This window comes from Helianthus annuus, chromosome 3 (assembly GCF_002127325.2).
Source record: "Helianthus annuus cultivar XRQ/B chromosome 3, HanXRQr2.0-SUNRISE, whole genome shotgun sequence".
Lineage (NCBI taxonomy): Eukaryota > Viridiplantae > Streptophyta > Magnoliopsida > Asterales > Asteraceae > Helianthus > Helianthus annuus.
In genome coordinates this window covers 100723585-100867763 of record NC_035435.2, presented here as the reverse complement: position 1 = coordinate 100867763, position 144179 = coordinate 100723585, and the positions used below count along the sequence as shown (strand labels likewise).

Sequence of the window (144179 nt, the reverse complement as noted above, 5' to 3'; positions counted from 1 at the left end):
GGCGTGCATATGCATACACACTTGCTGAACGGCGTAAGAAATGTCAGGTCGCGTGAAGGTGACGTATTGTAAGGCGCCCACCAGCCGGCGATGAGCAAATTGTCGTCAACATGAAGTAAGATGAAGGCCACGTGAGTTCCCTCTTTAAATATGAATAAAGAGTGATCGCATTGACTGTGACTAAAGCCGATAGTAGTGTGACAACCCTCATAATTACAGGTATCCGTACAAATAATTAATATTGAATTGTGCTTAATGACTATGCTTAATTACAACTGGTGACTTAAACTGGTTTCTGATTTCTTATCATACATACATGTGCATCACATTTCATATTGTCACATCACTTATTGCATACAAACTTTAGTGACATAGACGATGCACAAAGCATAGCTAGCACAGTTAGCGGATAACTCAGAAAAATGAAACATGCTGACAATGTCAGTACATAGACAGACAATGTTTTGAGACCCCGTAAGGGCCAGAGTCAAGGTACTACACTAGTATGTTGTGTAGGGAAGTAAGGACCATAAAACTGCGTCACTAGGTGATAGTTTAAGTGCCAGAAAGTGCCTAAAACCCACTCAAAGTGCAGAATTCTGCATTAATCAGCATTTTAACATGCTAGTAACATGCAAAAATATGGCAAAATAGTCCTGTATACTTTCCTAAGAGTTGGATTTAAAAGTGTCACAAAAGGGTACTTAAAAATCACTATACGGAATAACTTGACACTTTAACGAACCGGTATCTAACCGAACAACCGGACATTACCGGGAGCACCAAAATATTGCTAGAAGCATTGTTTTACTTTTTCTGAGCTAGTTATGGTTCCCGAACACCCTAACATACTACATAATGCAAGATACACATAAAACACTAGACTTTACACTTAACACCCTAGCTAATTACCCACTTATCTTTACAAGTTACAATTAACCCCCCCCCCCACCTTCCTTGTTTACGGCCCAAGGGATGGCCCCACCTCCCAAAATCCTACAAGATTACTTAAATCTTCAATGATTTCCTTTGGATTTGATTAAATTATGTAATGTACTATGGAGACATTAGAACCTTTGGATAAAACTCAAAATATGATTATAAGTAACCAACACCTTCATCTTCACTAATCACCAACTCTCTTCTCCTCTCTCCCTCCTATTCTCGGCCGACCCCATCCCCACACACCACCACCATTTTCATTTTTAGTTCACCCATTCCAAGCTCCTCACAAGGTGTAAGAAGCAAGGTTAGAAGGCTTGGAACTCTTGGAACTTGAAGGACCACTCACACAAGCTTTTATCCACTCCATTTTCATCATTGTTCTTCCCTAGCTTAAAGCTAATAGTAAGACTCTCTTGATCCTTGTTTTCTTCTATTTTGATTGGTTAAAAGATGTATTATGATGCAAATAACAAGATCACTAAAAGACATACACTTGAATCTTGAACATAAAGCTTACATATGATGATATATGGATGAAATGATGTTGTTTAGTGTATGAATGATGTTTGCTTGTTGATTTCTTGAGATGATGATGTTAATCATCACATAAAGCTTGCTAGACGGTGATTAAACACATAATCTAGCAAGTGGGAGGATGATTATGTAACAACATAGGATGATCATCTTCTTGCATGAACATGAACTTGATGAATAGAATGATTCTTGAAAAACAATAATCAAAGTAACCTAGTAATCTTATAAATCTAAGATGTATGAATGGTTTTTCTAAAAGAACCAAGCTTAAAATATGATTTTTGGAAGATCATAGTTTTTACTAAACTTGCACTATTTTTAGTGATAAAACAAGTGTACAAATGCTAGAGAAACAAGAAGAGGTTATAAATAAACATTTTTTGTAAAACATGTTTACAAGTTGTAAACATCTAAAACTTCCAAGAATGAGGTTTAACAAGGAGTAAATGTATTTTGGAGGATAACCAAACCCACTAAACACTTTACCATGTTACTACAAGTTTATAATAAAAGATCAAGTTCATGTTGTTGTGTTAAGTGTATAGTTTTTGCATTTGGTAAGTATAATATTGTTTAGAGTTGATTGTTGATTATTGTGTGTTGATTTTGAAAAGAAAATGATATGCTAAATAGCATGGACACCTCCATTTTCATGGCGAAATTTTCTAAAAATGCAAACACTTAGAAAATATTTTCTAGACAAGTATGTTTTAAACTATGTTTTTCAACATAAACTTGCCATAAATTTTGTTACAAAAATACAAGTATTGGAGGTTGGTTTTTGTAAATAAAAATGGATAAATATATATTTAGAATATATATTTTATATTAAGACACTTGTATGAATATTTGTACACTTTGTGGAGTAGTTATATTATCTTAAGGTAAAATAATATAACTTACAAATACAAAGAGTTTACAACTCCAAAATAATACCAAAAATCACAAGGAATGAAATATAAGTTACACACTTGATATTGTGAAAACGAACGCAAAAACGTAACTTATGAAATATTCTGGAAAATACCGTTACAAATATATTTTTGGTAAATATTATTTTGGATACAAGAAGTGAAAATATGATTTTTGTAAATATTACTAAGTTATATCATATTTTCGACAAAGAGAAAATATATTATTTTTTGGGAAGTTAAAATATATTTTCCTAGTATATTTAGAAGATATATGATTTTTGGGAAGAATATATATTTTCTTGGAATACAACACTTTTGACAAATAAGTTATATATATATTTTCTAAAGTGAGACTTAGAAATATATTATCTTGGAGAATACAAATGCAAGAATACAAAAGTACATGTATAAAATACCCCCATCCATGGGAAGGAAATACGGAATTAAATACTTGAGAAGTATTAATATAAAAATATTGATTAAACAATTATTCCAAAACTAAATATAATTTAAAGTTAAAAAAAGTATTATTTTAACAAGTGATTATGACTTGGAATAATATTGGGAACATTCGAAACGTAACTCAAAAACAAAAATACAAAAGCAAGGCACAGCCCGTTCGTCTAATAGAACCTAGCACGTTGTAGGTAGTCGGGTTTGCTGAAGAGAATTTGGGTTACGATCGAGAAGACGCAATACTGTGAGTTCATGCCCCCCTTTTCTTTTAACTGCTTTCAGTTTTATACTTCGGGGGTGAAATACATGTTACGATTATTACAAACATTTTATACATGGTATGATTAGCTTAAGGAGGGTTTACTACTAGATCATGTGAAGGGTGGGTACAACACTTAAGGCCATTAATCCTCGTTGTAGAACCGAGAGACATGAGTGATAGATCTATTTGGGTGTAGCGAGCCCACACCCATGGGGACCAGGGTGGCCCATAGTGGTGACTATGTCTTCTAGCCGGAGGCCCGGTACAAATTTGCTAGGTTTGAATCTTCCTGCACCATTTCACACATACCAATGGCCTTGCAAACCATTGGTGATCTCTTTTTCATTATTGCTACATACCAGGGACTTTCATACATACAGACATACTTTAAAGGTTTATTCATACACATACACATGAACTCGATCAACTTTTATTGATGTTTTTTAAACTACATGTATTTCAGGAAACTAGTGGATCTGGCAGGGGTATGTATGTGTCTTCAAGCTGCGTCGAGAATAAAAAGATGTTACCCATGGTTGTTGAGTTTAGGGGATGTATCCTATTCCTGGATGGGATACATATTTCTAAACTCAAGATTTATTTAAAGTCTTTTGTGAAGTCTTTATGAACTCAGTTGAACATGTCATGGTTTGTAACTTAAATTGGTGTCGATGTTTTCAAGACAAATATGTTGTGCTATTTTCTAAACTTAATTAATGGGTAAATATCTCATGTTTTTATCATATAGCGTTGTTATGATTGAATGCAATGGTATTAAGAAGTCACACCAAATAACCACGCTTCCGCAAAAGTCAGGGTGTGACAACTTGGTATCAGAGCTTCGATCGTAGCGAACTAGGATTCCATCTCGAGTGTAGAATACAATCATTAGGGCTCTCACGAAAACATTTTACATTGCATACACAAAATGTCCAGCTCTAGGGAACAAACATTTTTACAAACAAAAGGGTACAAAACACATTTCAAAGGCTATATATTTATAATTCAGGCTTAGAGACTGGGGAGGCTCAGTCTTAGAGACTGGGGAGGCTCAGTCTTAGAGACTGGGGAAATTTAGTCTTGAGATCGGGGAAATTTAGTCTTAGAGACTGGGGAAAATCGAGCCTTAGAGACTGGGTAGTCAGTTTGAGAAACTGGGAAGGTTTTAGTCTGAGAGACTAGGGAGTTCAGTCTGAGAGGCTGGGTGGGATAGTCTGGGGAAGACTAGGATGATTACATGTTTACATTGTTACTACTTACATGCTTACTTGATGATTGTTAATATATGTGCATATGTGTGATTGTTTTGTCACAGACATTATGTTATCTTCTTCTGAGAGTGGAGTAGCTGACACCATAGACCCTATGGCCATAGTCTCAGATTATGAGATAGCCACAGACACTGAGGTTTTCACTTCAGACACTACGAGCAGCGACGATGATGACTTTCAGCCCTTCGCTTTACCAGATTTTGGAGATGACATACCTATAGCTGATGGTTTTCATGACGGGGATCTACTTCTTGTCCCGATCCCTGCTCCTTTTCCTCTTGCTGCATTTCCTTTGGAGGATCTGCCTCTAGATGATATGTTTGATGACGACATCGATCTCTTTATCGAGGGTCCCCCTGAGGATGCCTAGGATGGCGGGGCTCCAGTCGATGATAACGTTGTTGTTCCGCTTGTCGAGATTCCAGTCGCTGATATCATTGATGTTCCGTTGGTCGAGATTCCTGCTGTTGAGATCTCATCTGACCATTCTGGTCCTGACTCATTCGAGTCCGTATCATCTGCTACTTTACACACACGGGGCGTGCATCATTATCCCACTAACACTGATTCCGACGCAGCGATGTCTGCCGCACCTATCTTTCCACACGACTTTGCCCCTGAGAGTGCAGCTATTGAGCCAGATTGCACAGCTTTTTGAAGACCACACTTTGACTCTTGACTTTTGATTGTTATAGTTGTTAGACGATTTGGATGGGGGTGATGTGACCCTACAGTCCCATTTTGATGTATGATACTATTGTGAAACTTGTAAAACTGTACTTGTGGTCTTGATATATGATAGCTCAATCGCAACATTCGCATTACGTACATTGTTGGATTACTTGTTTGTGTTATAACATGGGATGTTATGTGTATACTTGTGTTGATAAATGTTATTACATGCACGTATTACATACTTACTATACTTATTATGACCTGACCGACGCAACCTTCTTATAGAAGATGCCTCCACGAAGAGCAACTCGTTTGCCTACTACTGAGGCGGAGTTACAGGAACGGATTTCACAGGCTATTGCACAGCATGAGGCCCAGCGCTCAGAACATAGCGGGGGTACCTCTGGAAACAACCCACCCCATGGCTGTACCTATAAACAATTTCTAGACTGTAAGCCATTGAATTTTGACGGCACCGGGGGTGCTGTAGCCTTTGTCAGATGGACAAAAAAGACGGATTCTGTGATAAGGATGAGCAAGTGCGCTCCTGAACAACAAGTCACCTACATCTCAGGACTCTTTCTAGATGGTGCCTTATCCTGGTGGAATCTTTAAGTCCAAACCCTGGGGGAAGAATGTAACAATCCTCAAGAAAACCGACATCCTCGATTATTTTTTTTCGCCACCCTAAAAATATTTATATTGTCCTAATATGTCTTAAATATACCCCATATGTGAAAACCAAGCCCGAAATATAATATGACATTAAAAATAATTAAAAACAAGTCTATTTAAGTTGAGGCGGGCCGCGTAGGACCCCACCTCAACATTCACGCGGGCGGTATAGAGGTTTTAATCAGATTTCATTAAGCCATAAGTTGAGGCGGGCCGCGTGAACCCCACCTCAAGCTTACGCGGGCCACGTGAGATCAGAATTGTGGCGCAGCCCTGGGCCGCCACGTGGCCCAACACCCGACAGACCTATACATCGACTCAGCCCAGCTACATGTTTGACCAGGGTTGACGCGGGTCGCGTAACCCTTGTCTTTGCTTTACGCGGGCCGCGAGAAAGACAGATTACAACCCTATATAAGAGGGCAACGGGCCTTCAGTTCCGATCGTTCAAAATTTCTTTTCTTTCTCTCAAAATTAAATAGTGGGCATTATACTCGAGTCTAATACCCCCTAAATAGCGAGGTTCTGCTACGATGTAAGTATTATAACCCCTGGAGACGTATTAGATACTCTGCCCGATTGATCTAGGGTTCCGTAACGGCTGTCGTGGTTCTGCCCGACGTAGTCGTTGGAATACCGTCTCGGGGAGGGTATTACTAATGTTAAAATGGGTTATTATACTAACACACATGCATTTGTGTAATTTATAGATTATTCCAAGGAAATCCTTACTGAAAACCCTAAAACAGCAATGTGAGTTGATCCTCTTTTTGTAAACCTATTTTGTGAACTGTTTTTACAAAACCTTCAATACCTTTCCATGCGAATAACAGTTATTGAGTATTTGTAAGAATACAATTATCGTGGGTATGTTGGGGTTTTGTATACAAAATTTGTTACCACCTGGTCAAGGAGTAACATTTCCACAAGTCAGGTCTGACAGTACCGATGGGTGATAATTGGTATAACTTGGAAACAAATGTAATTGCGAGATCGCCCTCAATACTGTACACTGTGAAATGGTTTTACTTAAATTTGATTAAACTGGGATTCACTCACCAGTGTTTCCTACTGACAAAATGTTTTTAAAACGCGTTTCAGGTAACAAAATGTGAAAGCCAAATAGAAGCCAGCTGGACAGCACTGAAGGCTTGGAAAAGTGGCAATAAAGTTACCTAAGAATAAAATAGATGTTTTGTTAAATAAAATAGGATTTATTCCTATAAAAGTGTGTATACTGGAAACTTGGGTTTTACCCATGTGTTTAATGTTATAAAATGTGGTGGTGTACTATGATAAAATATTTCCTAACTACGGTCCTGATGAAAATTTCCGCTGCCAAATTAGACAATAACGTGATACCACCGAAACTGGCTCGCGGCCGCCCGTTCCCGGGGACTAGGGATGGGGGGTTGCGACAGAAGGTGGTATCAGAGCCATGCCACTGATTCAGCCACAAAAGTGTTCCGCTGACTCCAAAATTCAAAGTGTTTGGAAATAAATTCCGGAAATACATGCATAATTGTATTTTCTTGTTATGTGTTATCTGACTATCTGTTAGTTTACAGTATGAGCGACCAAGGACCATCTGACGCGTATCGTCAATTGTCTTAGTTCGCCTAGAAGCGAAGGCACCTCCTCTTCTCAGCCTGCCCTCTCGGGGTACTCTGCTGATACGGAAGAAGGAATCTTTGTGTTTAAGGCTCAATCTGAAGAGCCATTTCCTCAGAAAAAGAGGGGATGGTTCAGTAGGGGTGCACACGAGCATAGGAAACGTATGAAAAAGTTACAGGAACAGCAAGTGTTAGCCGCAACCAAAAGAGAAACCGATGCCTATGCCCAGGATATGCTCAATAGGGGTATAGCTAATATCCATATCTTAGCAACCACTGCAACTGACCCAAACCTGGAGCAAATGCTAGCACCGAAAGTCCTAAGTTCTTGTACGTTTGGAATCTGAGGTGCGGGTTCCTGGTATGGGGCCTGGTATGGATAAGGATTTATAGATGCAAGGAATTATAGATGCAATGCCATTTATTATTCAAACAGTTCAAGAAGCGAATAATAAAAGTAAGCATAGCAGTAAGTGACCAATTGAACCAGAACACAGCGTGAACAATGGACCCGTACTTCAAGTGCCCATTCCCAAAAGAAGAAGAACCATGTCGTATGGTTGTTCTTACAAAGAATTCTGGTCCTGCAAACCAATAGAATTCCATGGCAATGAAGGACCTATTACAGCTTTACACTGGATAGAGAAAACTGAGGCTGTTCTGAAAATAAGCAAGTGTGCTGAAGAAGACAAGATAATGTTTGCTTCTAATCTATTTAAGAATTCAGCCCTAGAATGGTGGAACACTATCCTCCAGTCAAGGGGAAGCGACAGGGTTTATAACATGGAATGGGAGGAGTTTCAAAATATGATAGAAAGGAAATTCTGCCCTCCCAATGAAAAAGAGCAGATAGCAAATAAGTTTTTGAACCTTAGAATGACCGGGGTAGATAGTAAGGGTTATACTACCACATTCTTTGAATATGCTAGAATAGTACTAACTCTTGCATCACCTGAACCGGTATTAATCTCCCGTTACATTTGGGGATTAATTAGAGAAATTAGGCATGTAGTCAAGGCAGCTAGACCCCAAACCATAGAAGAAGCTGTAGAACTAGCCAACACCTTGACTGATGAACTGGTGCGTACTAGAGAAGAAGATCAGAGGAGAAACCTAACCCAAAGGCTTACTCAAGAATTCCGTTCTGGGAATTCCAACCGTAGGAATGTAGCTTCTACCTCTGCACCATATTGCAGGAACTGCAAGAAGAAGCAATCTGGGAAATGCTCTACTCACTGCAATTACTGTAAGGCACCAGGACACAAGGAAGAAGATTGCAGGAGGAAAACCAGTAATGGATTATGCTTCAACTGTGGAGAAAAAGGTCATAGCAAGCCAAACTGTCCGAACTTAGCTCCAACTGCAAACAACAAGAACACTAAAAATGCTAGAGCATTTGTTCTAACTGCAGATGAAGCCAAGATGATTCCGGACGTCATAGCTGGTACGTTCTTAGTTAATGATATTTTTGCTAAAGTATCATTTGACTCTGGTGCGAACCAAAGTTTTATTAATACTCCGTTTTGCAAACTTCTAAATCAATCATTAACTAAACTACCACAAGAATGTCTAGTAGAGACAGCCAATGGAGAAACCGTCAGGATTTCTGAAATCTTGCAGGGAGCAAGAATAGAAATTTTTAATCAAAAATTTATTGCAAACCTCTACCCAATGAATCTGGCAGGATTTGATATTGTGTTTGGAATGGATTGGTTAATAGCCAATAAAGTTAATATTTTATGTGATCAAAAGTCAATTCAAGTAAATTCACCAAGGGGTGAAAAGATCACAATTAAAGGAGATAAACCATCTAGATCCACTAAATTCATCTCTGTGATGAAAACTGTAAGTTATATAAGAAAAGGGTCTATAGTGTATTTGATTTCTATAATCACTAACACTAAAGGGAAAGAACTAAAAGACATTCCAGTAGTGTCCCAGTTTCCAGATGTCTTTCCAGAGGAATTGCCAGGACTGCCGCCAGACAGAGAAGTTGAATTCAGAATCCAGCTGCTACCAGGGACAACACCGATTGCCAAAACACCTTACCGTTTGGCACCAGTCGAAATGCAAGGACTGAAGAAACAATTAGACGAATTGTTAGATAAAGGATTCATACAACCAAGCTTAACACCATGGGGAGCACCGATTTTGTTTGTTAAAAAGAAGGACGGATCAATGCGTATGTGCATTGACTACCGTGAATTAAACAAGGTCACGATTAAGAATCGGTATCCATTACCAACAATCGATGATCTGTTCGATCAACTGCAAGGAGCTCGATTTTTCTCTAAAATCGATTTAAGATCAGGATATCATCAATTAAAGGTACAGGAAGAGGACATTCCTAAAACCGCATTCAGAACAAGGTATGGTCATTATGAATTTACTGTCATGCCATTTGGTTTAACCAATGCCCCAGCTGCATTTATGGACTTGATGAACCGAATATATAAGCCATATTTGGATAAATTCATAATTGTCTTCATCGATGATATTCTAATTTACTCTAAGAATAAAGAAGAACATGCAAAGCATTTGCATTTACTTTTAAGTCTATTAAGAAAGGAAAAGCTTTACGTAAAATTTTCAAAGTGCGAGTTTTGGTTAGAGCAGGTACAATTTCTTGGACATTTAGTTAACCATGAAGGAATCCATGTGGATCCAACCAAGATCGAGGCGATTACCAAATGGAAAACCCCTGAGTCACCAACCGAGGTTAGAAGTTTCCTAGGATTGGCCGGTTATTATAGAAGATTTATCCGAGATTTTTCTAGAATAGCCATTCCTTTAATCAAGTTAACCTGTAAATCCATTAAGTTTGAATGGGGACCAAAACAAGAAGAAGCCTTTAGAATCCTTAAGCAAAGATTGACCCATGCACCTATACTAGCGTTACCAGAAGGAACTGAAGACTTTGTAGTCTTTTGTGATGCTTCTAAATTAGGTTACGGATGCGTGTTGATGCAATGTTAAAAAGTTATAGCTTACGCCTCTAGACAGCTTAAGAATCATGAAGAGAATTATTCAACCCATGATTTGGAATTAGGAGCCATAATTTTTTCCCTTAAGATTTGGAGACATTATCTCTATGGTAGTAAGTTTACCGTATTTATAAATCATAAGAGCTTAAGATATGTTTTCCGGCAAAAAGAGCTGAATATGAGACAAAGACGCTGGATGGAATTGCTTAGTGATTATGATTGTGATATCCAGTATCATGCAGGAAAAGCCAACATAGTGGCTGATGCTTTAAGTCGAAAGTGTCACGAAAAGCCAAAAAATGGTACCTTCTCTTAAATTAAATCTACAAGTAGATTTAAACGATCAAATTAAAAGAGCACAAGAATCAGTAATCAAGGATGATACTGAAAAATTAAAAGGGATGATTAAGGAATTAGAACAAGGAACAGATGGAATTTGGAGATTCCATAAAAAGAGAATTTGGATACCTAAATTAGGAAATTTACATCACCGTATATTAGAAGAAGCCCATAAGTCTAAATATATGATGCATCCAGGAGGTGATAAGATGTACCAGGATTTAAGGAAAAATTTCTGGTGGATAGGAATGAAAAAGGATATAGCAGCTTCTGTTTCTAGATGTTTAACTTGTTCACAAGTCAAAGCTGAACACCAGAAACCCTCAGGATTGTTGCAACAATTGGAGATGCCAGTTTAGAAATGGGAATTGATAACAATGGATTTTGTTACCAAGTTACCCAAAACAAGAAAGGGTAATGATACAATCTGGGTGATTGTAGATAGGCTAACCAAGTCAGCTCATTTCTTACCAATGAAGGAAACTTTTAGTATGGAACAATTAGCCAAATTGTATGTAAATGAAATTGTTTCATTACATGGAATACCTTTATCAATTGTTTCTGACAGGGATAGCCGTTTTACCTCTCATTTTTGGTCAAGTTTCCAAAAAGCAATGGGAACCAAGTTGAATCTAAGCACAGCTTATCATCCTCAAACGGACGGACAAAACGAAAGGACAATTCAGACAATGGAGGACATGCTTAGAGCTTGTGTAATTGATTTCGGAGGTAATTGGGACGATCACTTACCTTTAAGAGAATTTTTTTACAATAATAGTTATCACACAAGTATCAATGCTGCACCATTCGAAGCACTCTACGGACGAAAGTGCAAGACCCTAGTCTGTTGGACAGAAAATGGGGAAAAACAACTATCTGGACCTGAGATAGTATAGGAAACAACCGATAAGATCATTCAAGTCAAGGAATGACTGAAAGCAGCATAGGATCGACAAAAGAGCTATGCTGATAACAGACGTAAGCCGTTAGAATTCCAAGTAGGTGATAAGGTATTGTTAAAAGTCTCTCCTTGGAAAGGAGTGGTAAGATTCATCAAAAGTGGAAAGTTAAGTCCCAGGTATATTGGACCTTTTGAGATTATTAGAAGAATAGGATCTGTAGCCTATCAGCTACAACTGCTAGATGAAATGGCAGGAATACATGATGTATTTCATGTATCTAATCTCAATAAGTGCCTAGCTGATGAATCACTTGTAGTACCTCTTAAGGATATAGAGGTAAATGAACAACTCAAGTTTGTAGAGAGGCCTCTACAAATTGAAGATAGGAAAATTAAGAATCTCAAGCATAAGAGATTAGTTCTGGTTAAAGTGAAGTGGGACTCCAAAAGAGGACCTAAATACACATGGGAGCTTGAATCAGAAATGCAAAAGAAATATCCGCACTTGTTCCAGTAGATCTCGAGGACGAGCTCTAAAACAAGGTGGGGAGGATGTAACAATCCTCAAGAAAACCGACACCCTCGATTATTTTTTTTTCGCCACCCTAAAAATATTTAAATTGTCCTAATATGTCTTAAATATACCCCATATGTGAAAACCAAGCCCGAAATATAATATGACATTAAAAATAATTAAAAACAAGTTTCTTTAAGTTGAGGCGGGCAGCGTAGGACCCCACCTCAACATTCACGCGGGCGGTATAGAGGTTTTAATCAGATTTCGTTAAGCCATAAGTTGAGGCGGGCCGCGTGAACCCCACCTCAACCTTACGCGGGCCGCGTGAGATCAGAATTGCGACGCAGCCCTGGGCCGCCACGTGGCCCAACATGTGACAGCCCTCACTAAACTAGGTATCCGTACGACTTAATTAATAATTAATTACTGCTTAATTACTGTGCTTACTTGAACTTATGGATAAACTGCTACTTGAATGTTGATACATGAACATACTTGCATCATACTCTATTTACTGTCACTACATTATTTATATGCTGAACCTTAGTGACAAACATGATGCACAAAAGCACAGTAGCACTATGAACGGATAACCTATTGAACATGCTGATAAAGCCAGCATCAGGCAGATACTGCCTCTAAGGCCTGTATGAGCCAGAAATATTTTACTACACTAGTGGTGAGTGTAGGGATACAAGGGTTGTAGAACTGCGTCTCTAGGAATAAGTTACAATGACTGGATGTGCCTAAAACGTACTCTAAGCACAAAACTCAGCACTTTAATTAACAAATCAGCTTTTAGCTAACTAATAAAGTGCCAAAACATGAGAAAAATATTACTAGACACTTTCCAAAGTGTCGGGAATGAGTAGTGTCACTAAAATTTATATTAACGACACTTTAAAGCTTTGTTAAACGCTTTAACGGATTACTATCCAACCGAACAACCGGACTATACCCGGAACATGAAAATATTGCCATTAACACTATTTGTCTTTTTCTGAGCCAGTTAGGGTTCCTGAATACCCTAACACCCGCCATAAAGCACAACGCACCACTAACCGGGTTAATACCTAACTTAACTAAACTAACCTAACTATTATCTAACTAATAGTTGAAAATTAACCAAACTACCCCCCCTTTTTACGAATTCGGTCCCCTTGGGGACCTACCATGTACCATTTTGATTAAACAATTCTCATGTGTCCCATATCTAATGAACATATAAACCATTGGATTATAGCCTTAAGCTTTGTCTATAAGAACTAGTGTTTGCACATATGAACATTCATTACTTAACACCACAAAAACACTTCCTCTCTCTCTCTAGAAAGCTCACAGCCAAGCACCCCTCCATTTTTCGGTTTTGATCTTCTCATTCCAAGTGAATACAAGTGTCAAGGATCACATACGAGGAAGCTTGGTGCATTCGGAAGGCGAAGGACCTCACCCTATTGCTTTTATCCTCTCATTTTGCGTCTAGATTCTTCCCTAGCCTCGAGCTAGTAGTAAGTTACTTGAATCACCTTCTCGAACTATTTTGAAGCGGTTAAAATGATATGTAATGATTAAAACTCGTAATCTTACAAGTTGGTGCATAAAAGTCTACTAAAAACACTAAAAGTGATGGTGAAAAGCTTGTTTGTTGTGTAAATCATGTAGTATTTGATTTGTGTAGTTATTCAGGCCCGATCTATGTTGTGGTAGCTCAGATCATCGTTTAACCCGGATTGGTCATGATCATGGATCATGACATAAGGTTGTTTTGGATGTAACAAGGGTAAATGATGAAACTCTACCACACACGAATCATGAACTTGTGTAAAAGCAAATTTTGCTTGTGAAATAGTGTTTAAAACTAGTAGATCTACGGATCTACAAGCGGTATTTTCAAAGAACCAAGTATCAAAGAAATCATGTTTTCTAAAGACGGATCTTACATTAACAAGAATGATTTTTAGAACACACAAGTGTGTAAACCCTTGTGTAGCACAAAGTTTCGACAAAATAACTATTTTTGTAAAAGATGACGAGAAGTTGTAAAGACGGAATTTCTCTAAAAACGAGGTTTTTACGAAATCGGATTGCTTTATATAAAGATCCGCTAAAAGTAATGGGATTTACTTCATAATTTTAGAAAACTACAAGTTCATGTGATTTTTGCGATTTACATGTTTATGGACTAGTTGATGCGTTGAATATTGTTTTGATTGAGTAAGAAAATGGTTGATTTGATTCATAAAAGAAAATGATACGCTTGAAAGCGTGGCCACCTCCAGTTACAGAGGAAACTCTGGCGAAATTTTTTCCAAAAACCTAACACTTAGAATTATTTTCACTATAAGTGCTAGAAATACTTTTCGACATGTTTTCAAAATATAAGTTTCGCCACGACTTTATTTACAAAATATTGGAGGTGGGATTTTCACAAAATTAAACGTGATAAATATAAATTTTGTAAATATATTTTTCACAACGTCACTTGTCAATTATTTCGTGAAGTGTATAAATATTATTTTTAGGGTAAGAATAATATTATCAAATGTTAACGAAACCAAAATAATACAAACGCTTTCACGATAAACATATAAGTTACACCGGTAATTATTATTACCACTTGATCGTTAAAACGTAACTTACGCATTTTACGGAAATAATTATGAACGCGTATTTTTGTTAAAGTATTATTTTGGGAAAATTATGTGAAATAAAAATATAATATTTTTGAAAAAAAATATTTATATTTTGAAGTTAGAAATAAGATATATTTTAAGTGAGACTTAATAATATATTTCGAACACACATGTATTAAATCCCCCATCCTTGGGAAGGAAAATAATTACCAAGTATGCACTGAATGTAAACACGAAATAGTTGTCTAACTATTTCCCAAAACTTAAACCATAAAGCTAAGGCACGGTCGTCCGTCTAATAGAGTAGTACATGTAGGTCGTTGCACAGCTGCTTGACTTGGAGACATACTTGGTAGAGACGCACCGCTGTGAGTTCATGTCCCCCTTTTCTCTTAACTGTTTTCAGTTTTCTAAGCTGCGGGGGTGAAATACATGTTACTATGATTACGAATATTTCTTACATGGTATGGTTAGCGTAAGGAGGGTTATTACTTAGATCATGTGAATGGGTAGGCGGAAACTTGAGGTCATTAATCCTCAGGATAGGACCGAGGGGCAGGAGCGGTAGATCTATCTGGGTGTAGCGAGCCCAGCCCCAGGCCCAGCATAACGGACCTCGGGGTGACTTTGTTCCCAACGCATAAATCTGCTAGGTTTGAGCCTTCCTACTTGCATTTCACACATATCAATGGCCTTGCAAACCATTGGTGATCTCTTTTTCCTTATTTGCTACATACCAGGGTTTTATACAAACAAAGGTTTATTTGCTCACTTACACATGAACTCGCTCAACATTATTGTTGATTTTTCAACTTACATGTATTTCAGGGAATTAAAGGATCTGGCACGGTATAGCATGTTTTCCCGCTGCACTAGTTACGAGGTCATCCAAGTTTAAGGGATGTGACTTTTTCCTGGACGAGTCACAGTTCTTAAACTGTGTTTATGTCATGATGATGTTTGTGTCTGTTGAACACTGTTTATGTTGTTAGGATGTGTTTCCGCTGAGAAAATGTTATGGTATTTTACTTTTCGAACCTAAATTAATGGATGATCTTGCATGGTTTTTAAATTCATATAGCTTGTTATGGTTAAGCTATGGTATTAAGAAGTCACACCAAATTAACCACGCTTCCGCAAAGCCAGGGTGTGACAGCTTGGTATCAGAGCTCTGATCATAGCGAACTAGGATTCCTTCTCGAGTCTAGACTATGATCACTAGGGCTCTCACGAAAACATTTTTACTGCATACCACTTAAGTCCAGATCCAAAACGTTTTTACAAACAAATGTTGAGCACATTTTATTTATTTTTTTAGGCTCAGTCTTGGAGGCTGAGGCTCGGTCTTGGAGACCGAGGCTCGATCTAAGAGATCGAGGTAGATGGCTAGTGAGACTAGGAAGAGTAGGCTCAGTCTTGGAGGCTGAGGCTCGGTCTTGGAGATCGAGGCTCGATCTAAGAGATCGAGGTAGATGGCTAGTGAGACTAGGAAGAGTAGGCTCAGTCTTGGAGGCTGAGGCTCGGTCTTGGAGACCGAGGCTCGATCTAAGAGATCGAGGTAGATGGCTAGTATGACTAGGAAGAGCAGGCTCAGTCTTGGAGGCTGCGGCTCGGTCTTGGAGGCCGAGGCTCGATCTAGGAGATCGAGGTAGATGATAGAGCAGTCTTAGAGGCTGGGAGAATTTGGCTAGTGGGACTAGGAATGTCAGTCTAGGAGACTGGGAGGCTAGTGGAACTAGGAGAATCATTTGATTGTTTATTGTTGACTAACATGTTTATATGATTGATTGTTATACGTATATGTGTTTGTGTTACAAACGTCATGCCTTCATCGTGTACTAGAAAGATGGACACTACGAATCACATGGCCATAAGTATCAGACGACATAGTTTCATCGGAGCACTAGGTGTACATTTCCGATACTACCGGCACAGACAATGACGACTATCAGCCCTTTTGCGCTGCCTGAAGTCGTAGCAGAGCCTACTGATGGCCATCTTGTTGGGAAGTTGCCACTCGCGGTGATCCCTGCTCATGTGCCCCTTGCCGCTTATCCTGTTGTTGATATGCCCCCCCCCCCCCCCCCGACGTGGCCTCTGACGACGGTAACGATTGACCCTGCTCATGCCGATGCACCTGCTGTTGCTCCTTGATTGATCATCTGCTTGGACGAGAGAAAATTTGGGGTGACTGTGCAAGACAATTTATTATTACGGGGGCCCACGTAATAACGACTTGTAGTGCACAGAAATCCTGGTGGACTCTGCGGGTCAAGCTAATGAAAACCAATGTAGCAGGAAATAACTAAAACACGAATGACCAAGGCGATGTAGCCTCGAGTTCATTCTATTTCAAGCAACAAGCCAAATTGGCAAGCCTATGTGAAGGCTTAGAATTTATTTCCCCACCCATACATTGAGTATATTTACGTGTAAAATTGGGTGATTACATGATGGCTTATGGTGCTATATATCTCATAGACAATTGGAATGTTGTCTAACCCGCTTCATGCCATTTCGGCAGAAGAGAATGCCACCCAGGCTTGACACCAACACCAGTACGTTGCCAAGGATAGAAGCCGAGCTGCGAAAACGCAACTCACATGCAATTACACGACATGAAGCTCTCCGCTTTAAGCACAGCGATGGCACTACTGGAAATAACCCCCCCCCCCAACTGACTGCACCTATAAGCAGTTCCTGAACTGCAAGCCTTTGAACTTCGACGAAACAGGAAGCGCCATTGCATTTGTTCGTTGGTCCGAAAAGATCGACTCCATTCTAAGAATGACTAACTGTTCGCCCCAACAGAGTGTTACCTTTACCCCGGGGTCATTTCTAGATGGCACACTCTCATGATAGGATCTTCAGATTCAGACCCTTGGTACAGATGCAGCTTATGCACTGAGCTAGGACGAGCTCAAGGAAATGATTGAGGAGAAATGTGGTTCTAAGACTGGAATAACAGAAGCTTGAGATGGAGTCCTGGAATTTGAAAATGGACGAACCAGAGATTCCTGAACATGTCCAGCGATCGCATGACTTGCCTAGGGTCGTCCCCTACTAAGTCATTGATGTTGTATGATACAGTTGTGTACCTGTAAGCCTTACATTCTGGTCTCGGTTTGTGGTCATATAATCACAGTGATCTATTGTTTATGTTCTATGACATGGGATACTAGGTGGCTGATTTATTTATAGCATGAGATGTTATGTACTGATATTGTTGAATACATACGTAGGTTTTACCTGCTATGACCTAACCTACGTGAAACATCTTTTAGAAGATGCCACCAAAACGCGAAATGCGCATGCCCACCTCAGGGGCGGATCTTCAAAAGATAATTGCTGCAGCTATAGCACAGCACGAGGCCCTACGCTCCGGACCTAGCAGAGGCACCTCAGAAAATAATGGTTGTTCCTACTGGTACTTCCTCAATTACAAGCCTCCGAAGTTCGACGGCACTGGGGGTGCCATAGCTTTCGTGAAATGGATTGAAAATATGGAATCCATCTTTCGAATAAGTGGTTGTTCGCCAGAACAACAAGTCCCGTACGTTTCTAAGTTATTTCAAGATGGAGCTCGATTATGGTGGAATCTTCAGGTTCGAATAATGGGCCTAACTACAGCATACGCGTTGACTTGGGATGAGTTGAAAGGAATAATGCGTAAGAAGTATTACGCCCAAACAGAATCCCAGAGGTTAGGAGGCGAATTCCAGAGCCTAATAATGGAAGGTCTGAAAATGTTGGAATTCATGCAAAGACTTCATGATTTGGCACGAGTCTTTCCGTACTTAGTGGAACCAGAATTGAGGAAATTAGGACATTTCATTTGGGAACTGGCACCTCAAGCCCTGAGCATAATGACAGCATCTACGCCACCAACATCTATGACTGCAAGTAAGATGGGCTTGGCACTCGTTACGGAAGTCATTAGACTAGAAAAACTTGCAAACCCTGGCAAGGAGACACATATCGAGTCATCCGGAGGTAACAAACGGAAGTTCTCGAACTTCAAGCAAGGCACTAGTGGGGTTGTTAAGAAAGGAGAGTCAAGCGCGCCAGCTCAGGTTACAGCTGGTAGTAGAAAGAAAGGAAAGGGATATATGGGCACTCAGCCCAAGTGCAACACCTGCCAGCATCACCATTCTGGCCGGTGTAGTTTGAAAGTGTGTGAAGCGTGTGGAAAACCTGGCCACTTGAAGGATTCTTGTTGGGCCACTGTTGGCCAGGGAGGCCAAGGAGGATTTGGAAACAGAAACAATAACCGGGGTGGTAATGGAAATCGCCCACAAGGAAACAATGGAGGTAATGGAAACCGATGCAACAATGCTAATCAAGCGGGCGCTATGAATCGTAATCAGAGGAATAATCAAGCTGGTGGAAACAGGCAGAGATCCGGATGCTTCAACTGTGGTGATCTTGGGCACTACAAGAGGAACTGCCCCGAGTTGAACCGAGCCCGTGGAAGAGTGTTTAATATTGAAGCAAGGGAAGTGCGCCAGGATCCCAATGTTGTTACTGGTACGTTCCCTGTAAACCAACGCTATGCATCCGTTTTATTTGATACTGGCGCCGATTATAGCTTCGTGTCGTTAGAATTTAAGAATATGCTTGGGTTAGCCGCTAGTAAGTTAGATATTCCGTACTCAATCGAATTGGCTAATGGAAAGTTGGTAGAAGCCAATGAAGTTGTCAGAGGCTGTGTGATCGAATTGGGAGAGCGTGAGTTTGCTCTGGATCTACTACCAGTCCAGTTGGGGAGCTTCGACGTGGTGGTAGAAATGGATTGGTTATCAGGCAGCAAGGCTGAAATAGTTTGTCATGAAAAGGTAGTTCGTATCCCAACCGAAGATGGTGATACAATTGTGGTTCACGAAGAGAAGCGTGATACGCCGTTAAGAACTATCAGCTGCCTCAAAGCGCGAAAGTGCTTACAGAAGGGATGTGCTGCCTTCCTGGCACACATTGTAGACAAGAAAGCTGCTGAGCCGAAAATCGAAGACATCCCTGTCGTGGGGGAATATCCAGAAATCTTCCCAGAGGACTTGCCTGGATTGCCACCCCAGAGGCAAGTGGAGTTTCGCATCGATTTAGTTCCAGGCGCTGCGCCTGTGGCTAAGGCACCTTATAGACTTGCCCCGTCTGAGATGCAAGAACTGTCGACACAACTTCAAGAGTTGTTAGACAAGGGATTTATCCGACCAAGCTTCTCGCCTTGGGGAGCTCCAGTTTTGTTTGTCAAGAAGAAGGACGGTAGTCTTTGAATGTGCATTGACTACCGGGAGTTGAACAAGCTGACGATCAGGAATAGATACCCTCTGCCAAGGATCGGTGATCTATTCGACCAACTGCAAGGTTCAAGCTTTTATTCAAAGATCGATCTTCGATCTGGATACCATCAGTTAAGAATACAAGAGGAGAGTATCCCGAAGACAGCCTTCAAAACTCGTTATGGACACTACGAGTTCCTAGTTATGCCGTTTGGGTTAACAAACGCACCTGCAGTCTTTATGGATTTGATGAATAGAGTTTGCAAGCCGTACTTGGATAAGTTCGTGATTGTGTTCATCGACGACATTTGATTTATTCAAAGACGAAAGCTGAGCACGAACAGCACCTAAGAGCTATTTTGGAGCTGCTGAAGAAAGAACAGTTGTACGCCAAGTTCTCTAAGTGCGAGTTTTGGCTACGAGAAGTACAATTCCTTGGGCACGTGGTGAATAGAGATGGAATCCACGTGGATCCCACCAAGATCGAAGTGATTAAGAATTGAGAAACGCCAAACACGCCAACCAAGATTCGACAATTCTTGGGTTTGGCTGGCTATTACCGGAGGTTCATTGAGGATTTTTCAAAAATCGCTCAACCATTGACGCTCCTCACGCAGAAAGGTAAGAAGTTTGATTGGGGAATCAAACATGATGAAGCGTTCCAGATATTGAAGGATAATCTCTGCAATGCGCCAATCTTAGCACTACCAGAAGGTACAGATGATTTCGTGGTATACTGTGACGCCTCACGTCAAGGATTGGGTTGCGTGTTGATGCAACGCCAGAAGGTTATTGCTTATGCGTCACGACAGCTGAAAGTGCATGAAAAGAACTATACCACACATGATTTGGAACTAGGCGCAGTGGTTTTTGCTTTAAAGATCTGGAGGCACTACCTTTATGGTACGAAGTGTACATTTTTTTACAGATCATAAGAGCCTGCAACACATATTCAACCAGAAGGAGCTGAATATGAGACAAAGACAATGGGTTGAATTGTTGAATGATTACGACTGCAAGATAAAGTATCATCCAGGGAAGGCGAATGTGGTCGCCGATGCCCTAAGTCGAAAGGAGAGGATCAAGCCCATAAGGGTTAGGGCTTTGGAAATGATTATCCAAACCGATCTTTCCTTGCGCATTCGTGTCGCGCAAAAAGAAGCTCTTAAGGAAAGAAACCTTGAAGAAGAATATCTCCGTGGGATGGAGAAGCAATAGGTGCCAAACGAGGAAGGAACGTTATGTTTTGAGAAAAGAATTTGGGTTCCTTTGTTTGGAGGTTTAAGGAAGGTTATTTTCGATGAAGCTCACAAATTGCGGTACTCTATCCACCCTGGAGCGGATAAGATGTACCAAGATCTTAAGGATTATTATTGGTGGCCTAGGATGAAAGGCGATGTTGCTGTTTATGTGAGCAAGTGTCTAACATGCGCTAAGGTTAAAGCGGAATACCAGAAGCCTTCGGGACATCTGCAACAACCGGAAATTCCCAAGTGGAAGTGGGAACAAATCTCCATGGATTTTGTTACAAAGCTGCCAAGGACGCCAAAAGGCCATGGCACTATTTGGGTAATAGTGGATCGATTAACAAAGTCAGCGCACTTCTTACCTATCAGAGAGAAGGATAATACGAGCAAGTTGGCCGAAATTTACATGAGAGAGATTGTTGCACGCCATGGAGTACCTCTCTCAATCATCTCTGATAGAGACGGAAGGTTCGTATCAAGGATTTGGCAATCCTTCCATGAAGCTTTTGGCTCGCAACTGAATATGAGCACCGCGTTTCACCCGCAGACCGACGGTCAAAGCGAACGGACGATACAGACTTTGGAAGACATGCTGAGAGCGTGTGTTATGGATTTGGGCGGTAGCTGGGTTAAGCATTTGCCTTTGGTCGAATTTTCATACAACAACAGCTACCACACCAGTATTGGTGTCGCGCCATTCGAAGCTCTATATGGGCGCAAGTGCAGGTCACCACTTTGTTGGTCTGGCACAAGTGACAGACAGTTGGTTGGTCCTGATGTGGTCCAGGAAACCACAGATAAGATTGCACAGATCCGAGATCGCATCAGTGCGGCTCGTGACCGTCAGAAAACCTACGCGGATCGAAAAAAGAAACCTCTAGAGTTTGAGGTAGGTGATATGGTTTTGTTGAAAGTATCACCCTGGAAGGGTGTGGCACGCTTCGGGAAGCGTGGGAAGTTGAATCCGCGGTATATTGGTCCGTTCAGGATTTTGGAAAGAATTGGGCTCGTAACATACAAGCTGGACTTACCTGCTGAACTAAATGGTGTTCACGATACATTTCATGTATCCAATTTGAGGAAGAGTCCAACGATACCGTTGTCATTCCTACCGATGAAATTCATGTTGACGACACGCTCCACTTCGTTGAAGAAACCGTTGAGGTTACGGATTGGAAAGTGAACAAGACCCGCCGGAGCAGTGTCAAGCTCGTCAAGGTTCGTTGGAATGCCAGACATGGTCCTGAATACACCTGGGAGCGTGAGGACCGGATGAAAGAGAAATACCCCTACGTATTCCCCAAGAACCCGGCATCTAGAAGCAGAACTTAAAATTTCGGGACGAAATTTTTCTAACGGGGGGAGAATGTGACAGCCCTCACTAAACCAGGTATCCGTACGACTTAATTAATAATTAATTACTGCTTAATTACTGTGCTTACTTGAACTTATGGATAAACTGCTACTTGAATGTTGATACACGAACATACTTGCATCATACTCTATTTACTGTCACTACATTATTTACATGCTGAACCTTAGTGACAAACATGATGCACAAAAGCACAGTAGCACTATGAACGGATAACCTATTGAACATGCTGATAAAGCCAGCATCAGGCAGATACTGCCTCTAAGGCCTGTATGAGCCAAAAATATTTTACTACACTAGTGGTGAGTGTAGGGATAGAACGGTTGTAGAACTGCGTCTCTAGGAATAAGTTACAATGACTGGATGTGCCTAAAACGTACTCTAAGCACAAAACTCAGCACTTTAATTAACAAATCAGCTTTTAGCTAACTAATAAAGTGCCAAAACATGAGAAAAATATTACTAGACACTTTCCAAAGTGTCGGGAATGAGTAGTGTCACTAAAATTTATATTAACGACACTTTAAAGCTTTGTTAAACGCTTTAACGGATTACTATCCAACCGAACAACCGGACTATACCCGGAACATGAAAATATTGCCATTAACACTATTTGTCTTTTTCTGAGCCAGTTAGGGTTCCTGAATACCCTAACACCCGCCATAAAGCACAACGCACCACTAACCGGGTTAATACCTAACTTAACTAAACTAACCTAACTATTATCTAACTAATAGTTGAAAATTAACCAAACTACCCCCCCTTTTTACGAATTCGGTCCCCTTGGGGACATATGTGTCCCATATCTAATGAACATATAAACCATTGGATTATAGCCTTAAGCTTTGTCTATAAGAACTAGTGTTTGCACATATGAACATTCATTACTTAACACCACAAAAACACTTCCTCTCTCTCTCTAGAAAGCTCACAGCCAAGCACCCCTCCATTTTTCGGTTTTGAGCTTCTCATTCCAAGTGAATACAAGTGTCAAGGATCACATACGAGGAAGCTTGGTGCATTCGGAAGGCGAAGGACCTCACCCTATTGCTTTTATCCTCTCATTTTGCGTCTAGATTCTTCCCTAGCCTCGAGCTAGTAGTAAGTTACTTGAATCACCTTCTCGAACTATTTTGAAGCGGTTAAAATGATATGTAATGATTAAAACTCGTAATCTTACAAGTTGGTGCATAAAAGTCTACTAAAAACACTAAAAGTGATGGTGAAAAGCTTGTTTGTTGTGTAAATCATGTAGTATTTGATTTGTGTAGTTATTCAGGCCCGATCTATGTTGTGGTAGCTCAGATCATCGTTTAACCCGGATTGGTCATGATCATGGATCATGACATAAGGTTGTTTTGGATGTAACAAGGGTAAATGATGAAACTCTACCACACACGAATCATGAACTTGTGTAAAAGCAAATTTTGCTTGTGAAATAGTGTTTAAAACTAGTAGATCTACGGATCTACAAGCGGTATTTTCAAAGAACCAAGTATCAAAGAAATCATGTTTTCTAAAGACGGATCTTACATTAACAAGAATGATTTTTAGAACACACAAGTGTGTAAACCCTTGTGTAGCACAAAGTTTCGACAAAATAACTATTTTTGTAAAAGATGACGAGAAGTTGTAAAGACGGAATTTCTATAAAAACGAGGTTTTTACGAAATCGGATTGCTTTATATAAAGATCCGCTAAAAGTAATGGGATTTACTTCATAATTTTAGAAAACTACAAGTTCATGTGATTTTTGCGATTTACATGTTTATGGACTAGTTGATGCGTTGAATATTGTTTTGATTGAGTAAGAAAATGGTTGATTTGATTCATAAAAGAAAATGGTACGCTTGAAAGTGTGGCCACCTCCAGTTACAGGGGAAACTATGGCGAAATTTTTTCCAAAAACCTAACACTTAGAATTATTTTCACTATAAGTGTTAGAAATACTTTTCGACACGTTTTCAAAATATAAGTTTCGCCACGACTTTATTTACAAAATATCGGAGGTGGGATTTTCACAAAATTAAACGTGATAAATATAAATTTTGTAAATATATTTTTCACAACGTCACTTGTCAATTATTTCGTGAAGTGTATAAATATTATTTTTAGGGTAAGAATAATATTATCAAATGTTAACGAAACCAAAATAATACAAACGCTTTCACGATAAACATATAAGTTACACCGGTAATTATTATTACCACTTGATCGTTAAAACGTAACTTACGCATTTTACGGAAATAATTATGAACGCGTATTTTTGTTAAAGTATTATTTTGGGAAAATTATGTGAAATAAAAATATAATATTTTTGAAAAAAAATATTTATATTTTGAAGTTAGAAATAAGATATATTTTAAGTGAGACTTAATAATATATTTCGAACACACATGTATTAAATCCCCCGTCCTTGGGAAGGAAAATAATTACCAAGTATGCACTGAATGTAAATACGAAATAGTTGTCTAACTATTACCCAAAACTTAAAGCATAAAGCTAAGGCACGGTCGTCCGTCTAATAGAGTAGTACATGTAGGTCGTTGCACAGCTGCTTGACTTGGAGACATACTTGGTAGAGACGCACTGCTATGAGTTCATGTCCCCCTTTTCTCTTAACTGTTTTCAGTTTTCTAAACTGCGGGGGTGAAATACATGTTACTATGATTACGAATATTTCTTACATGGTATGGTTAGCGTAAGGAGGGTTATTACTTAGATCATGTGAATGGGTAGGCGGAAACTTGAGGTCATTAATCCTCAGGATAGGACCGAGGGGCAGGAGCGGTAGATCTATCTGGGTGTAGCGAGCCCAGCCCCAGGCCCAGCATAACGGACCTCGGGGTGACTTTGTTCCCAACGCATAAATCTGCTAGGTTTGAGCCTTCCTACTTGCATTTCACACATATCAATGGCCTTGCAAACCATTGGTGATCTCTTTTTCCTTATTTGCTACATACTAGGGTTTTATATAAACAAAGGTTTATTTGCTCACTTACACATGAACTCGCTCAACATTATTGTTGATTTTTCAACTTACATGTATTTCAGGGAATTAAAGGATCTGGCACGGTATGGCATGTTTTCCCGCTGCACTAGTTACGAGGTCATCCAAGTTTAAGGGATGTGACTTTTTCCTGGACGAGTCATAGTTCTTAAACTGTGTTTATGTCATGATGATGTTTGTGTTTGTTGAACACTGTTTATGTTGTTAGGATGTGTTTCCGCTGAGACAATGTTATGGTATTTTACTTTTTGAACCTAAATTAATGGATGATCTTGCATGGTTTTTAAATTCATATAGCTTGTTATGGTTAAGCTATGGTATTAAGAAGTCACACCAAATTAACCACGCTTCCGCAAAGCCAGGGTGTGACACAACACCCGGCAGACCTATACATCGACTCCACCCAGCTACATGTTTGACCAGGGTTGACGCGGGCCGCGTAACCCTTGTCTTTGCTTTACGCGGGCCGCGAGAAAGACATATTACAGCCCTATATAAGAGGGCAACAGGCCTTCAGTTCCGATCTTTCAAAATTTCTTTTCTTTCTCTCAAAATTAAATAGCGGGCATTATACTCGAGTCTAATACCCCCTAAATAGCGAGGTTCTGCTACGATGTAAGTATTATAACCCCTGGAGACGTATTAGATACTCTGCCCGATTGATCTAAGGTTCCGTAACGGCTGTCGTGGTTCTGCCCGACGTAGTCGTTGGAATACCGTCTCGGGGAGGGTATTACTAATGTTAAAATGGGTTATTATACTAACACACGTGCATTTGTGTAATTTATAGATTATTCCCAGGAAATCCTTACTGAAAACCCTAAAACAGCAATGTGAGTTGATCCTCTTTTTGTAAACCTATTTTGTGAACTGTTTTTACAACACCTTAAATACCTTTCCATGCGAATAACAGTTATTGAGTATTTGTAAGAATACAATTATCGTGGGTATGTTGGGGTTTTGTATACAAAATTTGTTACCACCTAGTCAAGGAGTAACATTTCCACAAGTCAGGTCTGACTGTACCGACGGGTGATAATTGGTATAACTTGGAAACAAATGTAATTGCGAGATCGCGCTCAATACTATACACTGTGAAATGGTTTTACTTAAATTTGATTAAACTGGGATTCACTCACCAGTATTTCCTACTGACAAAATGTTTTTGAAACGCGTTTCAGGTAACAAAATGTGAAAGCCAAATAGAAGCCAGCTGGACAGCACTGAAGGCTTGGAAAAGTGGCAATAAAGTTACCTAAGAATAAAATAGATGTTTTGTTAAATAGAATAGGATTTATTCCTATAAAAGTATGTATACTGGAAACTTGGGTTTTACCCATGTGTCTAATGTTATAAAATGTGGTGGTTTACTCTGATAAAATATTTCATAATAACTACAATCCTGATGAAAATTTCCGCTGCCAAATTAGACAATAACGTGATACCATCGAAACTGGCTCGCGGCCGCCCGTTCCCGGGGACGAGGGATCGGGGGTTGCGACAAAGAAGCTGCTTACGCCATGTCATGGGCTGAATTGAAGGAGCTCATGAGGAAGAAATAATGCTCCTGGGCTGAAATCCAAAAGCTGGAAACTGAATTTTGGCATCTCAAAATGGACGGACCAAAAAATTGCTGAATATGTGCAGAGATTTCACGATCTATCTCACGTGGTGCCATACATGGTTAGTCCGGAATTCAAACGCGTTGAGCGTTTCATTTGGGCGTTGGCACCTCAGACTATGAGTATGGTAACATCGTCAAAGCTTGCAACAATTACTGAGGTTATTTATTTGAGTGTATCACTGACTGAGGAAGCTATCAGGTTAAACAAGTTTTCTATCTCTGACTAGAAAAAGAAGGAGACTAATGTTGAGTCCTCGGGAGAGAACAAAAGGAAGTTCTCAAACTTTAAGAAGGGTACCAGCAACGCCAACAAGAAGAAGGATGCGAACCCACCGGTCGAGGTCAAGACTGGTGCTGAAGTCAAAGGGAAGGGATATATAGGCGCTCTTCCCAAATGTGATGTATGCCAGTACCATCATTCCGGCCAGTGCAGGTTAAGGAAATGTGAGTCTTATGGGAAGACTGGCCATTCGAAGGAAAATGCTAGGCTGGTACTGGTGTTGGTCGTGGTAATCAAAGAGGTTATGGAAATGGCAATGGAAACTGCCCGCAAGGAGGAAATGGCGGGAATGGAAATCGTGGAAATGTTGGGAATCAAGCTGGTAACCGGGGAGCAAACAACAATCAAGGTGGTAATGGGAACGGTAATGGTCGAGGACCAGGTTGGAGACACGGGGCACTTTAAGCGAGAATGCCCAAAGCTCAATCAGGCACAAGGAAGAGTTTTCAACATAGGAGCGAGAGAAGCTTGCCAAGATCCAAATGTGGTTACTGGTACGTTCTCTATTGCTAGATTTTAAGAATATACTTGGGTTGGTAGCCAGTAAGCTAGATATCCCATATTCGATAGAACTAGCAAATGGAAAGCTAGTTGAGGCAAATGAAGTCATCAGAGGATGCGTGATAGAACTGGGAGAACACGAGTTTACACTGGATCTACTACCACTCGAGTTGGGAAGCTTCGACGTGGTAGTAGGGATGGATTGGTTGTCAAGCAACAGAGCCGAGATTGTATGTCATGAGAAGATCATACGCATTCCAAAGGTGGATGAAGAAATGATTGTGGTACATGGAGAGAAGCGCGATACGCCTCTAAGGATCTTTAGTTGCTTGAAGGCTAGAAAATGTTTGAAGAAGGGATGTGTTGCCTTCTTGGCACACATTGTGGATAAGGAAGCCGCTGAACCGAAAGTAGAAGATATTCCAGTCGTAAAGGAGTATCCTGAAGTCTTTCCAGAAGACTTGCCAGGATTGCCGCCGCAAAGGCAAGTCGAGTTTCACATTGACTTAGCCTATAGCTAAGGCACCTTATCGACTTTCGCCTTCGGAAATGCAGGAGTTGTCGACGCAACTTCAGGAATTGTTAGACAAGGGATTTATCAGACCAAGCTTCTCGCCTTGGGGAGCTCCAGTCTTGTTCGTTAAAAAGAAGGATGGTAGTTTCCGCATGTGTATCGACTACCGCGAGCTGAATACGTTGACTATTAAGAATCGGTATCCTTTGCCAAGGATAGATGACCTGTTCGATCAACTACAAGGTTCGAGTTTTTACTCCAAGATCGATCTTCAATCAGGCTATCACCAGTTGAGAATTCAAGAGGAAAGTGTTCGAAAGACGGCCTTTAGAACTCGATATGGACATTACGAGTTCCTGGTTATGCCATTTGGTTTGACAAACTCGCCAGCCGTGTTTATGGATTTGATGAACAGAGTCTGCAAGCCCTATCTCGATAAGTTCCTGGTTACACCACGCATGATTTGGAATTAGGCGCGGTGGTGTTTGCATTAAAGATCTGGCGACATTACTTATATGGCACGCGATGCACAATCTTTACTGATCACAAGAGTCTGCAGCACATATTTGACCAGAAAGAGCTTAACAAGAGACAGAGACGATGGGTCGAGCTGTTAAATGATTATGATTGTGAGATTAAGTATCACCCAGGGAAGGCGAATGTAGTCGCCGATGCCTTGAGTCGGAAGGAAAGAATCAAGCCCATAAGGGTTTGAGCTTTGGAGATGATCATTCAAACAGAACTCTCATTGCGCATTCGTGCCGCGTAGAGAGAAGCTCTCAAGGAAAGGAATCTTGAAAATGAATATCTCCGTGGGATGGAGATGCAGTTGGTACCAAATGAGGAAGGAACGTTGTGCTTCATGAAACAAATTTGGGTTCCTCTCTTCGGTGGTCTGAGAGAAGTAATTTTTGATGAGGCTCACAAGTCACGGTACTCGATCCATCCAGGATCGGACAAAATGTACCAAGATTTAAAGTACTTTAATTGGTGGCCGAGAATGAAAGGTGATGTCGCGACATATGTTGGCAAATGTTTGACTTGCGCCAAAGTAAAGGCCGAATACCAGAAGTTTGCACACTTTTTGGCAATCAAGGAGAAGGATAACACGTAAGCTTGCTGAGCTATACCTGAGAGAGATTGTTGCACGGCATGGAGTGCCTCCCTCAATTATTTCTGATAGAGATGGAAGATTCGTGTCAAGGATTTGGCAATCCTTCCAAGAAGCATTCGGTTCTCAGTTGAATCTGAGTACTGCCTTCCATCCGCAGATAGACGGACAGAGTGAACGAACGATTCAAACATTGGAAGACATGTTACGAGCTTGCGTAATGGATTTAGGTGGAAGTTGGGACACTCACCTACCATTGGTTGAATTTTCATACAACAACGGTTATCATGCAAGCATACAAGCCGCACCGTTCGAAGCTCTCTATGGACGCAAGTGTCGATCACCGCTATGCTGGCCTGACGCGGGTGATAGACAGCTTGTTGGCCTCGAATTGGTCCAAGAGACGACTGATAGGATCATCCTGATCCGAGAGCGCATCAAGGCGACTCGTGATCGTCAAAAGAGTTATGCGGACCAAAGAAGGAAACCTCTGGAGTTTGAGGTGGGAGATATGGTTTTGTTAAAGGTTTCACCCTGGAAGGGTGTAGCACGCTTTGGGAAGCGTGGGAAGTTGAACCCCAGATACATCGGACCATTCAAAATCCTGGAGAGGGTTGGTCTTGTAGCTTACAAGTTGGATCTACCCGCAGAGCTGAATGGCGTTCATGATACATTCCATGTATCAAATTTGAAAAAGAGTCCAACTCAAGAAACAGTGGTCATTCCTGCCGACGAAGTTCATATTGACGACACACTCCACTTCACTGAAGAACCTGTTGAGGTTACTGATTGGAAGGTTAACAAGACACGCCGGAGTAGTGTCAAACTCGTGAAAGTTCGTTGGAACGCGCGACATGGCCCAGAATTTACTTGGGAGCGTGAACACAGTAGTCAATTTTGATAATATTATCATTCCATCTTTACCTTCTGTATATTTACATTCACGTGTTTAGAATTGGTAATATGTTGACCGAGTAAGTTGGAGGTAAAGTGGAAGTGGAGGAGCATGCAACTTTTACGTGGGTTGTTTTGGTTTATTTAACATGTGCTTATATTAGTCATGTTTATGTTTATTATAAATAGGTTAGAGTTACTTTGTTTTTGATGTACCCCATTAGTTAATATAGAAAGCTTTTCATCCTTTCTTTCTTTGCTGCACATTTACGTAATCATATATTTATTATTTGGAAGTGTGTAGTTAGTGATCTTGAGGGCCTGAACCAACACTGTGGTCTCGTATGAAAGGGGTTGCTATAGGTGGAAAATCGAAAGCCCTACTCAACCACTTAACCATGAACCCACCAGAACCAACGAATGAGAAATATGAACAGTGGGAGCAAGACGATCTGATTGTATTCTCGTGGTTGATTCAGAACATTGAGCCTGCTATTTCTAGTAACCTTACTGAGTTTCACCATCAAATCCTGGCCATTGATTTACACTTGAGTACTGATAATCAAGGGCTAGGATTAGTTCACTAATGTTCAAAATCAAGGGGGTTGTTCACTTATGAACTTAACCCTATAAAATAATTGCCTTAAAACATACTCAAAACAGTTATTTAACTTATTATAAGAACACTGAAGAAAAGTTTCACACTGGCACAACCAAACTTAAAAAGTTAAAATGCATTAATGTTCATGTTTATATATTCTTTTAAGGTTTACAACATAAATTTTAGGCTGTGATATATTCTCAGATTTCGTTAAGAATATCAATTGTACATCATCTATATTCAAATAAGATAAAACAGATGCCGTAAAACATACCCAAAACAGTTATTTATTCAATCTAGGCACCAAAATTACACAAGAACATACAAAGAGATCCACCAAACTTACCCAAACTCGACTTACACAAAGACCTGGAACCTTCTCCATTCATCCCACGTAACCAAAGATTCTCTTGATTGAGCTTTCACCCAAAGATAGCTTAACGATTTTACTTCTACCAAGACTTTTGATATCACCGGCTGTGCATTCTCGAACAAAACCTAGTTGCTCATTCTCCATATACACCAAATCACAATCAAAACTAGAGCATGAATTGCCTTCTTCTTTTTTCTAGAACGTGGGCTGAAACCATGAAGGTCCAGCAGATCCTTGAAGCGAATAAATGGTCACTCGACTCCGCGTACTCGCCACAAAACAAGCAAAACATGATATATTACAGTTTATATATAAAAAGTACCATTTCTATCTCACATCAACTAAGGAACAATCTTTCCTCTTCTTTATAAAACACATTTGCAAACCTCTAGTCACCGGGCTTGGTAACGCTTGCCTATAACTCAAGTGAGGATATTAAAGATCGTTGGACAGTGACTCAACCCAGTCAGATTGGTCCCACTGATGCATAATCTGGCTTGCCCGTTCCAAGTTGTGAGCTAGACCATGTGGCTTGAGCGAAAGCTTGGGCCACATGGTTCCTAAAGCAGGGGGCACTGCGTAAGGCTGGTTTCACAGAGCTACGAAAACCCCTCGCTCATGACAGTGGAAGGATAACAGGCCGGGGCTCCATGGGTCCATAATATCTACCGGGTTGTCTCAAATGAACAACCATCTTTTTTGGCTATTTAGTCATTGCATCTTCACGCTAGTTTTTAGATAATGAAAAGCTTTTGTGAGATATAACAATAATAGTAAATGTTTAATATAACAGTTGCTACTGAATAGCCCAAATTATATGAACATATCATTTATTTTATAAAGGAATAACACTTCTAGATTTACATTTTATAAATACATGTTTCTCTGAATAATCTAATTTGTTTCAAAAAAGACTAACTTAATAAACCAGGCTGCATTTAAAAACAAATTACTGCAAATATAAAGTACTTAACGAATTTAGAACAACATAAATAAATAAAAAAATTGGAACTAAAAATTGTAGGACTTTCCCCTTGAGAGGGAGTCCTTCCAGAAATTCTCGACGGCCAAGGGAGACCCAAAGCCGAGGAGGGGGTTTGGAAATAGTTTTCAACCAGCAATTGACGCGCCTCGGTTATTACCTCATTAGCTGCGTCATTGCCCCAAGCGCAAAGATAATTTTCCAAACACTCCAACCCCCCTTTTTATACACCTCAGATTTCACTTCTTTTCATACACTCAGCCGATGTGGGATTAGTAACAAACTCACACTTCTTTCAATCTTCTTTCACAACTAATCAGCCTGCTTTTGATTACTTGTCTGCAATGCGGCTTTAATCACCGCAATATATATGGCATTCCTACTTGTGTAGTGTTTGCTGGAACTTATCAATGGTAAGCATTGACCGTTCAACTCGTGCCATGCTTTACCTCTAATGGGTCAAATTAGGTGCAAGTAGTTTTTTAAATGCAAAAAACCTCCTAAATCAACTAATTGATAAATATAAACATACACCATTTCAATTAAAGTTGTCAACTTTGCCCCCATTTTATAAAAAAATTATACAGTATCACTTTGAACCCCTTGACTTTCTAATACGTGTCAGTGTAAATTTGACTTCGTCCACGTCTTACGTCACGTAAATCACTTGGTGTTATTGGTCGTTGTTCGGATGCTAATTTGCATAGATTTACACCTGACCTAACCAAGTTTCTTTAAACTTTTAATATAGGGCGGTAATTACTACATGTGAATGGTAATAAGAAGCAATTAAATTTCAAATGTTATTCTAATTAAGAACATTTAAATAACAATAAATCAACAGTATATGTAATAATAATACATGTGTATTTATCAGCTGTTCAAAGTAATAATAATAAAAATACATGTCAATCGTCCCTCATCCATATAGCATAGCACACATATACACATCTTATTTGGATGAATTATAGTGTACAATATATAAGCATATGTTGCAGATAAAATAAAAGTTGGGATTCGACGGCATAATAAGAGGAAACGTGTATTCAAAATAAAAACTTTAAGATCCCATTAATACTTGTCACGGAAAAGGACAGGGTCTCCAATATTATGCATGTATGAAGAATATGGAAACATAAGCACCAGTGGTCTAGTGGTATAATAGTACCCTGCCACGGTACAGACCCGGGTTCGATTCCCGGCTGCTGCACATAGGAGCTGTGACGTTCTGTGCCCTTACTGTTGGTTGGGTCCAACATACTGTCTGATTTCTATGTGACTACAAAATAGGCCTCTCTGAGCTCATTATTCCTTCACACATGATTTTTTTGTAGCAATCTTGAAGAATCTTATTGTTTATATTGTTATCGGGTTTCCCTCGCTGAGCTCTTTTTTCCTTCACACATGATTTTTTTGTAGCAATCTTGAAGAGTCTTATTGTTTATATTGTTATCGGGTTTGTGGCCACTATACGCTGGCCTTATGGTGATTTATAGCACATATATGGTTTATACTTTCTACACACTACGTATTCACTAGTAACTCGCTAATTGTTTGCGTATATTTTCATGTAGACAAAAATGTGAATTCAAATTTCATGGATTAGAGAGTCGAAAGCCCAAGCTTGTTCAAGACATTGAGCCTAAATTTTATGCGTAGCATATATATGATTAAAGTATTGTAACGCAAAACATAACAGTTAGAAGTTATGCACAATATTTACAAGTAGGGTAAATTCCCTGTGTCTGTTATTCAATATCTCAATTATATTTATAGATTACAATGGGTTGACTATTCTATATTTGTTACAAATATTTACACTTAATAACAACTATTGTGCATATCTTCTAATACTCCTCCGTAGTCGAAACGGGAGGATCGCGAATGTTGAGACTGGAACGAAAATCATCAAAGAGAATCTTGGGTAACCCTTCGGTGAAGATGTTAGCTATGTAGTAGCGTGATGGGACATGAAGTACTCGAACCAAACCCATTGCCACTTTTTCACGGACAAAATGGATATCCATTTCGATATGTTTAGTACGTTGGTGTTGCACAGGATTGCCCGTCAGGTAAATCGTACTAACATTATCACAATAAACGAGAGTGGCATGAGTAGGCGGATGATGTAATTCAAGAAGCAAATTCCATAGCCTACATACTTTTGAAACGGCATTGGCGACACCACGATATTCTGCTTCAGCACTAGAACGTGATAAGGTTGGTTGTCTCTTTGACGACCACGAGAGGAAGTTGTCGCCCATGTATACACAATATCCGGATGTCGAGCGACATGTATCGGGACAACCCCCAGTCCGCATCCATGTAGGAGATTAGCGAGCTAAGTGATGAAGCATGTAAATGAAGCCCAAATGATAAAGTGCCTTTCACATACCGAACTATACGTTTTAGAGCATGCATGTATGTTGTGGTTGGGGTGTGCATATGCATACACACTTGCTTGCTGAACGGCGTAAGAAATGTCAGGTCGCGTGAAGGTGATGTATTGTAAGGCGCCCACCAGCCGGCGATACTCGGTGATGTCAGCCACAGGAGTACCAGAATTCCTGCTAAGTTTTTGTTGAGTGTCCACCGGGGTTGCAGCCAGGTTACAATCGGCTAGACCTGCTCGTTCTATTATTTCCATGGCGTATTTTGCTTGAGATAAAAATAGCGACTTGGGGTAATTGGTGACCGATACACCAAGAAAGTAACTAATCGGACCCAAATCTTTCATTGCGAACTCATTAGAGAGTAATCCCATAAACTGATCAGGTAATGCATTTGAGGAGGTGATGAGCAAAATGTCGTCAACATAAAGTAAGATGAAGGCCATGTGAGTTCCCTCTTTAAATATGAATAAAGAGTGATCGCATTGACTGTGACTAAAGCTGATAGTAGTGTGACAACCCTCATAATTACAGGTATCCGTACAAATAATTAATATTGAATTGTGCTTAATGACTATGCTTAATTACAACTGGTGACTTAAACTGGTTTCTGATTTCTTATCATACATACATGTGCATCACATTTCATATTGTCACATCACTTATTGCATACAAACTTTAGTGACATAGACGATGCCCAAAGCATAGCTGGCACAGTTAGCGGATAACTCAGAAACATGCTGACAATGTCTATACATAGACAGACAGTGTTTTGAGACCCCGTAAGGGCCAGAGTCAAGGTATTACACTAGTATGTTGTGTAGGGAAGTAAGGACCATAAAACTGCGTCACTAGGTGATAGTTTAAGTGCCAGAAAGTGCCTAAAACCCACTCAAAGTGCAGAATTCTGCATTAATCAGCAAAAATCAGCATTTTAACATGCTAGTAACATGCAAAAATATGGCATAATGGTCCTATATACTTTCCTAAGAGTTGGGAATTAAAAGTGTCACAAAAGGGTACTTAAAAATCACTATACAGAATAACTTGACACTTTAACGAACCGGTATCTAACCGAACAACCGGACATTACCCGGAACACCAAAATATTGCTAGAAGCATTGTTTTACTTTTTCTGAGCTAGTTATGGTTCCCCAACACCCTAACATACTACATAATGCAAGATACACATAAAACACTAGACTTTACACTTAACACCCTAGCTAATTACCCACTTATCTTTACACTTACAATTAACCCCCCCCCCCTTCCTTGTTTACGGCACAAGGGATGGCCCCACCTCCCAGAATCCTACAAGATTACTTAAATCTTCAATGATTTCCTGTGGATTTGATTAGATTATGTAATGTACTATGGAGACATTAGAACCTTTGGATAAAACTCAAAATATGATTATAAGTAACCAACACCTTCATCTTCACTAATCACCAACTCTCTTCTCCCCTCTCTGTCCTATTCTCGGCCGACCCCATCCCCACACTCCACCACCATTTTCATTTTTAGTTCACCCATTCCAAGCTCCTCACAAGGTGTAACAAGCAAGGTTAGAAGGCTTGGAACTCTTGGAACTTGAAGGACCACTCACACAAGCTTTTATCCACTCCATTTTCATCGTTGTTCTTCCCTAGCTTAAAGCTAGTAGTAAGACTCTCTTGATCCTTGTTTTCTTCTATTTTGATTGGTTAAAAGATGTATTATGATGCAAATAACAAGATCACTAAAAGACATACACTTGAATCTTGAACATAAAGCTTACATATGATGATATATGGATGAAATGATGTTGTTTAGGGTATGAATGATGTTTGCTTGTTGATTTCTTGAGATGATGATGTTAATCATCGCATGAAGCTTGCTAGATGGTGATTAAACACATAATCTAGCAAGTGGGAGGATGATTATGTAACAACATAGGATGTTCATCTTCTTGCATGAACATGAACTTGATGAATAGAATGATTTCTTGAAAAACAATAATCAAAGTAACCTAGTAATCTTATAAATCTAAGATGTATGAATGGTTTTTCTAAAAGAACCAAGTTTAAAATATGATTTTTGGAAGATCATGGTTTTTACTAAACTTGCACTATTTTTAGTGATAAAACAAGTGTACAAATGCTAGAGAAACAAGAAGAGGTTATAAATAAACATTTTTGTAAAACATGTTTACAAGTTGTAAACATCTAAAACTTCCAAGAATGAGGTTTAACAAGGAGTAAATGTATTTCGGAGGATAACCAAACCCACTAAACACTTTACCATGTTACTACAAGTTTTTAATAAAAGATCAAGTTCATGTTGTTATGTTAAGTGTATAGTTTTTGCACTTGGTAAGTATAATATTGTTTAGAGTTGATTGTTGATTATTGTGTGTTGATTTTGAAAAGAAAATGATATGCTAAATAGCATGGACACCTCCATTTTCAAAGGAAACTATGGCGAAATTTTCTAAAAATGCAAACACTTAGAAAATATTTTCGAGACAAGTATGTTTTAAACTATGTTTTTCAACATAAACTTGCCATAAATTTTGTTACAAAAATACAAGTATTGGAGGTTGGTTTTTGTAAATAAAAATGGATAAATATATATTTAGAATATATATTTTATATTAAGACACTTGTATGAATATTTGTACACTTTGTGGAGTAGTTATATTATCTTAGGGTAAAATAATATAACTTACAAATACCAAGAGTTTACAACTCCAAAATAATACCAAAAATCACAAGGAATGAAATAAAAGTTACACACTTGATATTGTGAAAACGAACGCAAAAACGTAACTTATGAAATATTCTGGAAAATACCATTACAAATATATTTTTGGTAAATATTATTTTGGATACAAGAAGTGAAAATATGATTTTTGTAAATATTACTAAGTTATATCATATTTTCGACAAAGAGAAAATATATTATTTTTTGGGAAGTTAAAATATATTTTCCTAGTATATTTAGAACATATATGATTTTTGGGAAGAATATATATTTTCTTGGAATACAACACTTTTGACAAATAAGTTATATATATATTTTCTAAAGTGAGACTTAGAAATATATTATCTTGGAGAATACAAATGCAAGAATACAAAAGTACATGTATAAAATACCCCCATCCTAGGGAAGGAAATACGGAATTAAATACTTGAGAAGTATTAATACAAAAATATTGATTAAACAATTATTCCAACCCTAAATATAATTTAAAGTTAAAAAAAGTATTATTTTAACAAGTGATTATGACTTGGAATAATATTGGGAACATTCGAAACGTAACTCAAAAAAAAAAATACAAAAGCAAGGCACAGCCCGTTCGTCTAATAGACCCTAGCACGTTGTAGGTAGTCGGGTTTGCTGAAGAGAATTTGGGTTACGATCGAGAAGACGCAATACTGTGAGTTCATGCCCCCCTTTTCTTTTAACTGTTTTCAGTTTTATACTTCGGGGGTGAAATACATGTTTCGATTATTACAAACATTTTATACATGGTATGATTAGCTTAAGGAGGGTTTACTACTAGATCATGTGAAGGGTGGGTACAACACTTAAGGCCATTAATCCTCGTTGTAGAACCGAGGCACATGAGTGATAGATCTATTTGGGTGTAGCGAGCCCACACCCATGGGGACCAGGGTGGTCCATAGTGGTGACTATGTCTTCTAGCCGGAGGCCCGGTACAAATTTGCTAGGTTTGAATCTTCATGCACCATTTCACACATACCAATGGCCTTGCAAACCATTGGTGATCTCTTTTTCGTTATTGCTACATATACAAGGACTTTCATACATACAGACATACTTTAAAGGTTTATTCATACACATACACATGAACTCGCTCAACTTTTATTGATGTTTTTCAAACTACATGTATTTCAGGAAACTAGTGGATCTGGCAGGGGTATGTATGTGTCTTCAAGCTGCGTCGAGAATAAAAAGATGTTACCCATGGTTGTTGAGTTTAGGGGATGTATCCTATTCCTGGACGGGATACATATTTCTAAACTCAGGATTTATTTAAAGTCTTTTGTGGAGTCTTTATGAACTCAGTTGAACATGTCATGGTTTGTAACTTAAATTGGTGTCGATGTTTTCAAGACAAATATGTTGTGGTATTTTCTAAACTTAATTAATGGGTAAACATCTCATGTTTTTATCATATAGCGTTGTTATGATTGAATGTTATGGTATTAAGAAGTCACACCAAATAACCACGCTTCCGCAAATGTCAGGGTGTGATAGCTTAGTATCAGAGCTTCGATCATAGCGAACTAGGATTCTATCTCGAGTGTAGACTACAATCATTAGGGCTCTCACGAAAACATTTTTACATTGCATACATAAAATGTCCAGATCTAGGGAACAAACATTTTTACAAACAAAAGGGTACAAAACACATTTCAAAGGCTATATATTTATAATTCAGTCTTAGAGACTGGGGAGGCTCAGTCTTAGAGACTGGGGAGGTTCAGTCTTATAGACTGGGGAAATTTATAGAGACTGGGGAAATTTAGTCCTAGAGACTGGGGAAAAATCGAGTCTTAGAGAATGGGTAGTCAGTTTGAGAAACTGGGAAGGTTTTAGTCTGAGAGACTAGGGAGTTCAGTCTGAGAGGCTGGGTGGGATAGTCTGGGGAAGACTAGGATGATTACATGTTTACGTTGTTACTACTTACATGCTTACTTGATGATTGTTAATATATGTGCATATGTGTGATTGTTTTGTCACAGACATTATGTCATCTCCATCTGAGAGTGGAGTAGCCGACACGATAGACCCTATGGCCATAGTCTCAGATGATGAGATAGCCACAGACCCTGAGGTTTTCACTTCAGACACTACGAGAAGCGACAATGATGACTTTCAGCCCTTCGCTTTACCGGATTTTGGAGATGACATACCTATAGCTGATGGTTTTCATGACGGGGATCTACTTCTTGTCCCGATCCCTGCTCCTTTTCCTCTTGCTGCATTTCCTTTGGAGGATCTGCCTCTAGATGATATGTTTGACGACGACATCGATCTCTTTATCGAGGGTCCCCCTGAGGATGCCTAGGATGGCGAGGCTCCGGTTGATGATGATGTCGCTATTCCACTTGCAGAGATTCCAGTCGATGATGACGTTGTTGTTCGCTTGTCGTGATTCCAGTCGCTGATATCTTTGATGTTCCGTTGGTCGAGATTCCTGCTGTTGAGATCTCATCTGACCATTCCGGTCCTGACTCATTCGAGTCCGTATCATCTGCTACTTTACACGCACGGGGCGTGCATCATTATCCCACTAACACTGATTCCGACACAGCCATGTCTGCCGCACCTATCTTTCCACACGACTTTGACCCTGATCATGAGATTGAGTTTGTCCTGACGAGCTACCTTTTGAGGTACCTATCATTCCTGACGATCAGCTCTTTGATATACCCGCTGATCTTGAGTATGCTCCAGCTGACCCTGAGCCTGAGATTGTACCAAAGCCTATACCTGCTCATGACCCTCTACCTGTGCATGAGCCTACCCCTACTGATGTACCTATTTCTGCACCACCTTTGCCTGACCCGATCCCCGTACTTGTTGATCGTGCTCCATTTGCTACCCATGTAGACCCCAGATATGCTCACACCCGCAATGGGTGGATTGAGGACGACGGCGACTATCCTCCTTTTGTTCGACCCGTTACTCCCCCACCTGCATCTACCCAGGCACCCGTTGATATCGCCCCATTTCACCCACATGAGTCCGACATTCACCCCACAGATCTACCAGTTACATTCCTTCAAGATATCCTTCCTCCCTACCCAGGGGAAGGACCATCGAGTCAGCAGCCCAGTCAGATACCTTCTGTGTCAGCAACCGATCATTTCATGCCACAGTTTACACACATCGCTCCTTCTTCTGTACCCACGGGCGAGCCACTGATTTGGTTTCCGCCCAACGTGATGCCTATATCTGATCCATACCATCCCTTCCACATTGGATACTCGAGGGATGAGTTGCTTTTGTCGCTACAGCTCCAGCAGGAGATCCTGTGTAGGAGAGTCATGGAATTAGAGAGGATCCCGCGTCCTCCGCCTTGTCATTGTCAGTCACCATTCACGACTCCACCGGCTCCACTTCTACCATATCCTGATTTTGATGTCCGTTTCCTCACTATGGAGCACCAGATTGCTTACCTGATGCGTATTGTTCATGCACTTAAAGGAGGATTTGGCGCATTTGTGCAGGTTGATTTTCATTCCTCCATCTCCTCATCCTCCCCCATCAGCTTAGAGGTTTTTGGTTTTATGCAGATAGCATGTTTTGATGAGAGTGCAGCTATTGAGCCAGATTGCACAGCTTTTTGAAGACCACACTTTGACTCTTGACTTTTGATTGTTATAGTTGTTAGACGATTTGGACGGGGGTGATGTGACCCTACAGTCCCATTTTGATGTATGATACTATTGTGAAACTTGTAAAACTGTACTTATGGTCTTGATATATGATAGCTCAATCGCAACATTCGCATTACATACATTGTTGGATTACTTGTTTGTGTTATAACATGGGATGTTATGTGTATACTTGTGTTGATAAATGTTATTACATGCACGTATTACATACTTACTATACTTATTATGACCTGACCGACGCAACCTTCTTATAGAAGATGCCTCCACGAAGAGCAACTCGTTTGCCCACTACTGAGGCGGAGTTACAGGAACGGATTTCACAGGCTATTGCACAGCACGAGGCCCAGCGCTCAGAACATAGCGGGGGTACCTCTGGAAACAACCCACCCCATGGCTGTACCTATAAACAATTTCTAGATTGTAAGCCATTGAATTTTGACGGCACCGGGGGTGCCGTAGCCTTTGTCAGATGGACGAAAAAGACGGATTCTGTGATAAGGATGAGCAAGTGCGCTCCTGAACAACAAGTCACCTACATCTCAGGACTCTTTCTAGATGGTGCCTTATCCTGGTGGAATCTTTAAGTCTAAACCCTGGGGGAAAAATGTAACAATCCTCAAGAAAACCGACATCCTCGATTATTTTTTTCGCCACCCTAAAAATATTTAAATTGTCCTAATATGTCTTAAATATACCCCATATGTGAAAACCAAGCCCAAAATATAATATGACATTAAAAATAATGAAAAACAAGTTTATTTAAGTTGAGGCGGGCCGCGTAGGACCCCACCTCAACATTCACGCGGGCGGTATAGAGGTTTTAATCATATTTCATTAAGCCATTAAGCCATAACAGTTATTGAGTATTTGTAAGAATACAATTATCGTGGGTATGTTGGGGTTTTGTATACAAAATTTGTTACCACCTGGTCAAGGAGTAACATTTCCACAAGTCAGGTCTGACAGTACCGACGGGTGATAATTGGTATAACTTGGAAACAAATGTAATTGCGAGATTGCCCTCAATACTGTACACTGTGAAACGGTTTTACTTAAATTTGATTAAACTGGGATTCACTCACCAGTATTTCCTACTGACAAAAAGTTTTTAAAACGCTTTTCAGGTAACAAAATGTGAAAGCCAAATAGAAGCCAGCTGGACAGCACTGAAGGCTTGGAAAAGTGGCAATAAAGTTACCTAAGAATAAAATAGATGTTTTGTTAAATAAAATAGGATTTATTCCTATAAAAGTGTGTATACTGGAAACTTGGGTTTTACCCATGTGTTTAATGTTATGAAATGTCGTGGTTTACTCTGATAAAATATTTCCTAACTACGGTCCTGATGAAAATTTCCGCTGCCAAATTAGACAATAACATGATACCACCGAAACTGGCTCGCGGCCGCCCATTCCCGAGGACTAGGGATCGGGGGTTGCGACAGAAGGTGGTATCAAAGCCATGCCACTGATTCAGCCACAAAAGTGTTCTGCTGACACCAAAATTCAAAGTGTTAGGAAATAAATTACGGAAATACGTGCATAATTGTATTTTCTTGTTTTGTGTTATCTGACTATCTGTTAGTTTACAGTATGAGCGACCAAGGACCATCTGACGCGTATCGTCAATTGTCTTAGTTCGCCTAGAAGCGAAGGCACCTCCTCTTCTCAGCCTGCCCTCTCGGGGTACTCTGCTGATACGGAAGAAGGAATCTTTGTGTTTAAGGCTCAATCTGAAGAGCCATTTCCTTAGAAAAAAGAGGGGATGGTTCAGTAGGGGAGCACACGAGCGTAGGAAACGTATGAAAAAGTTACAGGAACAGCGAGTGTTAGCCGCAGCCAAAAGAGAAACCGATGCCTATGCCCAGGATATGCTCAATAGGGGTATAGCTAATATCCATATCTTAGCAACCACTACAACTGACCCAAACCTGGAGCAAATGCTAGCACCCCAACCACAACCACCAATTTCTGACCAACCCATGGAGATAGAAAACCATGACAACCAAATAGAAATGTCTGATTTCAACCTGGAGGAGATACCTAGGGTACCTGCACCAAATCCCCTAGACCCAAACAATTACGACCCCTGGTGGGACGACGTTAGGGACTATGTGCAACGCTACCCGATACAGGAAAATGTGCCAATACCTAATCTTGGAGCCTACCCAGGGTTAGATCCTCAAGATCCCTATTACGATAATGATGCATACATTAGGGAGATCTTAGAAAATCCTTATCCATACCAGGCCCCATACCAGGAACCCGCACCTCAGATTCCAAACCCAGTCCTAGAACCTGCACCCCCAATGAGTGCAGAAAACGTACAAGAACTTAGGACTTTCGGTGAGGAAATTTTAGAAAGCAGTGAGAGAATGAGACAGGTAGGAGAGCGTCTCGTATGGAAATACGACGAGCGCAATATGGATTTTTGGATGAATCCATATCCGTGAATGTGATGGTGGGAACGGTAGTAATAATAATAGTAATATAATAATAATATATGTGTGTATGTGTTAGAAAAAAAACTACGGATGCATATTACTAGTATTGTAACTTTACATTTCAGTCGGTATTGTAATTTTAATTTTAGTACTGGTGTCTAATAGTCGTATACTATAAGAAAGAGTAAAAGTCGCAATGCTCGACGTTTTTGATCAACCTGTGTGTTGTGTGATTGGTTGTATTAAATATTATTTGTGATATTAATAAGTGGCAATTGTTTAAAATTCAGATGGGCAACGAAGTGAATCAGGAAAACCAGAATGATAATATTCAGAACGACAACCATTCGAATAATGATAATCTGAATAATGAGAATCCGAACAATAACAATGGAAATCAAATGGATAATAGTGCCGTTCAACACATAGTGGCACAAGGAATTATAGATGCAATGCCATTTATTATTCAAACAGTTCAAGAAGCGAATAATAAAAGTAAGCATAACAGTAAGCGACCAATTGAACCATAACACATCGTGAACAATGGACCCGTACTTCAAGTGCCCATTCCCAAAAGAAGAAGAACCATGCCGTATGGTTGTTCTTACAAAGAATTCTGGTCCTGCAAACCAATAGAATTCTCGGGCAATGAAGGACCTATTGCAGCTTTACGCTGGATAGAGAAAACTGAGGCTGTTCTGAAAATAAGCAAGTGTGCTGAAGAAGACAAGATAATGTTTGCTTCTAATCTATTTAAGAATTCAACCCTAGAATGGTGGAACACTATCCTCCAGTTAAGGGGAAGCGACAGGGTTTATAACATGGAATGGGAGGAGTTTAAAAATATGATAGAAAGGAAATTGTGCCCTCCCAATGAAAAAGAGCACATAGCAAATAAGTTTTTGAACCTTAGAATGACCGGGGTAGATAGTAAGGGTTATACTACCACATTCTTTGAATATGCTAGAATAGTACCAACTCTTGCATCACCTGAACCGGTATTAATCTCCCGTTACACATCTGGGGATTAATTGGAGAAATTAGGCATGTAGTCAAGGCAGCTAGACCCCAAACCATAGAAGAAGCTGTAGAACTAGCCAACACCTTGACTGATGAACTGGGGCGTACTAGAGAAGAAGATCAGAGGAGAAACCTAACCCAAAGGCTTACTCAAGAATTCCGTTATGGGAATTCCAACCGTAGGAATGTAGCTTCTACCTCTGCACCATATTGCAGGAACTGCAAGAAGAAGCATTCTGGGAAATGCTCTACTCACTGCAATTACTGTAAGGCACCAGGACACAGGGAAGAAGATTGCAGGAGGAAAACCAGTAATGGATTATGCTTCAACTGTGGAGAAAAAGGTCATATCAAGCCAAACTGTCCGAACTTAGCTCTAACTGCAAACAACAAGAACACTAAAAATGCTAGAGCATTTGTTCTAACTGCAGATGAAGCCAAGATGATTCCGGACGTCATAGCTGGTACGTTCTTAGTTAATGATATTTTTGCTAAAGTATTATTTGACTCTGGTGCGAACCAAAGTTTTATTAATTCTCCGTTTTGCAAACATCTAAATCAATCATTAACTAAACTACCACAAGAATGTCTAGTAGAGACAGCCAATGGAGAAACCGTCAGGATTTCTAAAATCTTGCAGAGAGCAAGAATAGAAATTTTTAATCAAAAATTTATTGCAAACCTCTACCCAATGAATCTGGCAGGATTTGATGTTGTGTTAGGAATGGATTGGTTAATAGCCAATAAAGTTAATATTTTATGTGATCAAAAGTCAATTCAAGTAAATTCACCAAGGGGTGAAAAGATCACAATTAAAGGAGATAAACCATCTAGATCCACTAAATTCATCTCTGTGATGAAAACTGCAAGTTATATAAGAAAAAGGGTCTATAGTGTATTTGATTTCTATAATCACTAACACTAAAGGAAAAGAACTAAAAGATATTCCAGTAGTGTCCCAGTTTCCAGATGTCTTTCCAGAGGAATTGCCAGGACTGCCGCCAGACAGAGAAGTTGAATTCAGAATCCAGCTGCTACCAGGGACAGCACCGATTACCAAAGCACCTTACCGTTTGGCACCAGCCGAAATGCAAGAACTGAAGAAACAATTAGACGAATTGTTAGATAAAGGATTCATACAACCAAGCTCAACACCATGGGGAGCACCGATTTTGTTTGTTAAAAAGAAGGACGGATCAATGCGTATGTGCATTGACTACCGTGAATTAAACAAGGTCACGATTAAGAATCGGTATCCGTTACCATGAATCGATGATTTGTTCGATCAACTGCAAGGAGCTTAATTTTTCTCTAAAATCGATTTAAGATCAGGATATCATCAATTAAAGGTACAGGAAGAGGACATTCCTAAAACCGCATTCAGAACAAGGTATGGTCATTATGAATTTGCTGTCATGCCATTTGGTTTAACCAATGCCCCAGCTGCATTTATGGACATGATGAACCGAATATGTAAGCCATATTTGGATAAATTCATAATTGTCTTCATCGATGATATTCTAATTTACTCTAAGAATAAAGATGAACATGCAAAGCATTTGCATTTACTTTTAAGTCTATTAAGAAAGGAAAAGCTTTACGTAAAATTTTCAAAGTGCGAGTTTTGGTTAAAGCAGGTACAATTTCTTGGACATTTAGTTAACCATGAAGGAATCCATGTGGATCCAACCAAGATCGAGGCGATTACCAAATGGAAAACCCCTGAGTCACCAACCGAGGTTAGAAGTTTCCTAGGATTGGCCGGTTATTATAGAAGATTTATCCGAGATTTTTCTAGAATAGCCATTCCTTTAACCAAGTTAACCTGTAAATCCATTAAGTTTGAATGGGGACCAAAACAAGAAGAAGCCTTTAGAATCCTTAAGCAAAGATTGACCCATGCACCTATACTAGCGTTACTAGAAGGAACTGAAGACTTTGTAGTCTTTTGTGATGCTTCTAAATTAGGTTACGGATGCGTGTTCATGCAACGTCAAAAAGTTATAGCTTACGCCTCTAGACAGCTTAAGAATCATGAAGAGAATTATTCAACCCATGATTTGGAATTAGGAGCCATAATTTTTGCCCTTAAGATTTGGAGACATTATCTCTATGGTAGTAAGTTTACCGTACACAGATCATAAGAGCTTAAGATATGTTTTCGGGCAAAAAGAGCTGAATATGAGACAAAGACGCTGGATGGAATTGCTTAGTGATTATGATTGTGATATCCAGTATCATGCAGGAAAAGCCGACGTAGTGGCTGATGCTTTAATTCGAAAGTATCACGAAAAGCCAAAAAGGGTAGGTTCTCCTAAATTAAATCTACAAGTAGATTTAAACGATCAAATTAAAAGAGCACAAGAATCAGTAATCAAGGATGATACTGAAAAATTAAAAGGGATGATTAAGGAATTAGAACAAGGAACAGATGGAATTTGGAGATTCCATAAAAAGAGAATTTGGATACCTAAATTAGGAAATTTACATCACCGTATATTAGAAGAAGCCCATAAGTCTAAATATACGATGCATCCTGGAAGTGATAAGATGTACCAGGATTTAAGGAAAAATTTCTGGTGGATAGGAATGAAAAAGGATATAGCAGCTTATGTTTCTAGATGTTTAACTTATTCACAAGTCAAAGCTGAACAACAGAAACCCTCAGGATTGTTGCAACAATTGGAGATGCCAGTTTGGAAATGGGAATTGATAACAATGGATTTTGTTACCAAGTTACCCAAAACAAGAAAGGGTAATGATACAATCTGGGTGATTGTAGATAGGCTAACCAAGTCAGCTCATTTCTTACCAATGAAGGAAACTTTTAGTACGGAACAATTAGCCAAATTGTATGTAAATGAAATTGTTTCATTACATGGAATACCTTTATCAATTGTTTCTGATAGGGATTGCCGTTTTACCTCTCATTTTTGGTCAAGTTTCCAAAAAGCAATGGGAACCAAGTTGAATCTAAGCACAACTTATCTTCCTCAAACGGATGGACAAAGGGAAAGGACAATTCAGACAATGGAGGATATGCTTAGAGCTTGTGTAATTGATTTCGGAGGTAATTGGGACGATCACTTACCTTTAATAGAATTTTCTTACAATAATAGTTATCACACAAGTATCAATGCTGCCCCATTCGAAGCACTCTATGGATGAAAGTGCAGAACCCCAGTCTGTTGAACAGAAATTGGGGAAAGCAACTATCTGGACCTGAGATAGTACAGAAAACAACCGATAAGATCATTCAAGTCAAGGAATGACTGAAAGCCGCACAAGATCGACAGAAGAGCTATGCTGATAACAGACGTAAGCCGTTAGAATTCCAAGTAGGTGATAAGGTATTGTTAAAAGTCTCTCCTTGGAAAGGAGTGGTAAGATTCATCAAAAGAGGAAAGCTAAGTCCCAGGTATATTGGACCTTTTGAGATTATTAGAAGAATAGGATCTGTAGCCTATCAGCTACAACTGTAAGACGAAATGGTAGGAATACATGATGTATTTCATGTATCTAATCTCAAAAGTGCCTAGCTGATGAATCACTTGTAGTACCTCTTAAGGATATAGAGGTAAATGAACAACTCAAGTTTGTAGAGAGGCCTCTACAAATTGAAGATAGGAAAATTAAGAATCTCAAGCATAAGAGATTAGTTCTGGTTAAAGTGAAGTGGGACTCCAAAAGAGGACCTGAATACACATGGGAGCTTGAATCAGAAATGCAAAAGAAATATTCGTACTTGTTCCAGTAGATCTCGAGGACGAGCTCTAAAACAAGGTGGGTTGGATGTAACAATCCTCAAGAAAACCGACACCCTCGATTATTTTTTTTCGCCACCCTAAAAATATTTGAATTGTCCTAATATGTCTTAAATATACCCCATATGTGAAAACCAAGCCCGAAATATAATATGACATTAAAAATAATTAAAAACAAGTTTATTTAAGTTGAGACGGGCCGCGTAGGACCCCACCTCAACATTCACGCGGGTGGTATAGAGGTTTTAATCAGATTTTGTTAAGCCATAAGTTGAGGCGGGCCGCGTGAACCCCACCTCAACCTTACGCGGGCCGCGTGAGATCAGAATTGTGGCGCAGCCCTGGGCCGCCACGTGGCCCAACACCCGGCAGACCTATACATCGACTCAGCCCAGCTACATGTTTGACCAAGGTTGACCCGGGGCGCGTAAACCTTGTCTTTGCTTTACGCGTGCCGCGAGAAAGACAGATTACAGCCCTATATAAGAGGGCAACAGGCCTTCAGTTCCGATCGTTCAAAATTTCTTTTCTTTCTCTCAAAATTAAATAGGGGGCATTATACTCGAGTCTAATACCCCCTAAATAGCGAGGTTCTGCTACGATGTAAGTATTATAACCCCTGGAGACGTATTAGATACTTTGCCCGATTGATCTAGGGTTTCGTAACGGCTGTCGTGGTTCTGCCCGACGTAGTCGTTGGGATACCGTCTCGTGGAGGGTATTACTAATGTTAAAATGGGCTATTATACTAACACACGTGCATTTGTGTAATTTATAGATTATTCCCAGGAAATCCTTACTGAAAACCCTAAAACAGCAATGTGAGTTGATCCTCTTTTTGTAAACCTATTTTGTGAACTGTTTTTACAAAACCCTAAATACCTTTCCATGCGAATAACAGTTATAGGATTTATTCCTATAAAAGTGTGTATACTGGAAACTTGGGTTTTACCCATGTGTTTAATGTTATAAAATGTGGTGGTTTACTCTGATAAAATATTTCCTAACTACGGTCCTGATGAAAATTTCCGCTGCCAAATTAGACAATAACGTGATACCACCGAAACTGGCTCGCGGGCGCCCGTTCCCGGGGACTAGGGATCGGGGGTTGCGACAAAGAAGCTGCTTACGCCATGTCATGGGCTGAATTGAAGGAGCTCATGAGGAAGAAATACTACTCCAGGGCTGAAATCCAAAAGCTGGAAACTGAATTTTGGCATCTCAAAATGGACGGACCAAAAAATTGCTGAATATGTGCAGAGATTTCATGATCTATCTCACGTGGTGCCATACATGGTTAGTCCGGAATTCAAACGCATTGAGCGTTTCATTTGGGGGTTGGCACCTCAGACTATGAGTATGGTAACATCGTCAAAGCCTGCAACAATTACTGAGGCTATTGATTTGAGTGTATCACTGACTGTGGAAGCTATTAGGTTAAACAAGTTTTCAATCTCTGACTAGAAAAAGAAGGAGACCCATGTTGAGTCCTCGGGAGAGAACAAAAGGAAGTTCTCAAACTTTAAGAAGGGTACAAGCAGTGCCAACAAGAAGAAGGATGCGAACCCATCGGTCGAGGTCAAGACTGGTGCTGAAGTCAAATGGAAGGGATATATGGGCGCTCTGCCCAAATGTGATGTATGCCAGTACCATCATTCCGGCCAGTGCAGGTTAAGGAAATGTGAGTCTTATGGGAAGACTGGCCATTCAAAGGAAACATGCTGGGCTGGTACTGGTGTTGGTCGTGGTAATCAAAGAGGTTATGGAAATGGCAATGGAAACCGCCCGCAAGGAGGAAATGGCGGGAATGGAAATCGTGGAAATGTTGGGAATCAAGTTGGTAACCGGGGAGCAAACAACAATCGAGGTGGTAATGGGAACGGTAATGGTCAAGGACCAGGTTGGAGACATGGGGCACTTTAAGCGAGAATGCCCAAAGCTCAATCAGGCACAAGGAAGACTTTTCAACATAGGAGCGAGAGAAGCTCGCCAAGATCCAAATGTGGTTACTGGTACGTTCCCTATCAATCAATGCTTTGCATCTGTACTGTTTGATACTGGTGCCGATTATAGTTTTGTATCGCTAGAGTTTAAGAATATACTTGGGTTGGTAGGCAGTAAGCTAGATATCCCATATTCGATAGAACTAGCAAATGGAAAGCTAGTTGAGGCAAATGAAGTCATCAGAGGATGCGTGATAGAACTGAGAGAACACGAGTTTACACTGGATCTACTGCCAGTCGAGTTGGGAAGCTTCGACATGGTAGTAGGGATGGATTGGTTGTCAAGCAACAGAGCCGAGATTGTATGTCATGAGAAGATCATACGCATTCCAAAGGCGGATGAAGAAACGATTGTGGTACATGGAGAGAAGCGCGATACGCCTCTAAGGATCATTAGTTGCTTGACGGCTAGAAAATGTTTGAAGAAGGGATGTGTTGCCTTCTTGGCACACATTGTGGATAAGGAAGCCGCTGAACCGAAACTAGAAGATATTCCAGTCGTAAAGGAGTATCCTGAAGTCTTTCCAGAAGACTTGCCAGGATTGCCGCCGCAAAGGCAAGTCGAGTTTCACATTGACTTAGTTCCAGGCATCGTGCCTATAGCTAAGGCACCTTATCGACTTGCGCCTTCGGAAATGCAGGAGTTGTCGACGCAACTTCAGGAATTGTTAGACAAGGGATTTATCAGACCAAGCTTCTCGCCTTGGGGAGCTCCAGTCTTGTTCGTTAAAAAGAAGGATGGTAGTTTCCGCATGTGTATCGACTACCGCGAGCTGAATAAGTTGACTATTAAGAATCGGTATCCTTTGCCAAGGATAGATGACCTGTTCGATCAACTACAAGGTTCGAGTTTTTACTCCAAGATCGATCTTCAATCAGGCTATCACCAGTTGAGAATTCAAGAGGAAAGTGTTCGAAAGACGGCCTTTAGAACTCGATATGGACATTACGAGTTCCTGGTTATGCCATTTGGTTTGACAAACTCGCCAGCCGTGTTTATGGATTTGATGAACAGAGTCTGCAAGCCCTATCTCGATAAGTTTGTGATTGTGTTTATTGATGACATTTTGATCTACTCGAAGACGAAGGAAGAACATGAGCAACACTTAAGAGCTATTTTAGAGCTGCTTAAGAAAGAGAAATTATACGCCAAGTTCTCGAAGTGCGAGTTCTGGTTGCGAGAAATTCAGTTTCTTGGTCATGTGGTTAACGGAAATGGAATCCATGTGAATCCCACAAAGATCGAGGCGATCAAGAATTGGGAGACTCCGAAGACGCCAACCGAGATTCGACAGTTCCTAGGTTTAGCAGGATATTATCGCAGGTTCATTGAGGATTTTTCAAAAATCGCTCAACCGTTGACCTCCCTCACACAAAAAGACAAGAAGTATGAATGGGGAGACAAGCAAGAAGAAGCTTTTCAGTTGTTAATGAACAAGCTTTGCGACGCACCGATTTTGTCCCTACCCGAAGGCACTGACGACTTCGTGGTATATTGCGACGCTTCGCGTCAAGGTTTAGGCTGCGTGCTGATGCAGCAACAGAAGGTTATAGCATATGCTACTCGCCAGTTGAAGGTCCACGAGAAAAATTACACCACGCATGATTTGGAATTAGGCGCGGTGGTGTTTGCATTAAAGATCTGGCGACATTACTTATATGGCACGCGATGCACAATCTTTACTGATCACAAGAGTCTGCAGCACATATTTGACCAGAAAGAGCTTAACATGAGACAGAGACGATGGGTCGAGCTGTTAAATGATTATGATTGTGAGATTAAGTATCACCCAGGGAAGGCGAATGTAGTCGCCGATGCCTTGAGTCGGAAGGAAAGAATCAAGCCCATAAGGGTTTGAGCTTTGGAGATGATCATTCAAACAAACCTCTCATTGCGCATTCGTGCCGCGCAGAGAGAAGCTCTCAAGGAAAGGAATCTTGAAAATGAATATCTCCGTGGGATGGAGATGCAGTTGGTACCAAACGAGGAAGGAGCGTTGTGCTTCATGAAACGAATTTGGGTTCCTCTCTTTGGTGGTCTGAGAGAAGTAATTTTTGATGAGGCTCACAAGTCACGGTACTCGATCAATCCAGGATCGGACAAAATGTACCAAGATTTAAAGTACTTTTATTGGTGGCCAAGAATGAAAGGCGATGTCGCGACATATGTTGGCAAATGTTTTACTTGCGCCAAAGTAAAGGCCGAATACCAGAAGCCTTCAGGTCTTCTGCAACAACTGGAAATACCCAAGTGGAAATGGGAACATATTTCTATGGACTTTATAACGAAATTGCCAAAGACACCCAGAGGTCACGATACGATTTCGGTAATCGTAGACCGTCTGACGAAGTCTTCACACTTTTTGGCAATCAAGGAGAAGGATAACACGAGCAAGCTTGCTGAGCTATACCTGAGAGAGATTGTTGCACGGCATGGAGTGCCTCTCTCAATTATTTCTGATAGAGATGGAAGATTCGTGTCAAGGATTTGGCAATCCTTCCAAGAAGCATTCGGTTCTCAGTTGAATCTGAGAAATGCCTTCCATCCACAGACAGGCGGACAGAGTGAACGAACGATTCAAACGTTGGAAGACATGTTGCGAGCTTGCGTAATGGATTTAGGTGGAAGTTGGGACACTCACCTACCATTGGTTGAATTTTCATACAACAACAGTTATCATGCAAGCATACAAGCCGCACCGTTCGAAGCTCTCTATGGACGCAAGTGTCGATCACCGCTATGCTGGGCTGACGCGGGTGATAGACAGCTTGTTGGCCCCGAATTGGTCCAAAAGACGACTGATAGGATCATCCAGATCCGAGAGCGCATCAAGGCGGCTCGTGATCGTCAAAAGAGTTATGCGGACCAAAGAAGGAAACCTCTGGAGTTTGAGGTGGGAGATATGGTTTTGTTAAAGGTTTCACCCTGGAAGGGTGTAGCACGCTTTGGGAAGCGTGGGAAGTTGAACCCTAAATACATCGGGCCATTCAAAATCCTGGAGAGGATTGGTCTTGTAGCTTACAAGTTGGATCTACCCGCAGAGCTGAATGATGTTCATGATACATTCCATGTATCAAATTTGAAAAAGAGTCCAACTCAAGAAACAGTGGTCATTCCTGCCGACGAAATTCATATTGACGACACACTCCACTTCACTGAAGAACCTGTTGAGGTTACTGAATGGAAGGTTAACAAGACACGCCGGAGTAGTGTCAAACTCATCAAAGTTCGTTGGAACGCGCGACATGGCCCTTAATTTACTTGGGAGCGTGAACACAGTAGTCAATTTCGATAATATTATCATTCCATCTTTACCTTCTGTATATTTACATTCACGTGTTTAGAATTGGTAATATGTTGACCGAGTAAGTTGGAGGTAACGTGAAAGTGGAGGAGCATGCAACTTTTACGTGGGTTGTTTTGGTTTATTTAACATGTGCTTATATTAGTCATGTTTATGTTTATTATAAATAGGTTAGAGTTACTTTGTTTTTGATGTACCCCATTAGTTAATATAGAAAGCTTTTCATCCTTTCTTTCTTTGCTGCACATTTACGTAATCATATATTTATTATTTGGAAGTGTGTAGTTAGTGATCTTGAGGGCCTGAACCAACACTGTGGTCTCGTATGAAACGGGTTGCTATGGGTGGAAAATCGAAAGCCCTACTCAACCACTTAACCATGAACCCACCAGAACCAACAAATGAGAAATATGAACAGTGGGAGCAAGACGATCTGATTGTATTCTCGTGGTTGATTCAGAACATTGAGCCTGCTATTTCTAGTAACCTTACTGAGTTTCACCATATAATCCTGGCCATTGATTTACACTTGAGTACTGATAATTAAGGGCTAGGATTAGTTCACTAGTGTTCACAATCAAGGGGGTTGTTCACTTATGAACTTAACCCTATAAAATAGTTGCCTTAAAACATACTCAAAACAGTTATTTAACTTATTATAAGAACACTGAAGAAAAGTTTCACACTGGCACAACCAAACTTAAAAAGTTAAAATGCATTAATGTTCATGTTTATATATTCTTTTAAGGTTTACAACATAAATTTTAGGTTGTGACATATTCTCATATTTCGTAAAGAATATCAATTGTACATCATCTACATTCAAATAAGATAAAACAGATGCCGTAAAACAAACCCAAAACAGTTATTTATTCAATCTAGGCACCAAAATTACACAAGAACATACAAAGAGATCCACCAAACTTACCCAAACTCGACTTACACAAAGACCTGGAACCTTCTCCATTCATCCCACGTAACCGAAGATTCTCTTGATTGAGCTTTCACCCAAAGATAGCTTAACGATTTTACTTCTACCGAGACTATTGATATCTCCGGCTGTGTATTCTCGAACAAAACCTAGTTGCTCATTCTCCATATACACCAAATCACAATCAAAACTAGAGCATGAATTGCCTTCTTCTTTTTTCTAGAACCTGGGCTGAGACCATGAAGGTCCAACAGATCCTTGAAGCGAATAAATGGTCACTCGACTCCGCGTACTCGCCACAAAACAAGCACGAGAGGTCTGGAACATTAATATTCTAGGCTGTGATATTATTCTCAGAATTCGTTAAGTCCAAAATATGCAAAACAAGTACTGCTCATTATGATATATTACAGTTTATATATAAAAAGTACCATTTCTATCCCACATCAACTAAGGAACAATCTTTCCTCTTCTTTATAAAACACATTTGCAAACCTCTAGTCACCGGGCTTGGTAACGCTTGCCTGTAACTCGTAACTCAAGTGAGGGTATTAAAGATTGTTGGACAGTGACTCAACCGAGTCAGATTGGTCCCACTGTTGCATAATCTGGCTTGCCCGTTCCAAGTTGTGAGTTGGACCATGTGGCTTGAGCGAAAGCTTGGGCCACATGGTTCCTAAAGCAGGGGGCACTGCGTAAGGCTGGTTTCACAGAGCTGCGAAAACCCCTCGCTCATGACAGTGGAAGCATGTAAATGAAGCCCAAATGATAAAGTGCCTTTCACATATTATGCATGTATGAAGAATATGGAAACACAAGCACCAGTGGTCTAGTGGTAAAATAGTACCCTGCCACGGTACAGACCCGGGTTTGATTCCCGGCTGGTGCACCTAGGAGCTGTGACGTTCTGTGCCTTTACTGTTGGTTGGGTCCAACATACCGTCTGATTTCTATCTGATTACAAAATAGGCCTCTCTGAGCTCTTTTTTCCTTCACACATGATTTTTTTGTAGCAATCTTGAAGAATCTTATTGTTTATATTGTTATCGGGTTTGCCTCGCTTAGCTCTTTTTTCCTTCACACATGATTTTTTTGTAGCAATCTTGAAGAGTCTTATTGTTTATATTGTTATCGGGTTTGTGGCCACTATACGCTGGCCTTATGGTGATTTATAGCACATATATGGTTTATACTTTCTACACACTACGTATTCACTAGTAACTCGCTAATTGTTTGCGTATATTTTCATGTAGACAAAAATGTGAATTCAAATTTCATGGATTAGAGAGTCGAAAGCCCAAGCTTGTTCAAGACATTGAGCTAAAATTTTATGCGTAGCATATATATGATTAAAGTATTGTAACGCAAAACATTACAATTAGAAGTTATGCACAATATTTACAAGTAGGGTAAATTCCCTGTGTCTGTTATTCAATATCTCAATTATATTTATAGATTACAATGGGTTGACTATTCTATATTTGTTACATATATTTACACTTAATAACAACTATTGTGCATATCTTCTAATACTCCTCCGCAGTCGAAACGGGAGGATCACGAATGTTGAGACTGGAACGAAAATCATCGAAGAGAATCTTGGGTAACCCTTCGGTGAAGATGTTAGCTATGTAGTAGCGTGATGGGACATGAAGTACTCGAACCAAACCGATTGCCACTTTTTCACGGACAAAATGGATATCAATTTCGATATGTTTAGTACGTTGGTGTTGCACAGGATTGCCCGTCAGGTAAATCGTACTAACATTATCACAATAAACGAGAGTGGCATGAGTAGGCAGATGATGTAATTCAAGAAGCAAATTCCGTAGCCAACATACTTTTGAAACGACATTGGCGACACCACGATATTCTGCTTCAGCACTAGAACGTGATATGGTTGGTTGTCTCTTTGACGACCACGAGGGGAAGTTGTCGCCCATGTATACACAATATCCGGATGTCTAGCGACATGTATCGGGACAACCCCCAGTCCACATCCGTGTATGAGATTAGCGAGCTAAGTGATGAAGCATGTAAATGAAGCCAAAATGATAAAGTTCCTTTCACATACCAAACTATACGTTTTAGAGCATGCATGTGTGTTGTGGTTGGGGCGTGCATATGCATATACACTTGCTGAATGGCGTAAGAAATGTCAGGTCGCGTGAAGGTGATGTATTGTAAGGCGCCCACCAGCCGGAGATACTCGGTGATGTCAGCCACAGGAGTACCAGAATTCCTGCTAAGTTTTTGTTGAGTGTCCACCGGGGTTGCAGCCGGGTTACAATCGGCTAGACCTGCTCGTTCTATTATTTCCATGGCGTATTTTGCTTGAGATAAAAATAGCGACTTGGGGTAATTGGTGACCGATACACCAAGAAAGTAACTAATCGGACCCAAATCTTTCATTGCGAACTCATTAGAGAGTAATCCCCTAAACTGACCACGTAATGCATTTGAGGAGGTGATGAGCAAAATGTCGTCAACATAAAGTAAGATGAAGGCCATGTGAGTTCCCTCTTTAAATATGAATAAAGAGTGATCGCATTGACTGTGACTAAAGCCGATAGTAGTGTGACAACCCTCTTAATTACAGGTATCCGTACAAATAATTAATATTGAATTGTGCTTAATGACTATGCTTAATTACAACTGGTGACTTAAACTGGTTTCTGATTTCTTATCATAGATACATGTGCATCACATTTCATATTGTCACATCACTTATTGCATACAAAACTTTAGTGACATAGACGATGCACAAAGCATAGCTAGCACAGTTAGCGGATAACTCAGAAACATGCTGACAATGTCAGTACATAGACAGACAGTGTTTTGAGACCCCGTAAGGGACAGAGTCAAGGTACTACACTAGTATGTTGTGTAGGGAAGTAAGGACCATAAAACTGCATCACTAGGTGATAGTTTAAGTGCCGGAAAGTGCCTTAAACCCACTCAAAGTGCAGAATTCTGCATTAATCAGCAAAAATCAGCATTTTAACATGCTAGTAACATGCAAAAATATGGCAAAATGGTCCTGTATACTTTCCTAGAGTTGGGAATTAAAAGTGTCACAAAAGGGTACTTAAAAATCACTATACGGAATAACTTGACACTTTAACGAACCGGTATCTAACCAAACAACCGGACATTACCCGGAACACCAAAATATTGCTAGAAGCATTGTTTTACTTTTTCTGAGCTAGTTATGGTTCCCGAACACCCTAACATACTACATAATGCAAGATACACATAAAACACTAGAAAACCCTAGCTAATTACCCACTTATCTTTACAAGTTACAATTAACCCCCCCTTCTTATTTACGGCCCAAGGGATGACCCCACCTCCCAAAATCCTACAAGATTACTTAAATCTTCAATGATTTCCTTTGGATTTGATTAGATTATGTAACGTACTATGGAGACATTAGAACCTTTGGATAAAACTCAAAATATGATTATAAGTAACCAACACCTTCATCTTCACTAATCACCAACTCTCTTCTCCTCTCTCCCTCCTATTCTCGGCCGGCCCCATCCCCATCCCCACACACCACCACCATTTTCATTTTTAGTTCACCCATTCCAAGCTCCTCACAAGGTGTAAGAAGCAAGGTTAGAAGGCTTGGAACTCTTGGAACTTGAAGGACCACTCACACAAGCTTTTATCCACTCCATTTACATCATTGTTCTTCCCTAGCTTAAAGCTAGTAGTAAGACTCTCTTGATCCTTGTTTTCTTCTATTTTGATTGGTTAAAGGATGTATTATGATGCAAATAACAAGATCACTAAAAGACATACACTTGAATCTTGAACATAAAGCTTACATATGATGATATATGGATGAAATGATGTTGTTTAGTGTATGAATGATGTTTGCTTGTTGATTTCTTGAGATGATGCTGTTAATCATCACATGAAGCTTGCTAGATGGTGATTAAACACATAATCTAGCAAGTGGGAGGATGATTATGTAACAACTGTTGGGTTTTTCACATGTTTATCAAAGTAATTTTATCTGAATAAAATTAAAACGCAACGGAATAAGGATTTAAAACATGTTACTTTGCAAGATTTAAAACCATTTTTAAATGCAAAAACCCAAAATCGGATCCATATATGACATGCATGCTATCAAAATACAACCATAGGGTGTTTTAGAATACAACCTTTCTTAGAGCAAGGAGATGGAAGATGATGATGATTCTTGAATGGAAATCTTCAATGGAGAAGACCTCAAGCTTGCATACCCCAAGCCTCTGACTAACACCTTATGTTGCTAGGATTTCTACACTTGAAACTCAAATGAAATACCCTCTTGATCAACCCACCTTGGCCGAAAATTTTAGAGAGTTTTTGAGCTCTTGCACTTGAAAAACTTCTAATGATAGATCATCACAAGTCTTACAACAACCTTTCTTAAAAGGATGAGAGAGAAAGTTGCCACCCAAATTTGCCAATCAAGCTTCATCTAGACATGTAAAATGCATGCAATATGATTGGACCAAAAAACTTGTGTGAGTTCCCATGAGGGGGGCGGCCTAGCTTTTATTTTTATAAAAAAATTTCAAAAATTTTCTTATAATAACAATTTAAGTCTTATATAATTTTATAACTTTTATAAAATTATAACATCTCATGTTTTAAGACTTATACAACTTTTATTAAGTCATTTAACCCATTAAATAACAAAATAAAATATTCTCTCAAAATAAATTATCCATATAATTTATTAGTTTGTCAAGTGCAATTATTTAGAAAACCAATTTCTAAATATTCAAAGTGTTAATATTTATTTGTTTGATCATATCATAAATAAATATTGTATGTGTTTGTCTAGCTTGTTATTGGGTATGACCCGACTTGGATCATAACGTACTAGCCACATCAATTTAATATGTGTCTTGGGCATATAGAGTCCAACAACAACATAGGATGATCATCTTCTTGCATGAACATGAACTTGATGAATAGAATGATTTCTTGAAAAACAATAATCAAAGTAACCTAGTAATCTTATAAATCTAAGATGTATGAATGGTTTTTCTAAAAGAACCAAGTTTAAAGTATGATTTTTGGAAGATCATGGTTTTTACTAAACTTGCACTATTTTTAGTGATAAAACAAGTGTACAAATGCTAGAGAAACAAGAAGAGTTTATAAATAAACATTATTGTAAAACATGTTTACAAGTTGTAAACATCTAAAACTTCCAAGAATGAGGTTTAACAAGGAGTAAATGTATTTTGGAGGATAACCAAACCCACTAAACACTTTACCATGTTACTACAAGTTTTTAATAAAAGATCAAGTTCATGTTGTTATGTTAAGTGTATAGTTTTTGCACTTGGTAAGTATAATATTGTTTAGAGTTGATTGTTGATTATTGTGTGTTGATTTTGAAAAGAAAATGATATGCTAAATAGCATGGACACCTCCATTTTCAAAGGAAACTATGGCGAAATTTTCTAAAAATGCAAACACTTAGAAAATATTTTCTAGACAAGTATGTTTTAAACTATGTTTTTCAACATAAACTTGCCATATATTTTTTTTTACAAAAATACAAGTATTGGAGGTTGGTTTTTGTAAATAAAAATGGATACATATATATATTTAGAATATATATTTTATATTAAGACACTTGTATGAATATTTGTACACTTTGTGGAGTAGTTATATTATCTTAGGGTAAAATAATATAACTGACAAATACCAAGAGTTTACAACTCCAAAATAATACCAAAAATCACAAGGAATGAAATATAAGTTACACACTTGATATTGTGAAAACGAACGCAAAAACGTAACTTATGAAATATTCTGGAAAATACCGTTACAAATATATTTTTGGTAAATATTATTTTGGATACAAGAAGTGAAAATATGATTTTTGTAAATATTACTAAGTTATATCATATTTTCGACAAAGAGAAAATATATTATTTTTTGGGAAGTTAAAATATATTTTCCTAGTATATTTAGAAGATATATGATTTTTGGGAAGAATATATATTTTCTTGGAATACAACACTTTTGACAAATAAGTTATATATATATTTTCTAAAGTGAGACTTAGAAATATATTATCTTGGAGAATACAAATGCAAGAATACAAAAGTACATGTATAAAATACCCCCATCCTTGGGAAGGAAATACGGAATTAAATACTTGAGAAGTATTAATACAAAAATATTGATTAAACAATTATTCCAACCCTAAATATAACTTAAAGTTAAAAAAGTATTATTTTAACAAGTGATTATGACTTGGAATAATATTGGGAACATTCGAAACGTAACTCAAAAACAAAAATACAAAAGCAAGGCACAGCCCGTTCGTCTAATAGACCCTAGCACGTTGTAGGTAGTCGGGTTTGCTGAAGAGAATTTGGGTTACGATCGAGAAGACACAATACTGTGAGTTCATGCCCCCCTTTTCTTTTAACTGTTTTCAGTTTTATACTTCGGGGGTGAAATACATGTTACGATTATTACAAACATTTTATACATGGTATGATTAGCTTAAGGAGGGTTTACTACTAGATCATGTGAAGGGCAGGTACAACACTTAAGGCCATTAATCCTCGTTGTAGAACCGAGGGACATGAGTGATAGATCTATTTGGGTGTAGCGAGCCCACACCCATGGGGACCAGGGTGGCCCATAGTGGTGACTATGTCTTCTAGCCGGAGGCCCGGTACAAATTTGCTAGGTTTAAATCTTCCTGCACCATTTCACAGATACCAATGGCCTTGCAAACCATTGGTGATCTCTTTTTCCTTATTGCGACATACCAGGGACTTTCATACATACAGACATACTTTAAAGGTTTATTCATACACATACACATGAACTCGCTCAACTTTTATTGATGTTTTTCAAACTACATGTATTTCAGGAAACTAGTGGATCTGGCATGGGCATGTATGTGTCTTCAAGCTGCATCGAGAAAAAAAAGATGTTACCCATGGTTGTTGAGTTTAGGGGATGTATCCTATTCCTGGACGGGATACATATTTCTAAACTCAGGATTTATTTAAAGTCTTTTGTGGAGTCTTTATGAACTCAGTTGAACATGTCATGGTTTGTAACTTAAATTGGTGTTGATGTTTTCAAGACAAATATGTTGTGGTATTTTCTAAACTTAATTAATGGGTAAACATCTCATGTTTTTATCATATAGCGTTGTTATGATTGAATGCTATGGTATTAACAAGTCACACCAAATAACCACGCTTCCGCAAAAGTCAGGGTGTGACTGCTTGGTATCAGAGCTTCGATCGTAGCGAACTAGGATTCCATCTCGAGTGTAGACTACAATCATTAGGGCTCTCACGAAAACATTTTTACATTGCATACACAAAATGTCCAGATCTAGGGAACAAACATTTTTACAAACAAAAGGGTACAAAACACATTTCAAAGGCTATATATTTATAATTCAGTCTTAGAGACTGGGGAGGCTCAGTCTTAGAGACTAGGGAGGTTCAGTCTTAGAGACTGGGGAAATTTAGTCTTAGAGACTGGGGAAAAATCGAGTCTTAGAGACTGGGTAGTCAGTTTGAGAAAGTGGGAAGGTTTTAGTCTGAGAGACTAGGGAGTTCAGTCTGAGAGGCTGGGTGGGATAGTCTGGGGAAGGCTAGGATGATTACATGTTTACATTGTTACTACTTACATGCTTACTTGATGATTGTTAATATATGTGCATATGTGTGATTGTTTTGTCACAGGCATTATGTCATCTTCTTCTGAGAGTGGAGTAGCCGACACGATAGACCTTATGGCCATAGTCTCAGATGATGAGATAGCCACAGACCCTGAGGTTTTCACTTCAGACACTACGAGCAGCGACGATGATGACTTTCAGCCCTTCGCTTTACCAGATTTTGGAGATGACATACCTATAGCTGATGGTTTTCATGACGGGGATCTACTTCTTGTCCCGATCCCTGCTCCTTTTCCTCTTGCTGCATTTCCTTTGGAGGATCTGCCTCTAGATGATATGTTTGACGACGACATCGATCTCTTTATCGAGGGTCCCCCTGAGGATGCCTAGGATGGCGGGGCTCCGGTTGATGATGATGTCGCTATTCCACTTGCAGAGATTCCAGTCGATGATGACGTTGTTGTTCCGCTTGTCGAGATTCCAGTCGCTGATATCATTGATGTTCCGTTGGTCGAGATTCCTGCTGTTGAGATCTCATCTGACCATTCCGGTCCTGACTCATTCGAGTCCGTATCATCTGCTACTTTACACGCACGGGGCGTGCATCATTATCCCACTAACACTGATTCTGACACAACGATGTCTGCCGCACCTATCTTTCCACGCGACTTTGACCCTGATCATGAGATTGAGTTTGTCCTGACGAGCCACCTTTTGAGGCACCTATCATTCCTGACGATCAGCTCTTTGATATACCCGCTGATCTTGAGTATGTTCCAGCTGACCCTGAGCCTGAGATTGTACCAGAGCCTATACCTGCTCACGACCCTCTACCTGTGCATGACCCTATCCCTACTGATGTACCTATTTCTGCACCACCTTTGCCTGACCCGATCCCTGTACTTGTTGATCGTGCTCCATTTGCTACCCATGTAGACCCCAGATATGCTCACACCCGCAATGGGTGGATTGAGGACGACAGCGACTATCCTCCTTTTGTTCGACCCGTTACTCCCCCACCAGCATCTACCCAGGCACCCGTTGATATCGCCCCATTTCACCCACATGAGTCCGACATTCACCCCACAGATCTACCAGTTACATTCCTTCAGGATATCCTTCCTCCCCATCCAGGGGAAGGACAATCGCGTCAGCAGCCCAGTCAGATACCTTCTGTGTCAGCAACCGATCATTTCATGCCACAGTTTACACACACCGCTCCTTCTTCTGCACCCACGGGCGAGCCACAGATTTGGTTTCCGCCCAACGTGATGCCTATATCTGATCCATACCATCCCTTCCACATTGGATACTCGAGGGATGAGTTGCTTTTGTCGCTACAGCTCCAGCAGGAGATCCTGTGTAGGAGAGTTATGGAATTAGAGAGGATCCCGCGTCCTCCGCCTTGTCATTGTCAGTCACCATTCACGACTCCACCGGCTCCACTTCTACCATATCCTGATTTTGATGTCCGTTTCCTCACTATGGAGTAGCAGATTGCTTACCTGCTGCGTATTGTTCATGCACTTGAGGATGATTTGGCGCATTTGCGCAGGTTGATTTTCGTTCCTCCACCTCCTCATCCTCCCCCATCAGCTTAGAGGTTTTTGGTTTTATGCAGATAGCATGTTTTGATGAGAGTGCAGCTATTGAGCCAGATTGCACAGCTTTTTGAAGACCACACTTTGACTCTTGACTTTTGATTGTTATAGTTGTTAGACGATTTGGACGGGGGTGATGTGACCCTACAGTCCCATTTTGATGTATGATACTATTGTGAAACTTGTAAAACTGTACTTGTGGTCTTGATATATGATAGCTCAATCGCAACATTCGCATTACATACATTGTTGGATTACTTGTTTGTGTTATAACATGGGATGTTATGTGTATACTTGTGTTGATAAATGTTATTACATGCACGTATTACATACATACTATACTTATTATGACCTGACCGACGGAACCTTCTTATAGAAGATGCCTCCACGAAGAGCAACTCGTTTGCCCACTACTGAGGCGGAGTTACAGGAACGGATTTCACAGGCTATTGCACAGCACGAGGCCCAGCGCTCAGAACATAGCGGGGGTACCTCTGGAAACAACCCACCCCATGGCTGTACCTATAAACAATTTCTAGACTGTAAGCCATTGAATTTTGACGGCACCGGGGGTGCTGTAGCCTTTGTCAGATGGACAGAAAAGACGGATTCGGTGATAAGGATGAGCAAGTGCGCTCATGAACAACAAGTCACCTACATCTCAGGACTCTTTCTAGATGGTGCCTTATCCTGGTGGAATCTTTAAGTCCAAACCCTAGGGGAAGAATGTAACAATCCTCAAGAAAACCAACGTCCTTGATTATTTTTTTTCGCCACCCTAAAAATATTAGAATTGTCCTAATATGTCTTAAATATACCCCATATGTGAAAACCAAGCCCGAAATATAATATGACATTAAAAATAATTAAAAACAAGTTTATTTAAGTTGAGGCGTGCCGCGTAGGACCCAACCTCAACATTCACGCGGGCGGTATAGAGGTTTTAATCAGATTTCATTAAGCCATAAGTTGAGGCGGGCCGCGTGAACCCCACCTCAACCTAACGCGGGCCGCGTGAGATCAGAATTGTAGCGCAGCCCTGGCCGCCATGTGGCCCAACACCCGGCAGACCTATACATCGACTCAGCCCAGCTACATGTTTGACCAGGGTTGACGCGGGCCGCGTAACCCTTGTCTTTTCTTTACGCGGGCCGCGAGAAAGACAGATTACAGCCCTATATAAGAGGGCAACGGGCTTTCAGTTCCGATCGTTCAAAATTTCTTTTCTTTCTCTCAAAATTAAATAGCGGGCATTATACTCGAGTCTAATACCCCCTAAATAGCGAGGTTCTGCTATGATGTAAGTATTATAACCCCTAGAGACGTATTAGATACTCTGCCCGATTGATCTAGGGTTCCGTAACGGCTGTCGTGGTTCTGCCCGACGTAGTCGTTGGAATACCGTCTCGGGGAGGGTATTACTAATGTTAAAATGGGTTATTATACTAACACACGTGCATTTGTGTAATTTATAGATTATTCCTTGGAAATCCTTACTGAAAACCCTAAAATAGCAATGTGAGTTGATCCTCTTTTTGTAAACCTATTTTGTGAACTGTTTTACAAAACCTTAAATATCTTTCCATGCGAATAACAGTTATTGAGTATTTATAAGAATACAATTATCGTGGGTATGTTGGGGTTTTGTATACAAAATTTGTTACCACCTTGTCAAGGAGTAACATTTCCACAAGTCAGGTCTGACAGTACCGACGGGTGATAATTGGTATAACTTGGAAACAAATGTAATTGCGAGATCGCCCTCAATACTGTACACTGTGAAATGGTTTTACTTAAATTTGATTAAACTGGGATTCACTCACCAGTATTTCCTACTGACAAAATGTTTTTAAAACGCGTTTCAGGTAACAAAATGTGAAGTGAAAGCCAAATAGAAGTCAGCTGGACAACACTGAAGGCTTGGAAAAGTGGCAATAAAGTTACCTAAGAATAAAATAGATGTTTTGTTAAATAAAATAGGATTTATTCCTATAAAAGTGTGTATACTGGAAACTTGGGTTTTACCCATGTCTTTAATTTTATAAAATGTGGTGGTTTACTCTGATAAAATATTTCCTAACTACGGTCCTGATGAAATTTTCCGCTGCTAAATTAGACAATAACGTGATACCACCGAAACTGGCTCGGGGCCGCCCGTTCCCGGGGACTAGGGATCGGGGGTTACGACAGAAGGTGGTATCAGAGCCATGCCACTGATTCAGCCAAAAGTGTTCCGCTGACACCAAAATTCAAAGTGTTAGGAAATAAATTACGGAAATACGTGCATAATTGTATTTTCTTGTTCTGTGTTATTTGACTATCTGTTAGTTTACAATATGAGCGACCAAGGACCATCTGACGCGTATTGTCAATTGTCTTAGTTCGCCTAGAAGCGAAGGCACCTCCTCTTCTCAGCCTGCCCTCTCGGGGTACTCTGCTGATACGGAAGAAGGAATCTTTGTGTTTAAGGCTCAATCTGAAGAGCCATTTCCTCAGAAAAAAGAGGGGATGGTTCAGTAGGGGAGCACACGAGCGTAGGAAACGTTTGAAAAAGTTACAGGAACAACGAGTGTTAGCCGCAGCCAAAAGAGAAACCGATGCCTTTGGCCAGGATATGCTCAATAGGGGTATAGCTAATATCCATATCTTAGCAACCACTGCAACTGACCCAAACCTGGAGCAAATGCTAGCACCCCAACCACAACCACCAATTTCTGACCAACCATGGAGATAGAAAACCCTGACAACCAAATAGAAATGTCTGATTTCAACCCGGAGGAGATACCTAGGGTACCTGCACCAAATCCCCTAGACCCAAACAATTACGACCCCTGGTGGGACGACGTTAGGGACTATGTGCAACGCTACCCGATACAGGAAAATGTGCCAATACCTAATCTAGGAGCCTACTCAGGGTTAGATCCTCAAGATCCCTATTACGATAATGATGCATACATTAGGGAGATCTTAGAAAATCCTTATCCATACCAGGCCCCATACCAGGAACCCACACCTCAGATTCCAAATCCAGTCCTAGAACCTGCACCCCCAATGAGTGAAGAAAACGTACAAGAACTTAGGACATTCAGTGAGGAAATTTTAGAAAGCAGTGAGAGAATGAGACAGGTAGGAGAGCGTCTCATATGGAAATACGACGAGCGCAATATGGATTTTTGGATGAATCCATATCCGTGAATGTGATGGTGGGAACGGTAGTAATAATAATAGTAATATAATAATAATATATGTGTGTATGTGTTAGAAAAAAAACTACGGATGCATATTACTAGTATTGTAACTTTACATTTCAGTCGGTATTGTAATTTTAATTTCAGTACTGGTGTGTAATAGACGTATACTATAAGAAAGAGTAAAAGTCGCAATGCTCGACGTTTTTGATCAACCTGTGTGTTGTGTGATTGGTTGTATTAAATATTATTTGTGATATTAATAAGTGGCAGTTGTTTAAAATTCAGATGGGCAACGAAGTGAATCAGGAAAACCAGAATGATAATATTCAGAACGACAACCATTCGAATAATGATAATCTGAATAATGAGAATCCGAACAATAACAATGGAAATCAAATGGATAATAGTGCCGTTCAACACATAGTGGCACAAGGAATTATAGATGCAATGCCATTTATTATTCAAACAGTTCAAGAAGCGAATAATAAAAGTAAGCATAACAGTAAGCGACCAATTGAACCATAACACATCGTGAACAATGGACCCGTACTTCAAGTGCCCATTCCCAAAAGAAGAAGAACCATGCCGTATGGTTGTTCTTACAAAGAATTCTGGTCCTGCAAACCAATAGAATTCTCGGGCAATGAAGGACCTATTGCAGCTTTACGCTGGATAGAGAAAACTGAGGCTGTTATGAAAATAAGCAAGTGTGCTGAAGAAGACAAGATAATGTTTGCTTCTAATCTATTTAAGAATTCAACCCTAGAATGGTGGAACACTATCCTCCGGTCAAGGGGAAGCGACAGGGTTTATAACATGGAATGGGAGGAGTTTAAAAATATGATAGAAAGGAAATTCTGCCCTCCCAATGAAAAAGAGCAGATAGCAAATAAGTTTTTGAACCTTAGAATGACCGGGGTAGATAGTAAGGGTTATACTACCACATTCTTTGAATATGCTAGAATAGTACCAACTCTTGCATCACCTGAACCAGTATTAATCTCCCGTTACATCTGGGGATTAATTGGAGAAATTAGGCATGTAGTCAAGGCAGCTAGACCCCAAACCATAGAAGAAGCTGTAGAACTAGCCAACACCTTGACTGATGAACTGGTGCGTACTAGAGAAGAAGATCTGAGGAGAAACCTAACCCAAAGGCCTACTCAAGAATTCCGTTATGGGAATTCCAACCGTAGGAATGTAGCTTCTACCTCTGCACCATATTGCAGGAACTGCAAGAAGACGCATTATGGGAAATGCTCTACTCACTGCAATTACTGTAAGGCACCAGGACACAGGGAAGAAGATTGCAGGAGGAAAAGCAATAATGGATTATGCTTCAACTGTGGAGAAAAAGGTCATATCAAGCCAAACTGTCCGAACTTAGCTCCAACTGCAAACAACAAGAACACTAAAAATGCTAGAGCATTTGTTCTAACTGCAGATGAAGCCAAGATGATTCCCGACGTTATAGCTGGTACGTTCTTAGTTAATGATATTTTTGCTAAAGTATTATTTGACTCTGGTGCGAACCAAAGTTTTATTAATACTCCGTTTTGCAAACTTCTAAATCAATCATTAACTAAACTACCACAAGAATGTCTAGTAGAGACAGCCAATGGAGAAACCGTCAGGATTTCTGAAATCTTGCAGGGAGCAAGAATAGAAATTTTTAATAAAAAAATTATTGCAAACCTCTACCCAATGAATCTGGCAGGATTTGATGTTGTGTTAGGAATGGATTGGTTAATAGCCAATAAAGTTAATATTTTATGTGATCAAAAGTCAATTCAAGTAAATTCACCAAGGGGTGAAAAGATCACAATTAAAGGAGATAAACCATCTAGATCCACTAAATTCATCTCTGTGATGAAAACTGCAAGTTATATAAGAAAAGGGTCTATAGTGTATTTGATTTCTATAATCACTAACACTAAAGGAAAAGAACTAAAAGACATTCCAGTAGTGTCCCAGTTTCCAGATGTCTTTCCAGAGGAATTGCCAGGACTGCCGCCAGACAGAGAAGTTGAATTCAGAATCCAGCTGCTACCAGGGACAGCACCGATTGCCAAAGCACCTTACCGTTTGGCACCAGCCGAAATGCAAGAACTGAAGAAACAATTAGACGAATTGTTAGATAAAGGATTCATACAACCAAGCTCAACACCATGGGGAGCACCGATTTTGTTTGTTAAAAAGAAGGACGGATCAATGCGTATGTGCATTGACTACCGTGAATTAAACAAGGTCACGATTAAGAATCGGTATCCATTACCAAGAATCGATGATCTGTTCGATCAACTACAAGGAGCTCGATTTTTCTCTAAAATCGATTTAAGATCAGGATATCATCAATTAAAGGAACAGGAAGAGGACATTCCTAAAACCGCATTCAGAACAAGGTATGGTCATTATGAATTTACTGTCATGCCATTTGGTTTAACCAATGCCCCAGCTGCATTTATGGACATGATGAACCGAATATGTAAGCCATATTTGGATAAATTCATAATTGTCTTCATCGATGATATTCTAATTTACTCTAAGAATAAAGAAGAACATGCAAAGCATTTGCATTTAGTTTTAAGTCTATTAAGAAAGGAAAAGCTTTACGTAAAAATTTCAAAGTGCGAGTTTTGGTTAGAGCAGGTACAATTTCTTGGACATTTAGTTAACCATGAAGGAATCCATGTGGATCCAACCAAGATCGAGGCGATTACCAAATGGAAAACCCCTGAGTCACCAACCGAGGTTAGAAGTTTCCTAGGATTGGCCGGTTATTATAGAAGATTTATCTGAGATTTTTCTAGAATAGCCATTCCTTTAACCAAGTTAACCTGTAAATCCATTAAGTTTGAATGGGGACCAAAACAAGAAGAAGCCTTTAGAATCCTTAAGCAAAGATTGACCCATGCACCTATACTAGCGTTACCAGAAGTAACTCAAGAATTTGTAGTCTTTTGTGATGCTTCTAAATTAGGTTACGGATGCGTGTTGATGCAACGTCAAAAAGTTATAGCTTACGCCTCTAGACAGCTTAAGAATCATGAAGAGAATTATTCAACCCATGATTTGGAATTAGGAGCCATAATTTTTGCCCTTAAGATTTGGAGACATTATCTCTATGGTAGTAAGTTTACCGTATTCACAGATCATAAGAGCTTAAGATATGTTTTCGGGCAAAAAGAGCTGAATATGAGACAAAGACGCTGGATGGCTTAGTGATTATGATTGTGATATCCAGTATCATGCAGGAAAAGCCACCGTAGTGGCTGATGCTTTAAGTCGAAAGTATCACGAAAAGCCAAAAAGGGTACGTTCTCTTAAATTAAATCTACAAGTAGATTTAAACGATCAAATTAAAAGAGCACAAGAATCAGTAATCAAGGATGATACTGAAAAATTAAAAGGGATGATTAAGGAATTAGAACAAGGAACAGATGGAATCTGGAGATTCCATAAAAAGAGAATTTGGATACCTAAATTAGGAAATTTACGTCACCGTATATTAGAAGAAGCCCATAAGTCTAAATATACGATGCATCCAGGAAGTGATAAGATGTACCAGGATTTAAGGAAAAATTTCTGATGGATAGGAATGAAAAAGGATATAGCAGCTTATGTTTCTAGATGTTTAACTTGTTCACAAGTCAAAGCTGAACACCAGAAACCCTCAGGATTGTTGCAACAATTGGAGATGCCAGTTTGGAAATGGGAATTGATAACAATGGATTTTGTTACCAAGTTACCCAAAACAAGAAAGGGTAATGATACAATCTGGGTGATTGTAGATAGGCTAACCAAGTCAGCTCATTTCTTACCAATGAAGGCAACTTTTAGTATGGAACAATTAGCCAAATTGTATGTAAATGAAATTGTTTCATTACATGGAATACCTTTATCAATTGTTTCTGATAGGGATAGCCGTTTTACCTCTCATTTTTGGTTAAGTTTCCAAAAAGCAATGGGAACCAAGTTGAATCTAAGCACAACTTATCATCCTCAAACGGATGGACAAAGCGAAAGGACAATTCAGACAATGGAGGATATGCTTAGAGCTTGTGTAATTGATTTCGGAGGTAATTGGGACGATCACTTACCTTTAATAGAATTTTCTTACAATAATAGTTATCACACAAGTATTAATGCTGCACCATTCGAAGCACTCTATGGACGAAAGTGCAGAACCCCAGTCTGTTGGACAGAAATTGGGGAAAAGCAACTATCTGGACCTGAGATAGTACAGGAAACAACCGATAAGATCATTCAAGTCAAGGAATGACTGAAAGCAGCACACGATCGACAGAAGAGCTATGCTGATAACAGACGTAAGCCGTTAGAATTCGAAGTAGGTGATAAGGTATTGTTAAAAGTCTCTCCTTGGAAAGGAGTGGTAAGATTCATCAAAAGAGGAAAGCTAAGTCCCAAGTATATTGGACCTTTTGAGATTATTAGAAGAATAGGATATGTAGCCTATCAGTTACAACTGCCAGACGAAATGGCAGGAATACACGATGTATTTCATGTATCTAATCTCAAAAAGTGCCTAGCTGATGAATCACTTGTAGTACCTCTTAAGGATATAGAGGTAAATGAACAACTCAAGTTTGTAGAGAGGCCTCTACAAATTGAAGATAGGAAAATTAAGAATCTCAAGCATAAGAGATTAGTTCTGGTTAAAGTGAAGTAGGACTCCAAAAGAGGACCTGAATACACATGGGAGCTTGAATCAGAAATGCAAAAGAAATATCCACACTTGTTCCAGTAGATCTCGAGGACGAGCTCTAAAACAAGGTGGGGAGGATGTAACCATCCTCAAGAAAACCGATATGTGAAAACCAAGACCGAAATATAATATGACATTAAAAATAATTAAAAACAAGTTTATTTAAGTTGAGGCGGGCCGCGTAGGACCCCACCTCAACATTCACGCGGGCGGTATAGAGGTTTTAATCAGATTTCGTTAAGCCATAAGTTGAGGCGGGCCGCGTGAACCCCACCTCAACCTTACGCGGGCCGCGTGAGATCAAAATTGTGGCGGAGCCCTGGGCTGCCACGTGGCCCAACACCCGGCAGACCTATACATCGACTCAGCCCAGCTACATGTTTGACCAGGGTTGACGCGGGCCGTGAGAAAGACAGATTACAGCCCTATATAAGAGGGCAACGGGCCTTCAGTTCCGATCGTTTAAAATTTCTTTTCTTTCTCTCAAAATTAAACAGCGGGCATTATACTCGAGTCTAATACCCCCTAAATAGCGAGGTTCTGCTACGATGTAAGTATTATAACCCCTCGAGACGTATTAGATACTCTGCCCGATTGATCTAGGGTTCCGTAACGGCTGTGGTGGTTCTGCCCGACGTAGTCATTGGAATACCGTCTCGGGGAGGGTATTACTAATGTTAAAATAAGTTATTATACTAACACACGTGCATTTGTGTAATTTATAGATTATTCCCAGGAAATCCTTACTGAAAACCCTAAAACAACAATGTGAGTTGATCCTCTTTTTGTAAACCTATTTTGTGAAATGTTTTTACAACACCTTAAATACCTTTCCATGCGAATAACAGTTATTGAGTATTTGCAAGAATACAATTATTGTGGGTATGTTGGGGTTTTGTATACAAAATTTGTTACCACCTGGTCAAGGAGTAACATTTCCACAAGTCAGGTCTGACAGTACCGACGGGTGATAATTGGTATAACTTGGAAACAAATGTAATTGCGAGATCGCCCTCAATACTGTACACTGTGAAATGGTTTTACTTAAACTTGATTAAACTGGGATTCACTCACTAGTATTTCCTACTGACAAAATGTTTTTAAAACGCGTTTCAGGTAACAAAATGTGAAAGCCAAATAGAAGCCAGCTGGACAGCACTAAAGGCTTGAAAAAGTGGCAATAAAGTTACCTAAGAATAAAATAGATGTTTTGTTAAATAAAATAGGATTTATTCCTATAAAAGTGTGTATACTGGAAACTTGGGTTTTACCCATGTGTTTAATGTTATAAAATGTGGTGGTTTACTCTGATAAAATGTTTCCTAACTACGGTCCTGATGAAAATTTCCGCTGCCAAATTAGACAATAACGTGATACCACCGAAACTGGCTCGCGGCCGCCCGTTCCCGAGGACTAGGGATCGGGGGTTGCGACAAAGAAGCTGCTTACGCCATGTCATGGGCTGAATTGAAGGAGCTCATGAGGAAGAAATACTGCTCCAGGGCTGAAATCCAAAAGCTGGAAACTGAATTTTGGCATCTCAAAATGGACGGACCAAAAAATTGCTGAATATGTGCAGAGATTTCACGATCTATCTCACGTGGTGCCATACATGGTTAGTCCGGAATTCAAACGCGTTGAGCGTTTCATTTGGGGGTTGGCACCTCAGACTATGAGTATGGTAACATCGTCAAAGCCTGCAACAATTACTGAGGCTATTGATTTGAGTGTATCACTGACTGAGGAAGCTATTAGGTTAAACAAGTTTTCAATCTCTCACTAGAAAAAGAAGGAGACTCATGTTGAGTCCTCGGGAGAGAACAAAAGGAAGTTCTCAAACTTTAAGAAGGGTACAAGTAGTGCCAACAAGAAGAAGGATGCGAACCCATCGGTCGAGGTCAAGACTGGTGCTGAAGTCAAAGGGAAAGGATATATGGGCGCTCTGCCCAAATGTGATGTATGCCAGTACCATCATTCCGGCCAGTGCAGGTTAAGGAAATGTGAGTCTTATGGGAAGACTGGCCATTCGAAGGAAACATGCTGGGCTGGTACTGGTGTTGGTCGTGGTAATCAAAGAGGTTATGGAAATGGCAATGGAAACCGCCCGCAAGGAGGAAATGGCGGGAATGGAAATCGTGGAAATGTTGGGAATCAAGCTGGTAACCAGGGAGCAAACAACAATCGAGGTGGTAATGGGAACGGTAATGGTCGAGGACCAGGTTGGAGACATGGGGCACTTTAAGCGAGAATGCCCAAAGCTCAATCAGGCACAAGGAAGAGTATTCAACATAGGAGCGAGAGAAGCTCGCCAAGGTCCAAATGTGGTTACTGGTACGTTCCCTATCAATCAACGCTTTGCATCTGTACTGTTTGATACTGGTGCCGATTATAGTTTTGTATCGCTAGAGTTTAAGAATATACTTGGGTTGGTAGTCAGTAAGCTAGATATCCCATATTCGATAGAACTAGCAAAAGGAAAGCTAGTTGAGGCAAATGAAGTCATCAGAGGATGCGTGATAGAACTGGGAGAACACGAGTTTACACTGGATCTACTGCCAGTCGAGTTGGGAAGCTTCGACATGGTAGTAGGGATGGATTGGTTGTCAAGCAACAGAGCCGAGATTGTATGTCATGAGAAGATCATACGCATTCCAAAGGCGGATGAAGAAACGATTGTGGTACATGGAGAGAAGCGCGATACGCCTCTATGGATCATTAGTTGCTTGACGGCTAGAAAATGTTTGAAAAAGGGATGTGTTTCCTTCTTGGCACACATTTTGGATAAGGAAGCCGCTGAACCGAAACTAGAAGATATTCCAGTCGTAAAGGAGTAGGATTGCCACCGCAAAGGCAAGTCGAGTTTCACATTGACTTAGTTCCAGGCATCGCGCCTGTAGCTAAGGCACCTTATCGACTTGCGCCTTCGGAAATGCAGGAGTTGTCGACGCAACTTTAGGAATTGTTAGACAAGGGATTTATCAGACCAAGCTTCTCGCCTTGGGGACCTCCAGTCTTGTTCGTTAAAAAGAAGGATGGTAGTTTCCGCATGTGTATCGACTATCGCTAGCTGAATAAGTTGACTATTAAGAATAGGTATCCTTTGCCAAGGATAGATGACCTGTTCGATCAACTACAAGGTTCGAGTTTTTACTCCAAGATCGATCTTCAATCAGGCTATCACCAGTTGAGAATTCTTGAGGAAAGTGTTCGAAAGACGGCCTTTAGAACTCGATATGGACATTACGAGTTCCTGGTTATGCCATTTGGTTTGACAAACTCGCCAGCCGTGTTTATGGATTTGATGAACAGAGTCTGCAAGCCCTATCTCGATAAGTTTGTGATTGTGTTTATTGATGACATTTTGATCTACTCGAAGACGAAGGAAGAACTTGAGCAACACTTAAGAGCTATTTTAGAGCTGCTTAAGAAAGAGAAATTATACGCCAAGTTCTCGAAGTGCGAGTTCTGGTTGCGAGAAATTCAGTTTGTTGGTCATGTGGTTAACAGAAATGGAATCCATGTGGATCCCACAAAGATCGAGGCGATCAAGAATTGGGAGACTTCGAAGACGCCAACTGAGATTCGACAGTTCCTAGGTTTGGCAGGATATTATCGCAGGTTCATTGAGGATTTTTCAAAAATCGCTCAACCGTTGACCCCCCTCACACAAAAAGACAAGAAGTATGAATGGGGAGACAAGCAAGAAGAAGCTTTTCAGTTGTTAAAGAATAAGCTTTGCGACGCACCGATTTTGTCCCTACCCGAAGGCACTGACGACTTCGTGGTATATTGCGACGCTTCACGTCAAGGTTTAGGCTGCGTGCTGATGCAGCAACAGAAGGTTATAGTATATTCTTCTTGCTAGTTGAAGGTCCACGAGAAAAATTACACCACGCATGATTTGGAATTAGGCGCGGTGGTGTTTGCAATAAAGATCTGGCGACATTACTTATATGGCACGTGATGCACAATCTTTACTGATCACAAGAGTCTGCAGCACATATTTGACCAGAAAGAGCTTAACATGAGACAGAGACGATGGGTCGAGCTGTTAAATGATTATGATTGTGAGATTAAGTATCACCCAGGGAAGGCGAATGTAGTCGCTGATGCCTTGAGTCGGTAGGAAAGAATCAAGCCCATAAGGGTTTGAGCTTTGGAGATGATCATTCAAACAGACCTCTCATTGCGCATTCGTGCTGCGTAGAGAGAAGCTCTCAAGGAAAGAAATCTGGAAAATGAATATCTCCGTAGGATGGAGATGCAGTTGGTACCAAACGAGGAAGGAACGTTGTGCTTCATGAAACGAATTTGGGTTGCTCTCTTCGGTGGTCTGAGAGAAGTAATTTTTGATGAGGCTCATAAGTCACGGTACTCGATCCATCCACGATCGGACAAAATGTACCAAGATTTAAAGTACTTTTATTGGTGGCCGAGAATGAAAGGCGATGTCGCGACATATGCTGGCAAATGTTTGACTTGCGCCAAAGTAAAGGCCGAATACCAGAAGCCTTCAGGTCTTCTGCAACAACTGGAAATACCCAAGTGGAAATGGGAACAGATTTCTATGGACTTTTGTAACGAAATTGCCAAAGACACCCAGAGGTCACGATACGATTTGGGTAATCGTAGACCGTCTGACGAAGTCTGCACACTTTTTGGCAATCAAGGAGAAGGATAACATGAGCAAGCTTGCTGAGCTATACCTGAGAGAGATTGTTGCACGACATGGAGTGCCTCTCTCAATTATTTCTGATAGAGATGGAAGATTCGTGTTAAGGATTTCGCAATCCTTCCGAGAAGCATTCGGTTCTCAGTTGAATCTGAGTACTGCCTTCCATCCGCAGACAGGCGGACAGAGTGAACGAATGATTCAAACGTTTGAAGACATGTTGCGAGCTTGCGTAATGGATTTAGGTGGAAGTTCGGACACTCACCTACCATTGGTTGAATTTTCATACAACAACAGTTATCATGCAAGCATACAAGCTGCACCGTTCGAAGCTCTCTATGGACGCAAGTGTCGATCACCGCTATGCTGGGCTGACGCGGGTGATAGACAGCTTGTTGGCCCCGAATTGGTCCAAGAGACGACTGATAGGATCATCCAGATCCGAGAGCGCATCAAGGCGGCACGTGATCCTCTAAAGAGTTATGCGGACCAAAGAAGGAAACCTCTGGAGTTTGAGGTGGGAGATATGGTTTTGTTAACGGTTTCACCCTGGAAGGGTGTAGCACGCTTTGGGAAGCGTGGGAAGTTGAACCCCAGATACATCGGACCATTCAAAATCCTGGAGAGGATTGGTCTTGTAGCTTACAAGTTGGATCTACCCGCAGAGCTGAATGGCGTTCATGATACATTCCATGTATCAAATTTGAAAAAGAGTCCAACTCAAGAAACAGTGGTCATTCCTGCCGACGAAGTTCATATTGACGACACACTCCACTTCACTGAAGAACCTGTTGAGGTTACTGATTGGAAGGTTAACAAGACACGCCGGAGTAGTGTCAAACTCGTCAAAGTTCGTTGGAACGCGCGACATGGTCTTTACTTGGGAGCGTGAACACAGTAGTCAATTTCGATAATATTATCATTCCATCTTTACCTTCTGTATATTTACATTCACGTGTTTAGAATTGGTAATATGTTGACCGAGTAAGTTGGAGGTAAAGTGGAAGTGTGTAGTTAGTGATCTTGAGGGCCTGAACCAACACTGTGGTCTGGTATGAAACGGGTTGCTATAGATGGAAAATCAAAAGCCCTACTCAACCACTTAACCATGAACCCACCAGAACCAACAAATGAGAAATATGAACAGCGGGAGCAAGACGATCTGATTGTATTCTCGTGGTTGATTCAGAACATTGAGCCTGCTATTTCTAGTAACCTTACTGAGTTTCACCATCAAATCATGGCCATTGATTTACACTTGAGTACTGACAATCAAGGGCTAGGATTAGTTCACTAGTGTTCACAATCAAGGGGGTTGTTCACTTATGAACTTAACCCTATAAAATAGTTGCCTTAAAACATACTAAAAACAGTTATTTAACTTATTATAAGAACACTGAAGAAAAGTTTCACACTGGCACAACCAAACTTAAAAAGTTAAAATGCATTAATGTTCATGTTTATATATTCTTTTAAGGTTTACAACATAAATTTTAGGCTGTGACATATTCTCAGATTTCGTTAAGAATATCAATTGTACATCATCTACATTCAAATAAGATAAAACAGATGCCGTAAAACATACCCAAAACATTTATTTATTCAATCTAGGCACCAAAATTACACAGGAACATACAAAGAGATCCACCAAACTTATCCAAACTCGACTTACACAAAGACCTGGAACCTTCTCCATTCATCCCACGTAACCGATGATTCTCTTGATTGAGCTTTCACCCAAAGATAGCTTAACGATTTTACTTCTACCAAGACTTTTGATATCTCCGGCTGTGCATTCTCGAACAAAACCTAGTTGCTCATTCTCCATATACACCAAATCACAATCAAAACTAGAGCATGAATTGCCTTCTTCTTTTTTCTAGAACTTGGACTGAAACAATGAAGGTCCAGCAGATCCTTGAAGCGAATAAATGGTCACTCGACTCCGCGTACTTGCCACAAAACAAGCACGAGAGGTCTGGAACATTAATATTCTAGGCTGTGATATTATTCTCAGAATTCGTTAGGTCCAAAATATGCAAAACAAGTACTGCTCATTATGATATATTACAGTTTATATATAAAAAGTACCATTTCTATCCCACATCAACTAAGGAACAATCTTTCCACTTCTTTATAAAACACATTTGCAAACCTCTAGTCACCGGGCTTGGTAACGCTTGCCTATAACTCAAGTGAGGGTATTAAAGATTGTTGGACAGTGACTCAACCCAGTCAGATTGGTCCCACTGTTGCATAATCTGGCTTGCCCGTTCCAAGTTGTGAGTTGGACCATGTGGCTTGAGCGAAAGCTTGGGCCACATGGTTCCTAAAGCAGGGGGCACTGCGTAAGGCTGGTTTCACAGAGCTGCGAAAACCCCTCGCTCATGACAGTTGAAGGATAACAGGCCGGGGCTCCATGGGTCCATAATATAATATCTACCGGGTTGTCTCAAATGAACAACCATCTTTTTTGGCTATTTAGATAATGAAAAGCTTCTGTGAGATATAACAATAATAGTAAATGTTTAATATAACAGTTGCTACTGAATAGCCCAAATTATATAAACATATCATTTATTTTATAAAGGAATAACACTTCTAGATTTACATTTTATAAATACATGTTTCTCTGAATAATCTAATTTGTTTCAAAAAAGACTAACTTAATAAACCAGGCTGCATTTAAAAACAAATTACTGCAAAGATAAATAAATAAAAAAATTGGAACTAAAAATTGTAGGACTTTCCCCTTGAGAGGGAGTCCTTCCAGAAATTCTCGACAGCCAAGGGAGACCCAAAGCCAAGGAGGGGGTTTGGAAATAGTTTTCAACCAGCAATTCACGCGCCTCGGTTATTACCTCATCAGCTGGGTCATTGCCCCAAGCGCAAAGATAATTTTCCAAACACTCCAACCCCCCTTTTTATACACCTCAGATTTCACTTCTTTTCATACACTCAGCCGATGTGGGATTAGTAACAAACTCACACTTCTTTCAATCTTCTTTCACAACTAATCAGCCTGCTTTTGATTACTTGTCTGCAATGCAGCTTTAATCACCGCAATATATATGGCATTCCTACTTGTATAGTGTTTGCTGGAACTTATCAATGGTAAGCATTGGCAGCTAGGAAGAAGATAAGCAAGCAACAAACTCTTTATAAATGGGGTGATTTTGACCGTTCAACTCGTGCCATGCTTTACCTCTAATGGGTCAAATTAGGTGCAAGTAGTTTTTTAAATGCAAAAAACCTCCTAAATCAACTAATTGATAAATATAAACATACACCATTTCAATTATATTTGGTCGGTGCATCTATTATTTATAGAAAGTTTAAAGTTGTCAACTTTGCCCCCATTTTATAAAAAAATTATACAGTATCACTTTGAACCCCTCGACTTTCTAATACGTGTCAGTGTAAATTTGACTTCGTCCACGTCTTACGTCACGTAAATCACTTGGCGTTATTGGTCGTTGTTCGGATGCTAACTTGCATAGATTTACAACTGACCTAACCAAGTTTCTTTAAACTTTTAATATTGGGCGGTAATTACTACATGTGAATGGTAATAAGAGGCAATTAAATTTCAAATGTTATTCTAATTAAGAACATTTAAATAACAATAAATCAACAGTATATGTAATAATAATACATGTGTATTTATCAGCTGTTTAAAGTAATAATAATAAAAATACATGTCTATCGTCCCTCATCCATATAGCATAGCACACATATACACATATTATTTCGATGAATTATAGTGTACAATATATAAGCATATGTTGCAGATAAAATAAAAGTTGGGATTCGACGGCATAATAAGAGGAAACGTGTATTCAAAATAAAAACTTTAAGATCCCATTAATACTTGTCACGGAAAAGGACAGGGTCTCCAATATTATGCATGTATGAAGAATATGGAAACACAAGCACCAGTGGTCTAGTGGTAGAATAGTACCCTGCCACGGTACAGACCCGGGTTTGATTCCCGGCTGGTGCACCTAGGGGCTGTGACGTTCTGTGCCTTTACTGTTGGTTGGGTCCAACATACTGTCTGATTTCTCTCTGAGCTCTTTTTTCCTTCACACATGATTTTTTTGTAGCAATCTTGAAGAATCTTATTGTTTATATTGTTAGCGGGTTTGCCTCGCTGAGCTCTTTTTTCCTTCACACATTGTAGCAATCTTGAAGAATCTTATTGTTTATACTGTTATCGGGTTTGCCTCGCTGAGCTCTTTTTTCCTTCACACATGATTTTTTTGTAGCAATCTTGAAGAATCTTATTGTTTATATTGTTATCGGGTTTGTGGCTACTATACGCTGGCCTTATGGTGATTTATAGCACAGATATGGTTTATACTTTCTACACACTACGTATTCACTAGTAACTCGCTAATTGTTTGCGTATATTTTCATGTAGACAAAAATGTGAATTCAAATTTCATGGATTAGAGAGTCGAAAGCCCAAGCTTGTTCAAGACATTGAGCTAAAATTTTATGCGTAGCATATATATGATTAAAGTATTGTAACGCAAAACATAACAGTTAGAAGTTATGCACAATATTTACAAGTAGGGTAAATTCCATGTGTCTGTTATTCAATATCTCAATTATATTTATAGATTACAATGGGTTGACTATTCTATATTTGTTACAAATATTTACACTTAATAACAACTATTGTGCATATCTTCTAATACTCCCCTGCAGTCGAAACGGGAGGATCGCGAATGTTGAGACTGGAACGAAAATCATCAAAGGGAATCTTGGGTAACCCTTCGGTGAAGATGTTAGCTATGTAGTAGCGTGATGGGACATGAAGTACTCGAACCAAACCCATTGCCACTTTTTCACGGACAAAATGGATATCCATTTCGATATGTTTAGTACGTTGGTGTTGCACAGGATTGCCCGTCAGGTAAATCGTACTAACATTATCACAATAAACGAGAGTGGCATGAGTAGGCGGATGATGTAATTCAAGAAGCAAATTCCGTAGCCACATACTTTTGAAACAACATTGGCGACACCACGATATTCTGCTTCAGCACTAGAACGTGATAAGGTTGGTTGTCTCTTTGACGACCATGAGAGGAAGTTGTCGCCCATGTATACACAATATCCAGATGTCGAGCGACATGTATCGGGACAACCCCCAGTCCGCATCCGTGTAGGAGATTAGCGAGCTAAGTGATGAAGCATGTAAATGAAGCCCAAATGATAAAGTGTCTTTCACATACCGAACTATACGTTTTAGAGCATGCATGTGTGTTGTGGTTGGGGCGTGCATATGCATACACACTTGCTGAACGGCGTAAGAAATGTCAGGTCGCGTGAAGGTGATGTATTGTAAGGCGCCCACCAGCCGGCGATACTCGGTGATGTCAGCCACAGGAGTACCAGAATTCCTGCTAAGTTTTTGTTGAGGGTCCACCGGGGTTGCAGCCGGGTTACAATCGGCTAGACCTGCTCGTTCTATTATTTCCATGGCGTATTTTGCTTGAGATAAAAATAGCGACTTGGGGTAACTGGTGACCGATACACCAAGAAAGTAACTAATCGGACCCAAATCTTTCATTGCGAACTCATTAGAGAGTAATCCCATAAACTGATGCATTTGAGGAGGTGATGAGCAAAATGTCGTCAACATAAAGTAAGATGAAGGCCATGTGAGTTCCCTCTTTAAATATGAATAAAGAGTGATCGCATTGACTGTGACTAAAGCCGATAGTAGTGTGACAACCCTCATAATTACAGGTATCAGTACAAATAATTAATATTGAATTGTGCTTAATGACTGTGCTTAATTACAACTGGTGACTTAAACTGCTTTCTGATTTCTTATCATACATACATGTGCATCATATTTCATATTGTCACATCACTTATTGCATACAAACTTTAGTGACATAGACGATGCACAAAGCACAGCTAGCACAGTTAGCGGATAACTCAGAAACATGCTGACAATGTCAGTACATAGACAAACAGTGTTTTGAGACCCCGTGAGGGCCAGAGTCAAGGTACTACACTAGTATGTTGTGTAGGGAAGTAAGGACCATAAAACTGCGTCACTAGGTGATAGTTTAAGTGCCGGAAAGTGCCTAAAACCCACTCAAAGTGCAGAATTCTGCATTAATCAGCAAAAATCAGCATTTTAACATGCTAGTAACATGCAAAAATATGGCAAAATGGTCCTGTATACTTTCCTAGGAGTCGGGAATTAAAAGTGTCACAAAAGGGTACTTAAAAACCACTATACGGAATAACTTGACACTTTAACGAACCGGTATCTAACCGAACAACCGGACATTACCCGGAACACCAAAATATTGCTAGAAGCATTGTTTTACTTTTTCTAAGCTAGTTATTGTTCCCAAACACCCTAACATACTACATAATGCAAGATACACATAAAACACTAGACTTTACACTTAACACCCTAGCTAATTACCCACTTATCTTTACAAGTTACAATTAACCCCCCCTTCCTTGTTTACGGCCCAAGGGATGGCCCCACCTCCCAAAATCCTACAAGATTACTTAAATCTTCAATGATTTCCTTGGGATTTGATTTGATTATGTAATGTACTATGGAGACATTAGAACCTTTGGATAAAACTCAAAATATGATTATAAGTAACCAACACCTTCATCTTCACTAATCACCAACTCTCTTCTCCTCTATCCCTCATATTCTCGGCCGACCCCATCCCCACACACCACCACCATTTTCATTTTTAGTTCACCCATTCCAAGCTCCTCACATGGTGTAAGAAGCAAGGTTAGAAGGCTTGGAACTCTTGGAACTTGAAGGACCACTCACACAAGCTTTTATCCACTCCATTTTCATCATTGTTCTTCCCGAGCTTAAAGCTAGTAGTAAGACTCTCTTGATCCTTGTTTTCTTCTATTTTGATTGGTTAAAAGATGTATTATGATGCAAATAACAGGATCACTAAAAGACATACACTTGAATCTTGAACATAAAGCTTACATATGATGATATATGGATGAAATGATGTTGTTTAGTGTATGAATGCTGTTTGCTTGTTGATTTCTTGAGATGATGATGTTAATCATTACATGAAGCTTGCTAGATGGTGATTAAACACATAATCTAGCAAGTGGGAGGATGATTATGTAACAACATAGGATGATTATCTTCTTGCATGAACATGAACTTAATGAATAGAATGATTTCTTGAAAAACAATAATCAAAGTAACCTAGTAATCTTATAAATCTAAGATGTATGAATGGTTTTTCTAAAAGAACCAAGTTTAAAATATGATTTTTGGAAGATCATGATTTTTACTAAACTTGCACTATTTTTAGTGATAAAACAAGTGTACAAATGCTAGAGAAACAAGAAGAGTTTATAAATAAACATTTTTGTAAAACATGTTTACAAGTTGTAAACATCTAAAACTTCCAAGAATAAGGTTTAACAAAGAGTAAATGTATTTTGGAGGATAACCAAACCCACTAAACACTTTACCATGTTACTACAAGTTTTTAATAAAAGATCAAGTTCATGTTGTTTTGTAAAGTGTATAGTTTTTGCACTTGGTAAGTATAATATTGTTTAGAGTTGATTGTTGATTATTGTGTGTTAATTTTGAAAAGAAAATGATATGCTAAATAGCATGGACACCTCCATTTTCAAAGGAAACTATGGCGAAATTTTCTAAAAATGCAAACACTTAGAAAATATTTTCTAGACAAGTATTTACAAGTATGTTTTAAACTATGTTTTTCAGCATAAACTTGCCATAAATTTTGTTACAAAAATACAAGTATTGGAGGTTGGTTTTTGTAAATAAAAATGGATAAATATATATTTAGAATATATATTTTATATTAAGACACTTGTATGAATATTTGTACACTTTGTGGAGTAGTTATATTATCTTAGGGTAAAATAATATATAACTTACAAATACCAAGAGTTTACAACTCCAAAATAATACCAAAAAAAAAACCAGGAATGAAATATAAGTTACACACTTGATATTGCGAAATCGAACGCAAAAACGTAACTTATGAAATATTATACGGTTACAAATATATTTTTGGTAAATATTATTTTGGATACAAGAAGTGAAAATATGATTTTTGTAAATATTACTAAGTTATATTATATTTTCGACAAAGAGAAAATATATTATTTTTTGGGAAGTTAAAATATATTTTCCTAGTATATTTGGAAGATGTATGATTTTTGGGAAGAATATATATTTTCTTGGAATACAATACTTTTGACAAATAGGTTATATATATATTTTCTAAAGTGAGACTTAGAAATATATTATCTTGGAGAATACAAATGCAAGAATACAAAAGTACATGTATAAAATACCCCCATCCTTGGGAAGGAAATAAGGAATTAAATACTTGAGAAATATTAATACAAAAATATTGATTAAACAATTATTCCAAAACTAAATATAATTTAAAGTTAAAATAAGTATTATTTTAACAAGTGATTATGACTTGGAATAATATTGGGAACATTCGAAACGTAACTGATGTGTACAAAATGCAACATATAAATTACATAAATTGTGGCATAAAACTAACCCTTTTTAATAGTAATGTTGGAAAAAGTATGCTTTTGTCTTCCTTTTGTATTTTCAGGATTAAATGAGCTCAAATGAACAAAAGAAGCAAAAAGACAGCTAAATCTAACATGAATACAAGAAAAGGAACAAAAGTGGCATGCCCGACCTCCCGACAGCATCTTCCCAAGCAAAACAAAGAAGATAGAAGACTGAACACGCCTCGTGCTCAGTGAGCACGGGGCCGTGCCCAAGGGTCAACAGAAAAGACAAACTCATAGAAGCTTCTGTTGCCTACCACGGGGTCGTGCCCAGCAGACACGGGGGCGTGGTCAACTTCATACAGGCGCATTTATTGAAATTGCGAATTACAATTAATGAAGAGAGACACGGATGGACACGGGGCCGTGCCCAGCGGACATGGGGTCGTGCCCGAGCTTCTGTTCAGCCTATAAATAGGAGTGTTTGGAGCTCTTGCAACTCATCCCTTGGCACACCACCTCTCTCACACTTCACCCACCACCCACCACCATCACAACACCATCATCCCCCACCATCATCCATTGTCCATTGTAGAGTGTATGAGTCGTCTCGGGATCCAAGATTGATCGTAAGAGTTCTTGACAATCAAAGGCCATGTTTTTCTAAGTCTCTTACATCACTTGGTGATGACAAGTGTTTAGTGTAATACTTTTTATTTTTAATCTTTTGCACTTTTTAATTGGTTTTGTATTAATGACTTTAATTACTAGTTTCTTATGTTGAAGGTGATTCTTCCTTATCGTTTGTCCGTGGTGTTGTCTTGGCATTATTTTACTGTCTATATAAAATAAAAAATTTTCACCATTCATATCTCCACGGTCTATATGGAGGTATGTTGGCTACCTGGTCGGGGGTTAAGGGAACGGTTTGGTAAGAGTCTTGCCATTGTTCAGTTTATAGATCCTGCAAAGGACCTGGGTTAAATTTAGTAGGACCTCCTTCAATACCCAAAGGTATTGGATGGCGGGGGTCCAAACTCTTTGACCCCCTCATAAGTTAAAATACTATTAAAACTTTAACCCGGCTACTTAGGACTGTATCCCTGCTGACTCAGACTACTTAGCCGAGGGTAACGTCGCCTCCAAAAGAGGGGCCTACCACATTATGCATTAATAACTTAATTAATTATCTTTCAATAATCCGACCCTTTTGGATTGTATCCTTGCTGACTCAAACTACTGGGTTGAGGGTAACGTCGCCTTCAAAAGAGGGGCCTACTACAATAACTAAGATAATCTCTTAAACAAGTGCAAAAGTGCGAAAATAATCAAAGGTTACACTACACACGAGTCGGATCCAAGTGATTCATCTTGTCTATCTGTTTTATTTTTATTTTATTTTTTAGCACTTTAGTTAGTTTTATTTTCTTAGTTTAAAAACCTTTTTTTCTAACATTTTGATTGATTAGACGTTGAGGATAATCCGGTACTAAAAGCTCTTGTGTCCTTGGATGACCTCGGTATCTTACCAACACTATACTACATCCACGATGGGTGCACTTGCCCATATGTGTGTTTAGTGTTAGTAAATATCGTGTTTTATAAATTTAAAGCTTGGCTAAAAAGTGTAAAAAGGGCTTAAAATATATACCTAAAACATATACACCCTTACGCACATCAAGTTTTTTTGGCGCCGTTGCCAGGGACACAAGGATTTTAAGAAAGTTAGGAATCAACGGCCTATTCATTTTTTCTATTTTCTTTTTATTTTTTTAGGATTTTCTTAATTTTTCAGCTTCTGCAGGGCTCATCACGGGCCGTGTCTGGTCGGACACGGGTCGTGCCTATCATTGTCACTGGCAGTTTTTATTTTCCGAAGTTACAGAGGGCTGAGTACGGGGCCGTGTCGGTACAACATGGGGTCGTGTCCAACTTTCCAGTAACAGGGATCCGGAAAACAATCACTGTATCTCTGACCACGGGTCGTGTTCACTGAGCGCGGGGCCGTGGTGAACTTTCTGACCAACATTCTTTTCTGTTTTTATTGCAGGACTTGGAACCGGACGCCATATCTGAACCTTCTACGTAGTGTATGAGCTCCAGTTCTAATAGAGACATAAAAAAACCTCTAGAAACCCGAACGCTTTCTTAGAAAAAGACTTAAAGCTAAAAACCAAGAGAAGGTTTCGGGGGACCTACTTACAATGGCGGACCAACGTACCCTTATGGATTACCTACGGCCCACCGTGGGTAATCTCGGCGCCGCTATCAATGCACCGAGTGTTGAAGCTAACAACTTCGAACTTCGGCCACATTTGATTCAAATGCTTCAAAACTCTGCAACCTTCCATGGGCTTACGGGCGAGGATCCCCATCTACATATTACTGATTTCTTAGAAATATGTGATACCCTTCGGATCAATGGAGCATCAAATGACGCCATCTGCCTTTGAATGTTTCCATTTTCACTAAAAGACCGAGCGAAAGCTTGGCTCAACGCCCTCCCAGTTGGTTCGGTAAACACCTGGGATGAACTAGCCCAAAAGTTTCTATATAAGTATTTCCCTCATGCTAAAACGGCTAAATTAATGACTGAAATCAATACAAATTCACAAGAGGATGGGGAATCCTTATATGAAACTTGGGAATGGTTCAAGGAGCTATTGCGAAAGTGTCCCCATCACGGTCTTGCGGTATGGCAACAAGTATCCACGTTCTATAATGGGTTGTTGCCACGCACGAGACAAACACTTGACTCTAGCTCCGGGGGACTTTTAGGTAATCGCCGCCCACATGAAATATACAGTCAAATCGAGAAAATTGCTCAAAACAATTTTCAGTGGCACACTCCCCGAGGCAATAAATCTATTGCCCCGGGCGCCCATAAGGTTGATGAAAGCACTTCTTTACAAGCCCAAATCGAGGCCCTTTCTTCAAAAATTAAAAAATTAGAAATGACAAAAACGGTCTCGGTTATGGCTTGTGAAGGGTGTGGTGGGCCACATGAAAATTGGAGTTGTGTGAAAGAAAAAAGATGATCAACCAGAATCGGTAAACTACATTGATAATAGACCTAGGCCGTCGGGTCCTCCAACGGGTACCTACAACCAAGGATGGCGTAACCACCCTAACTTTGGTTGGCGAGAACCCGGCAATAGTAGTAACCAACAAAGCCTAAACCAACGAACAAACTTTCAACAACCAAGAAATGAGTTACAAAATTTCCCTCAACAACAAGGTGGATGAGAAAGGCTTGAAGATACTATATCTCGCCTCATCTCCGACACTGAAAAGAGAAACTCGGATCGATTTCAACAATTGGAATCGAATTTTAGAAATCAACAAGCTAGTATACAAAACATTGAAAAACAAATAAATCAACTAGCTCAAAATTTCTCCGAGAGACCACAAGGCGCGTTACCAAGTAATACCGAAAAAACCCAAAAGCACAAGTTCATCTCATAACATTAAGAAACCGTACCGTGGGTCCCGCAGAAGCTCCGCCACCGCCAACTGAGGAAAGCACAACACCGCCCCAACAAGAGAAGGCTTCTCCTCTACTTAAAGAGCCTACCAAGGCTCCTCCGATTCCGTACCCCGGTAGGTTAATTCATCAAAAGACCGATGAGCAATTCGCAAAATTCGAAAGTCTACTAAAACAATTGCATGTTAATATTCCTTTTATCGAAGTCCTAACTCAAATGCCTAAATACTCAAAATTCATGAGGGACTTCCTCACTCATAAAAGGAAAATTGAATCATTGCAATTAGTTAACTTAGGCGAAGAATGCTCCGCCCTCGTACTCAACAAACTCCCCCAAAAGAAGATTGATCCCGGAAGCTTCACAATTCCTTGCTCGATCGGGGAATCCCCCATTCGTAATGCACTAGCCGTCCTTGGGGCTAGCATTAACCTCATGCTGGCATCAATGTTCAAACGACTCGGCTTAGGAAAAACGAGCCCTACCAAGAGGAGTATCCAACTTGCCGACAGGTCCTTCAAATACCCGCAAGGTGTCGCTGAAAATCTATTGGTCAAAGTCGACAATTTCGTCTAACCGGCCGACTTTGTCATACTAGATATGGAAGAAGACACGAAGTCCCTCTCGTATTAGGGAGGCCATTTCTAGCCACCGCGCAAGCAGTGGTAGACATGAATGACGGAACACTCACTTTGAAGTATGAAGTATGGGGATAAGGAAGTGAAGTTTGGGGTTGGGAAGAGAATAGAGGACGATGACCCGGTCAATTACATGAAGGTTATTGATTCGAGTTTGGATGATGTTCTCCGACGGTGCAACATGGGATGCAAAACATCCCGCTCGGAAAACATATAACCTCGCTTTGGGTCTAGCTAAGGACCCTTATAAACGTGGCGCACCACGGAGGTATTCCGCGGAACTATCCTTAGTTTAGTTTAATCTTTTAATTTAATTTTAATTTGCAGGAATAAAACACACTCGGGATGGTGAAGGATAACAAGGGAAATGAGAAACATCACCCCATACACGAAAACAGGGCCATCCGACAACAAATTCTTCATCACAGTAAGTTCAGCACGGGCCGTGTCCGCACAACACGGCTCGTGCAGAACAATCTGCAGAAAATCGCCCAGTTCAGGTAACTGAACACGGGCCGTGTTCATTGACGTGTTCAGGCTTCTGTTTCTTTTATTAATTTTTGTCACTGGCACCTGAACACGGGCCGTGCCCGGTCACCACGGGGCCGTGTCCAGGATGCCAGTAACATAAAATTTTGCTTTTAACACCCTTTTACACATTCAATCAACCTAAAAAACTTATTTTTGGGACACATTGAGGACAATGTGTAATTTAAGTGTGGGGGATGCTAAAACCTTGAATCTTGCAAGTCCTAATAACAAGCCTTATACAAAACTCTATTGGAACCGCTAATCACCCCAAATTTTTTCAAAAATTTTCATTTTTCTTTTTACTTGTCTAAGTTTAAGTTGGGAATTCAAGTTCTAACAAGGTTATATTTTTACAAGTTTACAACCGATAGCGTCGTGATAAAAAGAACCAACATAAGAATATTATGAAACGGCATGACAAGCTTAGTTAAAATTTGATTATATATACTTGATCACATAAAAACCCTTTTCCCACAAAAGTGAGTTTTGAGCCTTTATCGAGCATACAAATACATATCTTTACACTAAATGCTCATTTTTTGTTTCTTGTGTGAATAGCCACTTGGTTCGTATGACTCTAGAACTTGCCACAACAATACATTCCCGGTCCTTACCAACTTAAACCCAAGTAAGTAAATGATGGAGGCATTAGGACTAACCCCTTTTTTTTCTACACCATTATTTTTTTCATTTTTTTTACCACCTACCCAAAATCCCCCTAGTTAACCCCTTTGAGCCTAAACCTTTTCATTTCTTAACCCAAAACAAATCACCCTTTTTACCTACCTAAACCTTTTTATTTTAACCCTTTCTTTTAGTAACAACGTTCAGTTTTCTTATGTTGAAAAAAAATAAAAAAAAATAAAAAAATATATATGTATTTTGATGAAACCAAATAAACAAACAAGTCCATCAAAAATAGATTTGTTTGAAACAAATGGTTCATCAAAATGAAATAAAATTGTGAAAAATAAAAAGTCTTTCAAAAACCGACGTTTGTTACGCTTTTCGCCCTTTTACTAACCACTAACCCAACCACCCACCTTTAGCCCAAGCCTAACCCTTCACCCAAAAAGTCCTCTTGATATTTACAAAGCTATATAGTTAAAAATGAGGAGGATTCATTGATTGGCAAGCTTATGGTAGGAGTAAGTTCCATGCCGCTCTCGAGTGATTCACTAAAAATACACCTTCGGCCGAGTGTTGAGTGATTCCCCGTGAGGTATGTGAACTTGTATATAAATGAAATTTTAAAAAGGTATGTTATGCCCTAATAAGTAATTTATTTTATGAAACGTTTTGAATAAATCATGACGAATAGGATTGTAAATAAATAAAAATAAAACCTAAATAAAGAATCTTGGAAATCCCGACACTCTATGACAAGCCCCAAAAACCTTCTCTTCTACCCATTCCATTTGGGTGTGTAAGCCACATAATAAAGAGTATTGCTTGAGGACAAGCAAAGATTCAAGTGTGGGGGTATTTGATGTGCACAAAATGCAACATATAAATTACATCAATTGTGGCATAAAACTAACCCTTTTTAAGTACTAATGTTGGAAAACGTATGCTTTTGTCTTCTTTTGTATTTTCAGGATTAAATGAGCTCAAATGAACAAAAGAAGCAAAAAGACAGCTAAATCTAACATGAATACAAGAAAAGGAACAAAAGTGGCATGCCCGACCTCCCGACAGCATCTTCCCAAACAAAACAAAGAAGACAGAAGACTGAACACAGTGAGCACGGGGCCGTGCCCAAGGGTCAACAGAAAAGACAAACTCATAGAAGCTTCTGTTGCCCACCACAGGGTTGTGCCCAGCGGACACGGGGGCTGTCACACCCCGAAAAATCAGAGCTGGCGTGACTGGACCGGTATCTTCATTGCACAGCGGAAGCAAATAAGCTAAGACTTCTAGAAAGTGAACGCCCGCTAAGTACTCGAATACCCATGGGTTCTCCTATTCCAACCGTTCCATAGCTTTGAGAATTCAACCTGAGAAAGAACATGCGAAAAAGTCAACAAAAAGTTGAGCGAGTTCATAGTTTGTTTTGAAAAGATTTAAAATAAATCTTTTTTTTTATAACCGGTTTTAAAGTTGTTAAGAAAATATAGTAAAATTATTTTCTTGGCATGATATATGAAAAACTGTGAGTCTGGCCCACAATAATCTTTGTGCATTGCATGAGTGAGAGTGGGCCGAGCCCAAACGAACCTTTATAAGCAGGATCAGCGCGTCCTCTTACTTAGGTATAATTTGAAAACGTTACCAAAGTTTGTAAATCCATGTACTTGTGAGTTTACATCAAATGAATCTTAAAACATTTGAAAGTTCAGTTTATAAGTAGGTATGTAATGCGTCTATGAACATGTTGATCATTAATGTGTAGCTAAGACATTAATATGTGTGCCGACATAGGAAGCACTCAACCCGGTAGACGATTTAAGTATCGATTCACTTCGACAGGGACACAAAAGCACTCTAAGTGGCCGCACAAGGACCGTGAGTGGGGCTCGCCCGTACCCGATAGATCTACCCCCTGTTCCGTGGTCCTTAAAAGGATTAATGGTGCCTAAGTTAGCGCCTATTCGCACGTGATCCAAGAGCTCATTCCATAGCTTAATCATACCCTAGTTAATATGTATTTCAAAAGAAAAAGGGGACATAAACCCATTGGGTTGTCTCGTTGTTCGTACGCAGAACAACCCAGTCCCGTTGTAGTAACTAGGACATTCCTGTCACTAGTCATGAAAATCATGCACGTTTGTGAAAATACGCGTTTGTTTTGTAAAACCGGTATGTTTAGTATAAATCGTTCGTAAACCATTTGAGTTCCTTGAAATCCATTCGCAATATGGTTTATAAATATGAGTTTTCGTTCAACGAAAAGTTGTTTATTTTTGCAAAACTTGCATGTCTTTCCACCCCCGAAAACATTTATAAAAATGTAAAACAGTAAAAAGTGGGGGTTATGAACTCACCTTGACATTCCCGTGCAAAACTAGCTTAGCGTGATTCCGAAGTGTTGTTCCAAGAACGTGAATTAGCTAGCGTGCATCTATAGCATTCCTAACAAGGAATCACTTATAAGTTTTCTAATAAAACAACGTAGTTAAACTACGTGTCCGAGCTCTACCGAATCGCTGACTCAACGATTCTACGAAGGAAGGTAAAGATGAATAATGTGCGAATTTGAAATGTCGTATATGATACGGTAACATTCCATTGTAGTTTTCGTAGGATGGAGATAACAAATAGATATACATATATATAGATATATACATATATATGTGTGCTCGAAATTTGATGCTTGAAATGAATATAACAAATATATTCACTTTATAAGAATTCGGATTCTAGGTGATGGAAAGAAATATAAATAATCATAGTTATATTATATAATTTTCAAATATTAAATGTTTGAAAAGTAAATCCCGACCTTTGAAATAAATATAACTAATTATAGTTATTTTATAAAAGTGCTCGAGTTTTCAATGTTTTTGAAATAACTATAAACGATTATATTTATAGAAAATTAGCGACGTTTGAAATAAAAGTATACGATTTTACTTGATTTGTCAATTCGTTGAAAACTCGTTCCATAAGTTATGAAGTGTCGCCAAAAATAAGCATACCTTATATTTATTTTTACAAAATGCCTTGAATTCCGACAGGCGTCGTTTTTATAACAAAATCGTTTCATTTGTCGGGTTTTTACAAAAATCGGGCAGAGTTTCCTCTGTTTTTGGACAATCCTGACAACCAATGTGTCGATTTATTTTCAAAATTCAATCAATTTTCAACAACAGTATATATATAAAATTACTCGTCAAATGTAAAAGCGTAAATAATCAAAAAATGTATGAACGTTATCTAATCGGGTCGAGCTCGGTTCACGTAAAAACAAAAATAGATTAACGTATATCTAATGTTTAACGCATTGCTTAAATCTGGTTACCAGGTCTGGTTTCGACCGGGATTAACCATTGTTGACCGCGTTTGACTCGGATGTTGACCGAGTTGACTGAGGTTGACCGTTGTTGAATTTTGTTGACCGAACCTTGACCCGAACCAAAATGGACCCGCAAAACTGAACCGAGCCGAGTCTTCTGTTGATCAGATTTGACTGGTCAACCCAATATGTTGACTGGTTCGACTTGGTTGACCTGCTGTTGACCCGAGTTGACTCGGGTGTTGACCGAGTTAACTGAGTTGACAAGAAACGCAGCTGAGTTGACTCGTATCTAACCCGAACATCCAAACAAAAAAACCCGAAACACATCAGAACCAATCCTTGACTCGAATCTGAAACTATATGTACCCGAGTCGCCCTAAAGTTGATCCGAGTTGGCCGTGCCGCTAAACCCGAACCGAACACATCTGACCGTGAATACCCACCATCCTTGTAATCACGTCACGCCATCACCACTTCTGTAACAATCCATCCCCACTAACATTACACCGGGAAGAATTCTTCTCGCGGTTGCCATACCCTGAACCCGTTGCCACCGTCGTTCCACAACATCATCATTATCACCGACAGCAGCGGACGCCGGCGAAACCAACCGGAATCGCCGCCGCTGGCCCCTTCTTGCTTTCTCTCTCGTCTCGTTCACTCTCTTTTTCTCTTATAATCATCATCAACATCTCGTGTAATCCTCTTATCCTGACTGAAAACCGCCGGAGATACTCCGATTGTCGGTTAGTGAACCGGGGGGGGGTGTGCGACGGCCGGCACCGGTGACCGGCTCCTGGTCGCCGGCGATTGAACAAGAGAAGAGAAAGGGGGTGTCGGCTAGGGTGTTGTCTGTGTGAATGTTCATGTATAGATCAAGAGGGTGAGGGTAATGTGGGTGTGTATGTCTGATATGATGCAAAGAAGGGAGTTATGAGGAAAGAGATGATATGAGGCAGTGATTTTAGGATAGGGTTCTCAAAAATGAGGATGGTATGAGGTTACTACATTTATATACTAGGGTTCCTTTAGTGGGCTTTGGGCTTGGGCCCAAGGCCCACAAGCCCAATCCTGTGTTTAGGTGGCCCGTAATTTCTACGAGACCCGTTACAAAACCTGAGCTAAAAAAAATAACGTCATAAATTATAATTCTGGTATTAAGTCACATAAGATACGGTCGAGTGTCGTTGTTTGCGCGTTTGGTTGCCAGTTACGGTAATATTCGCGTAAGGTCACGTTATTTGTCGTTTTAACCGTTTTTTCCGATCCGTTTTCGACTACGGCAGTTAAAATTGAAATACAAAACTAAATATATCGTAAAACTTAAGTTTTAAGGTAATACACGTGTCCGATGCTTCCGTTTCGTTGTCGTTGCGTTTCCTGCAGTGGCGCTTTTCGTTCACGTTAGCGTATGTGACGTACGGAAGCACGATAAATTCTCAGAAACTAAATTTATAAACATAAAATATTCGTATAAAATTCAGACTTGTCGGCGTTGTCTGTATCTTGTTCGGTTTCAATTCGTTGTCGCTTAATATTCAGTAGATTACCCGAAAATCCTCATACGCGCACTATAACGTCCGAAAGCGTTCCTAGGCATACCAAGAGCCCAATTAAATTAATTTACGTCTTAAACACTACTTATTATCTCCTTAAATGTTTGTTAATTGCGTAATTAGAAGCCGTTAAGTACCGGTTGTCACATTCTCCCCCTGTTGCAGAAATTTCGTCCTCGAAATTTAGTCTATGTTATCTCTTCAGAGTTGTGTTATTCTCAGGTAAGTCCGAATAATACCAAAGTGAATGACCGCATAATCGAATCAAAACTTATTCAGATTATGTGAATGTAAAGACATTTTGCATCGATAATAACCCAATGGTTTAACTGAGTTTGTTCTAGAAATCGATGTTAGGTGAACGAGATGTTGTGATACTATCACTAATGTGACTAGGTTTACTGGGTTCAACAAAAGAGAAAGTTCAACCAATGGAATTCCAAATGAATGTTCACAACATGCAAATCAATTTTTGGAAACAATCGAATTTTCTACCAACGAAAACTTGCGTTGGTTGTTGTATGATTGAAACTTGCATCAACAAGCTCAAATAGATAGAATCATGAAATGATTTGTCAACTATCGAACCAACAAACGAATAAGATAAAATCAACGTGTTAACATTGTTGAATTTCAAGGATACACCGAATTGAAATACAACCGAACCTTGTGTATCATCGTCTTAATACATAGTTGCATTAAGACTATTTAAATGTTGTGTCAAACGAAAGGCATATATAGTTCGCATGAGGCGGATGATCGTGATTAGCACAAGCTACAAGTTTATACCGACACCACAAGGTGCCATAGTGATCGAAATAATTCAATAATAGAGGTGACTGAACAAGTATCACCGTGTTTTGCATGAAACGCTCGATTCTAGATTAGCCCAAGCTACAAGTTCATATCCACACCACAAGGTGTCATAGTGATTGAAACAATTCAATAATAGCGGTGATGGAACAAGTATCGCCGTGTTTGAAATCAAATGAAGGCTCAACGAAGTGAATCTGAATGTTTGTTTCAAACAAATCTCATAGGATTTTCAATTGAAAATGAAGCAAGGAAATAATGTTTTCGATCAAAAATGAAAAAGCAATGAATATCACAAAATGTTCGATCGATGCTGAAAGAACCGTTAAGAGGTACACCGAAATATGACATGAACTTGTGTACCTTATCTTAACACACGATTGTATTAAGACTTCTTTAATATGATAAATCAATAAAGCGGATTCAATATAAATAAACAAATAAATAATTAAATAATTAAACCCGTGCATGATGTGAGCAACGAGATTAGCACAAGCTTCAAATTTGTGAGAACGTCACCACAAGGTGATTGTGATCAAAGAAACGATTCAATGAAGTCGAAGACCAAACAAGCATGTTATGGTTCAAAGAAAATGAAGTGCTTGTTGGGATTATTTCGAATATGATGGCCTCAATCCATCATATGGAATCTTGAATCGAATATATATTACGAGCAAGTTCAATCAATTAAACTTGGTAGAAACACAATCCAACAATAAATTCATGTATCAATAAGATAGTTTCGACATGATTACAATGAAAAACCATGTATGCCACTCAAAAGAAATGAGTTTTCCAAGAAATCCGTTGACTCGATACCAAAGTGTCAACATTTTGCAATAATACAGTCATCCAGATCACAATGCAAAACTTGAACATAGCGAAACAATATTGAACGTTGATAAGAAACAATTTAGAGTGAAGCCCACATGCGTAACAAACAATGCATGTGTAACATGTGAATGCGTCAAGAAATGAAACAAATGAATGTTTGCTATCCAGAAAGAAATCCTCGTGATACAAGGACCATTAGGGGGAGTAGAAGTGGAAAGATCTACTCACTATATGCAAAATTCAGAATTTCAATAAAAGAAATTTAAGGACTTTACCTGGAAGTTCGTGTGATAACCGGTTGTCAGATGACATTACCATGGAATGTCGAACATAGTGTAGTCGCCATTAATAAAGTAGGGAGAATGCGAAGACGTGTGACTTCTTTTGCAGCGCCAAAGTGTGAGTCTTCTTTAGACTAAGCATCGATCGTTATGAAACCTTGTTTAAGCGTACCTCAGCGAGATTCGTGTCGTTTGCAGGATCACGTGGCAAAGTGTCGCATTGCATTCGATAGTTCTCCCACTGTCGGGATTAGCATCGTTGTTATCGTGTCCAATCATGTTTTCCAAAGTCCTTGCCTCGAAAGTCATGTATGATATACCTCGTCGGCCGCTGACGTATAGTTTAAGTTTTATGTATACTTGTGCACTAGTGTTTCGTTTCACGTAGAATGTGATGTGCTCCGACCTCCTCTGACGTATAATTTGAGTTTCATGTATTCCTGTGCACTAGCGTTTCGTTCCGCGTACGTTACCTGCTCGGGGAAGTAAGATAGCATGGACGACAAAATACAATTGTGTTTGCCCGAGTTAATAGTCGCAGTTCCTACGTAATGACCTTTAATGGATTTTTACATAAGTTCCCCAAAGGTCCTAAATGCATGTTATCCAAAACTCTCAAAGTTCTGCTCAATGTATGAATCTGTTTCGTGAACCGTGTTGATACACAACACTTGTGCTTGTTTAAAATCAAAATTGTTTGACTCATTGTTTTCGGCAACGGTTGGAACCCATATTCGAGTCCTAGGCGTTCTGTATGTGTTCAAGTCTTAATAATCCAAGTCCCCAGAGGATAGTGAGGTTAGAGCCTAGGTATCTCTACAGAAACCTAATTCGCTGAAACCTATAGCTCTGATACCAATCTGTCACACCCCGAAAAATCAGAGCTGGCGTGACTGGACCGGTATCTTCATTGCACAGCGGAAGCAAATAAGCTAAGACTTCTAGAAAGTGAACGCCCGCTAAGTACTCGAATACCCATGGGTTCTCCTATTCCAACCGTTCCATAGCTTTGAGAATTCAACCTGAGAAAGAACATGCGAAAAAGTCAACAAAAAGTTGAGCGAGTTCATAATTTATTTTGAAAAGATTTAAAATAAATCTTTTTTTTTTATAACCGGTTTTAAAGTTGTTAAGAAAATATAGTAAAATTATTTTCTTGGCATGATATATGAAAAACTGTGAGTCTAGCCCACAATAATCTTTGTGCATTGCATGAGTGAGAGTGGGCCGAGCCCAAACGAACCTTTGTAAGCAGGATCAGCGCGTCCTCTTACTTAGGTATAATTTGAAAACGTTACCAAAGTTTGTAAATCCATGTACTTGTGAGTTTACATCAAATGAATCTTAAAACATTTGAAAGTTCAGTTTATAAGTAGGTATGTAATGCGTCTATGAACATGTTGATCATTAATGTGTAGCTAAGACATTAATATGTGTGCCGACATAGGAAGCACTCAACCCGGTAGACGATTTAAGTGTCGATTCACTTCGACAGGGACACAAAAGCACTCTAAGTGGCCGCACAAGGACCGTGAGTGGGGCTCGCCCGTACCCGATAGATCTACCCCCTGTTCCGTGGTCCTTAAAAGGATTAATGGTGCCTAAGTTAGCGCCTATTCGCACGTGATCCAAGAGCTCATTCCATAGCTTAATCATACCCTAGTTAATATGTATTTCAAAAGAAAAAGGGGACATAAACCCATTGGGTTGTCTCGTTGTTCGTACACAGAACAACCCAGTCCCGTTGTAGTAACTAGGACATTCCTGTCACTAGTCATGAAAATCATGCACGTTTGTGAAAATACGCGTTTGTTTTGTAAAACCGGTATGTTTAGTATAAATCGTTCGTAAACCATTTGAGTTCCTTGAAATCCATTCGCAATATGGTTTATAAATATGAGTTTTCGTTCAACGAAAAGTTGTTTATTTTTGCAAAACTTGCATGTCTTTCCACCCCCGAAAACATTTATAAAAATGTAAAACAGTAAAAAGTGGGGGTTATGAACTCACCTTGACATTCCCGTGCAAAACTAGCTTAGCGTGATTCCGAAGTGTTGTTCCAAGAACGTGAATTAGCTAGCGTGCATCTATAGCATTCCTAACAAGGAATCACTTATAAGTTTTCAAATAAAACAACGTAGTTAAACTACGTGTCCGAGCTCTACCGAATCGCTGACTCAACGATTCTACGAAGGAAGGTAAAGATGAATAATGTGCGAATTCGAAATGTCGTATATGATACGGTAACATTCCATTGTAGTTTTCGTAGGATGGAGATAACAAATAGATATACATATATATAGATATATACATATATATGTATGCTCGAAATTTGATGCTTGAAATGAATATAACAAATATATTCACTTTATAAGAATTCGGATTCTAGGTGATGGAAAGAAATATAAATAATCATAGTTATATTATATAATTTTCAAATATTAAATGTTTGAAAAGTAAATCCCGACCTTTGAAATAAATATAACTAATTATAGTTATTTTATAAAAGTGTTCGAGTTTTCAATGTTTTTGAAATAACTATAAACGATTATATTTATAGAAAATTAGCGACGTTTGAAATAAAAGTATACGATTTTACTTGATTTGTCAATTCATTGAAAACTCGTTCCATAAGTTATGAAGTGTCGCCAAAAATAAGCATACCTTATATTTATTTTTACAAAATGCCTTGAATTCCGACAGGCGTCGTTTTTATAACAAAATCGTTTCATTTGTCGGGTTTTTACAAAAATCGGGCAGAGTTTCCTCTGTTTTTGGACAATCCCGACAACCAATGTGTCGATTTATTTTCAAAATTCAATCAATTTTCAACAACAGTATATATATAAAATTACTCGTCAAATGTAAAAGCGTAAATAATCAAAAAATGTATGAACGTTATCTAATCGGGTCGAGCTCGGTTCACCTAAAAACAAAAATAGATTAACGTATATCTAATGTTTAACGCATTGCTTAAATCTGGTTACCAGGTCTGGTTTCGACCGGGATTGACCATTGTTGACCGCGTTTGACTCGGATGTTGACCGAGTTGACTGAGGTTGACCGTTGTTGAATTTTGTTGACCGAACCTTGACCCGAACCAAAATGGACCCGCAAAACTGAACCGAGCCGAGTCTTCTGTTGATCAGATTTGACTGGTCAACCCAATATGTTGACTGGTTCGACTTGGTTGACCTGCTGTTGACCCGAGTTGACTCGGGTGTTGACCGAGTCAACTGAGTTGACAAGAAACGCTGCTGAGTTGACTCGTATCTAACCCGAACATCCAAACAAAAAAACCCGAAACACATCAGAACCAATCCTTGACTCGAATCTGAAACTATATGTACCCGAGTCGCCCTAAAGTTGATCCGAGTTGGCCGTGCCGCTAAACCCGAACCGAACACATCTGACCGTGAATACCCACCATCCTTGTAATCACGTCACGCCACCACCACTTCTGTAACAATCCATCCCCACTAACATTACACCGGGAAGAATTCTTCTCGCGGCTGCCATACCCTGAACCCGTTGCCACCGTCGTTCCACAACATCATCATTATCACCGACAGCAGCGGACGCCGGCGAAACCAACCGGAATCGCCGCCGCTGTCCCCTTCTTGCTTTCTCTCTCGTCTCGTTCACTCTCTTTTTCTCTTATAATCATCATCAACATCTCGTGTAATCCTCTTATCCTGACTGAAAACCGCCGGAGATACTCCGATTGTCGGTTAGTGAACCCGGGGGGGGGGTGTGCGACGGCCAGCACCGGTGACCGGCTCCTGGTCGCCGGCGATTGAACAAGAGAAGAGAAAGGGGGTGTCGGCTAGGGTGTTGTCTGTGTGAATGTTCATGTGTAGATCAAGAGGGTGAGGGTAATGTGGGTGTGTATGTCTGATATGATGCAAAGAAGGGAGTTATGAGGAAAGAGATGATATGCGGCAGTGATTTTAGGATAGGGTTCTCAAAAATGAGGATGGTATGAGGTTACTACATTTATATACTAGGGTTCCTTTAGTGGGCTTTGGGCTTGGGCCCAAGGCCCACAAGCCCAATCCTGTGTTTAGGTGGCCCGTAATTTCTACGAGACCCGTTACAAAACCTGAGCTAAAAAAAATAACGTCATAAATTATAATTCTGGTATTAAGTCACATAAGATACGGTCGAGTGTCGTTGTTTGCGCGTTTGGTTGCTAGTTACGGTAATATTCGCGTAAGGTCACGTTATTTGTCGTTTTAACCGTTTTTCCGATCCGTTTTCGACTACGGCAGTTAAAATTGAAATACAAAACTAAATATATCGTAAAACTTAAGTTTTAAGGTAATACATGTGTCCGATGCTTCCGTTTCGTTGTCGTTGCGTTTCCTGCAGTGGCGCTTTTCGTTCACGTTAGCGTATGTGACGTACGGAAGCACGATAAATTCTCAGAAACTAAATTTATAAACATAAAATATTCGTATAAAATTCAGACTTGTCGGCGTTGTCTGTATCTTGTTCGGTTTCAATTCGTTGTCGCTTAATATTCAGTAGATTACCCGAAAATCCTCATACGCGCACTATAACGTCCGAAAGCGTTCCTAGGCATACCAAGAGCCTAATTAAATTAATTTACGTCTTAAACACTACTTATTATCTCCTTAAATGTTTGTTAATTGCGTAATTAGAAGCCGTTAAGTACCGGTTGTCACATTCTCCCCCTGTTGCAGAAATTTCGTCCTCGAAATTTAGTCTATGTTATCTCCTCAGAGTTGTGTTATTCTCAGGTAAGTCCGAATAATACCAAAGTGAATGACCGCATAATCGAATCAAAACTTATTCAGATTATGTGAATGTAAAGACATTTTGCATCGATAATAACCCAATGGTTTAACTGAGTTTGTTCTAGAAATCGATGTTAGGTGAACGAGATGTTGTGATACTATCACTAATGTGACTAGGTTTACTGGGTTCAACAAAAGAGAAAGTTCAACCAATGGAATTCCAAATGAATGTTCACAACATGCAAATCAATTTTTGGAAACAATCGAATTTTCTACCAACGAAAACTTGCGTTGGTTGTTGTATGATTGAAACTTGCATCAACAAGCTCAAATAGATAGAATCATGAAATGATTTGTCAACTATCGAACCAACAAACGAATAAGATAAAATCAACGTGTTAACATTGTTGAATTTCAAGGATACACCGAATTGAAATACAACCGAACCTTGTGTATAATCGTCTTAATACATAGTTGCATTAAGACTATTTAAATGTTGTGTCAAACGAAAGGCATATATAGTTCGCATGAGGCGGATGATCGTGATTAGCACAAGCTACAAGTTTATACCGACACCACAAGGTGCCATAGTGATCGAAATAATTCAATAATAGAGGTGACTGAACAAGTATCACCGTGTTTTGCATGAAACGCTCGATTCTAGATTAGCCCAAGCTACAAGTTCATATCCACACCACAAGGTGTCATAGTGATTGAAACAATTCAATAATAGCGGTGATGGAACAAGTATCACCGTGTTTGAAATCAAATGAAGGCTCAACGAAGTGAATCTGAATGTTTGTTTCAAACAAATCTCATAGGATTTTCAATTGAAAATGAAGCAAGGAAATAATGTTTTCGATCGAAAATGAAAAAGCAATGAATATCACAAAATGTTCGATCGATGCTGAAAGAACCGTTAAGAGGTACACCGAAATATGACATGAACTTGTGTACCTTATCTTAACACACGATTGTATTAAGACTTCTTTAATATGATAAATCAATAAAGCGGATTTAATATAAATAAACAAATAAATAATTAAATAATTAAACCCGTGCATGATGTGAGCAACGAGATTAGCGCAAGCTTCAAATTTGTGAGAACGTCACCACAAGGTGATTGTGATCAAAGAAACGATTCAATGAAGTCGAAGACCAAACAAGCATGTTATGGTTCAAAGCAAATGAAGTGCTTGTTGGGATTATTTCGAATATGATGGCCTCAATCCATCATATGGAATCTTGAATCGAATATATATTACGAGCAAGTTCAATCAATTGAACTTGGTAGAAACACAATCCAACAATAAATTCATGTATCAATAAGATAGTTTCGACATGATTACAATGAAAAACCATGTATGCCACTCAAAAGAAATGAGTTTTCCAAGAAATCCGTTGACTCGATACCAAAGTGTCAACATTTTGCAATAATACAGTCATCCAGATCACAATGCAAAACTTGAACATAGCGAAACAATATTGAACGTTGATAAGAAACAATTTAGAGTGAAGCCCACATGCGTAACAAACAATGCATGTGTAACATGTGAATTCGTCAAGAAATGAAACAAATGAATGTTTGCTATCCAGAAAGAAATCCTCGTGATACAAGGACCATTAGGGGGAGTAGAAGTGGAAAGATCTACTCACTATATGCAAAATTCAGAATTTCAATAAAAGAAATTTAAGGACTTTACCTGGAAGTTCGTGTGATAACCGGTTGTCAGATGACATTACCATGGAATGTCGAACATAGTGTAGTCGCCATTAATAAAGTAGGGAGAATGCGAAGACGTGTGACTTCTTTTGCAGCGCCAAAGTGTGAGTCTTCTTTAGACTAAGCATCGATCGTTATGAAACCTTGTTTAAGCGTACCTCAGCGAGATTCGTGTCGTTTGCAGGATCACGTGGCAAAGTGTCGCATTGCATTCGATAGTTCTCCCACTGTCGGGATTAGCATCGTTGTTATCGTGTCCAATCATGTTTTCCAAAGTCCTTGCCTCGAAAGTCATGTATGATATACCTCGTCGGCCGCTGACGTATAGTTTAAGTTTTATGTATACTTGTGCACTAGTGTTTCGTTTCACGTAGAAAGTGATGTGCTCCGACATCCTCTGATGTATAATTTGAGTTTCATGTATTCCTGTGCACTAGCGTTTCGTTCCGCGTACGTTACCTGCTCGGGTAAGTAAGATAGCATGGACGACAAAATACAATTGTGTTTGCCCGAGTTAATAGTCGCAGTTCCTACGTAATGACCTTTAATGGATTTTTACATAAGTTCCCCAAAGGTCCTAAATGCATGTTATCCAAAACTCTCAAAGTTCTGCTCAATGTATGAATCTGTTTCGTGAACCGTGTTGATACACAACACTTGTGCTTGTTTAAAATCAAAATTGTTTGACTCATTGTTTTCGGCAACGGTTGGAACCCATATTCGAGTCCTAGGCGTTCTGTATGTGTTCAAGTCTTAATAATCCAAGTCCCCAGAGGATAGTGAGGTTAGAGCCTAGGTATCTCTACAGAAACCTAATTCGCTGAAACCTATAGCTCTGATACCAATCTGTCACACCCCGAAAAATCAGAGCTGGCGTGACTGGACCGGTATCTTCATTGCACAGCGGAAGCAAATAAGCTAAGACTTCTAGAAAGTGAACGCCCGCTAAGTACTCGAATACCCATGGGTTCTCCTATTCCAACCGTTCCATAGCTTTGAGAATTCAACCTGAGAAAGAACATGCGAAAAAGTCAACAAAAAGTTGAGCGAGTTCATAGTTTGTTTTGAAAAGATTTAAAATAAATCTTTTTTTTTATAACCGGTTTTAAAGTTGTTAAGAAAATATAGTAAAATTATTTTCTTGGCATGATATATGAAAAACTGTGAGTCTGGCCCACAATAATCTTTGTGCATTGCATGAGTGAGAGTGGGCCGAGCCCAAACGAACCTTTGTAAGCAGGATCAGCGCGTCCTCTTACTTAGGTATAATTTGAAAACGTTACCAAAGTTTGTAAATCCATGTACTTGTGAGTTTACATCAAATGAATCTTAAAACATTTGAAAGTTCAGTTTATAAGTAGGTATGTAATGCGTCTATGAACATGTTGATCATTAATGTGTAGCTAAGACATTAATATGTGTGCCGACATAGGAAGCACTCAACCCGGTAGACGATTTAAGTGTCGATTCACTTCGACAGGGACACAAAAGCACTCTAACTGGCCGCACAAGGACCGTGAGTGGGGCTCGCCCGTACCCGATAGATCTACCCCCTGTTCCGTGGTCCTTAAAAGGATTAATGGTGCCTAAGCTAGCGCCTATTCGCACGTGATCCAAGAGCTCATTCCATAGCTTAATCATACCCTAGTTAATATGTATTTCAAAAGAAAAAGGGGACATAAACCCATTGGGTTGTCTCGTTGTTCGTACGCAGAACAACCCAGTCCCGTTGTAGTAACTAGGACATTCCTGTCACTAGTCATGAAAATCATGCACGTTTGTGAAAATACGCGTTTGTTTTGTAAAACCGGTATGTTTAGTATAAATCGTTCGTAAACCATTTGAGTTCCTTGAAATCCATTTGCAATATGGTTTATAAATATGAGTTTTCGTTCAACGAAAAGTTGTTTATTTTTGCAAAACTTGCATGTCTTTCCACCCCCGAAAACATTTATAAAAATGTAAAACAGTAAAAAGTGGGGGTTATGAACTCACCTTGACATTCCCGTGCAAAACTAGCTTAGCGTTATTCCGAAGTGTTGTTCCAAGAACGTGAATTAGCTAGCGTGCATCTATAGCATTCCTAACAAGGAATCACTTATAAGTTTTCTAATAAAACAACGTAGTTAAACTACGTGTCCGAGCTCTACCGAATCGCTGACTCAACGATTCTACGAAGGAAGGTAAAGATGAATAATGTGCGAATTCGAAATGTCGTATATGATACGGTAACATTCCATTGTAGTTTTCGTAGGATGGAGATAACAAATAGATATACATATATATAGATATATACATATATATGTATGCTCGAAATTTGATGCTTGAAATGAATATAACAAATATATTCACTTTATAAGAATTCGGATTCTAGGTGATGGAAAGAAATATAAATAATCATAGTTATATTATATAATTTTCAAATATTAAATGTTTGAAAAGTAAATCCCGACCTTTGAAATAAATATAACTAATTATAGTTATTTTATAAAAGTGTTCGAGTTTCAATGTTTTTGAAATAACTATAAACGATTATATTTATAGAAAATTAGCGACGTTTGAAATAAAAGTATACGATTTTACTTGATTTGTCAATTCATTGAAGACTCGTTCCATAAGTTATGAAGTGTCGCCAAAAATAAGCATACCTTATATTTATTTTTACAAAATGCCTTGAATTCCGACAGGCGTCGTTTTTATAACAAAATCGTTTCATTTGTCGGGTTTTTACAAAAATCGGGCAGAGTTTCCTCTGTTTTTGGACAATCCCGACAACCAATGTGTCGATTTATTTTCAAAATTCAATCAATTTTCAACAACAGTATATATATAAAATTACTCGTCAAATGTAAAAGCGTAAATAATCAAAAAATGTATGAACGTTATCTAATCGGGTCGAGCTCGGTTCACGTAAAAACAAAAATAGATTAACGTATATCTAATGTTTAACGCATTGCTTAAATCTGGTTACCAGGTCTGGTTTCGACCGGGATTGACCATTGTTGACCGCGTTTGACTCGGATGTTGACCGAGTTGACTGAGGTTGACCGTTGTTGAATTTTGTTGACCGAACCTTGACCCGAACCAAAATGGACCCGCAAAACTGAACCGAGCCGAGTCTTCTGTTGATCAGATTTGACTGGTCAACCCAATATGTTGACTGGTTCGACTTGGTTGACCTGCTATTGACCCGAGTTGACTCGGGTGTTGACCGAGTCAACTGAGTTGACAAGAAACGCAGCTGAGTTGACTCGTATCTAACCCGAACATCCAAACAAAAAAACCCGAAACACATCAGAACCAATCCTTGACTCGAATCTGAAACTATATGTACCCGAGTCGCCCTAAAGTTGATCCGAGTTGGCCGTGCCGCTAAACCCGAACCGAACACATCTGACCGTGAATACCCACCATCCTTGTAATCACGTCACGCCACCACCACTTCTGTAACAATCCATCCCCACTAACATTACACCGGGAAGAATTCTTCTCGCGGCTGCCATACCCTGAACCCGTTGCCACCGTCGTTCCACAACATCATCATTATCACCGACAGCAGCGGACGCCGGCGAAACCAACCGGAATCGCCGCCGCTGGCCCCTTCTTGCTTTCTCTCTCGTCTCGTTCACTCTCTTTTTCTCTTATAATCATCATCAACATCTCGTGTAATCCTCTTATCCTGACTGAAAACCGCCGGAGATACTCCGATTGTCGGTTAGTGAACCCGGGGGGGGGTGTGCGACGGCCGGCACCGGTGACCGGCTCCTGGTCGCCGGCGATTGAACAAGAGAAGAGAAAGGGGGTGTCGGCTAGGGTGTTGTCTGTGTGAATGTTCATGTATAGATCAAGAGGGTGAGGGTAATGTGGGTGTGTATGTCTGATATGATGCAAAGAAGGGAGTTATGAGGAAAGAGATGATATGCGGCAGTGATTTTAGGATAGGGTTCTCAAAAATGAGGATGGTATGAGGTTACTACATTTATATACTAAGGTTCCTTTAGTGGGCTTTGGGCTTGGGCCCAAGGCCCACAAGCCCAATCCTGTGTTTAGGTGGCCCGTAATTTCTACGAGACCCGTTACAAAACCTGAGCTAAAAAAAATAACGTCATAAATTATAATTCTGGTATTAAGTCACATAAGATACGGTCGAGTGTCGTTGTTTGCGCGTTTGGTTGCTAGTTACGGTAATATTCGCGTAAGGTCACGTTATTTGTCGTTTTAACCGTTTTTCCGATCCGTTTTCGACTACGGCAGTTAAAATTGAAATACAAAACTAAATATATCGTAAAACTTAAGTTTTAAGGTAATACATGTGTCCGATGCTTCCGTTTCGTTGTCGTTGCGTTTCCTGCAGTGGCGCTTTTCGTTCACGTTAGCGTATGTGACGTACGGAAGCACGATAAATTCTCAGAAACTAAATTTATAAACATAAAATATTCGTATAAAATTCAGACTTGTCGGCGTTGTCTGTATCTTGTTCGGCTTCAATTCGTTGTCGCTTAATATTCAGTAGATTACCCGAAAATCCTCAGACGCGCACTATAACGTCCGAAAGCGTTCCTAGGCATACCAAGAGCCTAATTTGTGACACCTCGGATCTTTCCGGATAACCTTTCGATGTGACGAACATGTACGTAATCGACTAACAGTAAAAATATATAAAAACTATTTGCTATTATGTGTTATGTGCCGATTTGCTTATGTGTATGTATATATATATATAAGTGTTATACACGTAAACCGAAACCACAAGCAACCCGACTCGAGACCATGGTCTCGAGTGAACATTAGTAATGGGCCGGCTAGGCCTTGGCCTCGTAGGAATTAAACCCAACCCAAGCCCACACTCGCAACACTATATAAACCCAACCCCACCTCCCTTAGCCATTTTACACACTCCCTTCTCACACTCTCATCTCTCACACAAAACCCTAAAGTTCTAGCAACCAAGACCACTCTTCTCATCCTTCTCCTTCTTCTCGGGTTCAACCAACATCAAGAACATACTCGGCTTTAGCTCGGAACCGCCAACCGGAAGCTCATTCATCGATCCATCATACCCGCACACCTTGAATCTATAACCGGTTAGTGGTTTTGGCTCCTTCTAGATGTTCATGTGTTAATAAGGTCACTAGGACAAATATATGTATGTGTTACTATGATTCTTGTGTATGGATGATGTTTGTTTGACATGTTTGTGTGGATCAAAATGTGTTAAATGGGTAACCGGTTAGTGTTTGGGCTTTTATATGATCCTTCTTGGTTTGTGCTTGTTGATGTTGATTAAAAAGATGTTTGGGTGTATCTCGGTTTGTTAGAAAGTTTAGATGGATTGTGGTCATTATAAATGTATGTTTCGGATACGTGCAAATTGCTTGAATAATTATATCAAGGGCTTGATTATGAGGTTTTAAGTACACGGTTTTGGGTTTTAGTAATATGTCTTTGTTTGAATGATTTTCAGTTTATTGCTTGAATGTTCTGTTAAATGACAATGATGAACATGAAGAACAGTTTGAATGCCTTTGGAATATTTTTGAAATGTGTATATTTGATCTGTTTTGGCTAATGATCAGACAAACAAACATGTTTTAGTGGAAATGGTACATAATTTTCATGAAAATGCATTTCTATTGGTTCGTACAAAATGACAGGTTCTAGAAGGGATTGCCATGCACGTTATCACGGTTGCGAGTCGCAACCATTGGTTGCTACTCGAAACCACACATGACCAGCCGAAACCTTCCAGTTGCGAGTCGCAATCAGCACGCATCAAACCTGGTTGCGAGTCGCAACCACACCTGCCAAGTCGCAATCTCCGGTTACGAGTCGTAACCAAAACGTGACGGACCGAGACCGCAGTTGCGAGTCGCAACCTCGGTTGCGAGTCGCAACCACCTTAGTTTCGACTGGGCTGTTTTATGTTATTGGGCCTTGACTGTTTGTCTTGTTGTTTTGGACTTCAACTGTTGGGCCTCCTGTTGACTGGACTTCATTTTGATCTGCTACTGTATGTATACATGTTACTGTTTGTGTTTCTGCCTGTCAACTGCTTGTATACGTGTATGCTAGACGTGTTTACTTGTACCCGACTTGACCCATATTTGGTAACCATGTTAGGACGTGGTGACCAACACACTTAACCAAGTAACGTATCATACCGAGCAACCCAAGGTGAGTTCACAACTTAAAAAGCATGCGTCCCGGTGGTTTGGGACACGAGACCGAAACAACCCTATCCCCTTGAAAAGGGGATACCGTCTACACTCCTTCCCTAGTTATTGGGAAACAAACTTACTTTATCTTCCCTTGTATTGGGAAACCTTTTTAGTTAATTACTGTTTATACGGATTGCAACTAACGGCACTAAACGCAACTCTATCACTCAAGTCCCTACTACATAATACCGATTAGTCGCCGGTGCCAGGCGAACGGGTTATTAGTTGATAGCGCTATTTAGGTTTTACCAGCCTCACACCGTGCCATGGTATGGGATCGGTCGTGAACTAATGTACTCAGGCATCCGTCAATGATGATAGAACATTGACATCGGGGCATCCTGCGGAAACGCATTCGGTTACCTAGTGTTCGGTATTAGAAAACGGTTTAGTCGCTAACTTTTGGGGTAGCTCCCCATGGCATGTATAAACGGATAAATTAACTGGTGAAACAAGTTTTTGGAAATTAAAACTGGACAACTAGTGAACTCACTCAGCATTATTGTTGACCCCTTACTGCATGCTTTGCAGGTGGCCAGTGACTGGAGCAGCTGCTTGGGATGTGTAGTGGTCGTCTGCCCGTGTGTTGGGCATTTACTATGTTTACCTTGCGAACAATGTTCAAAACTGTTAATTATGCTTCCGCTACATTTTCTCTGAACTTAAAACTCTGAACTTGATATTTGCTAATCGTATGGTTAGTAAGTGTTACTTTAATATTAACCAATGCTTAGTATAATTGGTGGCTAGATCCTGGTCAGTCACGCCCTCGAAGCGGGTGTTATCCGCGGGTGGATTTTGGGGGTGTGACAGATTGGTATCGGAGCCATTGGTTATAGTGAACTTGGTTTTAAAAAGGGGAAAATCTTTTTGAGAAAAACCAGACTATAACCCGTGACTCGTGACGACACTACGCTCCAAGTACAAGGCTCGACTTATCTGACTTCATAGCTCGGACCCATAGTTACTTGCTTACTTGTCTTATGCTTTCTGCTTTACTATACGTACTAGTTGCCTGATTAGATAGATACATCTTCTCTCTTCTATCTTATTCTCGCTATCACGCACTCATACTATGTTTTCTGGTTATGAAGACAATGAGTGGACGCGGACGAGGAAACGTCAACATGACCCCGGCTCAGTTCACTAGCCTGCTCAACACTGTGGCTGCAGCTTTCGCAGCTCACCCTATGGGTAAACTCGATGCTTTAGGATGTTTAGATCCTACCGCCACCTCGTCTTTTCGCCTCTAAACCTATTTCGCTTCACTCCTCACAACAGGTCAGCCTGCACCTGTGCAACCACGTGTTTGTACCTTCAAGACCTTTATGGATTGCAAGCCTCTTCCTTTCAATGGCACGGAGGGTGCCATAGGCCTTCTGCACTGGATTGAGAAGGTCGAAGCTGTTTTTGCTGTCTGTGAATGCCCAACTGCTAATTGGGTGAAGTTTGCTACTGGTACTCTAGAGGGAAGCGCACTTTCATGGTGGAAAGCGCAAATTCAAATGCTTGGTCTAGAGACTGCTAACGCTACTGCATGGGAAGATTTCAAGGATATGATCAAGGAAGAGTACTGTCACAGGGATGACATCCACAAGCTGGAGAATGAGTACTATGAACTCAAGATGGTTGGGTCAGAGATTGAGACCTACACCAAGCTGTCCAACGACTATGCTGCTCTTTGTCCAAACATGTCTCGACCTATGTATCGAAGGATCGAACTGTACATCAAGGGTCTGGCTCCAGAAATTCGAAGCCATGTAACTTCAGCCAACCACACTACCATTCAGCCGATCGTTCGACTTGCTCACAAACTCACTGATCAGGCTGTGGAAGAGGGCAGGTTGCCCAAAAGGATCAGTGCTGCGGAAGGAACTTCTAGTGATGGCAAACGAAAGTGGGATGGAAATCAGGGTAAGGATGCAAACCCTACTCAAGCCCCAGCTCAGCAAAGGAAAACTGACAACAACAAAGGCACTCAGCAACAGGGTGGCTACCGGGGAAACTACCCTAAGTGCAACAAGTGTAACAGGCACCACAATGGGGCATGTAACAAGGGTCAGTGTCAGCGATGCCACAAGATGGGGCACGAAGCCAAGGATTGTAGAAGTCAGTTCCCGGCAAGGCAAAATCAGCAACAACCCCAACAGCAACAGCAGCAGGGAAACAACAGAGTATGTTTTAAATGCGGGGCAACGGGGCACATGCGAAAGGATTGCCCTGAACTGAATCAGAATCGCAACAATCAGGGAGCTGGGAACAATGAGCAAAACAACAATGCTGGAAATGCAAGGGGCAGAGCTTTCGTGATTGGAGCTGGAGAGGCTAGGAACGATCCCAACGTCGTGGCGGGTAAGTTCCTACTTGATGATCATTATGTTTCTGTGTCATTTGATTCCGGTGCCGATGCCAGTTATGTATCCCTCCGCATTAGTAAGAAACTTAAGCATTCGCCCGCATTATTAAGTTCTAAGCATACCGTCGAGATAGCTAATGGCAAGAACATCGAGGCCACGCATGTGATCCACGACTGCACCTTAGAATTGTCTGGCCATACGTTTAGTATCGATCTTTTCCCTGTCAAACTTGGAAGCTTCGACGTTGTTATTGGTATGGATTGGTTATCCAAACATCGTGCTGAGATCCTCTGTCAAGAGAAAGCAGTTCGCATACCTCGCCATTCTGGTCAACCCCTCATCGTCAAAGGCAACAAAGGTGGAGAAGTCACAGGCATTATCTCGCTTCTAAAAGCCCAGAAGTGTTTGCAGAAAGGGCACACCGCTATCTTAGCACTCGTCACCAATACTCGCGAAAAGGAAAAGAGGATCGAAGATTTTCCTGTAGTACGCGACTATCCCGAGGTATTTCCTGAGGAACTACCTGGACTCCCTCCTCACCGTCAGGTCGAATTCCAAATCGAGCTAGCTCCTGGAGCAGCACCCATAGCTCGTGCACCGTACCGTCTAGCCCCTGCAGAACTGAAGGAACTCTCTACGCAACTACAAGAACTATTGGATAAAGGATTTATCCGTCCTAGTTCATCACCCTGGGGAGCCCCAGTGCTCTTTGTCAAGAAGAAGGACGGCACATTCCGAATGTGCATCGACTATCGTGAGTTGAACAAGGTTACCATCAAGAATCGTTACCCTCTCCCGCGCATCGACGACCTATTCGATCAGTTGCAAGGATCGAGCTACTATTCAAAGATTGACCTGCGATCAGGTTATCATCAGCTGAGAGTTCGTAACGAAGATATTTCCAAGACTGCGTTCAGGACTCGTTATGGTCATTACGAGTTCCTTGTTATGCCTTTTGGAATGACTAACGCACCTGCAGTGTTCATGGATCTTATGAACCGCGTATGTAAGCCTTACCTCGACAAATTCGTGATCGTGTTTATCGATGATATTCTGATTTACTCGAAAAGTCAAGAAGAGCATGAACAGCACCTACGCCTTATCCTCGAACTCCTTCGCAACGAGCAACTGTACGCCAAATTCTCTAAATGTGACTTCTGGCTTCGAGAAGTCCATTTCCTCGGCCATGTAGTTAATAAGGACGGAATTCACGTCGACCCAGCTAAGATCGAATCGATAAAGAACTGGCCTACACCTAAGACCCCCACTGAAGTTCGTCAATTCTTGGGTTTAGCAGGCTACTACCGCAGATTCATTCAGGGATTCTCAAAGATTGCACAACCTCTCACAACACTCACTCAGAAAGGCGTCGCCTACAAGTGGAATGCAGCACAGGAATCTGCTTTTCAGAGGCTTAAGGATAACCTCTGTAGCGCTCCTATTCTCTCGTTGCCCGACGGTACTGACGACTTTGTGGTTTACTGCGATGCGTCTATTCATGGACTCGGTTGCGTGTTAATGCAACGCGAGAAAGTTATTGCCTACGCCTCACGACAACTCAAGACGCATGAAAAGAACTACACGACGCATGACTTGGAACTGGGAGCAGTGATCTTTGCTCTTAAGATATGGAGACATTACCTGTACGGTACCAAGTGCACTATTTACACCGATCACAGGAGCCTCGAGCATATTTTTAGGCAAAAGGAATTGAACATGCGGCAACGTCGATGGGTCGAACTCTTGAATGACTACGAATGCGCCATCAAATACCATCCGGGCAAGGCCAATGTCGTGGCAGACGCCCTCAGCCGAAAGGACACTATACCAAAGCGCGTGCGAGCACTGCAACTTACCATCCAGTCTAACCTCCCTACCCAGATTCGAAATGCTCAAGTTGAAGCATTGAAGCCGGAAAACATCAGGGCTGAGTCTCTGCGAGGGTCGAGACAGCAACTAGAACAGAAAGAAGATGGTGCTTACTATGTAACAGGACGCATCTGGGTTCCACTCTTTGGAGGTTTACGTGAACTCGTGATGGACGAAGCCCACAAGTCCCGCTACTCAGTACATCCTGGTTCGGACAAGATGTACCATGACTTGAAGACTACGTATTGGTGGCCTGGCATGAAGGCCCACATAGCAACATACGTCAGCAAATGTTTGACTTGCGCGAGAGTCAAGACAGAATACCAGAAGCCAGCAGGTCTACTCCAACAACCAGAAATCCCGAAATGGAAATGGGAGCAAATTTCCATGGATTTTGTTACAGGGCTACCTAGATCTCAACGCGGAAATGATGCTATTTGGGTAATAGTGGATCGACTAACCAAGTCCGCGCACTTTCTGGCTATTAAGGAAACAGACAAGTTTTCTACCCTGGCGGAGATTTACTTAAAGGAAGTAGTCTCGAGGCACGGAGTGCCAACCTCAATTATTTCCGACCGAGACGCTCGATTTACTTCGGAACTGTGGCAAGCTATGCACAAATGCTTTGGCTCACGTTTGGATATGAGCACTGCTTATCACCCGCAAACGGATGGACAGTCCGAACGTACCATCCAGACTCTAGAAGACATGCTTAGAGCGTGTGTGATCGACTTTGGCAAGAACTGGGAGAAGCATCTACCGTTAGTAGAATTCTCATACAACAACAGCTACCACACCAGTATTCAGGCAGCACCTTTTGAGGCATTGTACGGTCGTAAATGCCGGTCACCTCTCTGCTGGGCGGAAATCGGTGATAGTCAAATCACGGGTCCCGAGATGGTGGTAGATACAACGGAAAAGATTGCCCAGATCAGACAACGCATGGCGGCAGCTCGTGACCGTCAGAAGAGCTACGCTGATAAGCGTAGGAAACCATTGGAATTCCAGGTCGGTGACCGGGTTCTACTTAAAGTCTCACCCTGGAAGGGTGTGGTTCGCTTTGGTAAACGGGGCAAGCTTAATCCGCGATATATCGGACCATTCGAAATTACCGAGAAGATCGGTAAGGTCGCTTACAGATTGAACCTGCCTGAAGAGCTGAGTGCGGTACATAACGTCTTTCATGTATCCAACCTAAAGAAGTGTTTGTCGGATGAAACACTTGTGATTCCTTTTAAGGAACTGACGATTGACGAACAGCTACACTTTACTGAGGAACCGATTGAGATCACTGATCGAGAGATCAAATTCCTCAAACGTAGCCAGATACCTCTTGTACGAGTTCGTTGGAACTCGCGACGTGGCCCAGAGTATACCTGGGAGCGGGAAGACCAAATGAAGCACAAATATCCCCAGCTGTTCCCTAACGAAAATCCCAGCACTGAAGCTACGAACGAATTTCGGGACGAAATTCCAAACTAACGGGGGGATGATGTGACACCCCGTTGAAACGCTTTCACTTACACTAGCTTGACAGTGGCTGCCTTAACTTTCGGGACGAAAGTTCCTAAAACTTGGGGATAATGTGACACCTCGGATCTTTCCGGATAACCTTTCGATGTGACGAACATGTACGTAATCGACTAACAGTAAAAATATATAAAAACTATTTGCTATTATGTGTTATGTGCCGATTTGCTTATGTGTATGTATATATATATATAAGTGTTATACACGTAAACCGAAACCACAAGCAACCCGACTCGAGACCATGGTCTCGAGTGAACATTAGTAATGGGCCGGCTAGGCCTTGGCCTCGTAGGAATTAAACCCAACCCAAGCCCACACTCGCAACACTATATAAACCCAACCCCACCTCCCTTAGCCATTTTACACACTCCCTTCTCACACTCTCATCTCTCACACAAAACCCTAAAGTTCTAGCAACCAAGACCACTCTTCTCATCCTTCTCCTTCTTCTCGGGTTCAACCAACATCAAGAACATACTCGGCTTTAGCTCGGAACCGCCAACCGGAAGCTCATTCATCGATCCATCATACCCGCACACCTTGAATCTATAACCGGTTAGTGGTTTTGGCTCCTTCTAGATGTTCATGTGTTAATAAGGTCACTAGGACAAATATATGTATGTGTTACTATGATTCTTGTGTATGGATGATGTTTGTTTGACATGTTTGTGTGGATCAAAATGTGTTAAATGGGTAACCGGTTAGTGTTTGGGCTTTTATATGATCCTTCTTGGTTTGTGCTTGTTGATGTTGATTAAAAAGATGTTTGGGTGTATCTCGGTTTGTTAGAAAGTTTAGATGGATTGTGGTCATTATAAATGTATGTTTCGGATACGTGCAAATTGCTTGAATAATTATATCAAGGGCTTGATTATGAGGTTTTAAGTACACGGTTTTGGGTTTTAGTAATATGTCTTTGTTTGAATGATTTTCAGTTTATTGCTTGAATGTTCTGTTAAATGACAATGATGAACATGAAGAACAGTTTGAATGCCTTTGGAATATTTTTGAAATGTGTATATTTGATCTGTTTTGGCTAATGATCAGACAAACAAACATGTTTTAGTGGAAATGGTACATAATTTTCATGAAAATGCATTTCTATTGGTTCGTACAAAATGACAGGTTCTAGAAGGGATTGCCATGCACGTTATCACGGTTGCGAGTCGCAACCATTGGTTGCTACTCGAAACCACACATGACCAGCCGAAACCTTCCAGTTGCGAGTCGCAATCAGCACGCATCAAACCTGGTTGCGAGTCGCAACCACACCTGCCAAGTCGCAATCTCCGGTTACGAGTCGTAACCAAAACGTGACGGACCGAGACCGCAGTTGCGAGTCGCAACCTCGGTTGCGAGTCGCAACCACCTTAGTTTCGACTGGGCTGTTTTATGTTATTGGGCCTTGACTGTTTGTCTTGTTGTTTTGGACTTCAACTGTTGGGCCTCCTGTTGACTGGACTTCATTTTGATCTGCTACTGTATGTATACATGTTACTGTTTGTGTTTCTGCCTGTCAACTGCTTGTATACGTGTATGCTAGACGTGTTTACTTGTACCCGACTTGACCCATATTTGGTAACCATGTTAGGACGTGGTGACCAACACACTTAACCAAGTAACGTATCATACCGAGCAACCCAAGGTGAGTTCACAACTTAAAAAGCATGCGTCCCGGTGGTTTGGGACACGAGACCGAAACAACCCTATCCCCTTGAAAAGGGGATACCGTCTACACTCCTTCCCTAGTTATTGGGAAACAAACTTACTTTATCTTCCCTTGTATTGGGAAACCTTTTTAGTTAATTACTGTTTATACGGATTGCAACTAACGGCACTAAACGCAACTCTATCACTCAAGTCCCTACTACATAATACCGATTAGTCGCCGGTGCCAGGCGAACGGGTTATTAGTTGATAGCGCTATTTAGGTTTTACCAGCCTCACACCGTGCCATGGTATGGGATCGGTCGTGAACTAATGTACTCAGGCATCCGTCAATGATGATAGAACATTGACATCGGGGCATCCTGCGGAAACGCATTCGGTTACCTAGTGTTCGGTATTAGAAAACGGTTTAGTCGCTAACTTTTGGGGTAGCTCCCCATGGCATGTATAAACGGATAAATTAACTGGTGAAACAAGTTTTTGGAAATTAAAACTGGACAACTAGTGAACTCACTCAGCATTATTGTTGACCCCTTACTGCATGCTTTGCAGGTGGCCAGTGACTGGAGCAGCTGCTTGGGATGTGTAGTGGTCGTCTGCCCGTGTGTTGGGCATTTACTATGTTTACCTTGCGAACAATGTTCAAAACTGTTAATTATGCTTCCGCTACATTTTCTCTGAACTTAAAACTCTGAACTTGATATTTGCTAATCGTATGGTTAGTAAGTGTTACTTTAATATTAACCAATGCTTAGTATAATTGGTGGCTAGATCCTGGTCAGTCACGCCCTCGAAGCGGGTGTTATCCGCGGGTGGATTTTGGGGGTGTGACATAATTAAATTAATTTACGTCTTAAACACTACTTATTATCTCCTTAAATGTTTGTTAATTGCGTAATTAGAAGCCGTTAAGTACCGGTTGTCACATTCTCCCCCTGTTGCAGAAATTTCGTCCTCGAAATTTAGTCTATGTTATCTCCTCAGAGTTGTGTTATTCTCAGGTAAGTCCGAATAATACCAAAGTGAATGACCGCATAATCGAATCAAAACTTATTCAGATTATGTGAATGTAAAGACATTTTGCATCGATAATAACCCAATGGTTTAACTGAGTTTGTTCTAGAAATCGATGTTAGGTGAACGAGATGTTGTGATACTATCACTAATGTGACTAGGTTTACTGGGTTCAACAAAAGAGAAAGTTCAACCAATGGAATTCCAAATGAATGTTCACAACATGCAAATCAATTTTTGGAAACAATCGAATTTTCTACCAACGAAAACTTGCGTTGGTTGTTGTATGATTGAAACTTGCATCAACAAGCTCAAATAGATAGAATCATGAAATGATTTGTCAACTATCGAACCAACAAACGAATAAGATAAAATCAACGTGTTAACATTGTTGAATTTCAAAGATACACCGAATTGAAATACAACCGAACCTTGTGTATAATCGTCATAATACATAGTTGCATTAAGACTATTTAAATGTTGTGTCAAACGAAAGGCATATATAGTTCGCATGAGGCGGATGATCGTGATTAGCACAAGCTACAAGTTTATACCGACACCACAAGGTGCCATAGTGATCGAAATAATTCAATAATAGAGGTGACTGAACAAGTATCACCGTGTTTTGCATGAAACGCTCGATTCTAGATTAGCCCAAGCTACAAGTTCATATCCACACCACAAGGTGTCATAGTGATTGAAACAATTCAATAATAGCGGTGATGGAACAAGTATCACCGTGTTTGAAATCAAATGAAGGCTCAACGAAGTGAATCTGAATGTTTGTTTCAAACAAATCTCATAGGATTTTCAATTGAAAATGAAGCAAGGAAATAATGTTTTCGATCGAAAATGAAAAAGCAATGAATATCACAAAATGTTCGATCGATGCTGAAAGAACCGTTAAGAGGTACACCGAAATATGACATGAACTTGTGTACCTTATCTTAACACACGATTGTATTAAGACTTCTTTAATATGATAAATCAATAAAGCGGATTTAATATAAATAAACAAATAAATAATTAAATAATTAAACCCGTGCATGATGTGAGCAACGAGATTAGCGCAAGCTTCAAATTTGTGAGAACGTCACCACTAGGTGATTGTGATCAAAGAAACGATTCAATGAAGTCGAAGACCAAACAAGCATGTTATGGTTCAAAGCAAATGAAGTGCTTGTTGGGATTATTTCGAATATGATGGCCTCAATCCATCATATGGAATCTTGAATCGAATATATATTACGAGCAAGTTCAATCAATTGAACTTGGTAGAAACACAATCCAACAATAAATTCATGTATCAATAAGATAGTTTCGACATGATTACAATGAAAAACCATGTATGCCACTCAAAAGAAATGAGTTTTCCAAGAAATCCGTTGACTCGATACCAAAGTGTCAACATTTTGCAATAATACAGTCATCCAGATCACAATGCAAAACTTGAACATAGCGAAACAATATTGAACGTTGATAAGAAACAATTTAGAGTGAAGCCCACATGCGTAACAAACAATGCATGTGTAACATGTGAATTCGTCAAGAAATGAAACAAATGAATGTTTGCTATCCAGAAAGAAATCCTCGTGATACAAGGACCATTAGGGGGAGTAGAAGTGGAAAGATCTACTCACTATATGCAAAATTCAGAATTTCAATAAAAGAAATTTAAGGACTTTACCTGGAAGTTCGTGTGATAACCGGTTGTCAGATGACATTACCATGGAATGTCGAACATAGTGTAGTCGCCATTAATAAAGTAGGGAGAATGCGAAGACGTGTGACTTCTTTTGCAGCGCCAAAGTGTGAGTCTTCTTTAGACTAAGCATCGATCGTTATGAAACCTTGTTTAAGCGTACCTCAGCGAGATTCGTGTCGTTTGCAGGATCACGTGGCAAAGTGTCGCATTGCATTCGATAGTTCTCCCACTGTCGGGATTAGCATCGTTGTTATCGTGTCCAATCATGTTTTCCAAAGTCCTTGCCTCGAAAGTCATGTATGATATACCTCGTCGGCCGCTGACGTATAGTTTAAGTTTTATGTATACTTGTGCACTAGTGTTTCGTTTCACGTAGAATGTGATGTGCTCCGACATCCTCTGATGTATAATTTGAGTTTCATGTATTCCTGTGCACTAGCGTTTCGTTCCGCGTACGTTACCTGCTCGGGTAAGTAAGATAGCATGGACGACAAAATACAATTGTGTTTGCCCGAGTTAATAGTCGCAGTTCCTACGTAATGACCTTTAATGGATTTTTACATAAGTTCCCCAAAGGTCCTAAATGCATGTTATCCAAAACTCTCAAAGTTCTGCTCAATGTATGAATCTGTTTCGTGAACCGTGTTGATACACAACACTTGTGCTTGTTTAAAATCAAAATTGTTTGACTCATTGTTTTCGGCAACGGTTGGAACCCATATTCGAGTCCTAGGCGTTCTGTATGTGTTCAAGTCTTAATAATCCAAGTCCCCAGAGGATAGTGAGGTTAGAGCCTAGGTATCTCTACAGAAACCTAATTCGCTGAAACCTATAGCTCTGATACCAATCTGTCACACCCCGAAAAATCAGAGCTGGCGTGACTGGACCGGTATCTTCATTGCACAGCGGAAGCAAATAAGCTAAGACTTCTAGAAAGTGAACGCCCGCTAAGTACTCGAATACCCATGGGTTCTCCTATTCCAACCGTTCCATAGCTTTGAGAATTCAACCTGAGAAAGAACATGCGAAAAAGTCAACAAAAAGTTGAGCGAGTTCATAGTTTGTTTTGAAAAGATTTAAAATAAATCTTTTTTTTTATAACCGGTTTTAAAGTTGTTAAGAAAATATAGTAAAATTATTTTCTTGGCATGATATATGAAAAACTGTGAGTCTGGCCCACAATAATCTTTGTGCATTGCATGAGTGAGAGTGGGCCGAGCCCAAACGAACCTTTGTAAGCAGGATCAGCGCGTCCTCTTACTTAGGTATAATTTGAAAACGTTACCAAAGTTTGTAAATCCATGTACTTGTGAGTTTACATCAAATGAATCTTAAAACATTTGAAAGTTCAGTTTATAAGTAGGTATGTAATGCGTCTATGAACATGTTGATCATTAATGTGTAGCTAAGACATTAATATGTGTGCCGACATAGGAAGCACTCAACCCGGTAGACGATTTAAGTGTCGATTCACTTCGACAGGGACACAAAAGCACTCTAAGTGGCCGCACAAGGACCGTGAGTGGGGCTCGCCCGTACCCGATAGATCTACCCCCTGTTCCGTGGTCCTTAAAAGGATTAATGGTGCCTAAGTTAGCGCCTATTCGCACGTGATCCAAGAGCTCATTCCATAGCTTAATCATACCCTAGTTAATATGTATTTCAAAAGAAAAAGGGGACATAAACCCATTGGGTTGTCTCGTTGTTCGTACGCAGAACAACCCAGTCCCGTTGTAGTAACTAGGACATTCCTGTCACTAGTCATGAAAATCATGCACGTTTGTGAAAATACGCGTTTGTTTTGTAAAACCGGTATGTTTAGTATAAATCGTTCGTAAACCATTTGAGTTCCTTGAAATCCATTTGCAATATGGTTTATAAATATGAGTTTTCGTTCAACGAAAAGTTGTTTATTTTTGCAAAACTTGCATGTCTTTCCACCCCCGAAAACATTTATAAAAATGTAAAACAGTAAAAAGTGGGGGTTATGAACTCACCTTGACATTCCCGTGCAAAACTAGCTTAGCGTGATTCCGAAGTGTTGTTCCAAGAACGTGAATTAGCTAGCGTGCATCTATAGCATTCCTAACAAGGAATCACTTATAAGTTTTCTAATAAAACAACGTAGTTAAACTACGTGTCCGAGCTCTACCGAATCGCTGACTCAACGATTCTACGAAGGAAGGTAAAGATGAATAATGTGCGAATTCGAAATGTCGTATATGATACGGTAACATTCCATTGTAGTTTTCGTAGGATGGAGATAACAAATAGATATACATATATATAGATATATACATATATATGTATGCTCGAAATTTGATGCTTGAAATGAATATAACAAATATATTCACTTTATAAGAATTCGGATTCTAGGTGATGGAAAGAAATATAAATAATCATAGTTATATTATATAATTTTCAAATATTAAATGTTTGAAAAGTAAATCCCGACCTTTGAAATAAATATAACTAATTATAGTTATTTTATAAAAGTGTTCGAGTTTTCAATGTTTTTGAAATAACTATAAACGATTATATTTATAGAAAATTAGCGACGTTTGAAATAAAAGTATACGATTTTACTTGATTTGCCAATTTGTTGAAAACTCGTTCCATAAGTTATGAAGTGTCGCCAAAAATAAGCATACCTTATATTTATTTTTACAAAATGCCTTGAATTCCGACAGGCGTCGTTTTTATAACAAAATCGTTTCATTTGTCGGGTTTTTACAAAAATCGGGCAGAGTTTCCTCTGTTTTTGGACAATCCCGACAACCAATGTGTCGATTTATTTTCAAAATTCAATCAATTTTCAACAACAGTATATATATAAAATTACTCGTCAAATGTAAAAGCGTAAATAATCAATAATGTATGAACGTTATCTAATCGGGTCGAGCTCGGTTCACGTAAAAACAAAAATAGATTAACGTATATCTAATGTTTAACGCATTGCTTAAATCTGGTTACCAGGTCTGGTTTCGACCGGGATTGACCATTGTTGACCGCATTTGACTCGGATGTTGACCGAGTTGACTGAGGTTGACCGTTGTTGAATTTTGTTGACCGAACCTTGACCCGAACCAAAATGGACCCGCAAAACTGAACCGAGCCGAGTCTTCTGTTGATCAGATTTGACTGGTCAACCCAATATGTTGACTGGTTCGACTTGGTTGACCTGCTGTTGACCCGAGTTGACTCGGGTGTTGACCGAGTCAACTGAGTTGACAAGAAACGCAGCTGAGTTGACTCGTATCTAACCCGAACATCCAAACAAAAAAACCCGAAACACATCAGAACCAATCCTTGACTCGAATCTGAAACTATATGTACCCGAGTCGCCCTAAAGTTGATCCGAGTTGGCCGTGCCGCTAAACCCAAACCGAACACATCTGACCGTGAATACCCACCATCCTTGTAATCACGTCACGCCACCAGCACTTCTGTAACAATCCATCCCCACTAACATTACACCGGGAAGAATTCTTCTCGCGGCTGCCATACCCTGAACCCGTTGCCACCGTCGTTCCACAACATCATCATTATCACCGACAGCAGCGGACGCCGGCGAAACCAACCGGAATCGCCGCCGCTGGCCCCTTCTTGCTTTCTCTCTCGTCTCGTTCACTCTCTTTTTCTCTTATAATCATCATCAACATCTCGTGTAATCCTCTTATCCTGACTGAAAACCGCCGGAGATACTCCGATTGTCGGTTAGTGAACCGGGGGGGGGGGGTGTGCGACGGCCGGCACCGGTTACCGGCTCCTGGTCGCCGGCGATTGAACAAGAGAAGAGAAAGGGGGTGTCGGCTAGGGTGTTGTCTGTGTGAATGTTCATGTATAGATCAAGAGGGTGAGGGTAATGTGGGTGTGTATGTCTGATATGATGCAAAGAAGGGAGTTATGAGGAAAGAGATGATATGCGGCAGTGATTTTAGGATAGGGTTCTCAAAAATGAGGATGGTATGAGGTTACTACATTTATATACTAGGGTTCCTTTAGTGGGCTTTGGGCTTGGGCCCAAGGCCCACAAGCCCAATCCTGTGTTTAGGTGGCCCGTAATTTGTACGAGACCCGTTATAAAACCTGAGCTAAAAAAAATAACGTCATAAATTATAATTCTGGTATTAAATCACATAAGATACGGTCGAGTGTCGTTGTTTGCGCGTTTGGTTGCCAGTTACTGTAATATTCGTGTCAGTGGTTCGAATCCACTTCTAAGCGGGCCAAGGGTCCAAAGGCCGGATTTTGAAATTCAAGTGCAAGAGTAAGCCAAAAAATGTGAGCGCTCCTGCACTATACGGCTTTTTTGCGTCGCCCTATCTTGCTGGAGGCATATTCAAAATAGATATATAAAATAGAAAATATATAAAATCTATCAAAATGGAAAAAAAGAAAAAGAAAAGAAAAAAAAAAGAAAAAAAGCTGTGTCACGTTATTTGTCGTTTTAACCGTTTTTCCGATCCGTTTTCGTCTACGGCAGTTAAAATTGAAATACAAAACTAAATATATCGTAAAACTTAAGTTTTAAGGTAATACACGTGTCCGATGCTTCCGTTTCGTTGTCGTTGCGTTTCCTGCAGTGGCGCTTTTCGTTCACGTTAGCGTATGTGACGTACGGAAGCACGATAAATTCTCAGAAACTAAATTTATAAACATAAACTATTCGTATAAAATTCAGACTTGTCGGCGTTGTCTGTATCTTGTTCGGTTTCAATTCGTTGTCGCTTAATATTCAGTAGATTACCCGAAAATCCTCATACGCGCACTATAACGTCCGAAAGCGTTCCTAGGCATACCAAGAGCCTAATTAAATTAATTTACGTCTTAAACACTACTTATTATCTCCTTAAATGTTTGTTAATTGCGTAATTAGAAGCCGTTAAGTACCGGTTGTGACAGGGGCGTGGTCAACTTCCTGCAGGCGCATTTTTTGAAATTGCGAATTACAATTAATGAAGAGAGAGACGCGGATGGACACGGGGCCGTGCCCAGCGGACACGGGGCCGTGCCCGAGCTTCTGTTCAGCCTATAAATAGGAGTGTTTGGAGCTCTTGCAACTCATCCCGTGGCACACCACCTCTCTCACACTTCACCCACCACCCACCACCATCACAACACCATCATCCACCACCATCATCCATTGTCCATCATAGAGTGTGTGAGTCGTCTCAGGATCCAAGATTGATCGTAAGAGTTCTTGATAATCAAAGGACATGTTTGCCTAAGTCTCTTACATCACTTGGTGAAGACAAGTGTTTAATGTAATATTTTTTATTTTTAATCATTTGCACTTTTTAATTGGTTTTGTATTAATGACTTTAATTACTAGTTTCTTATGTTGAAGGTGATTCTTCCTTATCGTTTGTCCGTGGTGTCTTGGCATTATTTTACTGTCTATATAAAATAAAAGATTTTCACCATTCATATCTCCACGGTCTATATGGAGGTATGTTGGCTACCTGGTCGGGGGTTAAGGGAACGGTTTGGTAAGAGTCTTGCCATTGTTCAGTGTATAGATCCTGCAAAGGACCTGGGTCAAATTTAGTAGGACCTCCTTCAATACCCAAAGGTATTGGATGGCGGGGGTCCAAACTCTTTGACCCCCTCATAAGTTAAACTACTATTAAAACTTTAACCCGGCTACTTAGGACTGTATCCCTGCTGACTCAGACTACTTAGCCGAGGGTAATGTCGCCTTCAAGAGAGGGGCCTACCACATTATGCATTAATAACTTAATTAATTATCTTTCAATAATCCGACCCTTTAGGATTGTATCTTTGCTGACTCAAACTACTGAGTTGAGGGTAACGTCGCCTTCAAAAGAGGGGCTTACTACAATAACTAAGATAATCTCTTAAACAAGTGCAAAAGTGCAAAAATAATCAAAGGTTACACTACACACGAGTCAGATCCAAGTGATTCATCTTGTCTATCTGTTTTATTTTTATTTTATTTTTCAGTATTTTAGTTAGTTTTATTTTCTTAGTTTAAAAACCTTTTTTCTAACATTTTGATTTATTAGACGTTGAGGATAAACCGGTACTAAAAGCTCTTGTGTCCTTGGACGACCTCGGTATCTTACCAACACTATACTACGTCCATGATGGGTGCACTTGCCCATATGTGTGTTTAGTGTTAGTAAATATCATGTTTTATAAATTTAAAACTTGGCTAAAAAGTGTAAAAAGGGCTTAAAATATATACCTAAAACATATACACAATTACGCACATCAGTAACTCAAAAACATAAATACAAAAGGAAGGCACGACTCGTTCGTCTAATAGACCTAGCACGTTGTAGGTAGTCGGGTTTGCTGAAGAGAATTTGGGTTACAATCGAGAAGACGCAATACTGTGAGTTCATGCCCCCCTTTTCTTTTAACGGTTTTCAGTTTTATACTTCGGGGGTGAAATACATGTTACGATTATTACAAACGTTTTGTACATGGTTTGATTAGCTTAAGGAGGGTTTACTACTAGATCATGTGAAGGGTGGGTACAACACTTAAGGCCATTAATCCTCATTGTAGAACCAAGGGAAATGAGTGATAGATCTATTTGGGTGTAGCGAGCCCACACCCATGGGGACCAGGGTGGCCCATAGTGGTGACTATGTCTTCCAGCCGGAGGCCCGGTACAAATTTGCTAGGTTTGAGTCTTCCTGCACCATTTTACACATACCAATGGCCTTGCAAACCATTGGTGATCTCTTTTTCCTTATTGCTACATACCAGGGACTTTCATACATACAGACATACTTTAAAGGTTTATTCATACACATACACCTGAACTCGCTCAACTTTTGTTGATGTTTTTCAAACTACATGTATTTCAGGAAACTAGTGGATCTGGCAGGGGTATGCATGTGTCTTCAAGCTGTGTCGAGAATAAAAAGATGTTACCCATGGTTGTTGACTTTTGGGGATGTATCCTATTCCTGGACGGGATACATATTTCTAACTCAGGATTTATTTAAAGTCTTTTGTGGAGTCTTTATGAACTCAGTTGAACATGTCATGGTTTGTAACTTAAATTGGTGTCGATGTTTTCAAGACAAATATGTTGTGGTATTTTCTAAACTTAATTAATGGGTAAACATCTCATGTTTTTATCATATAGCGTTGTTATGATTGAATGCTATGGTATTAAGAAGTCACACCAAATAACCACGCTTCCGCAAAAGTCAGGGTGTGACAAGTAGAGACTAAATCCGCGAACCGTTGGTACCAGGCCCTAGGTGCTTGCTTGAGCTCGTAGAGAGACTTCTTCAATAAACAAACATGATGTGGATATCGAGGATCCCGAAACCCCATGGGCTGATGCATGTACACAGTTTCACCTAAAGTACCATGTCGAAAAGCATTTTTAACATCCGGTTGGTGAATGGGCCATGACTTAGAAACGACAATGCTTAGAACAGTTCGTATAGTGGCCGGTTTTACAACCGTGCTAAAAGTTTCACCACAATCAACCTCAATTTGTTGAGAACGTCCATCACATATGAGACGGGCTTTGTATCATTCAAGTGTACCAACGGCATGCTTTTTATGGCAAAAAATCCACATACTCCATACAATGTTCATGCCCGGTTGTGTAGGCACAAAATCCCACGTCTTGTTTTCAATGAGTGCACGAAACTCCTCATCCATGGCACTTTTCCAGTCCGGGTTAGTTAGGGCTTGAGTAGGTTATTTTTGTAGAGGATAAATGGATGCAGAAGTGTGAAGGTTAAATGCCGGTTTGGGTTTAAAAATGTCAGACATGGAACGTGTGGCGATGATGCGCTGAGTTGTGTGTGGAGTGGGTTGGGAAGGCTGAATGCATGGAGTGTTGTGGGAGGTGGTGTCAGCGGTGGAAGATGGGGATGGAGGGGGCACTGGAGTTGGGGACGGTGGGTTAGTGGATCAACAGTAGGTGATTGTGGGGATGATTGCATGGGACTATTAGGAGACAGTGGTGCAGGTGAATTTGCTGTGGGATGTGTAGAAGTCGACTCCCAAAATAGAGGGTGAAATGGAATGGTTAAGAAGTCATAGGTTGGAGGGGTTGGTTTCTGATGTTTAAAAGGGAAGACTTTTTCATCAAATATGACATCTCTAGAAATTTGCATTTGGTTGGTATTGAGATTGTAACACTTATAACCTCGATGGTTTGAAGGGAAACCGAGAAAAATGTTGGTGCATATGTCTGTCTACTTTGTCTTGTATCGAGTCTTGTAACTAGAATGATAGACCAGGACACGTAGTACGAGGAAAACGGGAAACTGAGCCGAACCAGCAGTTTCACACGAAGTGGCCAGTTCGTACGAACTGGAACTGACCAGTTCGTGCGAACTGGCATGTTGCTGGTTCGTGCAAAGTGGCTTGTCTATATATAGTGGTCTTGTCATTTCATTTGTAGAACTTTAGATTCCGGTAGCGAAGCTCTGCCGAAGTGTCTCCAGCCCATGTATCTTTGTCAAATCAATACAAGAGATAGTTAATGTGATTCTAAGTGCATATCAAGCTGAATGAAGATCGAATCAATGAATTCCGCCTCTGATTTGGTCAAGAACTCTTCTGAACGTATCGTTTAGATCGATTCAACAATCCTACAAGTGGTATCAGAGCTCAGGAGGAAGGGTTCTTACCGATTCAGCTTGTTTTCATTCGAAAATCTCATTTCTACTCATCTTTCTACACTTTTCATCAAATTAACTGAGATTTTACGGTTAAAATGGGCTGATTTTCACATATAATACGCGAAACACTGTTTTAATCAATCCGTGAAAAAATCAGAACCTAATTCAACCTAAAACCTGATCAAATTTGTCAAAAACACATCAGTTCGTTTGAACATGGCTCAGATCGTGTGAAATTAGGGTGTCAGTTCGCATAAAGTTGAACCAGGTCGTGTGGAAAAACAGTCCAGTTCGCACGAAATGGTCCAAGTTGCTTGAAAGGTGTCCAGTTCGCACAGTTTGACCCAGTTCGTTTGAACCAGGTCGTGCGAAGTGAGTCAATTCGTTTGAGTTTGCGTGTTCAGTTCGCACGAGGAGGTGAGATAGGTCAGTTCGTTTGAAATTGACCTCAGGTCGTACGAAGTGGGTAAAATATATTCAGGTCGCGTGAATATTTGTTCAGGTCGTACGAGCAGTTCATATATTTCTTGTAATTGCAATCGGTGTGTCTTTAAAACAATATCCTTGTGTTTGTTTTGAACGGCCCAATCAATATTAAGATAAAAGTTTATCGGCCCAATCACATCTTATATCAACACTATTTGTCGGCTATTTTTAAAATCAGTTTGCATGTGAACAAGTGGTGCGGCCCAATCATATATCAATGGCGCATGTGACTTTATAAGTAAGGTCCAATTAAAGTGATTGATAATAAAGAGATTGTCGGCCATCTTTAAATTCAGGTATTATATTTTGAACTATAAAGTGTTGTCAGCTCACAAAAGTCCATCGATCTAATAAAAATTAACGTTGATTGCAGTTTGTCAGTTAAGTGGACATTGAGGTCCAATAGAAATCCAATTGAAATTTAATATTGCTCGTAAATTGATTAGTGCACATGTGATAAAGTGGTCTGTTTGTGAGCATTTAATATTTGTCAGATATTTGATTCATCAGTTTGCATGTGATTTTTTATTGAAAGTCAAGATTCATTGCTGCTGAGGTCATATCACTACTCGGTCAGCCAAGTCGCACGAGGTCGTTAGAAGTTGCTCAGATCGTTTGGAATTCATTAGTTCGCACCAAAGTCAGATTGTTTGTGGTTCTCAGTTCGTTTTAAAATTAGCTCGTTTGAACAATCTGTTTTTGTGAACTCTCAAAACCGAAACATGGATTATGAAGAAGAAATGGCATATGTTTATTATTACGAATCTCAGCAATTCACTCCTAAAAAGGAAGAAGAAGAACCAGTTAAAACAGAAGTTGCTTGAGAATTTGATCACTCATCAGATGAAGAGAGTGATGATGACAGTGAAGAAATTCAAAAACTTGAATATTATAAAAGAGAATTTTCACCTGATTTGTATAATTTGTTTTTTTGCAGATAAAATGGAAAAGCTCAAAAAAGGACAAGCTGTGAAAAAGAAGAATCATAAGGCAGCAACTGTTAAAGAAAAGGTCAAATCCGAGAAGAAACATGTTGACAGTGCTCACCAAGAAAAATCTAAACAAGATGAGTTAACTGAGTTGTCACAGAACGGTGAAGTCAAAGAATCAAGTGCATCAACAAATGAAACTTCAAGTTCTGAACCAGTGTGCTCAAAATGTGATAAGTCTAGATCAGACAATGTCAAACTTCTGAAAGATGTGGAGAGTTTGACATTAGAAAACAAAATTTTAAAAGAAAATGAAAAAGAATTTCAAAATAAAATAACAATTTTAGAAAATGAAAAATTAAAAATTAAAAAAGATTTTAAAAATCAAATAAAAATTTTAGAAAATGAAAAATCTATTTTGAATAAAAATAATGTTGAAAATCAAAAAGCAATAAATTCTCATCTTGAGAAAATCACTCAACTTGAAAATGAAGTTGAGAGTGCTAAAAATAAAATTGATGATTTAGAAAAGAAATTGAAAGGTTTTGTGACCTCGTCATTAATACTAGATTATATATGTCCAAAACCGATCAATGAAATTCCAATAAGTGACGATGTCACAAATTATGATAAAATCATAATTGAAGATTGTGATGATAAATCTGATGATGAAAATGATAAAAAGAAAATATTTTTGAAATTAAAAGAAAAATTTCAAGAAACTGTTTTACAATCTACTAAAAAAGGTGAATGCTCAACGCAAAAACCTTTTAAGAAGAATGTAGAACAAAAACAAAATGTTAAAATTCTAAAAGTTTTCAAAGTAACAATAAAAGATCATCAGTTCAATCATCCAATTTTTAAAAAAAATCACAAAAAATTCTTCAAAGACAAATCATTACAATAATAGAAAACAGAGAAATGATGAGTACTACAAATCAAATCAATGTTATGATTTAAGTGTTTGGTTTGAAAGTGGAGAATGGTATGATAATAGGGTGTGTTACAAATGTGGTTTTGAAGGACACATTGCTGTTAACTGCCAGAGTCAGAGATGTGAGACGAGAAGATGCTATGAATGTCAAATCAAAGGTCATATTGCCAAAGATTGCCCAATGAGATCAAAGGGAAGATCGAGGGCTGAATCTCATAGAATGGTGAAGAAAACAGTCAAAATTGAAGAAAAGCCCAAAGAACAGAAAGTGAAATTATCACAAGGCCAGAAAGATAGACTGATAAAGAAAAGAAAAAAAGCGAGAGAGTATCTAGAAAAGATTTTGTCCTCGGATACTACCATGGATTCAGATACTAGTTCTAGTGAATCGTCTTGCTCTCCAAAGAATGATGAGTCAAGTAAAACGAATTCATCATATTCAAATCTAAGGACAACGGAGAAAATAAAGAAAGAAAAATTGGTTAATCAAACAAAGAAAGTTAAATTTTCAGATAAAACTGAACCAACAACGGACAAATTCAAAGTGTTTAAAAATTCAAAATTTGAGGTTGGTGAAAGTTCTAAAAGGTTTAACAAAAGAAATGTGAATCTTAACAACCAAATGTGGGTTGTTAAGAAATCAGATGTTAAATCTGGCGATGAATTTGTTTCTTCGGAAGCAAAGGAGCCACTTTCTGGCGATGAATCTGACTCGTAAAAATCAGAGGAGCCACCGGTAAACATAGAAAAGTCAGTACCGCCAATGGATGATGTCAACTTTCCACCATTGCGGGCTGCAAATTTAGAATAAAAAGGAATGTTCAAACACCTAGTGAAAATAACTCGGATGCATCCAAGGCTGGTCAGGCTTGGATGTCAGCATTGTTTGCTTGAAAATCCTGACTTACCGGAACTCCCAGGTTGGTAATTGGGGAGTAATGTTGGTGCATACGTCTGTCGACTTCGTCTTCGTTCGAGTCTTGTTCTTAGAAATGATAGACCAGGATACGTTGTACGAGAAAAATAGGTTTTTAGGTAAACCTGGTGATTTCGCACGAAATAAGAAAGACTATTTCGCACGAAATAGCACATGCCTATTTCGTACGAAATCAACCGCCTATAAATACCTGTGGTGCCATTTCGTTTGTAGACTTCTGATTCCGACGTTGAAGTGCTGTCGAAATGTCTCTAGCCTATAATCTGTTGTAAAATCAATAAACAAGACATATTAATGATATTCTAGTGCAATACAAGCTGAACGAAGACTGAATCAATGAATTCCGCATCTGATTCTGTCTGAGAACTCTTCTGATCGACTCATTTGGTCGTGAAAACGATCCTACATGTGGTATCAGAGCTCAGGAGGAAGAGTTCTTACCATTTAGCTTGTTTTCGCTGGAAAATTCTGATTTCTACACCTTCTTTTCAAAATTAATCAAGTTTTCACAGTTAAAATGGACTGATTTTAACATATAACGTGCGTAACATAGTTTTAACAAATCCTTGAAAGAATCAGACCTAAAATCGACCTAGAACTTGATCAATTTTGTCAAAAACAGATCGAACAGGTGACATCAGCAACATTTCGTATGAAATAGCTTACTTCGTGTGAAACAACATTGTATTTCGTGTGAAATTATCATCTCATTTCGCATGAAATCATCTTTATAAAGTTCATTTTGTACGAAATCACCTCTGTGGAATTCATTTCGCACGAAATCAACTGTTGGATATTCATTTCACACGAAATAGACATTTCACACGAAATCAGGTGTTTGAACTTCATTTCGTACGAAATCAACATTCATTTCGTACCAGAAGTCTATTTCGGTTTGAAACAGGCATTTCGTGTGAAAAGCGTATTTCATTTGAAAAGAGTTATTTCGCACCAAGTTGATTTCGTAAGAAAATTAATATCATTTGAAAGTGTTGATTTCGTTTGAAAGCTGAACTTGTGAAACTTGTTACTGAAGCATGGAAATTGAAGAATAAATTGCGTATTATTACTATGAATCTCAACAATACAGTCCTGTAAAGGAAGAAGAAGAACCAGTTTCAGAAAAACTAGTTTCAAAAGAACCAGATTTAAAAGAAAAGGTTTTAGATGTTGGTTTAGAAAAAGCTGAAAAGAATTCAGAAGTTGTTTCAGAAAAAGCTCCAGTTTTTTATCACTCATAAGAGAGTGACGATGAAAATGAAGAAATTGAAAGACTTGAATATTATAAAAGAATGCTTGCACCTGAATTGTATAATATATTTTATTCAGGTGCACCGGAAAAGCTTAAAAATAAACAAGCTGAAAAAATGAAGAATTGCAAAGTAGCTAATGTTGAAGAACATTTCAAATATGAGAAGAAACAGGTTGACAGTTCTCTTCAAGAAAAATCTGAACAAGATGAGATAACTGAGTTGTCACAAAACGGTGAAATCAAACCTGAAGAAAATGTTCAAGTGGTAAAAGAACAGGTTAAAGATGTTTCAGCTTTCAAGACTCAGAAGAAAGCTGAGGTTGAAAAGATGCCTGAAATTGTGTGCTCAAAGTGTGATCAATCTATATTAGATAATGTCAAATTCTTGAAGGACGTGGAGAGTTTGACATTAGAAAACAAAATTTTGAGAGAAAATGAAAAAGTATTTCAAAATAAAATAAAATCTTCAGAAAATGAAGATTTTTGGATAAAATTGGAAAATAAAAGTTTAAAAGAAAAAGAAACAAAATTTCAAGATCAAATAAAAGTTTTAGAAAATGAAAAATCTGTTCTTGAAGAGTATACGATTGAAAATGAAAAAGCAAAAAATTCTCAGTGTAAAAAATCTCTCAACTTGAAAAAGAAGTTGAGAGTGCTAGAAATAAAATTGCTGAGTTAGAAAAGACATTGAAAGGTTTTGTGACTTCGTCTGCATTACTAGCTCATATATGTCCAAAGCCGATCAATGAAATTCCAATAAGTGAAAATGTCACAAATTTTGACAAAGTCAAAATTGAAGATTGTGATGATGAAACTGATGATGAAAATGAGAAAAAGAAAATATTTTTGAAATTAAAAGAAAAGTTTCAAGAAACTATTTTACATTCTACTGAAAAAGGTGAATGCTCAAAGCATCAACCTGTAAAGAAGAATGTAGAAAAAAAAAACAAAATGTTAAAAATTCATAAAATGTTCAAAACAAAAATAAAAAATCATCAGTTCAATCATCCAATAAAAAATCACAAAAAGTTAAAAATCAAAACTTACAAAAAGTTGGTAATAAGTGGTGCAGGTTTGACCATAGTGCTCAAAAGTCAAATCAAGCTTCCAAAAGAGGAGATTACCACAAGGCCAAACAATGTTATGATCTAAGTGTGTGGTTTGAAAATGGAGAATGGTACGATAACAGAGTGTGTTACAGATGTGGTTATCAAGGACACATTGTTGTTAACTGCCAGAGCAGGAGTTATGAGACAATAAGATGCTTTGAGTGTCAAATCATAGGTCACATTACTAGAGATTGCCCAATGAGATCAAAAGGACGACCGAGGGCTGAATCTTATGGAAAGATGAAGAAATCAGTCAAAGTCGAAGAAAATCCCAAAGAATAGAAAGTGAAAGAAAAGAAAGTAAAACTTTCACAAGGGCAGAAAGACATACTGAGAAAGAAAAGGAAGAAAGCACGGGAGTACCTTGAAAAGATTTTTTCCTCGGATACAACCGGAAAATCAGATAATAGTTCTGATAAATTGTTTCGCTCACCAAAGAATGATCAGCCGAGTAAAACGAATTCAGCAGATACAAATCTGAGGACAGAAAAGAGAGTAAAGAAAGAAACAGTGGTTAATCATAAGATTAGCAAATCAAAGAAAGTGAGATTTTCACTTCCTGGCGATGAATTTGTTTCTTCGGAAACAAAGGAGCTACCTGTTGGCAATGAATTTGACTCATCAAAGTTAAAGGAGCCACGTTCGGGCGATGAATCTGGTTCGTCAAAGCCAGAAGAGTCATCTGTTGAGGTAAAAGGTGAGAATTCCGTTAAGAAAATGAATGATGCAAGTTTTCCATCATTGTCAAATGGAAATTTCAAACAATAAATTGAAAAGAAACCGAGTGACGATTACTCAAAGACACCCAAGGTTCGTCAGGCTTGGGTGGATCTCTTCAAATGAAAAACCTGACTTGCCGGAACTCCCAGGTTGGTAATTGGGGAGTAGGAATCGGCATCTTTCTTGAGAAATGTTTTATCGAGGACATTAAGTTGTACTTGATTTAACTTTCGTTCAAATGGTTGAAAAAGAGAAACAAAGTGATGAAGTAATCCCCTATCCTACAAATGGTAACAACAAAACTATTTTTTTTCTGAAAAACCATTTTGATTAAAAAAAACTTAAGTGTTTTGAAATCATAATGGGAAAATAGTTTGTTGTAAGGGGGAGTTCTGATTGTTTACGCCAAGTGGATGGCGAATTGAAGCAATCCAAATCAGTTTGTCAAGTTTGTATAGTTTGTTTTCAAATTTTCCCAGAAAATCAAAATTGAAACATATTTTGATTTTAGGGGGAGTAAAATTTTTAGAAAAAATCGAAAATTTGAAAAACAAAAACATTGAAAAATTCAAAAGGAGTTTTGTTGAAAAAAGGGAAAATGATAGTACATCAGCTAGACAGTTGCGGCACGCTAAAGAAATGCAAAGTTTAAAAGCTTTAAACAGTCTCGCTGATGATATGCCGATAGGTTTTTATACATTTAGTAAGTTTGTTCGGGATATAAATCTAAATAATCATTTGCTTATTACGTGGGGAACATCTCTAGGATATATAGGTAACCCCTGAAATCATGTTTGAAAGACTCTATTTCTAACATACTAGGTCTTTGTAAGTGATGATATCTGGGGTATTATACCAGGACTTCTGATTTTGCGGAAGCAATAGCCTAGTCCTCGTATAATACTTTGCATAAGCTTTAAATCTTAAAGCCCGCCCTCAGTATAAAAAATGATGACACATTGAAAAATGTTAATCATGTGCTGTTGAAGAAAAGATCTCCAAAGGGGACCCACCTAAAAGTTGAGCCATCATCTCTCTGTACGAACGGAAGTTCTAACTTGAGCTCTCATGGCCTCGCATTTACCCCTTACAGATATCATTAGTGTACACTCACCTGTAAGACTGAATATAGTAGTCTGAATACAGGAGTATATTCTGAGATGGTACATACGTATAAGTTAAGATCATAAAAATACTAAATACGTATCCTGAACATATTGAAATTTGTGTGAAAATTTAAGAGGATTAGTATATCGGCAATCTAAGCGAATTGTTTAATTCTGAATATGAAATCAAAAGCTTAACGGTACTTGTAATTTGTCGATAGCTGATATGATTCCCTAGCACAAACTCACAAAAATATTGTTTGTATCTATTTCTTTACTGCTTTCAATTAATATCAAAAATCCAAAAATATTGTGTTTTAGTTTGAAATTTTGAAATTTCAAAAAGATTTTCGACAACGGATGCTGATGAGCTGATTTTCAAAATTCCAAGTGCTAAACAGGATGAACAGGGTTGGGAAAGTTTGATTGAGATGAAATTTGATCTTGAAAAAAATTATATGGTTCATTAAGTTGAAACCAAACTTGAAGTGGTGTAATTGCAAGTGGTAAGAAAAGATTCTAAAATTGTTAAATCTTAAATAAGTAAGAATCTTATGTTCTGGAAAAAGAATGTGCATGTTAAAGCCAGGTTCCTGAGTCTGAGTGTTACAGAGAGCCAGGCTACAATTCTTGAACCTGTGAAGGATGAAAGGCTGAACTGAGTTTAAGCCAGGATTCGATCTCAAGGTAATAGCTAATTCCAGACTGCGATCCCAGCTTGATGAAAGGGGGAGTCTGACGAGGTTCGAGCCAGAGATAGATCCTGGAACAACATTCGAGAAAGAGTGGATGTAGATGCTGAAAATTTTATGAAATCAACATTCAAGGGGGAGTGTTGTTATTGATAAAAAGAAAATAGAGTTTGAGTATTCCTTCAGTGTCAACTTTTGTAAAAATGAGTAGTTCGATCAAGACTGAGGAGTTGACATGCTGAAGACTCGCACCGAAGACTTCGTCATCCGAGGGGGAGTCTGTTGGTGCATACGCTGTACGAGAAAAATAGGTTTTTAGGTAAACCTGGTGATTTCACACGAAATAAGAAAGACTATTTCGCACGAAATGAACATTGTTCATTTCGCACGAGATAGCACATGCCTATTTCGTACGAAATCAACCGCCTATAAATACCTGTGGTGTCATTTCCTTTGTAGACTTCTGATTCCGACGCCGAAGTGCTGTCGAAGTGTCTCTAGCCTGTAAACTGTTGTAAAATCAATAAACAAGACAGATTAATGATATTCTAGTGCAATACAAGCTGAACGAAGACTGAATCAATGAATTCCGCCTCTGATTCTGTCTGAGAACTCTTCTGATCGACTCATTTGGTCGTGAAAACGATCCTACAAGTAGGAATCAGCATCATTTTGTTGTGAATTTCTCAAGCTGACAACTACAATTGGTATTATTCTTGAAAAATGTCAAATGATAATTTTTACAAGTGGTGAAAGATAAGAAAAGTGATCTTACAAGTGGTTAATCAAGGTCATTAAGTTGAACTTAATTTAACTTTCATACAAGTGGTAATTGGAAAACAATGTGATGAATCCCCGATTCTACAAGTGATATCAACAAAACTAATTTTCCGGAAAAACCATTTTGATTAAAACAAACTTAAGTGTTTTGAAATCATAATGGGAAAATAGTTTGTTGTCAGGGGGAGTTCTGATTGTTTATGCCAAGTGGATGGAGAAGTGAAGCAATTCACATCAGTTTGTCAGTTTATTTGTACAGTTTATTGCGTTTTTTTTTTCAAATTTTCCTTGAAAATCAAAAATTGAAACATATTTTTGATTTTAGGGGGAGTAAAAAATTAGAAATTTTGAAAATTTGAAAAAATCCATAAACAAGATAAAACCAGAAAAATCCAAAAACATTGAAAAATCAAAAATGAGTTTTGTTGTAAAAAAGAGGAAATGATAGTACATCAGTGGACTATCACAACATGCTAAAGAAATGGAATGTCAAATGTTTTTAAACAAGCCTCATTGATGATGTGCCAGTAGACATCGCACAACTAGTAGATTGAATTTGAGATATAAACCTAAATATCAATACTTACTTATCTCGCGGGGAACATCTCTCGGATATATGGGTAACCCCCGAAATCTTGTTTGAGAGATTGCCTGATTCTGAGATACTAGGTCTTTATGCTGTTTGATATTTGGGGTATTATACTTAGTCTTCTGATATTGCGGAAGCAATGGCCTAGAGTTTGTATAATACTTACGCGCTTTAAAAAGCTTACCCTCTGCATAAAAATTGAAAAATATCGAAAGATATAAATCAATTGCAGTTGAAGAAAAGATTATCTAAAGGGAACACACCAAAAGTCGAGCCTTCATCTCTTTGACTGAATGGAAGTTCATACCTGAGCTCTCAAGGTCTCGCACTAACCCAGAATACAGATATCAGATTGGTATACTCACCTGTAAGACTGCATCTAGGGAATTTTGATACGGGAGTATATTCTGAGGTGGGACACGCGAATAAGTTTAAGTTCTTAAAACACTAATTCGTATCTCGAATCGATTGAAACTTGTCTAGAGGTTTAAGTGGACAACAATACTGACAATCTAAGTGAATTTGTTTAGAACTTAAAGTCTAAAAAGGTCAACGGTGTTAGTGTTTGTCTCAAAAACTGATATGATCCTCTTACACAAACTCACAAAAATATTGTTTGTAAATATTTCTTTACTGCTTTTCATTAAAACAAAAATCCAAAAAGATTTTAGTGTGTTTTAGCATAAAATTTTGAAAAATCAAAAAGATTTTATTTCATCTTATTTTCGACAACTGTGTTGAAAAGCTGATTTTCAAAATTCCGAGTGCTATACATAATGACAGTGGTTTGGGAGAGTTTGTTTAAGATGAAAAATGAAAAATGAAAAATGTCATAATCTAACAAGTGATGTTTTGAGATTGATTTTACAAGTGGTAAGCATAGATTAAAATTGTTACAAAAATCTTATGTTTAGGTAGAGTTTGTGCAGGTAAAAGTGTTGCAAAAGCCAGGTTTCGACTCCTGAGGATATGCAGATTAGAGCCAGGTTTGTGAGAGATAGGCAACGGTTCTGATCCTGTGAAAGTTGCAAAGTAAGATCCCCGTGGCTAAGCCTGAGTAGAGTTTGAGCCAGGTTGCGATCTTAGAACGAAAGTTATTCCAGACTGCGATCCCAGTTTATTGAAAGGGGGGAGTCTGAAGACGTAAGAGCCAGATACATATTTTGGATCAACATCCAAGGGGGAGTCTGAAGACATTAAAGCTAGGTTCGAATCTTGCTGTCCACGCCAGCTGCTAATGCGGAAGAGCGTAAGGAATCAAGAGATCTGATCAAGAGAGAGAATAGAGTCAGGTTGAGAATCTGGAAGAGAGAAGATAGAGATTGAGGATGCTTACAGCGAAAGATACTTTGAGAGAGCGTGAAGGCTAATGAAGACTGAAGACTCGTCATACTGAAGACTCGATACTGAAGACTCGTCAACATCCAAGGGGGAGTTTGTTGGTTCATATGTCTGTCTACTTCGTCTTGTATCGATTCTTGTAACTAGAATGATAGACCAGGACACATAGTACGAGGAAAACGGGAAACTGAGCCGAACCAGCAGTTTCACACGAAGTGGCCAGTTCGTACGAACTGACCAGTTCGTGCGAACTGGCATGTTGCTGGTTCGTGCAAAGTGGCTTGTCTATATATAGTGGTCTTGTCATTTCATTTTTAGAACTTTGGATTCCGGTAGCGAAGCTCTACCGAAGTGTCTCCAGCCCGTGTATCTTTGTCAAATCAATACAAGAGACAGTTAATGTGATTCTAAGTGCATATCAAGCTGAATGAAGATCAAATCAATGAATTCTGCCTCTGATTTGGTCAAGAACTCTTCTGAACGTCTCGTTTAGATTGATTCAACGATCCTACAAAAAACACATGGGATAGAGCGATCAACTAGTTTATGGATAGTAGGGAGGGTAGGAGGGGGTAACAAAGGCAACCGAAAACACGTAGGTGAGTGTATGTTGATACCCGATGATAAATTGTTTGTGTAGGTGTCGAGTTGTTTAGAACTTTGGTGGTTAAGATGTTAAGGAGGTACGCTGCATGTTCGAGAGTGTGGTGTCAAAATGTTTTCGGAATGGACGAATGAGATAGGATGGTTTGCATGATATTATTAATGGAGCGGATTTTGCGTTCCGCTTTACCGTTTTGAGAAGAATTGTAAGGACATGAAAATCAAAAAGTCATGCCACTGGCCTTGCAAAATTCATGGAATAAACTGTTGTTGTACTCACGACCATCGTCAGTCACACTGGAAACATTTGATGGAGGTGTGAAATTGAGTTGCTATAAGTTTGTGAAAATCTAGAAATTTAGAATACACCTGTGATTTACGTTCAATAGCAAAGATCCACAAGAAATTAGTTTTATCATCTAGAAATAAATATAATAACGACAACCATTCCATGATAAAATGGGTGATGTCCATAGATCACTATGGACGATATCAAAGGGCAAGTAAGTACAATTACTGGAATCATGAAATGGCATTTTTTTATATGTTTTCCAATAATACACGATTGGCAAATAGACTAAGTCTTGACATTATTAGATAAGAAAGGTGAACAACGTTTTTGAAAACTAAAAATATTATTGTCGGGGTGTCCAAGACGTTGATGCCTAGTATCTTGAGACATGGCAAAAAAAGTAGATGCGTTAGGAACTTGAGCTTGGATGCTTGAGGTGAAAGTGAGCGGGTAAAGATCGCCGGTACTGTCACATCTAAGAAGAGGTGTCTTGGTTCGGAGATCCTTCACAACATTACCAAAAGGATCAAATTCTATAGAAACGTGGTTGTCGGTTGTGAACCGACGAACCAAAATCAAATTTTTAACAAGGTTACGTGCAAAAAGAATATTATTTAATTGAAAGCTTAGAAAGGGTGGAGGTAAAGTATGGTTTCCAACTGCATGGACTTGAATGGAAGTGCCATCTCCGACTGTGACATTTCGTGAAGACACATTAGTAAAACAAGAAGTAAGATTATTAGAGTTGTGAGACATTGTACCTGTTGCGCCGGTATCCATGTACCAAGTTTGATCTGGTGGATGTAAAGACATGGTGTTAAATACCTGATCCAATTTTGTAGGAGTGTAAGTGGGCTCAGTAGCAATAAAGGTCTGTTGGGACTGAGGACGCGGGCCTAGAAACCCCTGATGTGGACTTGGGTAGGGACTTGAGCTTTTATAGGTGGGTCGTGGCTGCTGGGCTGGAGAAGTGGGGTACAGGCAAGGTGGAGTGGGCCAGTTTGGATAAGGGCTGTAGGGCGTGGCCTAGTTTGGATACAATTTATTTGGGTCGGTGCTATTATTGGGCCACGATGGTTGATTGGCTGACCACTGTGGTGAGTTTGAATTGGTAGGGTAAGGAGATTTCGGGTTGGGGTTGCTAGGTGCCTCGTTCTAGCCGGGTGATGAGTGACGACCACACCCGCGACCTCGGCACGACCACAAACACGTCCACCACGAGTATTGGATTGAGAGGATTGATGCGAAGTGGGAGGTGGAGGGTAGGTTTGCTGGTGAGAGGTGTGGAGTGTCGTATCATTTGAAACACAGTTGGCTTTAGTTGTTTCCTCAAGGCATAACTGTGATCTAGCCTCGTAAAAAGTCAGGAGAGGTTTGGTATTCTGAATAATGGAAGCAATGCCACCATAGGCTTCCGAAAGGCCTCTTAACAATTGAATAACTAATTTCGGTGACAGGGGAGCCGATATAAGCGGTCATACTTGGAAAAGAGTTAAGACGGACATTAGCAAACTTGCGTTCAAGATAAACAGCTCTTGTAGTTTGATTGTCGTGAAAAATGCTTCGGATAATCGTCCAAGCATAGGCTGCGGTGGAGTCCGGGCGAATGATAGTGCTGAGTAGATCGGAAGAAATGGTGCCATAGATCCATTGAAGGTCTATGGCTTGGAGATATCCCATATCTCATTTGTGGAAGAGGCTGCCGGACCCGTATCCTTGTCTTTGACAGCTTCCTTTGCCGCAGGAGTAGTGTCTTCCTTATGAGAGGAGAGATGATCAATGACTTTATAAACACAACAGTGAATCTTGAATAACTCGGCCCATGCTGCATATTGGCTCGTCTCCGATTCCAGAGTAATAGGAATGAGAGTTTTGATATTGGTGACGGTAATAGTAGGGTGGGTTTTCGGATCCATTGATGTAGAGGGATAGGGAATGGAAGAGGGAAGGCCACAAAGGGTGGTAGGAGGTGGCGACAGAGGGTGGTAGAGGATCGAAAAATTAGAGGGAGAGAGAATAGTCTCTTGATACCATGAAAGTAGGGTAAATTCCCTATGTCTATTATTCCATATCTCAACTATATTTATAGATTACAATGGGTTGGCTATTTTATTTTTGTTACAAATATTTACACTTAATAACAAATATTGTGCATATCTTCTAATAATAACTTATAACTGACTTATGGTGTTTTTGTTAGAAAAATCTTGATTTAAGTGCACTTAAACAATCTTTACTTACTATTAAAGGAGACTATTGGCTGACATCGCAAACTCAGCTTTTCTTACTTAATTATTACATCATAATATCACATTCATTTATTTAAAAAATCACTTCATTTATTTAAAATACATAAATTATTTAAACATCTTCATTTTAATGTGAATTTCAAAATAGAGATCGGGGTTTTTACATGGGGCTCAATTAATGCTTTGCAGGTTATGCACTGTGATTTATATAACTCATCTTCTCTCCTCCTCCTCCTCCTCCAAAACTCATTTTTCATCTTCAAATCTACTATAACTTTCCACCTCCCTCACCAAATCATTGGTTGTCTGTTCCGAACTCAACACAATCAATCTTCCACATCTTCGTAAAAGTACAGTACGGCCTCTTATGAGAAAACCCTATAACCAATTCGCCGTTCTCTCTGAAGATCCATCATTGGATCATCCTCATCTTTATCCATTTAATGATAGCACAAGGTTCTCTACTCAATTTCTTTGACTTTACGGTAACATTCTCTACTCGATTTCAGAACATTGAGCTTGCTATTGCTAGTAACCTTACTGAGTTTCACCATCAAATCCAGGCCATTGATTTACACTTGAGTACTGATAATCAAGGACTAGGATTAGTTCACTAGTGTTCACAATCAAAAGGGTTGTTCACTTATGAACCTAACCAAATAAAATAGTTGCCTAAAAACATACTCAAAACAATTATTTAACTTATTATAAGAACACTGAAGAAAAGTTTCACACTGGCACAACCAAACTTAAAACTTTAAAACGCTTTAATGTTCATGTTTATAAGATTTTTTTAATTTGTTATATAATAAAACGTAAAAAGACTATTTTACCCTTCATTAAAAGGGAGGAAAAGGCAGAAAAGTATGTTAACTGAAAAACCTGACCAGATTTTGATTTTGGATGAAAATGGCAACAAAATTGAAACCAAAGGGGACCCAGATTCAAAAGGGTTTGAGTTTTTGACTAAAGTGGCAAAAGTGACCAAATCCAGGGACCATTTTGGCAGTTTACTCTATATTTTATTATAGTATAAAACAATAGAAAACACATGTGAAGAGAAGGAAAGAAGCCAAATAGTGACAAATTAACGTCTTCCACTTTCTACCTACTTTCAAAAAAGGCCTAGGGATGAGATCGGTACGATACCTGTACCGTACCGGTACCGATACCGTAAATACCCTTACTGAAATTGAGGAAATGTGGATACCGATTACCGTACCATATTTATAGATTCGGTACCGGTACCAGTATCGGTACGGGTATTTCGGTACTTTACCATATTGGTACCGCTTTGGTGTGATCCATTGTTTTACCTAAAAAAATTCATGTGCAACCCATCCATCCATTATTAATTGAACTAGAGTAATATATAGAGGAATATAAACAAAGGGTAAACATATTAAGTAGTCAAAAA

At 39.5% G+C, this 144179-nt stretch overlaps 4 protein-coding genes and 3 non-coding genes across 7 annotated transcripts; 2 read left to right on the top strand and 5 right to left on the bottom strand.

The window, feature by feature from the left end:
- Nucleotides 1–32546: 32546 nt before the first annotated feature.
- LOC118490790 lies at nucleotides 32547–32699 on the bottom strand. The gene has a single exon (XR_004890017.1). It is a non-coding gene; the product is annotated as a U4 spliceosomal RNA (small nuclear RNA).
- Nucleotides 32700–34845: 2146 nt separating this feature from the next.
- Nucleotides 34846–35340, bottom strand: LOC110931878 (uncharacterized mitochondrial protein AtMg00810-like). The gene has a single exon (XM_022175251.1). The coding sequence runs from the start codon at nucleotides 35338–35340 to the stop codon at nucleotides 34846–34848; it is 495 nt and encodes a 164-aa protein (XP_022030943.1).
- Nucleotides 35341–56654: 21314 nt separating this feature from the next.
- On the bottom strand, nucleotides 56655–57281 carry LOC110931877 (uncharacterized mitochondrial protein AtMg00810-like). Its single transcript, XM_022175250.1, has one exon. The coding sequence runs from the start codon at nucleotides 57279–57281 to the stop codon at nucleotides 56655–56657; it is 627 nt and encodes a 208-aa protein (XP_022030942.1).
- A 5233-nt stretch (nucleotides 57282–62514) lies between these two features.
- On the top strand, nucleotides 62515–63938 carry LOC110931876 (fibrous sheath CABYR-binding protein-like). Its single transcript, XM_022175249.1, has 3 exons — nucleotides 62515–62815; nucleotides 62882–63015; nucleotides 63153–63938. The coding sequence occupies exons 1-3, from the start codon at nucleotides 62515–62517 to the stop codon at nucleotides 63936–63938; spliced, it is 1221 nt and encodes a 406-aa protein (XP_022030941.1).
- A 9637-nt stretch (nucleotides 63939–73575) lies between these two features.
- LOC110931875 (N66 matrix protein-like) lies at nucleotides 73576–74205 on the top strand. Its single transcript, XM_022175247.1, has 2 exons — nucleotides 73576–73644; nucleotides 73747–74205. Exons 1-2 carry the CDS (start codon nucleotides 73576–73578, stop codon nucleotides 74203–74205), a joined length of 528 nt encoding a protein of 175 aa, XP_022030939.1.
- A 5173-nt stretch (nucleotides 74206–79378) lies between these two features.
- LOC118490795 lies at nucleotides 79379–79531 on the bottom strand. The gene has a single exon (XR_004890021.1). It is a non-coding gene; the product is annotated as a U4 spliceosomal RNA (small nuclear RNA).
- Nucleotides 79532–87761: 8230 nt separating this feature from the next.
- On the bottom strand, nucleotides 87762–87868 carry LOC118490994. Its single transcript, XR_004890219.1, has one exon. It is a non-coding gene; the product is annotated as a small nucleolar RNA R71 (small nucleolar RNA).
- Between the last annotated feature and the right edge of the window lie 56311 nt (nucleotides 87869–144179).

Coding starts and splice junctions, on each gene's coding strand:
- LOC110931878 (XM_022175251.1), bottom strand. CDS start 35,340: ATGGCCTTCATCTTACTTTATGTTGACGACATTTTGCTCATCACCTCC.
- LOC110931877 (XM_022175250.1), bottom strand. CDS start 57,281: ATGGCCTTCATCTTACTTTATGTTGACGACATTTTGCTCATCACCTCC.
- LOC110931876 (XM_022175249.1), top strand. CDS start 62,515: ATGTCATCTTCTTCTGAGAGTGGAGTAGCCGACACGATAGACCTTATG. Junction 62,816..62,881: donor CATCGATCTCTTTATCGAGG/GTCCCCCTGAGG, acceptor TTCCACTTGCAG/AGATTCCAGTCGATGATGAC. Junction 63,016..63,152: donor GTCCTGACTCATTCGAGTCC/GTATCATCTGCT, acceptor TGTCCTGACGAG/CCACCTTTTGAGGCACCTAT.
- LOC110931875 (XM_022175247.1), top strand. CDS start 73,576: ATGGTTAGTCCGGAATTCAAACGCGTTGAGCGTTTCATTTGGGGGTTG. Junction 73,645..73,746: donor CACCTCAGACTATGAGTATG/GTAACATCGTCA, acceptor ATCTCTCACTAG/AAAAAGAAGGAGACTCATGT.